The sequence below is a fragment of the Anas acuta genome, chromosome 4, assembly GCF_963932015.1.
Source record: "Anas acuta chromosome 4, bAnaAcu1.1, whole genome shotgun sequence".
In the NCBI taxonomy this organism is placed as follows: Eukaryota; Metazoa; Chordata; class Aves; order Anseriformes; family Anatidae; genus Anas; species Anas acuta.
Genome location: NC_088982.1, coordinates 10,751,601 through 10,895,779, shown reverse-complemented (window position 1 = coordinate 10,895,779; position 144,179 = coordinate 10,751,601). Strand labels below are relative to the sequence as shown.

Below are 144,179 nucleotides of genomic sequence, written 5' to 3'. Positions count from 1 at the left end.
TGCATTTCAGCTGACAATTTAAATTTCATTGATTATTATTATTTGATCTTGATAAGCCACAATCCATTGTCCAATGTCCAGCAGGTTTTGTTTTCCTGGCTTCATTTCATGCTCTCTGTTTCTCCTTTGTCAGAAAACTAACTTTTTTTTCTTTTTTTTTTTTTTTTAATGTATGTTTGGTTTGTGTCAATTTTCAGCCAGAAAACAGGGTATTAAGGCTCTTATAATTTTAAGATAGAATAGTAAGAAAAATAAAATTATCCCTTGGACCTTTCTTTTTTTAACCTCTGTAAACTAATGCAGTTCATAGGAAAAACTCAGAGCTAATGCCAAACAAGATAAATTCAGCCTTGGTTGAAGATCTTCCACTTTCTTTTAACTTTGTGAGATGAAATTTCTAGTACTTGAATAAAACCTGGAAGCAGTCAAAGGGGAAGGATGGACTCCATTTTTATAGGACTTGGAGGGAAAAAGTCCCAAATGAAATTTCCCTCCAATGGGAAATATTTTGTGAAATGTGACCTGCTGGTCTCTTTCCTACATGTTATGAAATATTTAAAGAAGATTGCATTAATATTTGGATATATAGATCCATTAATATGATCTGTTACCATCCAAGAAAACAAAAGGGCACCAAGTAATGGCAAGTTCTCGAAGTCTATGGCCTTAATCACATCTCTAGGCTGTGTCGAGGGCTTGAACATGGTGTGTCCCTCAGACTGATCTCAAGCAGGTAGAAGTGTGACTCTGGCCAGTAGCAAAAGGGCCTGGCTGACTTTGTAAAGCGTTTTTGTGCAGAAATTGTGTCTGTGCTGACAGATCTTATCTGCACAATGATCCGCAACAACAAGAGCAGACGCTTGTCTGAAATGGTCGGCTTTTTTGGCAAACAGCCTTCATTATCGGCCATCTGCAAAGTATCTCAACATGCGAACAACCAGGAACAGGAAAAAAATCCTCATAAATATCTGCGCACGTTAACAACGCATCTGATTCTGGAAGGTCAGAGACATCTGGGAGCTGTTTGGAAAGCTGGAAGTGTTTGCGCTATGAAAAACAGCTGACAGCTTTAAGGTGCGCTGGAAGTGGCTAACTACGAGTCACCTGTCAGCCTCCTCGTAAATCTGTTAGAAAGCAGATTATGCACAAACTGGCTGGTATTCTTTATTTCTATGCACAGAATGATATAGCAACAGGTGACTTTAATATAAGTCAAGTAATTTGTGCACATTATGCAATATAAACTCTTCAGGCAGCTATTTTGATACTGGCAAGACTTCTGAGCAAGCCAGTTTTCAGGAGAAAAATAGAAGACAAGATTTATTCCGTTTTCTTTGATTCCTCAAGATGCAAGAAGTCATCCAGCCTTCCTACTACTAAAGCATTCAGAAGACCCATTAGAGATCATACTAGAACTATATTTCATGTGCCTCACCACTTACGTTAGGTCGTCAAATTAAATAGCCTCTAGCTTTGTGAACCCTGCCTTCCCACTCCCAACAATTCCTTTTTGCCAAACCATCTTTTCCAAATAATTGTAGTAAAAAAGCATGGGGAAGTATCTTGCAAAGAAAGGGATTATTTCAGACCAGAAAATTCTGAGAAATTCTGACTTTTTAATGAGAGTTTCTACATTGTTATTACCTGTATTCAATACTGTAAATCTAAGAGGAAACTTAGTAAGGCATTATTCATTAGCTCTCATGAAAGGAAACCACATGAAAAATTTCGTTTAGCATGGAAAATAGTAAATTCCCCAAAATAGACTTTTTTTTTTTTTTTTTTTTTTGGGGGGGGGAGGGCAATTTAGGGGGAAAGGTAAGCTGATAGATACTGCTGAACCAGAGAAGTGATATGAAGAAGCCAAAAAATAAATCCAAACACCAATCAATCACTTTCCTCTTTCTTGCAACTACAGACAAGGTTTTGCCTTTGTGATTACAATAGCAAACTGCTGAGAACTGGACTAAGAGCAACAAACTCCTTTTACATTTGTCACAAAACAGCTATAATTTTACATGAAGGGGTGACCTGGATTTGAGCCAGCTGACCAGCTGGAAAACATACAGCCAGTTTTAGGATCTCTATAAATTACTACTTTGACTCCTTCTGAAGAAACCAAGCTAAAAGTGTTCAGATCCCTTTGAAACATTGCAAGAATCAAATTGCAGATAAATCAGATTAAATGTGGACCACTGGCTATTCTATTCTATTCTATTCTATTCTATTCTATTCTATTCTATTCTATTCTATTCTATTCTATTCTATTCTATTCTATTCTATTCTATTCTATTCTATTCCAATGAATAAATGAATAAATATGTGACTGAATAAATAAAATGTCTGTGCAGTCATAGCTTGTTATTCTCTGATTCTCTCCTCAGGAAGAACATGCAATCAATAAAAGTAACATGATTAAGCAATGATCTATAGTTTTTTAGCTAAATCAAATCAAAAGAGTTTTACCCTGATCAGGATGAATTTCAGATTAGCTTAAGAGTTTCCTTAATTATAAATATACTTAGCTCAGATATTGACAATTGTGAAGTAAAGGGATCAGGACCTTGAGCTTCATTTGAAGTATGTGGGGAGTCAGTGTTGTACCTAAGTTGTCACTGAGATGGACTACAGTATTTTGCGTTAATATTTCCTAATGGATGAAGGCTTTTAGACTAAATACATAAACACTGCTGATGTTGAAGTGAGAAATATAAAGGCACAAGTAACTGTGATTACTTGAAAGAGAAATTAGAATAAGTTGCAATAGCAACATTTGGTCCCAGTTTCTATTACTGTGAGAGTTTGTCAGTCTACCCCAGATGTATAAACATGGAATAAATAGGACAGGATTTCCAATATAGATTGCTGAAGCAAGATAAAATATGAACCAATAGGAAAGTCAGTTTCATAATGGTTTTTGTGGAGTAGGATATACGAACAGAACGATTTGACTTCAATGACAACACTTAGTTTGTTACAGCCTGGAGACACATTTCTTATACATGTTGAAATTATTTACATGCCATCTCTTGCAAGAGTACCTTATTGTTCAAAGAGGTTTTGAGTATGAAATAGATGTATTTTTCTAACTCTATGAATTTGTGACAACTGTTTCTTTACAACAGATGTTTTGTTCCCCTGGGAGAATCTCACAATTATTGGTGACCTTCTGCAAGACTGTTTTTAAACAAGGTTTCTTAAATCTTTGGCTGAAAATTGAAAAAATAGCCCATAGCATTTTATTGTTGCCTTGAATATTGAGTCTGTACTTGCTTACTTCTGCAATTAGATCAGCCTTTTTTATTTTTTTCTTTTCTTTTTTTTTTTTTTTCTTCCTGTTACTTTTCTAAACCCATTTATGGTGATGCAGAAGGTAATATGGCCAATAATGGAAGATTTAGAAGGCTCCCATAGAATAGCTTTAATCTGATCCTCAGCAGAGTGTAATAAAATTCTATCCGTTAGTAAAGAGCTATCAGATCTCAGAAAATGACCTTTACAACCCTACTTTCCAGTTCCAAATAAAGTAGATGTAGTTCTGATACAACTGTTACAAGATTTTTTTTCCCCTTTTCTTTCTGGGACATAAATGAATACAAATACTACTTTGAAAAAATAGACAAGTAACTGCTCCATGCACTGCATTGAATTGGGTCTTCTTTCCTACTGGTACCTCTTCAGAGCAGCAACTGACCACTCTGTGCATGCACAGCCTGTAGTCTATGGTCTGAGCCCAGCTATTACTGAACTCTAAATAAGCGTATTGACTAACACACTCACTCTGACTGAGCCTGGATTTGTGGTTTCATGTATTTCCCAAAAGCTTTGAGAATTTAGGCTGAGATTGTTTGTGTGCCTGGCATATGGCTTAACGCACAAACAAGAGTGTGGGAATACATTTTTTTTTCTACTTCTCCCTCATCAATAGTAAAAGACTTCATCTGTGAAATTTCCTAACACCGACTATAGTGCAACTACAGAGCTGCGGAGGTAGAAGCCAGTGAACAGAAGTTGTCATGGACTGAGCAGTTCTGGGATCGTTCCTACAGCTTGCGTGCAAACTCTCATCTCCATCTCAGCTTCTCTGATGTTGTGCTGAAGACCTTATCCCAGTGTGGGCTATAGGGAATATCTGTCAGTCCACCCCATACAGCAGATGTGCTGCAGTCAGGTCCAACCTCCCTCATTAAGAGCAGGAAGGGACAGGAATTGCCTCACTTTTGTACTGAGTGGAAAACAAACATTATGGAAAAGGTCTTTTGTTGTTGTTGTTGTTGCTTTTCCATGACTTTTATTTCTTCATTTCTGCATAGGAGATGGAATTAGTTCATTCAGGCTGATTGACCTTTAAGTTCTCAACAGATCCGTTTCATGAATCACAATAAATATGTTAGCTGATTGCACTAGGAGCAAGAATGGGGAAAAATGGAATTTCTTACTCAGTATCCTGTGAGCAGGGTGTGATTTCTGCCCCAAAGAAAAAAACAAAGATCCAGTCTGATTAAACTAGAATATGAGGAACAGTTTGATAAATTATCTCAAATTATGTCTTAACTGAGATTAAGTATTGAGATCCAGTATCACAATATTGAAATCTCTCTAAAATGTCATCAATGCTGAGAAATGTCTAAACTCCATGCCTCTTTTTTAAAGGAAACAAACAAAAACATGCACACTGCTAAGGATCATATTAAAGCTATTTTATGGGAGTCTTCTAAATCTTTCATTATTGATCATACTGCATACACCCTTTCAATACAGTATACTTGTGACACTGCTGCTTGTCCAGGAAATGTGAAATCAGGCTTTGATTCAATTCTGTGATTAAGGGAGCTCAAACTCGTATCTCCTATCTCCCAGTGAATCGCCCTAACTAAACCAGTATTGGAGAAATGGTGAAAAAGGTGTTGCTGTGACAAAAAAAGATTCAAGAATTGCCATGGATGCAATGTTCCTGGGTTAATTTTGGCTTTAGAGTCCTTTCCTATCTCCTGATTTTTTAACTGCACTGAGTTTCTGGCTGTTTTTAGTGATTTTTTTTTCTTTTTTTTTTTTTTTTTTTTTTTGTTTTTCCTAAAGACAGTAGAAGTGAGCACTGAATGGGCTCTCCTGATGGAACAAAGTCCTAAATCAATGTGAGATGTGCTCAGAAAGAGGTTGTCCATACACATCCTTTCTTCTTTGTGGGTGGCTCCAGGGAATAATGATGCTATTGCTTATACAGAAGCAAAGGGCAAGAAAGGGGAAAAAAGCTGACCCAATGGCAACCATCACTGCAAGCAGCTCAGAAGGATGAGAATAATGCAAACACAGTTCCATAAGATGGAAATTGCTTTATTAAAAGCATCTGGCATGGGATATTTTGGCACCATCAGAAACTTTATCAAGACCTAGCCATGTAAGGCTGTGTTGATTGTTATTTATAGCATTGGCTTAGAGGGGGTATGGAAATTATACCAGGAACCTCATTAGTATCAACATGAGAGTCATGGCCAATCTTGCGGCTCGAGTGATTGTGTTCATTCCATAGTGCAGATATTGCAAACAGCCAAGGAAAAATCTTGGTGCCTTTCAGCTTTATTATGAAGGAAACGTGAAAATGGAGTGACTACAGTACTGACCAGACAACACCTTTCAGGGTCCATTAATTATTTTCTAGAGCCAAATACATATTCTGAAATATCCCCTGTCTGCTAGCCTCCAGGGAAAAGTAGATTTCTATTTTCTTCAGAAATAAACCCAGTGGAAAAGGGAAATTTCAAGAAATAAAGCTTTAAAAAATCAGTGATTTTTTTCCTTAAGATAAAGTGTAATATAAACTGAAGTTGTCAAGGGATGACATATGCCATTAGCAGATTTGCAAGTTATCTGTTGCATGCATTCAATGTGGCAAAATCTGGCATGAAGTTTTTTTAATGTAAACCTCTTATCAGTTTGAGAACTTTTCAGTCTTGCAGGCACTTTCTTTAAGTGGATCACCTGACACTCAGTCAAGTAAAAGAGATATCTGATTTATTGTTTAAAGCAAGATGCTGCTAATTACTAACATTAACTACATAATACACCCACCCACTATAGGTGTTGTAGCCCTGACTTATCTCTAATTTTCAGGCTGCATGTATCTGCTACAGGCTCATTTTGACTGTTTGGTGTGCTTGTGGCTTTTTTTTAAAAAGAAAGCCCTTGTTGAAGTCCAAGCAGCTGGTGTTGCTGTCACACTAGCTCTTGTCAAGGGAGAAGCTGAAAAGGTTTCGTTTCAAAGGATCTAAAGTACAGGTACATGTGCTTGCTAACTGCATCACCAGAGTTACAGAGGGGAAAGGCTGAACTTAAGGAGTCTCCATGTGTATAAAGAGCAGAGCTGCAAAAATGTTATTGAAAAGAAAAATCATGGCTTGAATTGTAGAATTTTCCCTCTGTGCTTGCTACTGCTTATTGTCTGAATTTAATAACATATCCAGATTTTTTAAATTCAAACTGCTATGCAATCCTACTTTAATTTACTAGTTTTATATCAGGTAGACGAGTGGAAAAAGACATGCAACAGTACTCAGTACTGTATTTTGAAATTTTGCATTCCTGTGGGTGTCTGTTAATTTTCAAAGGTTCCAGTTTAAGCTGGAACAACTGGGATAGAAGTTAACAGTCTGAGAGTTTTAAGTATTATACCTTAGCTGAATCAGATTTTTTTTTTTTTTAATTTTTAAATTAAGGTTGACAATAATATATTTTATTTGCAAGATTCTTTATTAGCAGTAAACTGAGTGATAAAGTCCACATGAAATATAGCCATGTCAGTAACTGAAACATCTGATTTAACTTGTCTCTCCAGTTTGGTGCAGCCATTCCTAATTGCTTTACCTCTGAACTTTTCTCCTCTGTGGATTAATTACCCAGGAAAACTTATCAGCCTTACTAATATCTGGAGTTACATTCTGTTTAACCAGTGCCTCCATCCGTTATTTATTTTTTCCCATGGGCTGAATGTCAGTGTAGTACATTCTCTTGTCTTTGGATATTACAGGAAAATCTGAAATGTCTAGGCCTTGGACATGTTATTTTCAGAAGGGATTTTTATACGCAAATTCATTTTCTCTTCTTTAATAACTCTCTGTTCTGATCCATCCTTTGCAATAGTTCCTTTCCAATCCTTATAAGAGGCAAATAAATTTGCTATAACATATGGAAATCTGAACTGCCACTTTAAAATTTATTCTTATATTTTTTTCTTTTCTTTTTATATTCTATTCTTTTCCCTTATTATTAAAAATTAGGTAGCCAAACAACACATATCCTCAAATGACTACATGGTATAATTCTTACTGCCAGTGCAGAGATTGTTGTGTGTCATTTATCCTACAGCATTGTTTCCTCTCCTTGACATTATTACATTTGCAGACAAATTTGAGGATTCATAAAAGGATTTTTTTACTGATAAATTACCTGCATTTGTCTGTAACTTCTGAAAAATGTCTCTTATTTCTTGATAATGTTTATGCTGCTTAGTTTAAGATTAGACTCATGCAATCAGAAACATCCAACCCCCAAATAATTTTTTAACTAATTCCCTTGTAAGCTGTTGATAGGTGACTGAAGTTATATAATCTTGTTCTGTGTTTTTTGTGCCACAACAGTTGAAAATGGAATCACCCTGTTGTTCTCAAATGAAGTTTAAATAATGATAGAGGATTGCATGGTTTCTGGTAACTCCACTTAGAGTGCAGCAGACAGACGTTAAACATCCTGTGCCTCCATTTGTATAAACACTGGTTTGGAAATCAGTAGGCTCAGTAGTCTTCAAAATCCTCAGTAACCACATGGCTACCATTAGAAATTAGAAGTACAAGCCTGACTTCAGGACACAAGTGACCATTTGGGAGATGTGGGTTCAGGATCATGCCCAGGCTATGACTAACACCTGAGCTGGCGTGACATCTGGCAGCCAAAGGGATGCTCTGTACACATCACTTGATAAGCGGCAGAAGGAGAGGAGCAGAACATCAAAAGGACCACTAGCAAGGACCAACGGCTTTATATTTATACATTGCAAGTCATCACCCCTTTTCACTCCTTAAAAATATAGTAGTAGGAATACATAACCACAAAAAAAGAGGTTTCTGTTTTCCTAGAAAGAAATTATGTTTCCTGCATGAATGCTTTTAAGGCTTCAGTATCACAAATTTTGGATTATTTAAGGATACTCACTGTGTCTAGTACCTGTGCCCAAGTTAGAAAAAACATTATTCTCCACTGACTCTGTGGGAAATGAGAGCTTCTTAAGGTAGTACCGACTATTAAGATATGAATATTTCCCTTTGTAACTTGTTAGGCATCCATTCGATTTTGGTCAGGGAAAGAGCAGTATTATGTTTTAACTTTGGAGTCCAGAAGCAAGAGTTAGGGACACAAAATAATTATGAATATTATGGAGAGGATTTCACAGAGATCATGACAGCTGAGGAAAGAATTTGATCAAGAAGAGAGGGAAGGAAATGCTATTAGGCAGGTAGGAAATCTGGGGTAATGTGGTGAAAAGGAAAAGTCTGAAGAACAGATGAGTGTCTGGCAAATGTTATATAACTGGAGTTATTCTGGACAGCTTTGGGTAGAGAAGAGCCAAAGCCCAAAGCAGGCTTTGGTAAGGACCGCCCAGAAAGAAGTGAAATGGAAAAAACTTGTGAAGCACTTTCCAACTGTCCCAAATTCCTTCATCAGTAACGTTGAGTGTGCTTTACCAGTCACCTTGGATGGGGCTGGAGGTGATGAGGTAGCGTCTAAGCTTCAACATATACATAGCAGCTTTCATGCACACTCAAGTTGTACTGGAGAAAATAAAAGATGAGTACCCGGTATTTTTACAGGGGGAAAAAAAAAAAAAAAGAAAAGAGCTCGGCTTAATTACTGAATTTTGCTTAGTTCGCCTACCAGCAGTAAGCCACTGTAAGAACATTCAGCTCATTGTCTCCAGAGAAGACGTTACCAGTGGAGCAGCTGTGATGTTTCATGAAGCATCTAAAATTAAATCACATGAAGCTGTTTAATTTCTTATTTTCCCATTCCAGTAAAGCCTGTTTTCTGGTTCAAAAACATCTCGAATGCCCTCAGCTTTTCATGACCTACATTCCATGCGTTAGATAGTCTCACCCTGCCCCCCGCCAGTGACAGACACCCAAGGACTAAATGTCAATAATATTTTCCCAGAAATAGAGATGATGCATGTCTGAGTCAGGAAAGGAGAAACCAACGGGTGTATAAACAATATGGGTCCAAAAAGAAGAAAATAATGGAAAAGAGAAACTGACAGAATTTGTCTTCATAATTTTACATGAACGCAGAATATTCAATATCTAAGTGATGCTATCTACCCTTCAAAGACTTGGAGATGAAATAATCATTGCGTCACCATTTTAAAGATGCAGTTAAATTAGGCTTCTAATTTAATTTTTCATATAATTCCCTATTTTGTAAATTGATCTGGGCCATGTTTTTAATGTGTATACCTCAAATATACGATGATGCAATTCTATATTTTTTTTTATTTAGATATTTATTAATGACAACTATTAGCATGACATATGAAGGTTGTAACTATAGATTAGGTATATATTCTTGAAACATGTCTGAACAGTGTTATTACTGAATTTGTGAAGCAGAGGCAGAGAGATTTAAAGATATGACAATTTTTAGGACTACCCAGGGAAAGCAACAATGTCATAGACTGTCACTGATGAAATCCTTCTTAAATGTCTTAGCCCACTTTTCTATCTTGATCCATGTGATTACAATCTCATGATTTGGAACATTTGGCTTTCTTAGCACTATAAGATTAAAGACTGTGATCCAAACCTGGCAGTTTTCAGCCTGTTGTTTTTTTAAAACAAAACCCCAGATGATTAACTTAATAGGGTATGGAAAGAATAAAGGTATTTTTAGCCAAGTATCCTATATTTTAAAATGGCCAGTAACATCTCATAAAGATATAGAGTAAGAACAGGGCAAGTAATCAGTGACGTTTTGTGCTTGTGTTATATTCCCAGAAAAATATTCCCCTGTGATGAGGGGATTTTGAGCTTCAGGTTATATCTGTATTTTTGTGTATAGTAATATTCTTATAAAAGACTTCCCTTTCCTTAGTTTACCCAGCTGCTGTAAGAATATTAGTCTATGTGCTCCTTCTTTAACATATTCTCCCTAAGCATTTGCAGAGTATTCTCAAAGACAAAATACTAGACTACATGACCAGAGCTGGTTCTCCCTCTGGAAGGGTGCCTTCCATTCAGTGATAAATTAGTAGGCTTCTTTGCTTAGATTGACTCATGGCTGCAAAGTTGTAGAATCTTAATTCTTGTAAGGTTTCCAAGATTAGGCTGGACAAATACAGGTGACTGGATCCAGCACTGGTGATTATCCTGTTTCCAGTAGGAAGCTGGATCTCCAGAGGTTCTTTCCAATCAATATTTCTATGATTATGATATAACTGATGTGGTTGAGATAATCTGAAACAAGTTTAATTTCTTCTGCTTAAGCATTTGTAGCACTTAAGAATGTAATTGGAAAATGTGGATGAATCTAGTATAATCGTATTTGTCTCTGTAGTCCCATGCACATTAAGGAGAAGCTATAATAGATTGAGCTAGTTCAACCACTAGCATTAGCAAACTAGTTGCACAGGCTTCAGTGGAATATGCTGGATGGCTCCTGTGGGTGGATGGAAAAGTGTTTAATCAGAATTGCAAAGTGGCAATGCTCCAGCCAGTGGTTTGCTGTGACTGTGCTACAAAGGTTCTTTATGCCTCCATTTCTGTGTCAAAAAAAAAAAGTGTTTAGATTCTGTAATATCTTTTGTAAATATTCTGTAAATATTAATTGTTGGGGTTTTGTTTGTTTGTTTGTTTGTTCTGATGGTAAGTCTCCAGGCTGTGAATGTTTTGGATAAGCCAAGTAAACTGAGAAACCAAATTCTGTTACATACACAGGCAAGAAACTTCATGATATGAATCTATCCCAGAGGTACCTGAGCTGGTTTTCTGTGAGGACTTTGGTACCTTTAGACACCAGCATTTTTAGTTCATTGACCCTCTGAGGGGTTTATGAAGTACATAGGCTTCCTTTGAAGAGCAGAAGGAAAATTAGATATCTTGGATAATACATAACACGTGCATTAAGCAGGGAGAAGGTTAATGTTAACCAATAGGAAAAATTAAGAACAGGGACTTTATATGTTATAAATACTATCCCTCTCCAGAGCATAAAGTCTGGATTCAAGCCTACAGAATGGTGTATCCATTCATTTTAGTGCCTAGGGTCTTCTGTGGCTAGACATTTACATCTGTTTTTTTTTGAGAGAATAAGGCTCATGAAAAAAAAAAAAAAAGTGTGGTGCTCTTGTTCTTTAAGGACTTAACAGGAAAACAAGAGACCACTGGTCCAGACATGCACTGACTGTAAGGTGTTTGACCATATTGTTCATACAAGTGGCCTGGCCTCATGGGCTATGCTGGGGGGAACTGGAACTTTCCCTTTCCTTTCCTATTGTGCCAGATCCTCTCAAGGTCCAGAAGAGAACAAAGACAGTGGGGTACACAGCTTGTGCCCAGTGTGGAGGGGAAAACCTTTTAGCAGAACTAAAATTTTCAATGAAAATTATTTGAGCAGAATATGGGAAGAAAACCTCAAGAAAATATACAAACAGTAATCTGGTGTTTTTGTTGTTGTTTGTTTGTTTGTTTGCTTTGTTTTGGTTTTAGTGTTAGGATTTTCTTGAAATTACGAATCTCTCAGAATAAGCTGCCTGGGCCTCTGTGAACATAAGCAGAGGAAGGAGTTGTTCCTTCATCCCAGATGAGCATGGGGCAGCGTGCGGCCCCAGCTGGGACAGCTCTCAGTGCTAAAAAACTGTTCAGGCAAACCAAGTGCTGCTCCGACAGCAGGCACCAGCTAGGCTGAGGTTTGGGGGCACTGAGGCCTTTGTTCCACCAAAATCCTTGCTTTATGTGCTAAATACACAAGTAGTTTCCTGCATCTGGACTGGGGCAATCCCAAGCACAAATACAAGCTGGGCAGAGAATGAACTTAGAGCAGCCCTGAGGAGGAGGACCTGAGCTGGTGGTTGAGAAGCTCAACACAAGCCAGCAATGTGTGCTTGCAGCCCAGAGAGCCAACCGTGTCCTGGGCTGCATCAAAAGCAGCATGGCCAACAGGGTGACGGAGGGGATTGTCCACCTCTGCTCTGCTCTTGTCAGACCCCACCTGGAGCTCTGCCTTCAGCTCTGGGGCCCACAGAAGGACAAGGGGCTGGAGCAGCTCTCCTGTGAAGACAGGCTGAGGGAATTGGGATTGTTCAGCCTGGAGAAGAGAAGGCTCCGGGAAGACCTTACAGCGGCCTTCCAGTACCTAAATGGGGATACAGGAAAGCTGGGAAGGGACTCTGTCAGGGAATGCAGTGACAGGATAAGGAAGGGGGAATGGTTTTAAACAGAATGAGGGTGAATTTAGATAAGATATAAAGAAATTCTTTACTATGAAGGTAGTGAGGCACTGGCACAGTTTGCCCAGAGAAGCTGTGGATGCCCCATCCCTGGAAGTGCTCAAGGCCAGGCTGGATGGGGCTTTGGGCAATCAGATCACCTCAGCCTAGCCTTCAGCCTTGCTACAAAGCCATTGCTCCTCAAATGCATAACACTGCTTTAATAATCAGCCTGCAGGCTCTTAGGCTTGTGGATAATTTCCTCCTCTGATAATTGTTCTCAGATTTCTGCCATTTCAGGAAGGTGAAAAGGCTTTTCTAAGAAAATCCCAAACCAATGCTGCTTGATCAGAGTGCTAGCAAGTAATTGAAACCTTTCTGTTGAGCCTTGCAGTATGAAGACTTGGAGAGCAAAGACAAAATATAAGCTGTTTTAGCTCAAGACAGGCTTCAATTTTTTCTGCTGTAGGCAAGAGGAAGAATTTACCTCCATGGAGTTTCCTGTGTTTGATGCTGAATGAAAGGGAAAACTTTGTTGGCACTGGTGGGCTACAAAGTTAAAACATTGTCATTTTTCTGTTTGTTTTTGTGTGTTGTTGTTTAGTATATAAAAATTGGAAAATATATCTAGAGTGATTTTTCATTTTGTATTTTGGTTACACAAATAAATGAACGTTGAACTGAACTAGGAGCAATATGAAGTCTGGTATCCAGCATAAAATTCCTTACATGAGGGTCACAGATAAGGAAAGCTGATGTGATGAAAAAAATAATGCACAACAAACAATTCATAATTTAGGAAATATATGTAGGTACATATGGAGTATTTTAACATTCATCTAGTGATGGTCCAGCTGTGGTGACAATTAAATCCCCCATAGAAAAAAATAATCAACTTCTTGGCAGAGTGGACAGTGTCATCTTAAACTACCTTACCTACTTCTGTCAAGGCCTGATTTCCTATTTAGTTTCTTGTAAAAGAAAGAGAGAGATGTCATTGCTGACCTCAGCAGGGTGCTGTCAAGTAGCTTAATAATTTATAGCAGAAGTAAATTGACATCATTCATAGAAACCAGCTGCAGAAGAGGAAAATACACATAGATCACCCCAATGGGTTTCACAGCTACTATCTGGCAACAGAGAAAGATGAGACTTAGGAAGCTGGGTGCCCACTGCAAGCTAAAAAAAGTATGTTATGACTCCCAACTTGTCACTTTGTGTCTCACCTTTTCCAACATGTTCATATGACTGCATTGATTCTCCTGGGCTTCTTATTCCATGTAATTCAGCCAGACCCAGTTCCCATCCTCTAGCAAAGGTTTAAATATTTGTTCAAGAATTTTCAGAGCATCTTTCCCTTCACCAATCTGTGTTTGCCTCCTCTTTCATTCTCACTAGCCAATTTCTCCTCTCTGTTCCCTCACATCCAAGTTCATTTTTCCTCTCCATTTGCATTACTTAGCTTCCCCTACCAAAATGTCTGTGCCCCAAAAAGGAAGGAATCTGGAGAAGACAGGTATCCTATGTCTCATTCTGAAAGCCCAGAACTACGGGAAAGGTAAGAAGCTTGACTGCTCAGTGAAGACAGTTGATGCTGTTTAGATTTTAAAAGTGAAGCTGTTTCTGCTGAGCCCATTTAAGCTGTGATTTCATACAAATTTATACCTTGTAAAAGTTTATCTAGGTTTCGTGGAAAACAGTGAAAGCATTCTCCCTGTAAGAAGGCCTCTTTTCAAAGTGTTTCCAGTACGTGTTGTAATGTAGACTTGTAAATTCTCCAAGAAAATATCTGTATACTTTTAACGTCACAAAAAAAAGTTTTATTTTTGCAGTTTTGTTCTTGGAAAAAAATGAACAGTTATGCAATTCTGGATAATATTTTCCAGTAAAATTTAGCCCAAGGCTAATATTTCCATGCAACATGTAAAATTTTAGCACTGATTGTTCAGGTTTGGCAAAACTATCAGCTGTTGAATACAAGGTCTTATAAGTGGAAGCGTTAGAAGAGTTTAACAGTAAGCAATGCTACCAACTCCACCTACAATATATCTTAAATCTACTATTAGATCTATAAATTAGGTCATGGTAAAAAAAAAAATTCTAAAACAACAACAAACATGTTTAAATAGAACCTGATATGTAATAAAAAAAAAAAATTAAATGCTTAAGCCGATATATGAATTTGGGTTTTGATTTTCCAATATATCCTAACCAGAGGCAGAAGTTGAAACTTTTCAGTTTTGGTCTTTGTATTCCCACAATAGCCTGTTGGCTAAGCTTCACTACCTTGATCTTCTAAATAAATTTTCCGTGGGAGTTCCTGTGCTCTGCAGTTCATGCCCTGAAATCTCTGCTGTCATTACATGACCAACTCCCACTGAAGTCAAGTTTCCCTGAGAGAGTATTGAGCAATGGCTGAATAAGGACCTCTCTGTGTAGAAACATTTTTACTGTAACTCTAGTCATGTACTGTATTTTCTGTGATGTTTTTATGATAAGGGAGAGTAGGATCAGGGTGTGCATATGGAGGTTGGAGCAAGAGAGCAGTGTAATAGCTAATATCTAGCAGACCTAAATTCTTTGTCAGTTGCTGCAAAGCAGCTGTTAAAGTGATGAAAACAAAGAAGAAAGAACACAGTTGTTTCAGACAAATAGGTCCACCAAAGTTTTCTGAAGTATACATCGAAACTGTGCTAGAAAAACAAAAGGGAGAATGGAATGAAAAAACAGGGATCCAAACAGTGTTTTTTTTTTTTTTTGTTTTGTTTTTTTTTTTGTTTTGTTTTGTTTTGTTTTGTTTTGTTTTTTGTTGGATAAAACTGGTGGACAGACCAATGACATGATGGCCCTTTCTTTCTCTCCTTTTCTCTTTCTCTCCCTCTCCCTGCCCTGTTCGTTTTTCCTCTCTCTTCACTTTTCCCGTTTCTTTGTCCTCCTCCTTCATCCCCCTCTTTCGTCCTCCCTTTCCCTCTTCCTCCACTTCCTTTCTCTCTCTCTCCCCTTCTTCAAGTCTGGGATTCTTAAAAAATAAAAATAAATTAAAAATAAATAAATAAAATGTCACGAAATGGGCAAGCTCCCACAGGTGCCACAACTTTCTCTTGACACTTCAAGATCAATCAAGATACCCCTTTCCTCCTCCCCCCCCCCCGTCCCCCCTCATTGTGCCAGGTATGAAGGAGCCAAATCACATTGTTTTTTCTACCTGTTTCAGCTAATCTCTAACCTCTTGGGCTCCCAATGTCCTTTCTTCTCACATATATCTTTTCCTCTTACCACTTTATGGCTTTGCATAACATTTTTTATTGCTTTTTAAGAATTAATGGTACCTACGTAAGGCTCCTATACTATTTTTGTTATCTTTTTGCACAGAGGCAGCTGTAAGCATCAGCTTGAAGACCACAGCAGTCTTATCAATTTGTATGATCAAAAGCACCTAATGGGATTTTGTGCTCCAGGTCTTCTGGACTGAGATGACAACTATTGGCTGCCAACTGAGACTGAACCTTTGCTCTTCTTTACCTCTTCCCACTGGTGTGTGTTTATTCTGCAGAATCAATGTTATTAAATGCACAAACTACTCCAGCACCATCCTTGTTGATAATTACTTTACTCCCTGAGGAATTTTATTACTGTTTTTAACACTATCTCAAAGGTTGTCAAATTATGCTTTTCCAGCAGAACAAGGCTCACCAAAATGAGGGAAGAAGGAATGAGGAATACTGTCAAGTAGAAAGTTTTGCTTGCCAATTTATTCCTATCTTTATTTATATTCTTTATTATCTTTAAGAAAATACTGGAGATTTCTAATTGCAGTTGTTGGTACAGGACTAGCAGGTTGGTATTTTAAATGCTGTATATCACCAATATCTAACATTTTTGGGACTCTGGTTCTAGTTTTTCATATCAGTGAAATACAAAAGCAGATGCCGGTCCCTTTTCATTCCTAAAAAGTTGGAGAAAATCCCCCCTTCTTACTGGGTTGGGGAAGAACCACTTCTCTATCGCTCCCTTTCCCTATGGATTTAATGGAAATAATTTCTGCTACTGCATTGCATTCTTATGCTCTCCTGTGGGGTGATGGTTTGTTAGTTCTCCCCACTGCAGAAAGCAAGCTTTTCCTTACTTAGGTTCAGAGTTTCTGCAGTCCCAGTCATGTATGAATCAGAAGATTTTCAATTCCCTCAATTTTTGTTATCAATAAAGATGAAGGTGGAAAAAAATCAAGCAGAGATGGACTTTCAGTGAGGAGAAAGCTAACCATCTTTCTCACTGATTACTACATAGTAACAGGAAATAATAATCAAGGCAATAAGGGCACTATGGGGTGGGGTAACTTTAATATAATCTTAAGACCTTTGAGAGCAATTACTATTATAAAAGAAGGTTTTGAAAAAGAGGAGGATTTAGTCCTTAGACTACAATGAGATTGTATTGAATAAAACAAGGATAATCATACAAAACTAATTCCCCCCTCAGAATGCCAACTTTCCTGAAGGTATTTAGAAGACTAATACCAATACAAATAAACTATGTTTCTAATAATGTGGATGAATTGAGCTCACGCTTATGAATTCTTGAGGAAAATGAATAAAAGCAATGTCAAGCTGGTTCCTTGGCATAATGGTAAAATAAGACGTCTGTACTGCTGCTGTACATAAAAGGCATATGAGTATTTCTGTATTCTAGAGTCATCTCTTCAACCTATCAAATATATTTCCCTTATTCTTTCTGTTCTGGGAATGCTGGTTCTTAATACTCCTTAGGCTTTGTATTCTCCTCAGACTGACATCTCTGGTAAAATGGAGTGGCAGGATTAATATACAATAGGAATTCAGAATATTTGCTGAATCTGGACTCTATAATAGCATGGCATGGAGTCTCATTTTAGAAATGAATTAAAAATGACTTGGATGACTATGCTTTCAAGTAGGCTGGCAAGCAGACAAGGGACCATAAATCAAGGTTAATGATAATGGCAAAGTACCAATTTGGAAGGGAAGATGAACATAAGGAGTATTGCAAAAATTGGTGCTAGGCCCAGCTATACTAAAAGCCATTATTTATTATGTTACTGGAAACTAAAGAATACTGAAGTCAAAGCACTTGCCAAAACCTGTGGAAGATGGAGAAGTCATCTTGCCTAGCTTCAGCCATCTGAGCATTACTTGCTAGAACATGATAGTTTTCTAAATTCTCCTGATAAAAATGGAGAGAAAAAGGTAACTCAAAAAGAAGTAACCAAAGAGCAAGGATCTACTGTCTAGAAGCACCTTTTTATAGATTTGGAGAAAGCCTGGAAGACTGTAGCAGTTAGATAATTGAAATAGTTTCAGGTTGAATAAATTAAATTAAATTAAAAGGGTGAAATTATATCCCCCATTTGATTTGCTTTGAATTAAGACGTTCAACTGGAGAAAGATGTTTAAAAATATTAGCTTCAATAAAGAAGATTTAACAAGGATCAAGAAGTGAAAATTAAACTTCTAACACTAAATAGATCCAGAGTCAAGTGTACTTACACTCAAGAGAGTGTTTTAGAGCTCAATATGTAAAAATCAGACAGGTATTAGATAATTTAATTGCAACAATAATACAAAATATATGTCGAATTTGAAGAACAACAGTATTGAATGAGAAATCAAAGGGTTAATTAAACAAATCACGCACTGAAAGTTTAAAAAAAAATCAAGTTTGGCCTAAGGATGAATAAGAGATAAAAGAAAACCTGCTAAAATTATTTGTTTAAGGATGAAAACAACAAGGGGAGTGATAGCCCAAGGGGCATGAGTAAGGAGGATGAACTCAGTGTAACTATAAGATGAATATTAAAAGTATTGCTTAATACTAAATGTCTTTATATTGAAATATTTTGCAAGAAAGGCAAATGAAGCTCAATATCATCAGCATTTTTTGACTTTGTTGTTGTTGTTTGTCATATTATTTTCAACTAGTTTTATAAAACAATGAGAGCACACAACAGAGTTGTTCTATGCTTAAGGAATGTGCAAATTAGAAATGAAGTGACCCTTTAAAGATGAAGGAAAGAAAGTTTCTGGCAATGGTATTGTAATAAGTGTTGATCACGTTCTTAAAGCAAGGAAAAGTGCCTTCCAAGGAAAAGTGAATGAGGCAGAAGAAGCAATGAAATCAACACTCTAATCTAGTAGTTGGGTCCTTTCCCTGAAGGATTGGAAGACACTCTTCCAACTTCACTGCATTTGAGAACTGTGCATCCTATTTCTACAGTATCCATAGTAACTAGACAAGATACCTAAACAGTTCTTACAGTTAGGACTGGAACCCAAGTCCACTGTTGCAAAGGAATTCTTTAAACTGAAAAAAAAACCACAGGATATTCTTTTGGCATAGTAATACTTTTATAACTACAGGGAAATTTGGCTGGCTAGAGGGGTGCGTCAAATCACCCTCCAACAGCTCAATGTTTATATCCATTCCTGGGACACATGTATTTGATATTTCTTAGGCTAAAAAAAAAAAAAAAAAAAAAAAAAAAAAAGGGAATAGGTGTTTCACAGGCTGTGTGAGTGCTCTGCCCAATGCGTTCATTTATGGATGACAAATCAACCTTACAACCGCCAAAACTTTTGCTGGCATTTCCATGAAGAACCTTGCCCAGTAGACATGCTCTAAAAATCTTTAATATACTAGAGAGAGAAAAGGAAATTTGTTGTCTTCTGAGGTAACTGATGTGCTAGACTTTTCTCCATTGTTAGTGCTAGAGCATATGTGGAAGGTGTTGACCAGGCCTATAAGTTACTGGTGCAAATGGAGACATCAAAAGGCCACCATTTTGGAGTTAAACATACAAATGCAACCTGTGTCCCATATCTGACTTTATATCACTAATTCTAAAAAACATAATGTTCTGACAGAAACATCTGCCTGCAAATTCACTGGAGAGGATTGTCCCACAGTCAAAAACTCCACAGCTGGCTTTCAAGAAGCAGGAGTGGGGAATTTACCTCTTTGAAGGCCACCTACTTGCACTATATCATCTTTTTTATTAATCCAGAAAACTTTGTCATTGTCTGGAAACAATTTGCTTTGAATATATGCAGGAGTTTTGGACCCTGTTTCCAACTGCCCCAAAGCAATTCCCTGCACTACAGGTAGTCCATTAAATAATACATAATTCATGTTTAGGGTTTAAAAAAAGGCTTTTGTCTTTTGCATTTCTGATTGCATTTTTATTGACTGCACATAGTAGAATACTATGTCACTTTCCCTGTAAAGATCTGGAAGCTGTGAATAACATCAATGTCAGAAATAAAAAGGAAAGGCCAAAGTCTGCAAAGGAGTATAAGGTACTTAAATACCAAACATAGATCCTTGGAACTTTTTCATATCTTTCAAAGAAATAGAATTCCCATCTGTGCAGATTTCTAGAAGTGTACAATTCTAGTGTTGGAAACATGAATTTCTTTCAAAATCCTGATAGCAGATCAGTATCTAAGTCCTCTTGGGGTCCCTAGGCTTCACATGTTTTGTCAGTCTTCCTCCTAAGGTCCATGTCCCCCCTCTCCCAGGACATGTTCCAATTCTGTGCAGAACAAAACCTGAGCAGAAGGTGAAACCTCTTTTGAATTTTTGACAGAGCAGTGATCAAGTGACATTCTCTTGTCAACTCAGGCAACTTTAACAATATCTGTATGTTCTCATGAAGGTCGCTGAACCCTTTCGTATCTGCAGTTCCCCTCAGCCTTTTGTGAACATCGTCTATCCAAGAACAAGTGCATGCCAGTCTGTCAGAGGGGGTTCAAAACATTGGAATGCTCTTGGACTTTTGTAATGGAAATATAGTGTTGTGGATATCTACTGAAAAATCACTCATTTTGTGGAGGAAAGTTGTGAAAATATCATCCGTCATCACTTGCTAAGGCACCATGCCTAGAATGTAGGCAATGCAAACCTAGGTCCCCGACCTAGATGAGTGCCCTAGTTGTGTGAATATTTGGCAGCAAGAGGAATCTATATCTTCATTTAAGGTGCCTCACTGAAAAGTGCTAGGAGAAACTGCAGTCTAATTCCAGCAAAAAGTTATTCTGGATCCTAAGGGAACCAAACACCATAAATTTTGAAGAATATGGCAATCAATCCATAGGTCAATGATAGAATAGATACATGTAAGCAGAAGATCTGATCTAGGTTCTCAAGAGTTCAGAAAATTTCAGGTTTATGCATCTGAGCAGGAGTCCCTAACCAAAGGGGTAAGGGGTTGTGCTAGGGTTAGTTGAGACACTCATGCAGTAGTGATATGGAAAAAAATGAACTGTGTCTCTGAACAGGCACAAGTAGGCCATGGCTTTCAATGACCAGAGAAAATGAATTTCAGGATGGCACTCACAGAAAAACCACCAGGAACATCATTGAAATAGTTTTCTTGTTTCTCAGTTGTGTATACCATTACCTATATCATAGGTCAGCTCCGGACAGATGTTTATAAAGCTCTTACACAGCCTCAAATAGCCCTTGGTAGCTTCAGACTGCTGCAGGCAGCCCTCCCACTGCCTGCAGGGTGTGTTAAAGTGAGGCTGAAGAAGTGGGAATTGGAACAGCATTCTTTAGGTGGGCGGATCTGCTTGTCACCAGCTATTGGCAAGGTAAATGCTGAGTCAGGGTTGTGCCTGCCTTCAAGTTTGGATTTTTAGACAGTGTGTTCTTGTCTCAGATCTTCAGATATCCCTGGTGTTCTATGTCACTAGTAATGAGAAAAATGTCTCTCTCTCTCTCTCTTTTTTTTTTTTTTTCCTTCTGTTAAAGATCTGCACTAATTGTCTAGCTCCAAATGCATCTTTGCTTTTCTAAATGGTCACTGGTTGCCTTTCTAAATGGTCACCTGGGCTGCCTTTAAAGTGAAAAAAACATTTGCCTCTCTTTGAGTCAGGTTTTTCAACTATGGCCTCTTCACAAATGTAATTTCCATCTAATGCTTGAACTAGACCTTGTGAAATAAAATGCCAAGAAAGATTTACAAGTAACCAAGGCTTGAGCTAATGTGCTGATAGCTGCGGAATTTCAGATGTTCAAATGACCTCACAGCTGCAGGAAGAATTTCCTAATTTGCCAGAATATCTTAGAAAATAACCCTCCAAACAACAGTAACTGAAGGTTTAAACTTTATGTGCACACTTTATTGTTTACAAATTTAAATAGTTCTTACAATCAACAAAAATAATTTTGGTATCAACTTCATATACAAAGGTAATTCTGAGGATGGAGCAAGCAAGGGAGGCCGAGGCAGACCTTTCAGATTGCTCTGCCACTAGAAAGTCTCCTTGCCATGTACACCCTTGCACCTGCCCTGCAGAATAGCTGTGAACACATCCAAAGTCCTCTGGGAAATCTGTTACTGGCTTCCATTTGACTGAGACTTTCCTCAGCTTCTAAGCACAACATACATAGTGTAACAATCTCTGTCCTGCCTTGAATACTTGTTTGAAATATTCAGTGATATAAAGCTAAAACATTAATTTCATCATTAAAAATAATGGAGGATTTGATGCAAGGGAAAGCTGATTTACTAATGTGTAACATGCCGAATCCAACTTTCATTTTTTTGGTCCACTTGATGTTATTTTGAGGCATTAAATGGGCCATTCCCTATGTTATTTTCTGCAGGAAAGATAGAAAGCAATCCTCTTTTATACGTTTCATCCTTGAAGTAAACATTCAGAAGAGGGATCAAAAGCTGCTTAAGTATCCATCAAGGGAGATAGGCAGTGCTTATAATAATGAAGCTGGAATTGCTTAAGAACGTTATTTTTTCCAATGTATATATCCTGGCATAAAGTTGGTTTGGAGAGAGATAAAAATGTATATTAATAAAAAGTTTTTACTGGTATAATTCTTTCCCTGGCCAAAATCAGCTATACAAGTGTAAGCATATGCATATAAGCATAGCTATGTTTATACAATTACCAGGCACAGTTGAAGCTGGATAGTGTTTCATCTAGGCAAGCATAAGTCCTTCATCTCTTCAGAATATACCAAAATGACACCCACCTTAATGTTTAGAGAGCATTTTTGTGAGCTAATTATAAATCACTTTTCATTCCCCTACATTTGGGGAACAGTCCTTAAGCAAATATGTTTCAAGAGAAGACTTGCTTCCAATAGAGACATTGGAAATATTCTTTTTTTTTTTTTGTGTAGTGTTTTCAAAAGCTAGTTACAGCAAGCATGCCAAGTGTTTGATGTTGGTAATCCGACACTAGCGCTTAGAAATATGTTGTCTGTGATCTGAGTTTGGAGAACACAAGCATAACTATTTGATGAATCCTTGACACTTTAGTTCTTTAGGGAAAAGACAACGATAAACTTCAGCCACTAAAACTCTGTTCTATTGCAATTGCATCCAGATATCCAACTGCAGGGTAATGAAAGTCAAAAACATTCAGGTGAAAAAAAAAAAAAAAAAAGACTGCTGGTCAGTACAATCCTGTGAGAGAGCATTGCTTTCACCCTACAGTGCTTCTTCAATAGTACATGGAGTTCTCTTAGGACCCGAAGCAACATTGTCATGTCCAAACTAGTAAAGAGACACAATAGAGAGATGTGGCACATCATCTAATCATCTCAGAAGAATCTCCAATGACCAGCTTGATTGCCTATATGTCCATAGTATTATTTGCAACTCCGATAGTTAACTAGCCAATTTTGGTTGTGAATGCATGTACGGGTGAAGAAAATCATCTTACAAAACAGTGGAAATTTTCAAGGTCTGTCCCAAAGTTCATCGAGGTCTATGGATGATTTGGTGTTGTTTTTTTGTGGTGTTTGTTCCAGCCTCTTAGTAAGTCTGTATGTGTAATATCTGCACTTCCATGGTTCATTATATTGCTCAGATTTCACACTGAGATGGAATAAATGCATGATATTAGTTTGAGGAGAGTAAAAAGCCTTGGAGAATTGTCTCAAAGCCATTTGGGACAATCTATTACAAAATGTGGTTATGTATTTTCAGTCTCTCATAATGCAATAAGTCAGTATGTGTTATTCCGAGAAGAAGCAGTTGAGTTAGGATGATTTCCAGGCCGCTGTATGTTTTCAGGAATTTGCTGCAACACATGAAAAATCAGTCTGTCATATGAGGATAAGGAGTCTACGAGACATCATTGGGTGTGTGGACTTGGATGAGCTCTACAAAACAAATATCTTCCAAAGGATCAGAAACATTAGATGTTATTTGAACACTGATAAAATAAATGTGTTAGACACAGGCAGTTCAGAAGAGGCTACAGTAAATTTTATAGTTTGCAAAACAAATACCTTTGCAAGTGCAACTTCAGCATTCGGTCAAGGTCTGTGATCACAATGAAGTCATCACTATTGTTTTCCTTTGTTCATTTTTTTTCCCTTGTAAGATTATTTTATTAAAAAAATCTTTCATATTTCATAGAAGACTTTTCTAATTCCCTGGTTATTTATAAGAAATATGCTGCTAAAAAAAATTACTGTTCAAAATGTCAAGCTTCCCATAATTTTCAAATTGTTTTAAAAATAATCTATAATTAATTACTGTTTAGTATAGGAGACAGAATCACAGAATCCAGCCTCAGAGTTGGAAGGCATCTCTTGAGGCCATCTGGTTCAACCCTCATGCCCCAGCAGGGCCACCCAGTGCAGGTTGCCCAGGACCATGTCCAGGTGACTTTTGAAGATCTCCAAGGAGGAGACTCCACAGCCTTTCTGGGCAACCTGTGCCAGTGCTCATTCACCCACACAGCACAGAAGTGCTTCCTGATGTTTAGAGGGAACAGCTTCTGTTCCAATTTGTGACCATTGCCTCTTGGCCTGGCCCTAAGCACCACTGAAAAGAGCCTGGCTTCTTCCCCAGTGAACCTTCCTTTCAGGCATTTATAGGCATTGACAAGATCCTGCCGAGACTCCTCTTCTCCAGGCAGAGCAGCCCCAGCTCTCTCAGCCTCTCCTAACATCAGAGGTGCTCCAGGCCCTTCAGCACCTTGGTGGCCCTCCATCGGACTCTTCCCAGTATGTCAATATCTCTCCTCTACTGGGGGCCCCAGAATTGTGCACAGTGCTCCAGGTGTGGCCTCACCAATGCTGAGTAGAGGGGAAAGATCACCTCTCTTGTCCTATTGGCAATGCTTTGTCTAATGCAGCCCAGAATACTGAGCCTTAACAGCAAAGGCACATTGCTGGCTTTTGTTCAACTTGGTGTCCCCCAGGACCCCAAGGCCCTTTCTGCAGAAAAGCTTTCCAGCTGGGTGGCCCTCACCTTGTGCTGGTGCCTGGGGTTACTCCTCTCCAGGTGCAGGACTTTGAATTTTCCCTTGTTGAACTTCATGAGGCTCTTGTCAGCCCATCTCTCCAACCTGTTGAGGTCTGGACGGCAGCATGACTCTCTGGCAAGTCAGCCAGTCCCACACAATTTCATGTTGTCTGCAACACTGATGACAATTTTGTTAACATGGCCTGTATGTGACATATTGGTATATACAGCTTTATTCTCTAATCATTAATTTTGTTTGAGATAGTAGCTGTTTCATGTGCAGCTATTTCAAGCCAAACTTACTTTCTAAAATCCTTCTAATCAGATTGGATAACCTTCCGATGTAAATGCCTTTTTTCCAAAACATACTAGTGATCATTTTGTATTTTAAGTTTCAAACTACTCTTATGAAGAAAGTGCTGTTACACTCCTATAAACACTAAGACATTAATGTTTATCTTCTACTTCCTAGACAGCTTGTATATACATACTACTCCAGTATAGTTAAGTAGTTTAATATTTAGGACTGAGTTTGGATGTACAACATTGTTGTGTATAATCCTGTCTGTAGCTCTAGTAGGAGATTTAAGCCCATATTTAACAGAATACCTAAATTAAGACTGAAATTCAAACTTAATGAATTTATCAAACTTTGGTAGGGATGGAGATGACATGCATTGGGTTGGTAATGCAGAGCAGGGCTTGTGACAGGTTAAATGCACCCAGCACCCATGGATGGGCACTGGGAACCACTAAGAACCAGAACTTTCATATGTGGACTTTCTTGAAAGCCTCCGTAGAGGCCAATGGGATGTGTTGTCATCACACTAGAACGCATCATCTGGGTTTCCAGCCTCAGCAGACAGGGTAAAACTCACGCTTTCACAAAGAAACAACTCAGAGATGACTTCTCAAAAGTAGCTGGAGGTAGAGAAGGTTGAGCCAACATTAACCTTTTAGGTCATATCCTAATGCCTACAGATTGGGCTAGGAATTGAGAGCTCAAAAATTACTGATTTCATTTACTGATTTAATTATTTATTTATTTTGCCTTTTTTAGGATCTCCAAGTTTTCATGCATCTTAAAAGCACTTCTGGCCAGGCTTGACCTCTGGGCTGTTGTGGTGAGGAAAGTGGTTATGTACACTTGGGAGACTCTACAGAGAAAAGTTACTCTAACAGTAAAGCACAGCTTTTTCTGGGATTAACAGCAGCTGAATGAGTTTTCTATATCACACCTATGAATTTAGGGTATTAGTCAATTAGATCTGACTTCTTTGGAGCTAATCTTTAACCTCTCTGCCAGTCTTTTACACTATACTGGGGATATGTACCTCCCTCCTTGTACCTTGAAGAGGGTTTTGATATCTATATTACCTTATACCTTCCATGTTCCTGCCAGTGCTTGATTGTTTCAGGGAGAAGTACTTAGGACTTTGTGTGGTCCAGACACAAGAATCCCACTTCATTTTAGCAGTAGAAATGGTATTCCAGTTTAAATTTTCCTAACTTCTTCCTATGAGAGCTCATCTAATTACACCAGGCAACTGAGCCAAACTTAGTTCAGCCAAATTTATGCTGGCTAAGTTCAAATTTGATGAGTCTAATTTCCCTTGAACTTGGAAAAGCCCCTTGCACGTGTCTGAATGGTAAAGCTAAAACACTCTCCTAACAGTGTTGAATTGGGTTTCTGAGATCCAAACACCTTCACATCTTGGCATAAGTCTAAGTGAAAGCTCACTTCTTGGGATTGTATCTCCACCATCCAGCCAGATTTTCCATCAGTTTAATATCTCTTCATGCCAGCTGCTAAGAAATTTTTATTTTATTTTATTTTATTTTTTTTTTTACTTAGAAAACTGAACTCTTGCATTTTTAGCCAATAAAAAATGTCTTCTTCAGTCCATTGCAGCCACTGCCGTTTATCTTCATTGGGACTGAATCGTATTTCTGTGTTTCCACTCCGTGTTTCACTTCCAAGTCCAAGTTACAGGTAAACATGAAATGCTCTGTGGCACACTGCAGTCTATGTGCAACGTACACTAAGTATTTTTAAAAGTCTCTGGAAATTTTCGTGTATTTAAGATGGAAACACTTTTGTTTCTAATGTGCAGTTAGGGAGTAGAAAATCTTTCATGAAAATCTGAATGGTGAGGATAAAAGATTCCAACAGACTAATATCCCTTTAATGTCCAGGCCTGGTATTCAGATTAAATGTCTCTCTTTCAAGGTGTGACCATTTTGATTCTTCTCTTCATGGCCACAAAGTACCGTTTAGTAAGTCTAAGATGCCTACTGAGAAAAACTGCTTCTACTGCTCTACAAGAGAACAGTTCTCCCACCCTTCCGAAAGCTGGGAAAGAGTTGCTTAAGCTGTGACAGTTACCTTAGTAGGATAAATTGTTCAATGGGAATTGGGCCAGGTTTGGGTCTCTTCCAGGGCAATTCCTAGAGCAGCAACTGTGAAGGTCCTATAAAAACACCAGCCTGAATCATTTGCTTGCTGTCCTTTGCCCCTATCTCTGAACAAACTAAAAATAGAGATGAATTATGGGGCTCCAAGTAACTATGTAGACTGTAGCATTTGAGATGGTGGTGTGTATTCAATGAGAAATGCTTTATAATTGAAATAGAAATAGTAGGAGCTAAATATAAACTTCCTAATTCATTTGGAATCTGGAGTTGGCAGTTTCATCATTTCCTTATTTGAACCAATATGAAGTGGGATGTATTTTTTTTTTCCTTTTCAAACTCCAAGCATTTCAGTGATCCAATGTTTTTAGTACACATCAGCATGGACAATCTGACAGTTGCAAGTCAAAATTTAAAATCAGACTTTGCCCCCTAGACAAAGTGCCTGTGAAGAAGAGGTGAAACTAGGTGTTAGTTAGTTAACCCTCAAAAGCTGACAGAGCTTTTTTTTTTTTTTTTTTTTTTTTAAACTTCAATAAGCAAATCTAAGGTGTTGTTACCTTCATTCTGGTTGTAGAGATATTCAAGTTACTTCCTCCCACATTAATGCCAAGTGTTCAGGGACACTTGATATTGATGTACATCTATTTATTGCTGCCAATCCAAGTTACAGAGTTGATATGTATGATCTCCTGCTTGAAAAGCTCCTGCAGAAATCTCTACACTTCCCTGCAGGTGTAGATCTTTTCTAAATTCTCCTGGGTGAATAAGAAGCAGTCTCATTTTGTATAGAAGAGGTGTTGCATGCTCAACAAAAAGCAAAAGCACATCAGGTGAGGCATGGCCTATGGATAACCAGCTATTACTGAGCAATACAAAATGTGGCAGAAAAGCAAGCAGTGGAATGCAAAATGAAATACCAAGGTTTCTTAGTCGTTAAATTGCAGAGTAAAGGGGTAGTAAGCCACTAAGAGTAGTTCTCTCATGTGCCTGTAGCTGCCTAGAAGTCTTAGCTAATTTTCTCTGTCTATAATTGTGGAAAAAGAGAATTCATGCCCTTAACACTAAGATGTTGAGAGCTGCCTATTGCAGTTTTGCCTCTCTGTACTCATTAAAAAGCCTGGATTCCACTTCAGGGCAGCTAAAACCAGAAGGGAAAAATTCTAACTTAATGACAGAATAATACATAAAAACTCAATATCAGAAATTAACATCGATCAATAATTAACTTGAAGGCATCCCTTCAAGAGAGATTTTTGCACATTTTTCTTTCCAAAATAAATAATTTTGCTAAAACTAACTGCACTGCTCCAGTTCAATCTCAACAAAAATGACAAACAAACAAGAAAGTTTTTCATTAAAGACTGCAATTACTGAATAACAGGATATGACTTTCCACCACATCCTATTTCTAGCTGTAGGCTTTTTGAAAAATGCACCAGCAGAACTGGTGGTGTTGACTGAGCTTGTTGGCAGCTGAGCTTTCCAATGACAGCAAGTTTTGCCTTTACCTCTCCATCAAGTCTGCCAGTGGCTGAGTTCAGAATTAAGTCAGGAGGGGCAAAGACATCACTGCATCATCTTTCAGCCCTTCGAAAAAAACAAAGAGCACATACTTGGCAGTACTTTAATTTCTATGGTTACTGATGAATAACAGCACAGCTGGGGAACTGTTGCTACAACCCACTAGCAGAGATAATTTAAGAGGTCACACTTAAGCAGCAGATCCTTTATAAAAACACTGGTGGTTTCTTTCAAAGATAATAAAGCTGAAGACTGTATGTTGTACTCTTTGGATTAGTATCAAGTAGACTACCCGGATAGTCATAAATTTGTCCTCATTACTGTCCTTGTTTAGAAAGTAATAAAAAAAGGAGGGATGGCTCTTTACTTAAGATGCTAAACCCCTGGTGGTGGTCTCTGGACAGAATCTTGACCAGGACCATGATTTTCTTGGATTTTGTCATGGTCTCAGATGGTGGTATCTCCCATGTTAATGCAGGCAAATGCTCCAGGCAGCATGGAGAACCTGTCTGGCAGGGGAGACCTGTATCAAAGCTTTGCTTGCTACCAGGGAAACAGTGATACATGTTTCCAGGAAAACACAGAAAAATTAAGTGAGTAAACCTGAATCAGAATGGTTTGGGAGTTCTGACATAGACTTACTGCATGACCTGGGTGAAATGGTTGTTTTATTCTTTCAATCTTGATCTGTAATCCCTTTTTTTATCTATTAGGGTACTAGTCCTGCAGCCATGGTGACTTCACTGCAATAAAACATATCTGTAAATAATGAGAGGTGAGACTGTAAAGGTCTTTAGGGCAGGGAAAACCTATTACCTTTTTCATACAATGCCCCATTCAGGAGGGAAATGAAGACAAAATTCACCCTTTTTTTAGCCTACCATGCCTAGACAGGGGCTTGGCTGAAGAAAATCCATTTGTAAAACAGCCAGTGATAACAAAAAATATTTTTGTTTTTAATTTTGTGAATTCAAAAAATAAGAATAAATAGTATGTAGCCAAGGAATAGAACAAACCTTATTTTATGTGTCTGTAGGTATAGTTTTAAAAGACCTGGTTACAAATAGAAATCAGTTATTAATGGGCTGAACTTTTGAGTTGGTCCACTGAAATACACTGTTGCTGTCAAAGCAAATTTTCAATGCAAATTTCAATGCAAAATTGTCAATGCAATTTTGCATTGTATTCAGTGTACCGTAGGATTAGTGTTAGAAAAGACAAAGGAAATCCATGTAAGTCCTTTTGCAAGACTCCTCTTTCTACATGTTGTCTACACGCACTGGAACAAACACATCATTGAGAATAAAACCATTGACATCAGTAGTGTTTCACCTGGGACGGATTTGGCCTACTTCTGCTAATTGCGTCATTACCCTCAAGCCATGCTGAACAATTCATCAGTGGCAGACAGCTGAGTTTCTAAAAGTGTGTGTAACCTAACTCTAACCACCAGCACAGTAGAAACTACTCTCAGTAGCTCCTCTGGGCAACCAAGGACACCATGAGAGTGAATAAATAAATATAAACAGAGAATGTTTTTCAAGTTGCTCTGCATCTGGAGTACTGGACATTTTTCCAGCTCTGAAACCAAGGCACGTTTGCAGACTATGACCAGCAGTTCTCTTCACCTTCTCCCATTTCTGATGATCCCAGTGCATTCGACAGCATTATTTCTTTCTATAGGCAAGAGATTTTTCATTATGTGCTGTCACTTCCAAAGAATAAGTCAATATGCCATTGGCTACTTCATTTTTGAATGTCTTTTTTGCAGCCTTGGGCAGCCCTCCCCAGCAATATCCTGGCTTTTCCTGGGGCTGTTCCTGGCAGGTGGTAGCTGCAGGCCGCTTCCCTGTCTGGGAGGTGACACGAGCAGACAGGGCTTGTTCTGTGCCAGCTGGCTTGGGTGCCTGACAGCTCTCTGAACTTGCTTAATTTACTAGCAGAGGTGCAACAGAGTCTGCAACAGTGCCTTTGCTGGCAGCTACAGGATGGCTGTGTGTGCTTTCTTTCTTTTGTTGATAATCCATCTTAAAAAGGAATGGAATTGATTCGTCCTTTTGTGTTAGACTCTGGATAAGCAGGTTGTGTCCTACCAAACTTGCAGTTCTGCACTCCCAAGAGCCCAATACACAATGTAGGACTTCAGTAAGCAAATAACCCCCCACCCAAATAACCTGATCATAAACCTGAAGTTTCATGCCTTAAGACATTCCTGGATTGAACTAATCTGAAGTGTTACTGCTTTCATCTTCTTCTTCTCTCTCTCTGGTTCGTGTTCATACTTTTGCTCAGTAAAGGTGTTTCAGGAGTGGAGGGAAGCTCCTTCCATCTATGGGATATCTGGGTAGATGTTCAGAGGCTTGTGTCTGGGTCTCTCTGGGTCTGGCTGGCTGCAAATGCAGCAGATCTGGGGACATGTAAATGTAGACTTAGAGGTATTGCACCTAAAAGATATTCCAGTCCAGAAATCAATACCTTTCTTAGTGTCTTTGATCTTCAAGTGCAGTGGAGAGGGCTATTCATCTCATTCCAGCACAGAAATCTGAAACAGGTGTGATGAACCGTATCATTTAAGTGCCTGTTTCTATTCAGTGATTCTAAAGGGAGTTGAGAAGATCACCTTACCCACGCCATTTGATCGATATCTAAGGTCAAGAGAGGTTGGGTCAGATGCCAAATAACTGTGCTAAGTCTACATGGAAGGTTGTTCATCTTGTACCTTGAAGAGGTACCACAGAAATTAGGTGATTTCCTTGCTCAGACACTGTCCACAAAACAAAAATATGAGATTAAATCTTCCCATTCTTGTAGAAGTCCCTCCACACCCTAGTGTGTTCAGGGCCCTTTGGCCAATGTCCAACTTATGGGCCTAACCCAAGTTCGCCTTCAACCCTGACTCGTATTTCAGGAAGATCTCCTTTTTCTTTCCACAGAATTAGCAGTTTTGGCAGTTTTTCAGGAGATGGAGTCATGCTCAGAGCAGCAGATTAATTCTGGAGGTGCCTGGACTCAAGTTTGAGAATATTCCTGATAGATGCTGACTAATGTGCACCTGCTGGTCAAACAGGCCTCAGTTAACCTACTGGTCATGGTCTTGATTTGCTGTTGTCTCAGATGTGCTGATTCATCAGAGCCTCTCCCCTTGCTTGGTGGTGCTGTCTTCCCCTTTCTCCTGGATCTGAGTCCAGACCTTACTGCATCCAATAACCCAGTGTTCCCAGGAAAACAAATCACTCTTCCTGAATCACCTCATAAGGCAGGCATTTAATTATCCTCCACCTCTGGTGATCTACAGAGATCCTGTGTAAATAAAGGAGATGATTCATCATTTTCACAAATGTTTAGCTCTCCTTAGTCTAATAATAATAATAATTAAAAAAAAAAAAGTATCAAAAGATTTTTATACTGTACATGGCCAGTTTGATTTGCTTCAGCAAAATGTAGCCATAGACTACAGAGATGCTGATCAATAAGTGGAAGAAAGATTGTTCCTTATGTATACATCCTTTGTGTTCATGCATACTATATACTCAAAATTCTGGTAAATCAATTAAATTTGGTGCCAAAGGAAAGTCACTAAGGGCCCAATTAAGGAGACAACAGTCTAAAATTTAGTTGAGGCCTTGAGCAAGCAAGTATGCAGGCAGCAAGTGCACAGGGATATGCTGTAAATCCTTAGCAAACATATGGTGTAGCTTTTTCAACAAGTATTATCTTTTCACTGAATTAGTGGAAGAAAATACAAGTTGATTTGACTCCTCTTTTCTTGTCTTCTCTATATCTCTTTCCTTCCTTTGCCTGCCAAGGAAGTAAAATTGCTGGTGACAAAAGAAGCAACTGCAATGGCAGTTTCTCACTTGCTCTAGTTCTAGGCATAAAGGCCAGCTAATGCCTGATGCTGTCCTGCACCTCCTGCCTGCCCAATCAACCTAGCTGCTGCAAGTCCATCCATTTTAATGCTTCTCTGCATTTAATAATCCTTTGCCAATTCTTAAGTGCTCAAGCAACACATTACAGGTGATCAGTGATAATCACAAAATATCAGACTGAGGCTGTTCCAAATTTTCTTAAATACATGGAAAGTTTCTAGTCTAGTGGAAACGGATCATTCTTGAAACTTCAGTAGCTCCTGCAGACCCTGGTGGGAAGTGTAGCCCCACGGAAGATGTGATGCATTTACACAGCTGATGGCACTCCTCATGCCAGGCTTCAGCCTGAGCATGGGTCCTGTTGGGAAAGTCTTCCTCGCTGCTGCCTGAGATATTCCTGATCTCTGACACACCAAGCACTTCATTTTAGGCACTGATCCTGGCTCTTTCCAGTGTCTCTGGATCTTTCTTCTGGTATTTCTTCTGCCGTTTTTGGTTCAATTTTATATGTCCGGGCAGATGAGATGGTTCACCTTTTTGCTCAGATTTGAAATGCTGTTTCAAAAAGGGTGCTCCGCTAAGACAGCACCATCTCATTCCAATTTATAATAGATACATATATATTATAAAAGCACATTTACATGCTTATAATACTTATGTTTATGCTTTTGCATATTATACCCTTTCAACCCATAGTGCTAAGAGGTTTTGAGTAACATAACTACACTGAGTTAGATTAATACTTCAAAAATAAGGTCAGAATGAGCATTGGCATGTTCAAAAGGTGCAATGGACAGTGTAGGTTGGGACAATAAACAGCTGTCCTATTTAAAGCAGATCCCATGCCACAGCTATGTCAAGGAAATATTTTTGTCTTGCTCTGTGAAATGGCTAAAAGGTTTTTGGGACCATTTAAGTATATACAGTCCAAGGAGATAAACAGGACAACAGAAAAAAGAGCTCTTCAAAATTCAAGGAATTGTAGCATGCAGCAACGGTAATTTGGCACAGAGCTTGCACAATAGATTTCATTTTTTCTTAACAGAATGATAATTGAAAACTGACTTAGCCTCTTAAATAAACCAGTGACAGCTGGGAAAATCAGCAGATTGGCCCTTTATGCCTGTTTATAGTAGATTTTGGCAGCAAGATAGTTGATGCAGTCTCTATAGGACACAGTCATTATGTCTTCCAGATGTGCTTGACCTTTATCTTGGATAAAAAAACATCTTGCCATAGAAACTATCAATTTATATACTCCTAGCCCAAGTCATCAGCTACTTTAAGATGCTGAAAAAGCCTTCTTGGGATGGTTATTCTTCCATTGCCATTCAGTACAGGTGTCTAGCGTACACGAGTGCTTAGGTTTTCACATGTGGGTATATAATTTAAACTCAATGTGCCTGCAGAGCTCCTAATATGAGGAAGATCTGTAATATGATGAGACTTGTCCAGTGCTTACAGACGGATATTCAGGAAGTTCTTCCTTGGTTAACTACTCACAGTGGGTGGAAGGAGAAAGAAAAATTGTGACAGCTTCTTTGTGTCTTGTCCTGTTAGTACTTACTTATGTGTACAGGATGATGCTACTGTTCTCTCTGCCTCTTTGGGGAAACTATATCAAAGGCAGTTACCAGCAAAGAGTTAAGGTACAGACAGCTTAATGCCAGGGAAGCTGCTCTGAGGCATGGACATTGTAGCTGAGACAGCATGGGCACCACCTCATAGCTATTGACTCTAGGGTACTTCAGCAGGAAGTACCAATGCCAAGCCTGCATCACTTTAAATGTCTTACTGGCAAAACCCCAGAGCCAGGAAACAAAACAAAACAAAACAAAAACAAACAAACAAAAAAAAAGGAGATGAATTAAAAGAGGATTTTCAGTATATTAATTTTCAATCAGAGAGGGACAGGCTAAGAAGGTCATATCATAGAATCACAGAATGGCTTGGGCTGGTAGAGAGGACCTGCTGTGTTGGGAAATAAAACAAGGCATGTGCTAATTAAGTGGTTTGCACTCACTGTCACATGTCTGTGTCTCCGGAATGGTAGCTGAAAAGTCATGGTGCCCTACTCCTACTGGAGAGTCCCATGGTTGTTCTGGCATCTGAGCAGCTTGGTTAACCTTATGGTGAATGAAATTCTTGCCTTTCCTTCTCATATAAGCCAGATATGAGAATTTCTAAGGCAGAAATTGAAGTTCAAGTTCAAAAACAAGAAAACAGTGAAACAGTACTCTGACGAGTCATGCAACCTGGTGAGTGCATTCCAGACACCCGCATTGCAGCACTGCAGATATTCTACCATCCCCATATTTCCAGCGTAGTAGATCATAAATCTGTAGACCAACTGAATCTAGCTCTGTGCCCTTATGCAGGAGCTAAGCATGCGTGGCAAACTGGTTATGCACTCAGAGATACCTATGGATGGCACCTATAACATTTTACTGCACTCCTTCCACCATCACACAAGCAATATCTCTTGGCCTCCTGTGATCAGACAGACTCAGAGATGTGTATCCAAGGCATAAAGCTCCCCCAGGGCCACCTCATTACATTAATTTGAATACAGATGCCTTGTGTTGTGAATTTGAAGGTCTGGAAGGGGTATGACAGGTTGGATTAAAGTTATGGCAGAAGAAACCTGGCTTAATGAAGTAGATACCTGGCTTAACGAAGTAGAGCCAGGCTGCATGAGTGAGTGACCCACCAGTACGGCCCACAGATGGCAAATGTGAATGTGACCACACGGCTCCACAGAACCATCTACATGGCTCTGGGACAGGCAAATGAGCTTAACAAAAGCTAGAGTATAAAAATGCTGAGTAGAAAAGAAAAGAGGGGCTGAGCAGATTGCACTCTTGTCCACATTTTACCCAGAGATAAAGTTTTCTGAGATCTTGTGACAGGAGAGTAGGCCAGTTTCAAAGGAGTAGGAGGATTCTGGAATGCAGTGTCTGGAAGACCACGTAACACTGTTTCTGAAACTGATTTTCTGAGGAGTTGTTTGTGGGAAATAAGAAAAAAACATCATAATTGTTCAACTTGGACCAAAATTGCATGCAAAACAGAAATCTTGCTTTTCAGCCTCGGTGGTTGTCTTCTGGCTTTTCTACTGAGGCTTAAATGCTATCTGGCAACAGACAGACAATGGTTTATCTGATGTTGTTTCCTGGAGATTGGAATATTTTTAGGCAAGGTAATAGGCAAGACAGAGCCCTGCTCCATCATATAAGCCACTGGTGTAATGTCCTTGGAGGGTATGATTTAGGTTTGCAAAGTGGCAGCTCTGAGCGGGGCTTGCTCTCTGTATGTAGCAGAGTCCCCCCTAAGGATGAATTCTGTCTGTAAATCCCTGTTTCTTTCACAGTTGAGGAGGATGTAATGGTACACGTGCTGATCTACCTAAGTTAAAAACTTATATCATTTCATGGTATCTTTAACTCAGGAGGGAAATCAGGAAAGGCAGGAAAGCAGAAGGGTAAAGTATACTTAATCAAAATAATGAAAATATTAATATAACCAAAAATAAAAATAACTTTCACAATGTGGGTGGAGAAAACAGCTCTGTCAGCTGTTGCACTGCTGTGTAAACAATTCAGAACAATAATAAAGCTGCTTCTGGTCATACTGCAGCACAAATAAGAAGGTTGTTTTTTTTTCCCCATTTTCTTTTTTTCTCATTTTTTTTCCCCATACTTTCTTCCTCTGGTTTCAGATGCCCTCCTCCCAAATCACAGGCTGTTTCGGTAATTTGGTAACATTTGGTGAACTGTGTTTGCAGAGTGATGTGCAGACATTTCAGCCTGAGCCTCCACAGATGTTGTTATTGTCTGGACCACTGGGGATGGGCAGGTGCAGCCACAGTGCGCTGCCAGAGGTGCTGCTCTTGGGCCATGTCTCAGCTTTGTGTTTGGGCTGAGGAAAACCACAGACTGTCTTCTCCATACCCCTTCTGACTCTTCCAAAATCCATGCTGTGACTGCTCAGAATTAGCTTGTACGTATGATTTTTGCCAGCTTTAACCAGTTTGAGAACAAAGAAACATGAAATTTCCTAAACTGTAAAATCCACCTGTTAGAGTCCATGGACCCTTCCTAGCTGAAAACTTGGCTCTGGCGCCAATGCCTGAATACAGATTATTTATTTTATTTTATTTTATATTTTATTTTATTTTATTTTATTTTATTTTATTTTATTTTATTTTATTTTATTTTATTTTATTTTATTTTATTTTATTTTTATTTTATTTTCAATTTTTGTTTTGTCCTAATTTTGTTTTGTTTTTCTTTGTTTTGGTTTGCTTTGTTGTTTAACTGTTGCTTGCTTTCCCACTCACAAGTACTGTAACACGTATGAGACATCACAATATTTTTACTGGTGTGCATTGCAGTGAAATTCATATACTGCATAGTAAGGAAGGCTTTTAGAGTGAGTTTGCCTTTGAAGCGTGGAAATGGTAAAATGTAATTTATAATTAAATACGCTTAAGTAATTAGGTGTGAATGCATTGAAATGAAGTTTGCATGAAAATTTCAAGCTTTTATAAGCATTCAGAATTTACATAGCTATATGTTAATCCACAGACATTATATAGTTTCTCGTAGCAACCAGAGAACAACAAATGATTTCCCTGGGCTATTTAGGCATACCACTGCTATTAGGTTCTCTGGTTTTTAATTAAAATAAAATAGCTCATTTCTGAGCCCTATCCATCTTGAGGTAATTAAAACTGTAATATCTTCTGTAGGATGCATTTGTAACAATAATTCCTCTCTGTGAGTTTATTACTTAAAAGTAAAACAGCAACTTCGTTGCACAAATTAGACTATTTGAATCTTTTTCATAAACTTAAAAAACAAAATATGCTTGCAGTTCTGCTGCAGTTCTTGAATGTAAGAAGAGAATTTCCTCTCCCATTTTTTATAGTATACTTCTTGAGATAATAATCTTGTTAACCTTCATTCTAATTTACAAGTAGTATTCCATATCACAAATTGCTCCTTATTATCTCTCTGCCATTCATAATGCTTTTATAAGGAGTTAAATACTGTGCTAACGTTGTGACTCCTTGTTAAAAAAATATCTGATTCAAATCTACACACATACCTAGCTTTACACTTTCACTTCTGGCTGAATTCTGACAAAAAGAAATAACAGCCAGAGGGAAAACTGGCTAAGCCATTTTTGTACATGCACTTAAATATTGCTTACTTTTTTGTCTGTACGCACATGCATGGATTGAGTTTTGTAAATGTGGGTGTATGTGTATCTTTAAAGTGAAAATGTTGCAACATGCTGAAACAAACCACTAAATTTCTAGATGTTTTCAGAGAATAATATTATTCCAGGTGTTGCCTAGATACATATGGAAGCAAAGAATAACTGAAAAAAAAAAAAAAAAAAAAAAAAGCCACAGATGCAGTTACTTAAAGTAGTGGTTTAAAGAGTGACTTGCATTGTGGACGAAAACCTACTGTCAGACAGTCTATTCCTTATGCCCAAACTCTCAATCATTATTTTTTGGGGGAGTTTTCTGCAAAAAAACTGTTGACTTTACTCTCTCCAACATGTAAAAACTTACTCAGTCATTTCTGTACCCATTATTTCTTTTTGTCTGGCCTTGGTAGAAGCAGCTCTCTCCACATCATTTCCATGCCAAATACGAGAGATTATCTGTATGTTCTCTTAGCACAGGACCTTGGCACTCTCCCTTGTTCTCTGTGTCTTTCCACTGTCTTCTGCACTAGATTAAGCATGAATTCTTGGTGTTCACTCTTAAGACTCCTCATAGCCTAACCCTAATTTTGTAATCTTTCATCCACTGATAATATATTTACTCAAATATGATGCCATCCTTGTTGACAAGCTCTGGCTAACTATTTTCTCATAAACGTCCTTTCCAAAGCAGGAAGGTCTCATAAAATTTCCAGAGCAATCTCCCATTATCTCCTTTTTAATCTCACATTTAAACTACCCTGACACTGAGTTTATAAAAAAATAAAATAAATAAATTAAACGGCCAAAATAGGCAACTGGAACACTACAATTTCTGCACATAGGGCTATCCCGTACTGACATTAATCTGCTCATGATTCATTATTTCTTGTCTCCTATTTAAATTGCCAGGGTTTGCAAGATAAGGGAGCATATATTTGTGAGAGCTTTGTACAGTACTTAGGATGGTGGGACTCTGGTCTGTGACCTCATCTCCCAAGCATCCCAGCAAGTCCTCTCCTCTGAGAATCCCACAAAAACATGTGAGGAAAAAATACCAGATTTCTAGAGTAACAACCATGCTTGCTTGTTCCAGAATGTTAATTGGAATTTAACATATCTGAGAAAATGTCAGATATAAGGACTAACACAGATATAGTTATTGCTGTCTTGAAAAACAGTTGAGCAGATGACATCTTGAGTCACCGTAAGACTTAAAATGTAGGAGCACCTATGTATGAGTCTGTACCTTTTAATAGTTTTTGTCCATCAATTATTTTATACCTGAATGGGAATTTGAATACAGAAACATCCTGGCCATTCCGAGGTGATGTTATGGTACTGAGAAATGGTATGACACACCCCATTACTAACGACAATGCTACCATGTCCCTCCCAGACAAAACAAATACTAATCCATCATGTTGTAAGTTGGACATCTCAGGAATGTACCTTTTTGCAGAAGTTTTTGCTCTTGAACTTCAACTGAAGTAAAACATAGCATGACTCTTCTTCAACTCTGAGCTTTCTTAGGTCAAAAAGAAACAAAAAAGGATTTATTATTATTATTATTATTATTTTTTTTTTTTTTCTCTGAATGTCTGAAATCTTGTCTTGTGAGATTAGTTTGTGAATCAAATTTTGGATAATACTGTTATGGGAGAAGTCAAGCAAACAGAAAGATGACTCAAACTGTTTAGTGCCAGGACTATTTCTTAACACACAGGAAAATCATCCCCTGGTTGCATATGGAATCCTCCCACAATGAGCAGGGAGCCTGGCAACAAAAGTAAAACTGCAAATTGCCCAACTTTTGCTGCAGAACTGGACACACAGTGGAAGTATAATAAGGAAAAAACAGAAAAACATACACTGTCTGAGGACGAGAAACTATGACGTGGCTAAGTAATGTGCCTAGTTCTTTGCTTGTCAAAATGTCAAAACAGACAACTTAGTAGATAGAAAGGTAAAATTTTCTTTAATTCTTCCTCCCTCCTTCTCTCTCTCTTTCCTTCCCTCCCTACCAAACAAATCAACGAACCAACCAACCCCCCAAAACCCAACAAATGAACCCAAAAGCCAAAAGTGAGCCAAAAACATAGAGGGGAAATAACCTGAACGCTGTGATGGACTACGTAGGCTAAGAGTGGAGAGCATAGCAGAGCACAGGAGGACAGCACTGCAGCAGCTGGTGACTGTCGCTGGGCCACCCTGAGTGAGACTAAAGAGTGGCTCTGACTGCATCCATAGCGATGGATCATGCCTTGCATGAACAATGCTTGGTGCAACTGACTATTGGGAAAAACAAAACAAAACAAAACAAACTGTTTTAACAGGCTGTATTGCATAGCTCAACTGCATGAGTGCTTCTGCATTGAATGAAGAACTGGACTTCTTGTTGCTCAGTGTCTTATGCACTTCAATGTTTCTTCTATGTTCTTGTCAAAAATCAGATGGTGGTACCGTCCCTCAAGTGCTTAAGGAAGTCTTTCTACAGAAGTACTGTGTGAAAATTGCACTGCCACTGCCCCATGCTGCTGGCTGTGGGGTTTATGGCATAATAGCATGGCTATGGATAAATAGGTTTGGACTGGAACAGAATATTCAGTCTCTCTGAAGCTGGAAGACATCCTTTCAACAAGAACTTGTAAAGAGATCAAAACAAGCACAAAAACCCAATTCCACCCTATATGTGTCAAAAATAAATTTACAAGTGGGAATACTCCCCAGGAGATATGTTTTTCCTGGCTCCTCCATCATGCTAGTAAAATACAGCCAGCACTCAGTTTTGAACTTTTCAAACACTCATCATTGATAAACTACATGGAAAAGCCAACAGTTTGTGTGGGCTTAAAAAAAATCATTATTTAATGACACTCAGAGAAGTACATTTGGGGAGGGTAGTTCAAATGGCACCAGCTGTTCCGAAAAGGAGATTTAAAAGATCTTTGTACAGCATACAACAGAACTATAGACCATTGTTTGGTTGTCCCAAATAATGTGTATATAAGCACACACTTTCCTTCAAAGTAAACCATTTCCTTAAATCTCTCCCTAGTGATTGGACACAAATTAGTTTTGTTTTGACATTCAACATTTTGTTCCACTTTTGGACAAGCCAATAATACTGTAATCGCATCATATTTTAATCTCCCCTTTGACATGCTAAACATTGAGTTCTTCCAGTTTCCTGTTGTACCACACTTTTCTCCAGCTTTGAAGTCAATATTGTTGCTTTTTTTTTTGCATCCTTTGCTGTTTTTTGAACAGGGGAATCAGTTGTCTGGAATCTGGTGTCTCTGAGCATGGACAGACACAAAATTGCCCTCTTCCATTCTATTCTCCTAAGTTAAGCACATCTAAAAAGGGTTACGTGAGTCTTTGTTACCACATCATGCTGGCTGATCACACACTAAATTGCCTGTCTGCCTTGACTGCCTTAAGTTTCTCTTATAAATCTTTGTCTTCCACACTAGTTTCCATTCTCCAGGCAGGCCTGCATTTTTATGGGTTCAACTTTTGATGTGTTCAGGCAAGAAGAAACTTCCATTATGTCAAGGTTGTTAGGATCTCTTGTCTTCTTACTCTTCTTCTGACACTCCTGTAACCTTTAAAAAATTGTAAAACACATCCTTGTCTCCCAAATACATCAAAGCAGTTGTTGATGAGACCAATCAGCTAACGTGGAAGGAAAACGTTCACCTTATCTCAGCCCACGCTGACCTAGAATGACAAAACATCTCTGTAGCCCTATATTTCTGAAGGAACTCTTTGCATAGTAGAAATCAGGAAAAAAAGACTGGTTTGAACTTATTAGCTATTTGAGACTATGCTGTATGTCAAGTCTGTTTTCAGCTCTATTTACCAGTCCACCAATTCTGCACATTTTAATAAAAGAGATTTTGCAATTATTTCCAGCTCACTTGTGAAAATAATAAGCACTGGCAGGTTTAGCATTATCCCTAATAACATACCAAAAGCAAGACAATAATTTCTCCACTGATAGGTTTCTAAGTGATATGGTTTCTAAACCATATCGCTCTGATAGGTGATATGGTTTAGTGGAGGACTGTTAGTGTTAGGTCAGAGGTTGGACTTGATGATCTTGAGGTCTCTTCCAACCTAGAAATTCTGTGATTCTGTGATTCTGTAAGATCTTGTCAGTTTAGCAAATGCTTAATCCAATTCATGTGTGTGCTACTGATAGAATGCCGAATTTTTATATCACAACAGAACGTAAAGCTAACTATAGTGTCTTAGATGTGTATATGTACATTGTGTGTCACATATGCTAAAAAGAAATAAATAGTTTGGGAACACCTGGGAACTCCTCCAAGAATGAAATCATGTTAGTCTGAAAAAGTCTATTTCCTACGAACCTTTTCATTGACATTTATGGTACTTCTATATGCTACTTGTTTTCTTAATTGAATCCTATTTCAGATTTTAAGTTATTTTGTTTATGGTAGCATCACATTCTCCACTTTTTTATCCTTTCAAAATATTGCTATTATATTCCGCAAACTCTAGTAGAATTTTTTTATACACTTAAATGTAACAGAAATGAGTATCAGTAGGCCACTGATCCTCCTAGTCAAGTCTTCACAATCTTTTGTTGCCGGTTGCATTGGTCTGCTGATTTTGAAGTGTTCACCATAGTACATGTCGCTCAACATCCTCCCTCATTACTATTGGACTGGAAAGTACTCCACCACATCCCAGTGATAAAAGCATGTAAGTACAGTGCAGAATCACTTAACTTCTTTTTTTTTTTTGCCCTTTTTTGACTCATTATAAACAATTATATATGTATTTATATAGCTCATTTTTGGTACAGGGAATGATGTCTGCATATAAATTCCTGTTTTGACTTTTACATTTTACAAAGATGTTATTACATTGTTAAAAGGTTTCATGCTCCATTGCTAATGTACAGGCTGCCCCCAAACACCTCACAGAGGTGGTGGGCTCACTGTGCAGTTTATACACATTTTGTATACAATGCTAGCAGTAGGTTGCTGTTTTCTGGATGCCTTAGAAGGTGACTTGGCCTATGGATCACCTACTGAAAGCACGAGGCATGGCTCTATCACAGTCTGACCAAACTAGAGCTCCATGTTGGTCCTTACACAGGCTATTTCAAAATCCTGGTTCTCTGTGGCAAATACACTGCAAGCAATTGCCCCTCTAAACAGAATTGCCATTACTGATTGGGAAATTTCCTCTTCAAAGAACTTATTGTTTAAAGATATTCTTTGCATAAAAGGAGGAGTAACAATGGACATTTTAGGATTTGGCTAACTGCTAGTTTTTAGCAAAGCTATGAATGCAGAGATCAAAACTAGGTGACATGAGCTGGGGAGGGCACTCTGCAGAAGGATGGAAAAGCACAGGCAGACTGGGGGTGATAGACCAGTGGCACTGTGTTGTTGGAGGCTTATGTAGATCCCAGCAGATGCTGGACACTAAAGCTGACCATGGTCAATTTGCTACAAGAAATCCACTGGAAATTGTTCTAGCCACATACTCACCAACCTGTTCTTTGACATGGTGAAAGAAGTTGTGATGGAAGTGGCATTTACCCAAGACTGATTCATGCTGAGGGCAGACTGAACAAGTGCAACCAGACTGCAAAACTTTGGGAGAGAAAATGGCAAGGAAACCAGCAAAACTGTTGCTTTCAGCAAAAAATAAATTCATCCCTTGTTCTGCCTCTGAAAAGAAATGATGTGAAGTGCTTTGCTTGCATTTGATAAACCACTGACCTGACTTGCTTGGGGAAGGGTGAAGCTTTGTGCTTCTGTTCCCACTGACAGCATTGCGGGCTGCCTGCTGTGCTCGCAGCTGACCCTCCCTGGCTGGAGCTGTCTGTCTCCGATTATGCTGTCACATGGCTGTCTCATGCAGCGAGCTCCCCTCTGCTTATGGTGCTCCTTAGGCCAGTGAACTGAGCTAAAATGATCCGGAGCCTTACTCTGACCTCGGGCTAATGAGAATTGGGAACAACAAAACAGTACCAAGACCCATGGAGTTACAGGGCTCCGAGAGGAAACACGGGCCCTGGGATGTTCACGTTGTTGCATATGAGACAGAATGGTCACACTGACAGCAGTGTGTGCTAGCATTAAATCACCACTCAGGTCTGAAAACAAATTATGTCAGTAAGGAAAATACATGAATAAAAGCAAACAGAAGAGAAACTTGCTACTCTGCAGAATTCATGGTAAAACATTTATTATAGTGGGAAAGAGGTTTACAGACAGAAATGGAAGAGCATGAGTCTATGGCTTAGTGCAGAAAATAAGCACCTCTGGGAAAGCCATATCCCCAGATCTGCAGCTGTAAAGCTGGTAGGGCTTCCATCTGACTCCCTGTTCCTTTCTTCTGACACCATCACTCCTACAAGAGGTGATGTGAAATATCCATGTATGTATCTTGCCACACCAGCAAAGGAGGTGTGTGCATTCAGTGTCTTAATGCACATGAATATTTTTTTTTTTTCTTATATAAAAAAGCTTTTTTGCTTTAATTGACTCAGATCAGCAGAAATATCACATCACAGAGGAAAGCAGTTTGAAATACCGTCGGTGGGGACGCAGCCTGACAAAATCTCAAAGAAGAAAAATGCCATTACTTAGGAGACAAGCCACCCTGGGCACAGTGAAATCTTGTTGATCAGGGCTCGTGCAAACATCTACTTGAATTCAAGTTTCTGGTGACAGACTTAGCTGCCTTCATGTGGCAGCTCGAAAGGACAGATTCCCATGGCCAAATTGTTTTGGGTTGAAGCTATTTGACAGCCTCTGACCCAGCTCTCTGCCCAAGTTAAAATGTCACATCCAACCTTATTTGGCTTTTGAACTGGGAAGGAAATGACTTTTCTGTTCAGCCAGAAGTTTCTTTTATTTAATGTCCTGTGAAGAGGAACAAACTGCATATAACAATGACATCTTGTGGTAAGTGTTGAATTATTGACCTATGATTTAGTAGAGGGCTGGATGCCAAATTTCATTACATCTTTCTCCCTCCATGCTACTCAGCATACAGCTTCTGGCCTTCTGACACACTGGATATAGAAGTCCTCTAGAACCTCTGGCTTGTTACTGACTTAAGAGGAAAATGATTTTGCTTACTTGGTTGTGTTGTTCTGGCTTAATACACAGAGCAGAACTTCATAGTAGTAACTGATTAAGGAATGCTTATCCAGATATTCATACATAAATTATTAAGGCTTTGGTAATCGTTGAGTGCAGAATGCCTTGGAGCTACATAGTGAGCCTGCTGCACTGTGGCTCTGCAGAGTGTGAGAGTAAATGGAGATAGCCTCTGTTGGCAGCACAGAAAGCCCAACAGCTGCTGAACACCTGGCAAGGAGTGTGCGAAGTCTTGGTGAGCAGCCACCATCGCCCCCTTGGATGGGGTACAGAGATGTTGGGTGTCACAAACTCCCTACGGCCCCCTTTACGTCTGCTTCATTTTTACTTGCTCCAGCTTTGGCACTTTGTTATCCAAGGTGTGGTAAAATGTGTAGGTGGCCAACTCCTCCCATGACTGTATGGGTATTCAAAGATCCCACGAAGCTCTAAACTTGGAGCAAGCCGCATGAAAGACTTGGACAGTCCATAAGCATGTCATTTTACTGGGTATCCAATTCTGCCTGCCCATAATCATATGCTTGCTGGCAGACTCTGCAGTGCTTGTTTTAGTCAAAGTTAGGAGGTTTTCAGTACAAACATCACATTTCCCCGTCAGTTTGTAGTCCTTATCAGCACGGAGGAGCTCAGCTTTTATCAGGGATTTTGAATGTTGACTTAATAGTAGCCATAAATAAGATTAGCTGGAACTGTTTAGGGATATATTTCTACAGAAGTGATAGGATTATGTTTTTCCTGTCATGTTTGGTAGATAACTTTGGGGCTCACTGTGTCTTCAGTTTGGTTCTAATGCAACACAGCTGATTTTTCTGGAGTTTTTTTGGAAGAAAAAAAATGTGCAAAACTCTCTTTTTCTTCAGGGCTGCAAAGGTCTCACAAATAAACTTCTAGTATATATGCAAGATATAAATACAGCTCTGCTATGTTTTTTCTTCCTAGGTGTGGAAAGAGGTAGGAAAAGACTGCACCACTCACGAAGAGCTGAGAGGTGATGGTGAAATCCCACATATGTAAGACAGTTAAGACATAATGCTGCTGTGATCAGTTGGTAGTAGTGAATGAGGAGTGGCAGATCAGTGCTGCTGCTTGCTCCATTTTGTGCAGAGGGGCATCTCTTCTCCCTCTTGCCCCTTTTGATACCAACAATCCTGGTGTTCATACCAGATATCAGGCACAACGTGCTCTACCTACTTCCATCAGGTCTGCACACATGCAAGTAGTAGACAGCTGCTGGATTCCCCAGTGATACAGAAAATAGATTAAGTTAATTATGTGACTATAATTCTATAATATCTAATCTAGCTGTAGTGATCTAATATTTTCCATGGGATGATGCCACCTATTGGACATCCTTAAAAGAAGCAAAACAGTTCAAAGAAAATAAATACTTAATACTGATTTGTTTATCAGCAAAGATGGCTAAACTTTTGACTGTTTCATACAGTTCAATAGCTAGACAAAGAGCTTGCGTTGGAACATCCTGAACTGTGGTACTTCATTAGAGAAGAAGAAAGAATAGAGACAGGAGAAGAAAGAATAGTTCCAATGGAACTACACAAAATATTTTTGTTTGTTTTTAACAAAGTATGTTGAGGGTGATCTTATAATTGACCATGAATTGCTCTTAAAACCTTAAAAAAATCTGTTTGGTAAATAAATGTACCTTGAGGTCCTCTGAGAGATCTTGACACTGCCCTTTCAATGCATTCTCCAGTAATGAAATGTTTCCTGAACTCTGTGAGATTTGGATGGAACTGTAGAAGCCTCTACAGAACTACCTGATCACATTGTAGCAGTCTGTAAGGACTCACTTTCAAATATTGACATTGCAGCTATCGAGGAAATTGTAAAACTCCACAAAGACAAGGGTCTAATTCTGCTCAAGTAGAATTCAACACTCAAGTATTGAATTCACATTCATTTAATAGCCCAAGCCAAAAATTATTTGTAATTAGCCATAAACACTCAACTTTTGAATTGATAAATAATCTCTTTGGCTTGAAAAGACTGTTCATAACAAAAAAAAAAAAAACAAAAAAAAAACACAAGATTTAGGCATAACAGTACTTCAGTTCATAGACACAATAAAGGAAAAATTAGTTTTTCACAACGTATCTGAAACAAAATATTATGAATTTTCAAAGTTCTGTTAGTCTTTTCTATTTCTGAAGAAAAACAAGTTAAAAAGATTTGACAGTTAATATAGCTGAAAGAGAAAAATACTAACACATTTAATAATGCCTATCACTGTTGTATGTACTTTTAATTCCATATTTATAATAATTCAAGTATATTCTGACCTAAAACATAGGTGCAATTTCTGTGCGTCAACATATCCCAGACTTGATACTAGTTGTGCAGCAGCAAAAATATTATAATCAACAAAGAAAATATATACAAGACTTTGAGTTTGTAGTACTACACATTTAAAAAAAAGATGCATGAATCATGTTTGATTTGTTGTATGTACAGATATACACATGATTCAAAGGCAGATTATCTACAAATCCAATCTTTTTCTTGCATTGGAAGAGCAATTAAGCAGTTTAACACAGACGTGCATGAAGTGAATCAGAAGAGCTTCATAGCTGTCAGGAATTAGGTTTACTACTGTTGATGTTCTTGATGTCTTTTTCCTTTTTTTCTTCAGATTCTTTTTTATTTTGCAAATATTATCCTAGAATCTCAAAAAAATACATTTGTTGAGCTTGTTCATATGCCCTGGAGGAAATGTTTTTTGATTATTTAACTTCTGCAATATGCCAGTGGTCAAGTGAGCAATTGGAACACTTCGTTTACAGAAACTTTGCAAAGCAATGATCATTATGAACCTTCATTCTTTGTATTTAACCAAGTAAATATGAATAGTGTGCAGATGTGTTGCTCCCACTCCTGTCATTATTATGTTAAGAGTCCTTGAGACCAAGTTGGACCTGATTTCAAAGTTATTTTAAAACTTGGCACTTCTATATGAAATTTCTTGCTTTTCAGTGTTTGACATATGGTCTCATTTCCTCTTGATGTTTGAAATATGGTATCCATCTCAGGCCTATCCGGCCTTTTACAAGTTGTTTGGTTTACAATCTTGACCTCAGCCTGCCTGTAACAGGTTTATTAATACAAAATTCTGCCCACCATGAAGGTCTGTTCAGAGCTTTGTTGCCTTGAAGGATCTCCGACCACATATTTTTATATAACTGAAAAAAAGAGAAAAATATACATAAAATAAACCCAGGAAAAGTATCAAACTTACTGGTTGAAACAATACTGTGACTGAATTTTTAGGTAATTAATGTGAATAATTATGTACAGATGAGAATAAATAAAAAGACTAAGCTCAAAATTTCAAAGTACTGCTAACATCAGATATCCACCCAAATCATTTACACCATCTTTGGCATAAGAACAGGGAAATAGTAATCTTTATGATTTTTTTGTTTTATATTTTACAGTAGTTGTATTATCAAAGGCAGAAATTTGGAAGCAAGTTAAATTAAGCTAATCTTTGCTCTGTCCAAACCTGAAAACTGTTGGAAAGCACCCATGCATGTCTGTTTTCACCTTTATTTCAACACATTTCTCAACAGTACTGCAACTTCTCTCCCAGATGTGCACTGTTCAGTCCGAGCATAAGAAAGTTCTCTCTTATATGCAGACTGTTAATTCATCACTCTTCATCAATTTGCAATTTAATGTGGAACAGTTAAAAAAGGTACATGAGAAGTACATTCTGTAGAAGTGTAATTTCAGAAACATTTGGCAGCTCATAATTAACTTAAGCTTAAAGTTTTAAATAACATTATAGAAAGGTGAGGGCTGTATCTTCAGCAGTAGGGCTGAATGCAGCACAATACCATATTAACTTAGTATAAACAGCAGTCTCATACAAAGTGAAAAGCCTTTCATCCACATCAAAAGAAGGATTGGCCCTATATATTTATGGTGATTTAAATAAATACTGACATAAATCCTCTGAGTATTAAATGTATTTTCACATTGATTATGTGGACTTATGTTAACTATCTCACCCATTCCAAGCTTGGCTTAACATTGTCTAACAATTTTTAATTAACCTTGAAATAAACAGAGACATAATTTTACATACTTAAACTGAGATGGTCAAAGTTTCTTTTAAATAAAACCTGAAATCTTATTCATTGCTTAAAGCTGCCCATAATAGATTTGGAAGCTTCTGCTTATGAACTGTGGCTTGTGGTAAAAGCCACTCCACTTCAGTGCACCATAGGTAATTCTGAATTAAATTCATTTTCCTGTTATGTTTGGATAATCTATTCTGTATCATACTGTAATTTGTACTAAAATGATTGCATTGGTTTTGATAAGTTGCAAAGATGGCACTGAACAAAGAATTAAATATAGACAGTCAGGAGACAGGGAGCTTTAAGTATTTCCTCTGAGTGAGGGATTGGCAGACTTTTTCAAACTAGAGTTGAAAATATATGCACAAGTTAAAAACCACAGACTTTGAGGCAGTTCAGAAAACCTCCCTGAATTCTGCAGAACATGGGTTAGATATCACTGCTTAAAATTACTTTCTCAATATAACTCAATTATTTTAGAAAAAAATTAGCAAGTATTTAGTATACTAGGAAGTCAGTAGTGTTTACAGTCCTAATCTGCTTATCTCACATTGTTCAATGTCTGTACTGTAACTGATGTGGTGGGTTGTCTGACGGTTTCCGAAGTCCTAAAATGCAGTGCTCTTGAGCTAAAGATACACAGTTGCTGGAATAAACTGACATCGTTCTTTTGTGATAGATTTTCTAAACAAAGGAAATTCTGTAAGAATGGGGTAAACTGCATTGATTTCAGTGATGTACATGGAAATAAATTAGTTCCAAATTCCCAATATTCATCCTTAATAAGTCTACATGGCTTCTGTATTTGTGTGAGTAATCAAGCCAAACTTCTTGTTAGAGTGCACAGAATAACCCCAGGTAGGGACAGCCAAATCCACCACATGACAGTTTTATCAGCTAGTAATAAGCAAACTCCAGATGACTGACAGAAAGGGAGTAGTACTCTAGGAAAAGATCACTGTGTACTAGCCATGTATTCTTGGCTATAGCATCTACTGTCAGCTTCTGCTAGAGACAGGATATTGGGTACCAATGGGCTTTTGGCCAATACAGATATTTTTACAGTCTTACAGATGATGTTCCTTCCCTTAGGATTACATTGGGAGCTTCCCTCCCTCTTTCATTAATTTAAGCCTCAAAATCTACAGGAAGGAAAACAAAGCTTCCTATCATGATTACAGTCCTCTTGTTGAGGTGGCTTGATATGTAGAGCAAGCCCTTCCTCCTTTATTTGTAGAGACTGTGTTACCAAAGTAATCATTCTGTGAGGTCAGTCTGTTCAGAAACATCTGGGCTGCCTTCTGTATTGCTTGATCACCATGGGAACTATGGACAACTTGAGACATAAAGACACAGACAAAGAATATTGAAAACCATTGAGTACACTTGACTCAGCAATCCTGTCAAACTTCCTGGCACTCTCCCTAGGCTCTACTGATTCTCTGCAGGGTCTCTCCACACTAAACCAAACTGCTGTACTGTGACACCAATCTCCACATAATAGTTATCCCACAGCTTGGCCCTGCTGAGTAGGGCTGGCCAGTAAGCAAGAATTTTTGTTTTACTGAGGCTTTGGAATGAAACACAGCTCTTTAAATATGCCAAGAAAAAAAAAAAAAAAGAAAAAAAGAAAAAGAAGCAGAGAGGAACCATGACCTAGTAAAGCCAAATCCATGGTGCACCCACATCCTGAATCCTGCTTGTAGGTCTGGTGACACCTCTGAAAGGATATAGCAGATGTAGGTGGATATATAATTTATATTTTATATATATAACATATATATAAATAATATATTCATTAAAGCAAGGAGAGGTGCTCACAAAACACTGTCTTTCACATCTGTATTGAGATCACTGAGACCCCTTGGATAATGCTGTACCTTGTACTGGTTAGCAAGGGAAAACAGCTAACATACTGCTTGGTAAGACAGTATGTCATGGGAAGCACTTCATGACAGGTTGTTCCTACATGCTCACAGCAGAGTAGAAAGGTGAGAGTAAGGAGGAGATGTTGGCTTCTAGGAATCTATCACAAATGAAGTAAACAAAACCACAGTTTCATAACAACTTATCTGTCAACCTGTGACAATTGCTGTGTATATTCTACAGTTCTAGCAACCTTTAACCTTTGGGGCTTGTGTTTCCTAGGCTATGAATTATGTAAACATACACTTACATTGAAAGGTTTCTAGGAGCTTTGATTAAGCGGGATTTTTAATTATTCCGAGATTGCTAGATGAAAGACAGTGTAAAAGTACTTGGTGAGAATTAATGACTACACAATTGCCAAGGGTTACAAACATACTGGGTAGATTAATTAATTTGGTTGTGGTGTGTGCCAAACTCCCCTGATTTACTAGGAGAATGATGGCAAACTTGAACACCAACTTCCTCGACCCTCCCATATATGCAAGAAATTCCAAACAGAGCTGATTTTGGTGTTGAAACATGCTGGCTGTAATTGTACCTTGGAATATGTGACTTGCTGCTGGATGTTTGACACACTGCTGTTGAAAACATACCCATTTATGTTTGTCTTGAAAAATACTTACATATTTTAATTTTAAATTCTCCTTTCTCCTATTAAAATTAATATTTTATGAAAAATTAAGAGAAGGAACTAATTTCTACACCATTTATAGGTACAGCACACAAAACTGAGAGTTAAGTGAATACCAATAAATGCAGCACAAGGTATAACATTTTTTTTTCTTTTTTTTCAGTTCAGCAGCACAGGTCCCCGAAAGAGCAAATTCAAACAATACTGTACAACTTTCTCACTAAAGTGTATCTCCAGCAAATAAATTCAAAAGGTAATGCTTTGCTGACTTTGATTATAACTAATATAGTTTCTGCTGACAAAGGGTCATCTCTTCTTGCCTAGCTGTGAAGTGTTTTGAATACGTTATGGCTATTTACAGGACACATTATTCTTAATGATTAGACTTAACAGTACTAAAATAGGTTTTCTTACCTCACCACTAGCTTTACCAATGGGAGAGTTGAGAATGAAGTCAGGAGGAGCAAAGACATCAACAAGGGCAACTGCATCATCTTTCAACTGTTTAAAAACAAAAGACATACATTTGGCAACTTCTGAAGTTGTCTATGGCTGTGAACTACAGAACAGCATAAAGGTTATTTTCATAAAATACCAGATAGCTGTAACTTAAGAGAAATGCACAAAGAGACTCAATTTATTTTCCTGTTTTTCCTCCCAGTGAAATTGCCAGAAAGAGACCGTTTTCTAAAACATATTTCAACCAAGATCATACTGTTTATACACTTAAAAACAGAATTTAGAACTTTAAAGACATAACTTCTGGATTCTTCTTTTAAATTTTACTTAACTGGGAAAAATATGACCCACTCTGAAAAGCTTTTGTGTTGAGAAAAACAATTCATGAGCTAACACTATAATAAGTGTTAAATAAGGAGCAGTAGATTACAGTATTTTGATGGCTTTCCAACGAAGACTGCAAGACTACAGGTAAGAATTATTTTGTAAGTTAGACCATTTCTCATTTTCTGGTAAATAAGCTAGGACCAGATTCTGGCTCAATGAGTTACTAATCTTCTCTTAACATCAAGTTATTTGGAAACTACTGAGGCAATATCCTGCTAATTTATCCCTTCAAGTATGGAATATATGACGTCTCTTTTTTAGTATCTATATATTTTTTAAACACAACAAATAATATTGATTTGCTTACCCTGTAGCAAAGCTCCAGAATAGCATTCTGAATAAACCTACCAGCTTGTTCACCTGAAACATATCCACCTGCAAATACATTCACAACAAAATGATCACAGAAACTTACAGCAGTTAAGATTACACTGATACAATCCTTTTAGTAAGGAGTTAAAAATCCTTTTAAAAATTCTAAAAATCCTTTTAGTAAGGAGTTTACCAGTTCAGTATTCAAGAGACCAAATGCTCCTATATAATTGGATTGACTGTCATTTATTAATGAGCTGGCTGCAAAACCATTAGGCTAAGACACTGGAAGACTTTTGCATGAACGAGCATCTACTACAACATCTGGCTTCCTATCCTGCCATCTCCCCCAAGCACTGGGACACATCAAAACTTGTGAATCCTCCGTCACCTCAGAGCCAAGAGAGTCTTTTGGGTTAATTTGTAGCTTCAGATCCCTGCTCCTGAAATTTTTGTCCAGAATGAATGTTCTACGTTACACAGGCAGTAAGAAAATGCTGTAATCATGGGGTCCCTCCCCCTGCTAAAACACAACTTAGGAAAAAAATCCCTAATCTTTAGGTTAGGGCTTTTATAAAGTGACATGCATAATATGTAGTCAGGGAGCTGATCTCACCTTGGTAGAGCACAGCCAGATGTTTACTTAAAGACCAGAGTCCATACAGAGCACTGAGATTCTTAAGCACTGTCTGCAGAGCAGATGGTATGTTGGGGTCATGAGTGTAGTCATGGTATCTTTGTAAGACTGTTTGTTCAATAAAAGCAATGGCTAGTGACCGACAGTAGTACACCTTAGGAAAGAGAAGAGAAGGATATTGAGTAATGAAATACAAGGAAACAATCCTCAGCTGCTGCAAAATGGCATTGCTGTGGTGATGTCAGTGGAGAATTGTTGGTTTAGATCTGCTGTTGCAGCTTGAGATAAAAGAAACTCTAAGACGAAACTCTAGAAGAAAAAACTCTACAATTTATTTGCAAAGGTTTTATATAAGACTGCATGAAAATCCCCTTTAGAAATAATAACCTAATTTTCCGCCCTGTTCCAGTTTGAGTAGTCTCATGCCAATCTAAAGGGAGCAAAGATTGTATGCCTAAAATATAAACTGACTTGGCAGTGCGTGTTGCACCCAGACTGTATGGGAGCAATTATTTACATTAGAGTGAAGACCAAGCAAAATTAGGACTGCTAACTTCAGGTTCATTAATAAATCCATTTAACTCTAAAATTATAAAGGATGGTTTATATTTATTTAATATTATGCAGAATTTTATAACAAGGATAAAAATGTCTAAGGTGTTCAGTAACCTACTGAAAACTTACTACAGTCCATTCAAATAATAAAATCTGATCATGTTAGCATGAGTCTATTCAGTGCAACATGCTTTGAAAGAACTACCCAACTAATCCCTGCCAACTATGAGATCAGAAAGGCAAAAGTGACCACTTACTAATCACTGTTATTATGGAATATGAAACTTTAAGTGATCGTACTCATACAGAAAGGCTTGTCCACTTTTTTGTACTTCACCTTCGCTGTATGATGGTGCATGTATGTCCTGTCATCAGACTGCTGACTGAAAACATTTTAGTTGAAAAGAACAGGAATATATAGAAAATAGAATATAGTGGCTGGTTTGTAAGCTGATGTTTGCTTTTAGCCCATTTGTTCAATTTGTTTCATTTAGAATTGATTGGTTTGTTTTCCTTTTTTAAAAAATAACTTTATCATCTTTGCTTTTAAATCAATTGTAGCATTAAAAACGGGCATATTCCAAAGATCACTGTATCTCTATTGATAACTGTATAGTGGCATACTTATGACCAAGCTCGGATACAAGTATAAATTGCAAAATTGCTATTACCTGCAGGTTTAGGGATGACTTCCCCCTTAATAGACAGACTTTTTAATATCAGAATATTGAAATGTCAGTTCTCTAGTCAGAATGAAATAGGTTTCAATATCCCAAACGCAACACTAACAATTAATTCCCTATTCTTCTCTCCTACAAATTCTATTTCCTTCTTTACCTTTGCTTGCAATTCTGTATTGTTTCTATCAAGCTCCTGGCTGAAAAGAAATGGACCTTCTTGCTTCCTGAAGTTGGTAAACTTCCAACCAGTGTGAAACATCATAGACAAGTAATATAAAGTACTTTCTCCTTTCTGTCTTGGGACCTAAGTTAGGAATCTCTTCCAGATTTCCCATAGCAAGAAAAAATACTATATATTAGTCAGTCAGTGGGCTGACAGAGAAGTGTTTCTTCATGCCCAGAAAGTTTTAAATCAAATATGCATTAAAGCGCACCCTGTAAATCATTTTCAGATGTTTTTGAGGCATGTCATTTAAAGTAAGAAATCCCTCTGTTCTGAAGATGAATTGTAGGGAGAAAAGAAAACCTAATGACCTGAGGTATATCAAAGCCTATCTCAAAAGCAGCTGTGTGCCTAAATTTCTTTAAATTTTAGCACACTGAAGAGAAGTGAGGTGAGTAATCTTCGTACCGCTGTGCAAACCATCCTCTCTGGCCCTGGCACAAGCCTCCCGGGAGCTGGCCAACTGACAAGCAATCAGATTTAAATTTCTGAAACTTATCTTGCATTCAGCTGTAGGGCAATTCTCATTCTGAATTTCACCCTGAAGGGCACCTCTAATAGACTGCTTCTAGGGTAAAAGCAGGAAAGGTTTCCTCTCCTCTACCAGTGGTTTTACATAGACCATCCCTTGCTGAAGCCAGACTGGATCTTTCTAGGTGAAGAGTTGAATTTTCCTTCCTGCTGCTTTTTAACGAGCTTTGCAGATAAGGTAAACCACATTGCCCATCTTCAGGGAACAGATCTCTTTCCTCGGTGACAAATGACAAGTCTTATTTTCTTGGATACAAGCCAGTTTCTCATGAAGGTACCAGAAGAATTTGGGGAGCTTGGGGATATAAACCAAAATTTGGAGTTAAGCCATTACTAGCTGTTAGAACTTTCTGGTGAGAGAGTGGATCTGCTATTTGTAGATTGTCAACGTTTCCTTTTCAGGTTCCAATGCTTTCAGTCTGGTATCTTTCATGAGTGCTTTGCACTATAGAAACTGGAGATGGAAAAGACCTATTAGGTCATCTAGTCTACCTATCTGCCAGAGCAAGATTCTTTCCTACAGTATGTATTTGGCCACAAGAGCAGATGGAGATGTAATAATCAGATGCCGCAGTAGATTTAGTAGTAGCAGATTTGGTTTTCAGAAGTTGTGATAAACTTATACACACCATCCAGCACATGCCTGCAACTTTTCTGAAAGGAAATATATCTTGGAAGACTTCTGCTGATCATAACTGTCCTCCTTCTATCATGTTCAATACGATTCATATGGACAGGAATTACATATTATAAGTTATATAACTTGCTGCTTTTTGCTTAAGGAAATTGTACTTCCTGACGCAAGAAGATAAAACTAAAAGGATCTGGCAAACTTGGATGAAAATAAGTAAACAAAATAGGAAGGCTGAATAAGCATTACCTGACAGTTGTTTTTTGCCTCAAAATCACTTTGCCCTGACTGCTTCTCCTTCTTCAGCTTTAGGTCACTTTCTCGGAGCAGGTAGCAAACCAGCCACTTATATGCTGCTAACGGAACTGTGGAAAAGAGAAGTCACATGCAGATTCTACTGCAGTCTCAGTGTGTATTGTTTTTTTTTTTTTTTTTTACCTAAGATGAAAAGTGAAGATGTTAATCAATCCATTAACATGACACTTTGCCCATTATTGTAGCTGCAGTAAATAAATGTTGGGTAAAATAGATTAAAATGATACAGTGAAGACCTACTGTACCTGACCATGTACTAGTTTCAACTGTGCCCAAGCTAAAAGACAAGATATGTCCACAGCTCAATTTAGATGCATTTTCTGATTTGATCATTTTTTTTATTGTTATACTCTCTTCCATATTAAGACCTAGGTCTATAAGATACTCATTCTCTTCTGAAAAAAAAAAAGAACAGAAGAACACACACAATCTGTGGGCCCACTCCATTTGCAGGTATGATGTTACATGCTTGCAAAACACATGACTTCTAACATTGCAAAGGTGGCCAAATGTAATTGCATGTGAATAAACTATTTCGTATGCTTGTGCTACATTTTTTACAGCAGCCTGGAACTATTAAGGGGACAAGTACGCCAGCATAAAGTCCTTTTAATAAATATTGATAGCTTGTGTGTTAGCTGAAGATTTTATGTGGGATATTATCTAGGTAATTATGAGGGTTCACGTGCTGCCTAAACCTAGGCACCTGTTTTAAAATCCCAGCTTCTAACAGAATGCAACAATCAACAGATTCATATATTTTTCAAACTGTAATCTGGTCCAGTAGGAAACACAGGAGAAAATGTTTTAAGGTATCAGTTTGTGCTCTGTTGGATTTCGCAAGCTGGAGACATACAACAAAGAAGAAAGCATGCAGTCATTCTGAATTAATCTTTTCCTTATAAGCCTTTATATTTCGAATTTCTTCATATTTTCGCCAAATCTATTATGGTACCATATTGCTACTTTGCATCCCTATCTAAAGCGGAGTTTTTTTGCAATTATTTGCGCACTGAAATGGTTACTGCATTCAGAATCAATATTATTGTCCCTTATGCATTAAGACTGGAGTTTCTTCATCTAGTATGTTCTCAGTTTCACAAATCCACTTTTGCTCATTTCCTTGTCACTATCTCATTATCTCTTCATTTCTCTGTTAATTTTTGCCTGTAAGGGCCAATCTAGGCTCACAGTGATACAGAAGTGGGAACGGCATGTCATGTCATACTTGATTATAGTACAGTAAGCCAGGAAAATTGTAGGGAGTTTTCTTTCACCATTACTCTTTTTTAATCCATGCAACCAGAAGCAATTGTCAGGAGTGCACACACTTAAAGCCCTTCCCAACATATTTCTAAATCATGTGTATGCTTCCATAAAATAAGAAATTTTAAAATTCCAAGGTAGTAACGATCAATGTCCCTCACAACAGTTTCACTTGAAAACAATGATGTAGTGGCAAAAAAATGAGATTAGAAATTATATTTTAGAAGAACAAAAATGGAAGAAAAACAACTGATGCTATCTTTGATTCTAAAATTGAGGCTGGGGATAAAAAAGCATTATTTTGAAATGAAAACTGAAATGCATTTAATACAAAGAAAGTCAGCAAATAGCAATGTAGAAAAATATGTAATAAATAGCAGAAAGTGAATCTCCAATCTCTGGATCTGGAAAGAATTTAAGATTCTAGAGTTTAGAATTTAACAACAGCAAAAGGCTACCTGAGGAGTCCATGCAATCTTCAACACTAACGGCGGTGAATTTCCTGCCAAGGATGTGATGGTAGTCTTGCAAAAAGTTTATTGTTCCAAGAGGGGATTCGAAAGGCACTTTATCTGAAATACCAAAGAAAATAAAAGTGAATAGAAAAATAAAACTGATTTATGAGAAAATAAATTAGACTCTTTGGAACTAAAAACCTATTACAAAGCCATGCATACCCTCGAAAGGCCAGATGCAATTAGGACATAATATTTATTTTATTATGGCCTAGTCCAGCCAAATGAGATGGCCGACAAGTACTGAAAAAAAAATTACATCACTGTGTATAAGTCCCGTAAGATTCAACTCCTATTGCTGTGTTTTCCAGCTGGTAAAAATTACTGCTAGAAAACTGAAACAAAATCATCGATCTGAAGAACTACAACATGTACTGATGAAGACTGCAACCAAGTTAGGTGGTATGAACTGTTTTAAGTATAATGAACAGAGCATACGCAGACTTACAGTGATTTTAGGAGTAGTTCCATTGAACTAATCTGCACTTCACAGGGAGTAAAATACTGCATAACATGATTAAGAATGGCAAAACATCTAGTTAGCTACTGCTAGACACAGGAAAAAGTATATTTCTTGCAGAAAGTATCTGTGTATTTGTGAATGTATCATATGATGGAGTCTGTAGCACATTATTTATGCTCTACAAAATAATTAAATGACTATCAGTTGCTTTCAGTATGAAATTACCTCCTAATTCCATTAACTACTCACTGCTGGGTCCAACACATGATACCACAATAAAAAACTTACCTCTTATGCAATTCATCCAGCCCATTAAGTAGTTGCTGGTTTGCTGAAGCAGGACATTGTTATCTCCTTCATATGTGCAGTTTGGATCATTGTCATTTCGAATTTCACCCAGACGATTCACTTAAAAAGAACAAGTGAACACGTTAATATATTGCAATGCACCAAAAGGAAGCTAAAACGGATTAAATAATTATACTGTAACAAAATGTAAGAGTTGTCTGTTCCTGTATAGATGGGTATTCTTACAAACATGTGAGCTTGAAAGTTCACTTGTTAGCTTGTGAAAATGTATACTGCAAAGACTTTAGAGAAGTGTGACATTCAACTTAGAAGAAGAACTTTTCCTCTATAAAATCTGCATCTTTACTTCTGGAATTGAGACTGAAAAAGACAGTCTTATTTTGTCCAAGTGCTGCTGCAGATACTGCACAGGTTTAGTTCTTTTGATGTGGTATTAAGAATAAAATTTTACAATATGGATGTGAGGAAAAATTCCTTTCTAAAATTCGGATACCTTCCTAAAATTTGGATACCATGATGAAACAGTCAAAATACACGTGAACATAACCATTTTATTTCTTATTAGTGCATGCAATAGTTTGTGACTTACTTGCAAGGTAACCATGCCCTCCACAAGCTTCTCGACACTCCTGGGCTGCCTGCTGAGCAGTCCAAGAAGACAGTGGTTTGCTGGCAGCACATAAGGCATGAATCTCACGTCCCAAATCAGCCTTGTAAAAACAAGCTACAAGTTAGTAACAATTTTCACGCAAAGTAGGCTTCTGACCAATAAAAGCCACAGCTAAGTGTACTGCTTTTAAAGAAGAAAAAAAGAAAAAGAGTAACCTGAAATACATACATACAAATTTCTGAGATCTATGTAAGCGCAGAATCTTTTTTTTTTTTTTTTGACACCCCTCCCCCCCCAAAAAAAAGAAAAAAAAAACTGCCATAAAAAACTTGCTAGATACTAGCATTCTTACATGGAACTGGAAAATTTTGTGCCAGGTAATAGATACATGAGTACATGGCTCAGTTGTGCCAGATGAAATGGCATTACACGGGATAGCTCACTGACTGCCGATCTATTCCTCCCAAAGATGGAGGAAGGTTGTTGAAGGTGGTACATCCAGACAAATCTTCTTTCTCCTCTTTGCTTTTTACTGCATTGACACTAATGTTGTTGGCCTTCCTTTGAAAGTGTGCTTGGAACCTTCATACTACATAAATTTTCTAGAGGTGTTGGGTTAATACCTCCTAAATTGTTTGAAAGCAAATAATGTTTTTTCTTTTCTCTTTTTTTTCCTTCAGATCTCCCATACAACAAAAGAAGTTCATAAGGATTACATTCTTAACACTGTCAACAGGCAGATTTTTCTGTTACAATCTGAGTTTTATCTAGGATTAGTGACTGCACTGGAGACCTCTAGAGATAAAATAACAGATCAAATAATCAAACAGACTCTTCTGTGGTTTGTGCAAAGAGGATAAATTACAATACCCAGCCAATAGTACAGAAATCTATCACAGGCTTTATTTTAGCTGGAAAAAAAATGAATGTTTAAGTGAGATGTGAGCCACGTGTAGCCACTGTGTAGGCCCTTACAGTAAAAAATGTCAACACACACACACACACATACATATATATATAATTTATATGCTATAAAAAAAACATACTGCACTTACTTTGGCTGAGAATCAGTCCTTGAAGAGACTGATTGATAGATCAAACTACTTTATAAAGGGGTAACTTCTGATTGTCTATGAGTAGTTGAGAAATTCAGCATTAAAACTCAAAAATATTAATGTTTTTCTTTAAAAGCATATTTCCTAATGCATGAGTATGAATTGCAAACTCAAGCTAGACTTGCATGGTCTGTGCAGTAATTACGAATAGTACCATTTTAGAAAGTGATTGATATATGCCCCCTGCAATATCATTTTTATAACAGTCATAAACTGAATTTACATTATCATATACTTATGATAAACAATTTGCAAGGGGACATAGTCTTAAATCCCAGTTAAACCAATAAAACTTTAACCACTCCATTAAAACTCATCTGGGGGCTTTTCTTTATTCATCCATATTTCTGAGACATTGCTCTATCATTCTTGATTGTAAGACAGCCTACTTCTAAGTAGGTCCTTCACTTAACAAATTCCAGTTTGTTGAAGTAAGAACACAGCTAAGAGGAAATGTGTAGATATCTCACCTGCCTCTGACTCCTTTGCTTTGTCAATAAGCCTGCAAAAAATTCAACGAAGTTCTCAAACAGTGATTTGGAGAAATAATCTAAGACATATGCAGCAGCCAAATAAGGAAGAAGACGCCATTGCTAGAATAAAAATTAAACAGATTTGATTACAAACTGATAAACATATATACTTTGTAATTATATATATAAAAAATATCATTTGGGAAAAAATATTCCTTTTTACCTTTTTTAAACTGGAGATGTGTGTGAAGTTATGGTGAAGAGAACTTAGCAATAATAATTTATAAACATAATTAAATATAACTATTCTGTGAATAAGTCATTTATATTATTCCAGTCCATGGATTTTGTGAATTTGTGATCAACATCCTACATCCTGTTAAACCAGTGCAGAAGTTCACTGCAGCTTTGGGGACCAATGACATTTTTTGCTCTGTGTTTACACAATGTCTGGCATACCGTGGCCCACCACCATGGCAGAGGGTATAACCGTTTCACTTGCTTGTTCATTAAGGAACCTAAGTTAGTAGTGCTCTTTGCACTTTGTGAGGAAAAAATAGGAAAAAAAAAGGCTGGAAAGAAGAAAAAAAAAGCATCTTTATATCAGATGGAAGCCCATGAAGAAGGGAAACTGCTTAAAGAAGCTTTTGTAGTAGAGAAAAAAGGGAATGAAGGTTCAGGAAGTAAAACCTACAGAATAAGCTGAAGTCGAGCAAAATAGAGGTTCACAAAGTAGTGGGAAGTAGAATCAGGTTTATTTAGATGAGGTGGAAAGAAGGCAGCTTTTGCTAGAGCTTGTTGAAATGCATGAAAACTTAAAAAGTTGCAAGCCTGGAAAAAAGGCACCTACTTTGCAAGGACAGAATGGGTGGGTTGGTTATTCTAGCACTTCTTACCTAACAACCTTTCTCATCCAGCTGATCTGAGTTTTCTCACTCTTTGCTAGTTTACCATGACTACCCATTTTACCTTTTTCAGACCAAAAGGTGTTTTTCATTTGCATATTCTGTGGAAAAAAAGGTTGGCTGTATTCGTCTTAAAATCAGTGCTGGCTGGATGTTCACTACAATGATTGTCATTGATTTGTGTACTTTTAAATAATAAGGTCTAAAAAAGAGAAAATGAAGATAGTAGCAAAAGATGCACTGACATTTTTTAATGCTAGTTTCTTCATCAGTACTTTTTTGTGCACATAGCACAGCCTTTCTCTGAAAAGGTTACTATTTTAGAAGACATATGGTTCTAGGTACTTTGGAGAGACTTTTATTTTTTCCTTTGCTTGTCCAAGAACTTATCTCAAAAGTCTGATCATGCCAAGAGAATGGGTAAGAAGTCTTAAGCTGCAATGAACACCCAAAGCTGCACTGGATCTACACTTCAGATGAAAAAGACAATTTTAATTTCATTAATTTCGGTGTCACTATTTTGATTTGCAGTAGCTTTGAAACTGAGTGTCATTACATAAAAGTCTATAGATGCAAAGTCCAAAGTTTTTACCTGTGTTTGGTATTCAAGAACAGGTATTTCCTCTTCATCAGTTGGTCCAAACTGATGGCGAGTTGCTGAGAAGCGAATGGCTATTGATAAGGCAAGCTTTAAATTGGTTGCAGAAACTGCTGTGATCAGAATTCTGCCGATGGACAAAGATCCAAGAGATGCGCTAAAACGCTCTTTAACATCCTAAATGGATAAACAGCACAGAGTAAATGGAGGAGCTAACATTTAATTTGCCTACCCCACAAAAATACAACTCTGGACCATGATCAGAAGCCCAGAGGGCTGGACAATTTTATTTACTGACACAGTCAGTTAAGGTGTTCCGAAAAGATCCAAAGCAGTTTCTTTAAACTACTTTGGGACTGCTGGGGTACCTCAAAAGGCAAGAAGTTAGTAAAATCAATAAGGTGAATTTAGACATCACTGAAAGACAATTAGAAAATCAGCATTCATGTGACACTGTGCCAACAATCATTTAGGTACTAGTGCTTACCAACATATGATGCTCATGCTTTATCTCGTAACCTACTTGTGGCTTTGTATATTTACATATTAATGAAACAAAACTTTGATTCATACCTTGAAAGAACTGGAGTATTTCCCCTCAGCTGTGACGTCTCCAGCTATATTCAGGATGTTTTCTTTAGGTATCCTGACATTGTGAAACATGGCAAACCTGGTCAAACAAATACACAAATAATGTAAAATCTATCTTGACATAGTTTAGGGTGTCTACATTTCAGAAAAAGGTCACAGCATGCATATCAGTAAACCCATCAAGACAGGTAGGTAATTTTTGGATAGTATGTATTCGTACTCAGGCCAGTAGAGGAAATTCAATATGGGAAATTATTTGCTGTCACTCTTCAATTTGTTTTTCAAAAATTAAGATGATGCTTAAAAAACAAACCCTCAGGGGACCCTTTGAGCAACTCCATAAGAAAATAAGTTTAAAGAAAAAACACAACACAAAACAACCAAACGGAAGAGCAATTTATTCTCTTTGAGGACAGGGACAGTCTTCTGGGTAGTTACTTATCAGAGACCTTATACAGAGTCTGTGTGATAGACACTTTCAGCGACAGACTATAAATGTCTCAGTCTGCATGAACTTAGGAAAGTGAGTTAGCTTGGTGACTCAGTTATCAAAAAGCTTGGAAAGATGAACAATTCAACTCTCTCTGCTGCTAAAATCAGGCTGGGCCATTCTGACTCCACAGAATTCCTTGACACTGTTAATTCTGCTGAACCAAATGTCTTAGTGGCGTACTGAGGGGTTGCTCATTGCAGTCTAGAGAAGGTAATGCTTTGGAAAAGGGGGAAGCTATTTGTGTGAGTCTAAAATACAGATCCGTGAGGGTCTTCCATGTTTCTGTAATACAAATGAGTACCCAGCTGTATTAGTGCACTAAGAAGGAACAGAAAGGAGAACCTTCCTTTGCTTGAACTCAGACTAGGACTTCTATCCCCTGGAATGTGGCATCTTAAGAAGGGATGAGTGACATTGTCTTTTCTAAATTGTGGCACCCTAGCAGCAATAAAGAAGGAAGCTGTTAGAATAGGCAGACTGTCCTAAATACTCATATTCTTCAGGAAGAAAGAAGAAAGTGTATGAACTGTTTCACCAAAATGGGCAGTACAACTTGGCTCGATAGGGGTAATATCTGCTCCACTCACAAATATCTCAGTATCTAATAGCACTTGAAAAGCTGCATTTGTAATCAAAGCAAATTCCTTTTGCCTGCCAATACAGGCTGATCTACTTAATAAGGCCCCTGAGAGCCAGGTCTTTCACATTAATAAATTACATAAGGGCTGCATTGCTGCATGTGCTTTAAAATTACGAGTTGTTTCCAAGGAAACATATCTGCATACTGAATTTATTCAGCCTTAGAGATACAGGCTATTTTCAAACTTAGCCACAGAGAAAAGCAGGCTATCCTAACCAAGAACCAGCTGCTTACTGGCCTTATACATGTGCTTTATTAAGTGCGAGTTTCAGTGAGACAACACTACATAATAGAACCAAATTCAGAATTTCCAAAGATCTCATATACATCTTTGTTAATATTTCTTCTTATCACTGAAAATAAAAAAATCTAATTCCAAAAAGATATTTTGGCTAAATTCATGTTCTCTGCTCCCTGTACACCAAATAAAATTAATCACATCTAAGAAAGTATAGCAACTCTATTATTTTTAAGCAATAGCATGCACACTAGATAGAACTGGAACTTTCAAAAAATTATTACTTTAATTACAAGACAGTGTGTGTGGCAAGGATTAGATCCCTAGTTTAGCACTCTGCTTAACTAGCTGTACATCCACAGAACAAGAAGGTGCCTTCTCCTTTGACCTTACAACCAAAGCGCACGGCAAGAAGCTACGTATATGGTTCAAACTGTGAGGCAGACACTATCTGCTACAGAATACTTGCTTGATATATCAGCCAGTCACAGTAGCTAATCATTTCTTAATCATAACCATTTCTTACATGCCATTAGAACAAATGAAAACTTTAAGGAAGAATTTGAGTGATGAAAGGGAGCCTTGTAGATTGTTCTAAAGAATCCCTCCCAAGCAGGAAAAGATGCATGGAAGAATGCAATGAAACATCATTTAGAAAAGCTACTGAATGGCAATAAAAACTGGACTCATGAGCCAGGTTAGAGGAAAAGTTGACTTAACAAAGATATGATACACTCTTTGGGCACAGTTTTCGAAGAAATTTCAAAAGGCTCCAACTCTTGGGACTTCTATTTGCAAATATACATCTGGAGTAGGTTTAGACCTGTGTATGATGATGGCAAGATTCATAGTAGCATTAATGATGAAGAAGATGACAAATTGTCCTTTAGAGTTTTAGACTGTAGTGATTAGTTCAATTCATTCAACAATGCTGTGCAATTGTAGAAAGTCATTATATTGATGTGTGCTTGAAGCTCTGTATCTACTAACATACACATCTTCCATATAATAATAACCTGTTTTTAGGAAATGCAAGCCTACTTACATTGAACACATCGTGTGTCAAACAAAACAGCTAGCAAAATAACCTGAACAGTTTAACTCCATTTCTTCAACTGTAATATAAACCTAAAAACCTAAACGTAGAATAAGTCTTTATGGTAAAGAGAAAACCTTGTAGAAAGTTTTGTTATAATTTGTCAGCCATAAGTGTAAGGTAGGTAGTTCTGCACGTTATAAAGTGTTACCTAGAATTATTTTGATTAAAAAAGTATACCTTCTTAGAATCACTATTCTTCATAGCTAGTGAACAAGAATACTAAATTTCCACTCATTATGTAACAACCTATTTTCTTATTATGAAAATTGATTCAAATAATGCACACTGAGACAGGTTTTAGAAGTTCAGATTTCTTTCCTTGATATTGGCCATTAAAGATACTTTATTTCCTTCTTTTTCTGTAAGCTGCTATCAAAATAGAGGCATGTAAAATGGCAAAAACTTTAAGAAGCCAAGGAGAGAGATAGAATTAGCAATTAAAAAACCCACAGAAAGCTCCCGTGCATTAAGAAATATGATATATTGCCTATAAGCACCAATGTTGAAAATAAAAGCAGAACCTTACAGGATCTGGGAGTTAGCCGACGTTATGAAATGACTGCCAACTGCTGTTATGCTCCCTCTCCAAGAATTTTGCTATTTGAAATTATTAGACATGCTGGCCAATTTGAACTTGATATCGGAACGTATTAAAAATAAATAGTAAGCTTTAATGAAGTCAACGATCACATTTCTAATGGTTATTAGCCTAGGAAGCACAGTGAATAGACACGGACCACATCTGTCAACGCATTTAGGAGAAAATCTCCTCAAATAATTGAAGAGAAGTAGAAATATCTTACAATAATGGAACTGTATATACAGCCATGGGGATATCAAGTACCAGCAAGTTTGGAAAATGTCTATGTTTCACATGGTGATGACAAGACCATAGGTTTGAAAGCTACCCTAATTAGGGACTCTTCTGCACAGCAATTAGTGTGTCTGAGATTAAGACCTCTCTGCAAAAGAGACAGATAGCTGCCACTTTAAATATGTTTCACAGAGCTCTAAAGAAATGTGGAATTTTACAGAGCCTAGTACACAGGTAAGACAACTGTATTTCATACATTTCTTCTACCAAGATTAGCTGAGCAGAGTGAAGCACTATTCCAATAGTAACATTTTTGTTTGGGTTCTTTGGCTGGTGGTTTAGGGAACATTTCAAGTAAAGTTAATCTTACTGACTTTAAATCATGCAAAAGTAATTCATCTGGTGTGCAGTAATGCTGATTAAAAAAAAAAAAAAAAAAGAGCAGCTGGAAAAGCCACGAGCTCCTTTTGCCAGTACTAAATTAATAAGCTGTTACCTATGGTACAAATAGCTCAAATATGTTTTAGTGAATTTCAGACCCACAAAAATGCCTGTCCTGCCAGCTTTTATTACTGACTATGTTAGAGATGGTGCAGTGACAGTTCTGTCAATCCTTTTAGCCAGAAACAGAAAGCAGGTGAATGGTATTGAAAAACTGCAAGTCAAGTGATCTCACGGCTGTTTATGAGACACAGTAAACCTTGGGAAGAATAACATTTAAGAGGTTTGGTGAAAAACTTGTGGAAGAGAAAGAAAACAGCTGCATATTCCAGACTGAAACTCACAGAAAGGTTAAAGTTGAGAAGAGTTACAGTGAGGCTGGGGAAAACTGAAACGCGGTATTTTAGCTCCAGTTTCTACGAACAAAACTAATCTAAGAATGCAGGTCTGTAGAAGAAACATTCAACAACAGCAGTAAAACAACAGAGGCCTCCTAATCCTATCTTAATGGACTTCGTGGAGACACAAAAATCCAGTCACCCTACAGTTCTTATAAGTTAAGTGCCAGTCAGGCAAGGAGTTCCGGATGGTTAGACCCCTGCATAAGTCAAGGGCAGACAAAGATCTGCTAAGGAAAAAAAAAAAAAAGAAAAAGAAAAAAAAAGGCTGTCTGAAATACACTACAGATGTGAGGCCCAGTTTCTGCAGGTGATAAAACAACTTTGTGATCAGATCTGAATCTGCCTTTCCCCATTAGTATCATCAGTGCCTGTCATTGTGACAGTCATCACAATGTGGCTAACGTGGCTAAACTGGCTGTGGCTATGCTGTTGTTGTGTACTTGCAAGTGATAAAAATGAGAAGGGGATAATGCATTTAGCTCTTTAGCGATGTGACCACATCTTAGCCATGTATGCAGCATTATATGTCTCACCTTGACCATAGCAACTAAGTGGAGAGGGTGAAACAGGGAAATATCAGTGAAGCCACTGCAAAATCACTGTTTTGACTTAAATTGCAAATATACAAGACATGCCTTACAAAATATTCCTCACAAGAACTGACGGTAGTGTATTCAGGTAACTTAAGTTCATGTACAGGTATTTTAGCCATTATTTGTATTTTATAGCTGCTTCATCTGTTCTCTTCAGACACTTGTTTGTGGCTCTGGTCAGTGGCTCAAGGACAATCAAAACCTCAAACAGGCACGAGCTTGTTCTTACTAGAGAAGCACAACTGATACTTGCTTTCTTATTTACATCCCTATACTGTCACTTTCCCTGTACCGGAACAGCCTCTACTGTGGCCTTGCAGTGAACCAGACCTGACAAATCATCTGCTTGAAAATAGACTTTTCTTTTTTTTTTGAAGAGATTAGTTTTCAGACAGTTCCTGTTCCCTAGCTGAGTCCACTGCACAGCACAAATGTTTGTCTCAGCACAATGAAAAAGGCAGTGTGGGAGTAGAAACAAACAACCAAAGGAGCACAGTGTGCAACTTATCTTCAGCAACTACTGCTTTGGATTGTAAAATGAAGCTCCAAGAGACTACTTAGGCTCCAAAATGAACTTCAGCTCCAACCTTCCAAGTGAAATAACTGCAAACATTGGGAAATCTAAGATTTAAAGGCATAAATTCTGTGAGACAAAAATCCTTTGAAGGACTAGGCTTTCATTTGGTCTACACTTCACATCTGCAGTAGCAGAATCTTAATTTATTGTGTGTTTGTTAGTATTTCAATTTCATTGCCAGTAATTGATTAAAATTCTGCTACTGCTACAGCTACCGATAAATAAATTAGCTAAACATTTAAATGACATAATACAAAGGACTTGAATTTGTATGATGTATGAAATCTCTAGCATGCAAGGAGCATAGCAGTGAGGGCTTTCAAAACCCTCAGTCTCTTACCAGGAGGGCTACTTTTACAGGACTTACTGCTTTTCTGCCCAACAAATCCCCTTTACCCATTCCTCTTGGGTTTTGTGTTTAGTTTTCAGCATTCAGAACACTGAATCTAGCTTTGTTGTTACAGAACACATTGAATGTCACAGCAGGTTGTATGTGCAAAGATCACATGCTAACTGTATATGAAAGGTTTTTAAACCTGCTAGTAAAAAACCCTTTGGTTTTCTGAAGTCCATCATTAAATTAGACACCACTAACAATTCCTGTTCACCCAGAAGACCCTTTTTTCCCCTACAAACAATTCAGTTCAAATAAACAGTTTTCTCTTTGGCAGTGGTCTGCTGTATTGTTGATAGCTTAATTTCACTAGTTCTTCCCTTATCGTAGGTTTTGTCTGCTCAACAGACTGTATCCACACTACCAGTAGATACAGCTGAATGAACTCCGAGCACGTTTTATAAAGACAGGCATGTTCAGCACTATTTAAGAAACACAATTAAAACTAATTTTCAAACTCTTTCCAACATAAATTCAGGTGGGCATGTTTTCTTTTTCTGAATTGGAAAAGCAGCAGTTTACTCTTAGTTACAACAGGATATGAAATTGTTTCACTACTGATTTGGTGGCAATCATTTACTGAGGTGCACTGCATAATGGGAAGGTTTGGTAATGTTACATTACCCAGAGTAGACAAAAAACAAAACAAAACCAAGACAAAGGGGAAAAACAGAAATGGCCATCAGCAATTAACAAAGCTCTTGTTTTATGTTTCTCAACTTCTGTACCTGCCATGCATGTTACTGAAAAGCCCTTGGATCCTAAATACACTTTTTTTTTTTTTTTAGTGCTTGTTTTTTTTCCCCTGATATTTCAATTTTGGGACCACAGTGAACAGCATATTTCACAGAGTACTAGACTACTAGCAACAGGTGGACATTTTTGTATTATAAAGACTGAAGCACTTGCATCCCCTAGTGGCAGCCCGATTTATTTTTTGGAGTCTAAATTTAACGTAAGAAAAAATGTAGTTCTATCTTTAATCATGTATGTATTTATTACACCAAATTTTGTGAATGACAAAAAGAAAGGAAGATAATTTAAAATACTTTGAAGTGATTTTTTTAAATGTTATTCTAGTTAAATAACATTCTAGTTAAGAAGTTATGAGAATTATTTAGAAAGACAGACTCTGAAGGAGCAGGTTAGTCAGTTGAATTCACACCACAAAAATTCCCACATTATTTCTGCACCTCTTACTGAAAACATTACACTTTGCATTAGAATGTATCAGTCAAACTTCAGCCAAATGACAGAGGAGATTAATCTTCTAAAACCAAAAGGGACTGTTACAATCACCTTCTCTGTTCTCTTACATAGCATAAATCAATTACAATGTTCTCTGTTCTCTTACATAGCATAAATCAATTACAATGTCCAAGCAAACTAGATTTTTTTCTCCATGCCCTACAAATATGCTCATGAGTTTAAATCTGTATACCCATGTTGAAAAGGCGTATCATAAACTTCGAGTACAGGAACAAAATCTGACATCTCTATCGGTTTCCTTGTACTCTGATCTTCACTCTGACCATTTATCCTAAGTGTTACTCTATGGAAATATATCTGATTTACTTAAGTGCCAATGGTAGTCGAACCAGAATTCATGTGTACATTCAAGAAACTGGCAAAGTATGAGGTAGAGGCTAATGCTTTTAATAACAGCATAATGGGATCTAATACTTCATTAGATGAACATATATACAGATTATATGCCAAATTTTCATTTTTTTCTTTTCCATCCTCATGTTGTGCTTAAAACAAATTAAGAATGCAGCAGAATTAAGAATGAGCAGCAGATTAAGAAGGAGCAAATTAAGAATGAGCAGCAGAATTTGACTATTTCTACCGAAATACGAAGCTGGATTACTTTTGGAATACTCAAACCCATGTTGCTGTGCCATCTGGTGGCTACAAGTTTGTAATGCAGATGCAGGCAAATCCCAACTAAACCTCCCTAAGCTCTTGTCCAGGCTTCTTCTCACATCCATCCCCTATAAAACTTCATTTGCTGTATGCTTTTTTTTCTTCTTTCATCTGTGTCTTTATGCTACAGAGCATCAATAAGAATTATGTACATACACAGTCAGAGCCACTATTGACACTACAGGTTATTTGGGGTATTAGGAGGAAGCTGGTAAAGACAAAAACTACAGAACACCTATGACCTGCTGGAAAGCCAGTTAAAACCATTAAATTGCAAAGAAGGATACCTTAAGATATCTGCTTTTTGCAGATGGCAATGGCACACTGCAATGGTACACTATGTAGGACAACAACTGAACAACAAACTGAATCAACTGAAAAAAAGTAAATTGCAAGCTTAAAGAAGTGACACCCACTAACACCCCCTTTATTATTTCAGATTTCTTGTCTTTAAACAGAGCTGTAAAAATAATGTAGGGTTTTAAAAAACAATTTTAAAAATTTTCTGTTTCTATGCACAAATCTATCAGATTCCTTTGGACAGCAGAGACACAACACGGCCACTCAATGCCATGACTGAGAAATGAAGTCCAGGAACTTCTTTATTTCAACTGTACACATAGAATACAGAAAAAGTAACTAACCTCCTCATCTGAACTGGACAGGGTTAGTCCAGGAACCTCATGGCTTAAACAAGACAGGTAATGAGTCTCTGACTTGTGTCAGAGATCCAGACCTACTTGGTCACAGCAATCTTACATCTTTACTAACAATAAGCCTTGTCTGTGGTCCTCTACTAGCCCTGCTTTGGGCTGGAAATTAATGTGCCAAAAAATTGAGAGCTTACACCCATGTGGATTTACAGACTAACATGCTTTAGCTAGTAACTTTTTTTTTTTCTTTTTTCAGTATTACTGTTGCAGAGTCTGACTATAAAACCACTCAGTAACATCCACAGAGTTATCAGTGGCACTTCATACTCTAAAAAGTGAGTGAAATAGAAAGGCTGAAAGTTCCAGGAATAGAAAATACTGAAATTCAGGATTCTTCAAAATTGCTATTTCATTTCATTTTATTTTTAAATAGCAACATATTAAAGCTACTAGCTACCTCAGCCCTTTCATCATCTCAGAAGGACAGGCCGAATTGACCCAGGATTTCAGGATTTTGCACCACTATGCATGATATAATGTAGAATGTTTCCTCGTTCAAACAGATAGACTTACCCATTATCTAAACCATTCTGCCCAATTTTCTTTCCTATGTCACCTACCATCACACCTGGCATAGGTAGGAGAGTTTTTATATCTCGAATCTGCATAGAAGAGGAAGGAAACATTAGTTCAGTTGTGGGACAATTAAAGTTCTTGGTTGAACTCTTCAAACAGTGAAAATATTCCCAATTTGTATTCTGTCATTAATACTAAAGAAAGCTTTCTGATTTTCCAGGCACATAATCCTAGATATACTTACATATCCGTTCATTCAGGACATAGGTCTCATAATGAAAATTACTTAAGCTAATAACAATACTTCGTTAAGTAAGCCTTAACACAGATCAAATTAACATTGAAACCTCCTTCAGGTGCACGCAGAGAGCAGGAACCAACCTAACGTCAATGGAACAATCAGCTTCAAGATATTCCCTGACCTTAAGCCTTGTCCAAGACTTTCAGGACTTCATATAGCATAGGTTATTTCTAATTGTATAGGCACTGTGATAATCTTTGGGCTTCTTACCTCTTCTGCATTTTCCAGTTGCAGAAAACTGACATAAAATTGGCTGAACAACCAGCACAAAAACACAGTGAACATTTTAAAATGGTGCACTGTTCACAATTGCTATTAATATTGAAGGCATTCATTAAAGCCGTAAGGAACAGTATTAACAGAAGATCTTTAATCTAATACCCCTCACCCACACAGAAAGACAACAGATTAGCAATATTCTTATCCTACCTGTACAATAAAGGAATGTAATCCTTGGCATTGTCCATCAGGAGTATACAGTTGGGCATACACAACTGCATGGGTGGCGTGTTTCCCCATATTACCAACCCAGAACTTTGCAGCTTCAAAGTCAGGTGTATTGATGATAAATTCCTGTAGCCAGCAAAAAAGGAGCAAAATGATTAAAATGATAAAAACTATTCATGGACAAGATCATGTTTTGAAAGCATCCATTAGCTGCCAGTATTTCATCCTGTACTGTGCTCCAACAGTTAAAATCTCTCTTACAGTGTTCAACTTTGGAGAGAACTCATGTGGCTAGGAAAACTTTAAAGGAGAAAAAGTTAATGACTTGACTGTAACGCCTAAATTTCAGCCTTTAAATTGTTCATTGAAGCAGTTAAAAAAGTAAAGCAAAGTGATGGACTCTGAAGCATTTCCTAGATCTTGGGTTAAGGTGAGCTGAGTCCACTGTGGGCTGAAACTTGTGCAGGGACCACCTCCTTCTTGTGCAGTTTTCTATGGAAAGGAATGCTGGCTAATAGTGTGAAAGCACATTTTCCAGTTTGGACAACTAAGGGACCACGAGTAGGATCCATTCTCTAGAATACACGTATCACAAAATGCAGACATAACTTCAACATTCAGATTTTTAGATTACAAATACTGTGTTTTCTGAAGAAGTCTAACAGATTAACAGTGTTAAGTATTATTCCTGTGCATTAAAGACTAACCTGAGTGCTACGATCAAATGTGGCAGTGGTCCGTATGCCTTTGGTATTAGTTCCATGGCTGAGTTCAGTCAGAGCAAAACATCCAAAAATCTAAACAAAGAGATATAAGGCACAATTCAAGACTAGTATTCAAGGCTAGTTTATTAGAGTAATTAAAACCATAAGACATGAAAATGATTACTAATTTAGCTCTTGAAAAGTGACTTGCAATTACAAAATCTACCTGCAGTAGGGTAAAAGATTTTTTTCCTTTGCTGATGGCTGATTTATTCAGACAGGTACAGATTGTTACATGCACTGACTGATAGTTTTCGACTGTCTGGGCTGAGAGAACTCTTTTGCGATGAAAATGGGTGAATCATATGAATATATGCATACACTTGATTCTCCATCAGTATTTGGGAACACCAGCTGTTTGAGGTCACACTGAAATGTAAATACTGCACCCTTTTACCTAGGCTGGTTTGGCCTGTGGTATTCAGCTGTAGTTACCAAACCTTTGAAAAGCAAGTGAAAACAAAAAATGTAGGAGTATATTGCTGTCTGTCTACTGCTGAGACATAAACAATTTCAGAAGATTCAATAAGTAAGGAAGGTGAATGGTTGACAAAGAAACAAGATAAAAAATGATAAAGAGATACAAAAGAGGCATGATGCTCAGTTTGAATGCACTCAGGAGTATTTATCTTGCAGAATCAATGAGGGTCAGTCAATGAGTGAATGCTGAGCAGGAGAAAATGTTCAGGATTGGCTCTTTCTGTATCAGGTAGGCTGGACTTACTGTACAGAGCACTTGGTTCTGGGTCTCCTTTGGAATCTCTGTGGAGTTTCTGTGGCATTAAGAGATTATTGTTTTCCGGTTTATAGTATTTCTAGGGAATATTTACAGCATCATGCCAAGGGCTTGTGTTGCATAGCATATGATGTAGATGTTGGAGTCTTTGAGAGTGCAAAATTTGCTACCATACTGTTAAAAGACACTGGGCAATAACAAAACTGGCATAGTGTCATCAATATTGCCTTTTTGGAAGAAGTCTGCAAACTTTGACTGCATGTTAACTTGGACAGTCTAATACAGATTCAGGAACTGGTATGACAACTAGCAGTGAGAGCAGTCAAGGCTCAGTGCTTCAATGTGCTCCTTGGTCTTCTTTTTGCTATTTAGATCAGTACCTAAGTAGATCAGAAATAATACAAAGGTACAGGTAATGCCATGTTTCTGACAATGCCCAGTTCTCACAAGCTATTCAAAAAAATTTACCTCCATGTTAAAAACTTTTCCCAGTAGGTCTGCAAACCTGTTTGAAGCACTCAAAATTGTACCTGCAAATACCTGTAAAAACAAATAATGAATGAAATCTGTAATCCCATGATAGAAAACACAAATATATATGCAATAGTGATATCCATTAAAGAGACCAGGGAAAGGTTGGTTGCATAGTAAACTACTACTTAGACTATACCTTAAGGAAGCAAGTCAAGACTTGATCTTGTCATGAACCCTTTGCAGAGGATTGAATACTCTCTGAAGAGAAAACACTGAGTAGTGAGACCAAAGACTAAATGGCCCATTGCTGCAATATTTTCAAGACAGGATCAACTTTTCACAGTTTGAACCTGTTCAAGCCTTCCATGCAAACTCTTAGAAATGCATAGTGAGCTCACTTTCCACTTTTATATGTGGATATCTCCTTGAATAAAGCAAAATTTTCAGACTATTCTGGTTTGTTTCACAGCAAATAGATTGGGACCTGAAGGTAGCTGCTTCAGAACCAGTAAGATTATTGTTTTTAAATCTACCTTCAGTTTTTCTAAAGAGATGTTCATATAACAGAACTCCAGACCTTCCCTGCAGTGAGTAATAATTTATTAATTCAGCAAATATTATTTGACCACCTATCATAGAATGGCTCGTGTGGAAGGGACCTTAAAGATCATCTAGTTCCAATCTCCCTGCCACGGGCAGAGCACCTCCCAGTAGATCAGGTAGTGGGAAGCTACCTATGTTAAGTATTCCTTCTGAAGTATTTTCTGAGAGACTCATCCAGGGGGGACTTGATGAACAGAAGCCCAGCCACTGATGTCAGTGATAATCTCTACACTGATTTCCATTCCTTCTGGATTCTGCCCTGAATCAACACTCCAGGGGATGAGGCAAGGAAGTTTCTGATACTTGTCTCTGGAGTGTAGAAGTTCTTTTGGCTACTGCTGCCGTTGAAGAGGCAGAAGAGGACACAAAAGGTGGAACTGTAAGCATCAAAATACCTTTCTGTACCTGTGCCCATACTGTTTCACCTTTACTCTCCAGGCAGGATTCCAACAGGGATGGGGCTAAAGGACAAAGATCTACTATTATCCCACAGTTCTGTGATTCTTCCAAACAGTTAAACAGAATTTGATTTTTGAAAACAATGGACTGGGAAAAATATTGCTTTAATACAACAGACAGAAAACAACAGATTTATGGTATTATAAGACACTTAAATTCACATATATTTTTGACCTGTACTTACACCGCAATGCAAGAAATACTGGAGACACGGAGACCAATCATACATTCCTATGCAGATAACCATATTAAATATTTTTAATGGATTCTCTATGATCTCTTGCTGAGTAAGAAAGTCATACTCAAAGAGTCGTTTACAGCGCAGGAACGTCAGCTCCTGATACTTCTCACGGCTCAAATCTTCTCCAGGACGATGTGCGAAGAAAGGATCATTTTCTAGAGCAGAGAAGATTCTGTTCTTGAGGGTGGGAAAATGACATGAGAACGTTAACACAAAAGCATCAACAAAACAAGTTAATGTTCTTCTAGGATAATACTAGGCCTCAAACTACAATAGTTTGATAGATTCAAGTTTATAAAGGCAAAATTCCCCAGAATTAAAAATATATCAAAATTGTCTGTCATTATATATACAGTTCATGCAGCTAAATTTTACAAAAGCTCCTTTGTCATGAAGTAACAAGTGTGAGACTGATTCATTCTGAATGTAAGAAATTGGTTTGTTAAAAGTTACTTGCTTTTTATAGCCACTTAATTATTTCACTATGAAGCTGAGGGAAGGACTCTAAGGAGCAAGGGCTCTCAATCTGAGAACAAAGGCAGAACTCCAGGGGTAGCATCCAGCTAAAAATATGCTGTAACGTTAAAGGCTACCACAACTGTTCTGTTCCCAGGTGAAAGCAGAAATGTACTCCATTTAATATGTAAATGTGCACATCTTTTAAAATTTTTAAAATATCTTTTTTTTTTTTTTTTTTTTTTTCCTTAGTTAAAACCACAGAATTATAGAATAGCTTGGGCTGGAAATGACCTTAAAGATCATTTACTTCCAACCCCTGGCCATAGGAAGGGATACTTCCCACCAGACCAGTTTGCTCCAGCCTGGCCTTGAGCACTTCCAGGGATGGGGCATCCACAGCTTTTCTGAGCAGCCTGTTCCAGTGCCTCATCACCTCCACAGTGAAAAATGTCTTCTTTATATCTAATCTGTACCTATCCATTTTTAGTTTTAAACATTACTCCTTGTCTTGTAACTACAGGCTCTAAAGAATATGTAACAAAGTTCTCTAGCTTTCTTGTAGGCCCCTTTAGGTATTGGAAGGCTGCTCTAAGGTCTCCTTTCTCCTAGCTGAAAAATCTCAACTCCCTCAGCCTGTCCTCATAGCAGAGGTGCTTCAGCCTCATCGTCATGGCCCTCCGGTGGCCCCGATCCAACCGTTCCATGTCCTTCTTGTGCTGGGAGCTTCACAGCTGAATGCAGTACTCCAGGTGGGGCCTAACGAGAATGATATGCTACAGCATTTTTATCACCTCATATCTCTGTCTTGATCATATGATATCCGCATCTTCTTAAATATCTTTTGTGTGATTTAGAAAAAAAAATAATAAAGTGTCTTAGGCAAAATCTTATTTATTTTTTTTATTTTTATTTTTAAGTCCTTTTCCCCTCTCTGAAAGGAATGTTGCAGTATGAAGGGAAACAAACAAACAAAACAGATGATTCCCCATGCTCCTGTTTCAAAGTTAGGGTTATTCTCTCTCTATGAACAATACCATTTGCTCAGTTTCGAAACTCTTTCAGATGCAGAGCACTTTCTCTTTTTTTTTTTTTTTTGCATACACTTTTAAATATATGTTAGATACAAAACAAGGCATTTTTGATTTCTTTGATCCTCCTTCTAAGATTTTAATACCTACAGTGCACCTTCAATATTAGCTTAAATCTACATAAATCTACACCAAAAAAAGGCAGTTCTGTCTCCTCCTACATCTTCCACATCATGCATTCCCACACCACTTTTTGAGCAGCAATTAATCTCCCCCTTTTTAACTTACATCAGGTCAAAGAACAGCAGAAATACCATGAGGCATAAACTTAGGTGACTGTGAATTAATTGTAAAACATGATATATAATAAATACCAGTATTAAATATAATATAGATACATAATACATGATTTAATGCCTTATTATTTATTTTTTAATTATTTCTTTATTTTTTTTAATTTATTTTTTTAAGAAATGTTTAATGATTTAATTTTAATGATTTAATAATCATAAAGAAAACTGATAAAATATAGTTCTTCCTCAGTTTGGAATGGATAATGAAGTCCTGTAATGTAGCATCTACTTGTCTCCACTGTATTGACAATTAGTAATGAAATAAACTTTAGCTGACATCAAAGTAGTTTGCTTAAAAATTCAGTTCTGCTCTGGAAATTACATGTGCAAAGTTAATTTCATGCTCCGTAAGTACAGGGTGTTATTAAATACTTTGTGTTTGAAAATCACATGTGATTCTATTGATAAGACATGTACAAAATTTAAACATGCTTACTGTTCTTGCTAAACTTACTTTAAGCTGGATGATATCCTCACCATCCAGAAACACTGCCATCTCCTTCCAGTTGAAGGAAGCTTTCTTTCGATATTTGCAGAGCGGCCCCTTGGGGAAATCTGGTAGCAAAGTATCCCAGGAACTTTGGTTGCCATTGGCTTCTTTCAGATTCACTGTGGATGCCATTGATAGCTAAACCGTTCTGCACCAAACAAGAAAATATACAACATGAACTGAGGCACTGCAGATGTCTAACTTTTAATAGTATAAAGAAATAAAAAGGGTTGTTAATTTAACCTGTTCAAATCTGTGAATACAGCAGTGCAAAGCAAACTAAAAGACTGGCTGTACTTTTTTCTAATTCAACTGACGTGGTACAAGCTAAGGAAAAATGCCTTTGATCAAATTTAAATGAACTACATGGCCTTTGTTACTAAAATATGGCCTGCACATTTTAAAATGAGCAAAGTATGAAACAGGGACAGCATTGGTGAATACTGCATATTAAGAGGTGAGAAAAGATCTAGGGAAGAAAACTGCATGTTCTGAATAACCTAATGTGAATGATTAAGCCACTTCACTTCTATCTGTAGTGCAAAATAAAATATAAAAGCAACCAAACGTGCACAACAAAACGAAACCCTATTTAGAAGATACCAATACTATCTCCACATTACTAGTTAAAATTCAAGCAATTCTTATGTAAATGTCATGTTGGTTATGCGTTAAGGCTTATTATTGCATAAGTGAAGTAATAAGCTGTTGTTCAGGCATAAACAACACAAGTCCGAAGACTTAAGGGAAATGGTAGGAACTCTGCCCTTATGTTCCACTGGTTGAATATACGAATGAGTAACCATGCAATAAAGTCATGTACACCACTGCAAGAAACAAACTCCTGTAAATTCTGCACATTTGCAACTCCTTTGCCTGATTGAAATAAGGCAAGTCATTACGAAAGCAGACTTCCCAAACCTCCAGAATAGTTAGCGTAGTCCTTTGTTAAAGAATTAACTCATGACCATCTACTTTCACACATCTGCAAAGTTTTGGAGAAAAAAAAAAAGACACTGTGTTTTAGTTTCAAACTTCGATAGAAGATCTATTTTTGTAATACAAACTGAAGTTCTCATGCTTTCAAAACAGGTAGAATTTTCTTCACTAAGACAGAAACTGTACAAAGACCATAAACCCTCCTAAACCTGCTTCCAAATAGTTTTGTAATATTCTAATACAAAAAAATACTGCTTTTGCCCTTCCTTGTATTTTGCCAAAATGTTTCTTAAGGCCTGAAGTACTAAATAGTGCATGTTATTTTTTTTGCAACAGAAAATTATTATTTTCCTCTTAATCTGTTATTTTCCTTAATTGATTTTTATAGAGAAATGTGAAATGTGAAATGAAGTTTTCCCATCTAACTTATATTTTTCAAAAGTCTATATGATTTCTAGGTATGTCAGATACCACTATATAAACTGGAAGCACTTTTAGATCAGTGTAGAAAGGTTACAGCTGAATTTTTCAGGTGCTGGGCTAACATATATTAATTGATTTTAAAATGAAGTTTAGTAATTTCATTTCCAAAATTGGTTGAATAAATCCTGTTTACTAAGTTAACAAAATTTAAATTTCAACAGTTAAGTTTGAAAAGTTAAATTGGAATCTTCCAATAGGAAGATTCATCATTATTTTCTCAGGAAACAAGGACTTTTCTGCAGCTGGAATTCTTCCTTTATTTGGTGAAAAATTATGTACTTAAATTCATTAAATAAGGATTAATTTGGGGGACTGAAGATCAAAGGCACTAGTTATTTGGCTAATGTCAAGCAGTTTACTTAAGTGAACAGAAGGTACTCTAAAATTATTGCTGTAATGGACATTTGACTTAATTAGCTAAAAGTCCAATCAGTTATCTGGGGTAAATGGGAAGCAGGAAAGGTGGAGTGGATAGATTACTGTAGATAACAGTACTGTAAAAGTACAAAGCAAATATCTGATCAGATCAGCATGGAATGATATGGTGCCTACCACAGCTCCTACTAATTTAAGATTGTCCAGAACTGGGCTAGCTCTCACAAATCAACTTGGCTATGTATACTATATATGCTAACAGTTCCAGGAAGGAGCAGTTCCTTCCAGTACTGAGCAACTGGTTTGGAAAGGAAAAAAAGAGAAAAATAAAACCCAAATCCCAGGCACTGAGAACAAAGCATTTCAACCTGAAGCCATACCAACAGACATTACCCTTTTACTGGCAAACAAAAGTGAACTGTAAAGCATTTAAATCAGGCTGAAGCTTCTAGCTCAGAACAGAGAAAAACATGACATCAAAATACTGCAGTTATTTAAATATGTGTGTGTATAAATATTATTTACATTGTAAATCAATGAGACTGTTCAAATAATAAAACTAAGCATTCAAGAAAAGCGTTCCTGCATAGCAAAACAAACAAACAAAAAAATTTCCCTCTCTGCTTTCCTACAATGCTTTGATTGAGTCCTTCCAAGCAACAACTTCAAAATCAACTAGAAATCAAGCCAAGTATTTATTTACAGCAGGAGAATGGCAGCCAAAGGACTGCCCCAAGGTGCTATGTCCATCCTTGAACAACTGTATTCCACTGCCTGTTTGAAATCTGCACATGGATGTGGCACGAGACAACGGTGCAGATTAACTCTCTGAGAATTGCTACTTATATGATACCTGTTGAGTTTCTTTTATTTATCTAATTAAATGTGGAAGGTGCTCCTGCTGGTAATTCAAGTTCGTGACTGCCCAAACCCCTTTGAGGTTTCAGTTGCACAACCTCTCTTTGAATTGCCTAACTTAAGCAAAAGGGGCTCGTTTCTGGCCGGAAAGCAAAAAAATAACTACGTGAGGTACCACATTTTACTATAAAAGCGTGCTAACATTTGTTTCCTCGAGCTTGAGGGGTCAGATTGTGTGTGACCTGCGGGATTACAGCCCTAAAACCCCAAGCAGCTTTCCCAGAAATGCGTTTTCTACACCGAGGTACAGCAGTCAGCACGACAGCTTTGAACTTTAAAAGCCGTAAACACGTTAAAAACCCTTCAGCCTTGCTGCTGGGACTAAAGGTACCTTACACGGTGCTACTTCAGGGAGGATTCGCAGCGTTTGGCGCCCGCTCCCCTCTACACAACAGCAGAGCGCTTCTAGGAACCGCTCCGCAGCCGCCCGGCACCACAATTAATCGGGTTTGCAACCTTTACGGGCGAGAAGGTGATGAAGGGCCGCTCTGTTTACTGTCGCCGTCCCCGCCTCAGGAACTGACGGGAGCAGGACGCGCCCGGTCCCGCCTCCTTCCCCCCGCCAGCAGGCGGCCATGGGGCCGGTGGGCACGGCGGCGGTGCGAGATGGCGGCGCCGCGCTGCCCGGCGGCTTCTGGGCGGCGGTGCGCGTCTGGCTGGAGAAGCCGCAGGTGGCCAACAGGCGGCTGTGCGGCGCCGCCATCGAGGCGGAGGGGACGGTGCTGCTCGGGGAAAGCGAGGGAGGGTCTCCCCGTCTCACCGCTGTGCCAGGAGGAGGGACAGACGAGGGACCGCAGGGGGCTGCGGAGCTGAGCCGGCTGTGGAGGGAGGTGAGCGGGCACCTGCCGCCCTCCCTCACGGCCCGGGGCCGGCCGGGCTCCGAGCTCCGCGCCGTGCTGAGGACGCTGCTGCCCCGGGCACGGCCCGCCGGGCCCCGTGCCCCTCCGACAAAGGAGCTGGTGGTACAAGGTGAGCCCCCAGCCCTGGGCACCCCCTCTGAGTAATTGGGGAGATTAGGGCCTGAGGGAGTGGGGAGAAAATGGCTCATCCCGTTTTCCTTAGGAAGGACTGTGCTTCATGTGGGGTCCTGTCAGAAGCTTCCCCCCACAGAAACACTGCTCGATGTGCAGAGCTAATGACAGCTTGCAAGGAGTGACTGTACCCTATAAATATGCTGAGTTCAGAAAATGCACAGACAGCTTTTGCATCAGCCTCGCCACTTCTAAACTGCTTGTGCCGGTTTGCATGCTGTTGGTTTTGCTTTAAAAAAAAAAAGGCATGAGTTGTTTTTTGTCAGGTACTTGCTGTGGTGGAACCACACTGCAGGAAGTCCTGCTAGGACTTAGAGTGGTCCTACTGTGTAAAATTCCTTCTGAGTACTGAGGAAGCCTTCCAAAAAAAGTCTATGTTTAGGTTTGTTTGTTTGTTTTCTTTTGATGTTGTAAGGTGATGTTCTGAGCTACACCTGGAAAAAACCTGTAAAATTTTCTTGTTAATAAGATTTTTAAAATCTGGAGCATTGAGAGGGGATTGGCTAAGGATAGGCTGAAAAAGCAAGACTTAATGTTTGCTCTATTGCGAATTATTCTTTTCTATCTCACACAAGAAATTTTGGTGTCCATAGATATTTTGGTTTCTTTGTCAAAGTAATATTTTCATAACTTGGAGATTTGCAGGTATCTGTTTTGATGTTAAGGGAAGGATCAGTTTCAAATAGGGAACTTATGTTATTTTAAAGAAATTCCCATGGATAAGCAATAGCTACGTGTTTGTTGTTTTTTGTTTTTTTTTTTTTTGCAACTAGTACGTAAATTAATAATACATACGTATCATGTGCCATATAGAATAGAGTAAATCCTTTTAGAGAAAATCTATAGGAAGGATATAGGGAGTAAATTAAGACAGTAAAAAATAGTAGCATTTGAATACTAGATTGTATGATACCACTTGTGTTTCATTACAGTCTCTTTTGTTTTTATTTGAAAGTTGTTTCAAAAGGATGTATTCTTTCCCTCTGTGTTTCCCTTTGTGGAGGAGTTAACTGATACATGCATGAGTAATGTTAGAAAATGTAACACATTAAAAGTTACAGGATATCTTCTTTAAATATCATAGAAGCACTGAAGAGCATGGCCAGCTGTTACTCTGCCCATCTCAACTTTTTCAAAATCGGTAGTGTTCGGAACTTAAGCATAAGTATTTTATTCCACAGGTGACAGATACTATGATTGGTAGGATCGCTGCTGAACATAACTTAAGATGTAACATATTACCTGTGCCTTTACCTAAAAACAGGTCTTCACAGGTAGTCTTTCAGAGTTACAGAATACTAATTTAGTGTTTGTATGTTGTTGTTATTTTTCATATAGCTACATCCAGGAAGTCTAATTGGGAAAGCTGGTGTTGCTAAAACTGAAGAGTAGTTATGCTTCATCATAATCACACAGTAGATCATACTGATCATATTTTCCATAGTATTCCATAATATTATAATGTCATGGAATTCTGCATTTGATAGTTTCTCTAATGTCAGGGTGAGCAGGTAAGTAAGTCTGCAATAAGTTGGAGTGTGCATCCCATAACTCCAGATTTGCTGTGTGGAATGGGAAAGCATCGTTTTTATACTAGAAAATCTCAATGTCTCTAGCTTTTCAGATATTTATAGATTGTGAATAGTCTTGCTGATTGGCCTTATACCTTTTGGGAAACAACATGCAGTGGAGTGCTATGAGTAGATCTGCTTCTCAGTGTGCCTGATGTCTGAAATTATTAAACTGTTTGAATTCCCAAAATTCAGCGTTGTGGTTCTTCCTTCATTGTCCTTGATCTTGCCTCATTAGTATGCATTTAATGTAGTAAGAAAAAAAGCTTTTTATTTTTTTTTGTGCTAGCCAGGATGGTTTGTACCATGTAATAATAATATATCACCATTTACATATCTTTTCAGATGTTTACAGTGGAATTGTGACCTTTCTGCCTTTGGAGGAAAACAAGGAAGGAAAATACCAGATTAAAAAGTGCAATACTTATGAAATTCAGCTTACGCACATAAAAGATGAAGAATGGTGAGTGAGTGGAAGGAAACCCTGAGTTATTTTAAGAATCACATCGTGGTTTAGCGTTGGTGTCCAGGTGATTTGGTTTTTATAACTTGTGTGATTAGCAAGTGGCATTACTGGTATGATCTCAGTGCATAGTGTTCAGTTAAAAACAATACGTAAAATACCAAAATCAACACAAAACAAATCTATTTCAACTTCAAATGTAATATATTGACTGTATGTGTATCCTCATCAGTAGGAGATAACTATGTCTGTGCTGGAAGTCAGGTTCTGTAGGTCTTAGTAAGGTTGAAAAATGAAAAGGAATTGCTCTTTGGAACCTGCCAGGCTTCAGTCATTAAAATGTGTGGACATCTTGGTCTTGAGCATGGAAGATGTAATTGTTCATGCTGACAGCTTACATAACTAACAAAATCTAAATAAATTTAGAGATCGGAAATAGTGAAATGTACCAACTGATGATATTTTGCTCTTAATTTTTGTTTGTTTTCATGAGGTACCCACTTGTTAGCATTTGGAATATTGTGGTAAATCAGGTTGTTTATTGTATGTGAGTCTTCGGTCATGTAGTAAATCTAGCATAGACTCTCATATGGTGTTTGAAATAGGAGATAATGAGCTGTCTAACAAAATCTAGGAAAGACTGTTTTATTATTCATTAACTTCACTTTTATTTTCCTTTTGTTTGTGCATTATGTGCTTACTTATTCCTCAGTGTACTCTTAGGCCTTTATTTGATCTTCTGATTTTTTTTTTTCCACTTTATTATATTTTTGTTTACTCTTGAGTTGGTGAGATGTGTGAATCCACTGTATGTCATCAAAGTTTTAATTTATTTATTTATTTATTTTAAGGTCTGTGTCTGTTGTTGCTCTGTCTTCAGAAGATTGGTTTTCAGATGGAATTACATACCCCAAACTAGCATGGCTTGGAAATGAACTTTTGCCCAAACTGGCTAAGTGGTCTGTGGAGCAAAAGCACAGTGAGTTTAGAAGTACACTCTCACTCATTTCTGTAGCAAAATACTGCAAGGTTTATCAAGACCTTAAAGAAAAATACAAGGAGATGGTAAAGGTAAGTTTGGCAATAAATGTAGTAATAACATGCTTTCCTGCCGTTGTTTTTTGTTGCTGTTATGTTTCCTGAAACTGCTTCTTCCAATTTTTTTTTAATAAAGGAATCAGTTTAATTAAAATGCATGCATTATAGTTTGTTGGATTGTTTTTTAGTCTTTTACTGCATATGTGGAGGAAAAAAATAGTTTTTATAGTATTTGGAAGAACTGAACTAGAAAATCTTGAACCAAATTCATACTAAATATCTGGTGGTGATAGACATGTTCCACAATGTTTGTCTTCAAAAAAAGAAGTAAGCAGTAGGTCAGTGGATGGAAATACTAAATTACCCACACAATAAAGCATAAATATAGTATGTCCTTGTAAAAAGCATCGAAGAGTTAGGAAGCAATGCTAGTTAAAAGTCTGTTGCTTTATTTACATTTTGATGCATTAGTATGCCTTTCTGAGTTGGAGCAGCAGTGTTTTAGTAGTGTCTTATCCTGGGGATTCCTAAAAATGACCTTAAATGCTGTATGATGTAATATCCTTATACACCAAACTCTAGAAACCAAAGAAGTTGATAAATGTTTTTGTAAAACATTATGGAAATGTTGAAAGGTTTCGCTGTTGATGCTTCTCCACTAATAAAAAGATAAGTGTAGCAGGAATGTTTGAATTGTGAGTAAGGTAATGGGTTCATTTTTTTAATTTTATTTTTTTTAGCTCTTCAGTAGTGTTTTGTACCATAGAATGTTTTAGTCTGTCTCCATTTTTCATTTAGAAAATAGGGATTACACTTTTTCTATCTTTCTCCTTCATATTTTGATTCTTCATGTTCCATTTTGCCAGGATAGTTCCTCATCTTTTGAAAATAAATTTATGAATACTGTAATTAATAATGCACTTAACAGGAAGAATAATATGAGAATTAGAATAAGCAAAAGAATACATGTTCTATTACAGACCGGGTGCAGCAGGTTACTTGCAAGATGTGCATATGGAGCTGTAATGTTCTTGGAAACTTTATTGACTGAAAGCAGACATTCTTTATACCAATGTACTTTTGTGTGACTCACAAAATCTTTGTTTACGTTTTTTGTGTGTATTTTTACTCGGTTCAAAATGTATTAAGTGTAGAAGTCTATTGAAGAAGATGAGTATCCAGGTAATTCTGAGCTCTCTTTGCAGTATTTTAAGATGACACAGAAAATAATAGTTTTTCTTTTATTTTCTTCTTCTCGTGAAGGTATGGCCTGAAGTAACAGATCCTGAGAAGTTTGTATATGAGGATGTTGCCATTGCTACTTACTTGCTGGTAAGTTTTAATTAGTGTTTTCGAACATAACTTGACCGAAAGTGGAATTCATGGCTCAAAGTGTATTCAAATTGAGCTTGTATTAGGATCTTCTTTGGTAGTAATCTCAATGGCATTTCAGGGATTTATATACAATAACTGATTACAAAAAATAAGCATTTTACTACAGAATCTGAAAAAAAAATAATGTGACAAAGCAAGGGGAAAAAAGAATTTATTTTTTTTATACCATGGCATACCACAAAAAATAAGCACAGTAACAAAATTAAAATTAGAGGAACATTAACACTTTTTTTGAAGACTTGCAGTCTTTTGTCATAGGACTCTTATGTCACACAGACAAGCTGTAGTTTTTTTTTGTTTTAAAGTGGTTAAAACAAAAGCGCTTACATACCAAAGATATAACGATTACTGTCTAGTTTGGAGATGAGAAGCTGTAGGCACATCAATATTTCGATTACTATCTAGAGTGCAGTAAGAGTATGTCTACCTAGAAGTATAATGCAGATACCTGTTGCATCTCCTCTAAGTCAGTATTTGTAAACAAGTTAACTCATTTACAGATCTCATTGAGGGCTATTTTAGTTTACTAGTTGTTTGTTTAAACTTAGAAACTCAGTTCCTTATCACATAAATTTTTTTAAAAATTGTTTGAGGAAGCCTGACTGCCATAGGCTGCTCTCAAAATCTTGAATATCATATTGATATGACGTTGGCTTATGGAAAGAGCGATATAGACTATATAATAGACTTTTATCATTTTTTCCCACCATGACAGTAGTAGCTGTTGAATGTTGAAAAATAGAAAATGAAGTCATGTACATGAGGAATTATAATAGTTGTAGCCCCAGGAAAATTCTCTAATGACACTGCTGAAGATGTTGTGCATACAAATTTGCAAGACAGTATTTGTTTACAGTCATAATGTTTTTTAGTTGAAGTAGCAGTAACTTTCCATAACTTATTAAAATGATGCAATAACTGGCTTGTATAAATTAAAGCTTAACATATTAATAATCTAACCTCACTGGGAAAAAAAAAAAAAAACAAACAGATATGAATAATTCATTATTTAGAAATAATGAGTGATAAAAGGTCCAGTGTTAAATTAATATGGATTTACAGTACTTAAATTGACATGATGAGAGGAGGGGTCATCTGACCCCTTCGTTATACTCTGCAGTCATGTAAACGCTGCCTACTGTCTAGACACATTACCAGTGAAGTACCTGTTCAGTTTGAATCATAAGAAACTCATCAAGGGATGGAGGATGGGTGTGATCTGAGTAGGAGGCAATTAGAGTTTTCTGGGTTACAGTCTGGAGAGTAGAAGTGCAATGATTGCTACATTTAAAAATGTAAACACAACCATGTAATCCTATGGTTTATCTGTAACTTCTTTGCCTAAACTGACAAAATAACAAGCAGCAATGTTACTAATTCTTGTGGTTAAATATGCTTGACAATTTCTGTTATTCATGGGAAAAATAAGAATTGAGAAGCTTCAGAGGACACACTCATTGAGCAAAAAAGAGTTTGAGAGGAATAAGAGGAGACTAATCTATATGCTGAGGACAAATATCCTATTATTAAGATTAGCAATTTCCAAATTGCATAACTATGTAGGAGTAACTCCTTAGGTACAGAGCAGGGTCTGGAACTGGACTAAGAGCTTTGGGGGATCCACTTCATCTGATTCAGAATTTGGGGCAGCTGATTCTTGCAAAGTAAATTACAATTTCTTGTCTAGTCTGTAGAAAGTTGCAGTTCATAGCCAATTGATTACAAGCAACATTTTATTTTTATCCCTGCACCCAATTCTTTCTTTTATACAGTGGATATAAAGGCTTCTGTAGTGTCACATGCAGAGATATTGTTGTTAATTTAGTTGCTGTTTCATCATGTTAATCTCTTGTGCCATTTGTTTCAGCAGCATATTTTTACATTTATGCTTTCCCTAGCCTAGCCAATATTAATTTCAACTTCAGGCACTCAGAAGTGAGTGGAGGATGCTTAGCACTTGGAAAATGCTTGATACTTTGAAACATAATCTTACTCCCTCCATTAGTTGTTTTAATATATTGTGTTTTTTTTTTTTCCTTCTCAAGTTGCTTTCTCTTTGAGTGCTGTGGCTGTCTTCTGTCACTTCTTCACTGTCTCCCAGCATTCTCCTTTCGTTTCAGACGTCTTATTACTGCTTTCTGACAGGGAAATTTGAGAGTATAACTCTAAAATGTTTTCTTTTCTTGTCCTAGATTCTCTGGGAAGAAGAGAGAAAAGAAAAAGGATTGGCCAAGAAACAGTCATTTGTAGATCTTGGATGTGGAAATGGTCTACTGGTTCATATTCTAAGCAGTGAAGGGGTAAATAGAGTGCATTTTAAAACAGACAAAAGATATCTTCATTTTTCTTGTTCTGCTTTCCTTTGGCAAGCAAATAGTCAAAATTCAGTTAATTCTTGTCATTAGAACAAGACTTTATTACTCAACTAATTATCAAAAAAAACAAGCAGAGCTTTAGAAAACTTCTAATTATTATTAATAGGGAAATAGAAGAATAGAAGGGAAAACAAGGGATTAGGGGTAATCAATTTATGCCTGAAATGATGAAACTGTTTCGTTATGTGTCCAAATTCTAGTGTGACTGAAGTGGTGTATGTTAGTATGTACATTTAGTCAGCTTGTCTGAGAATTTCTACTGCAATTGGTACTTACAAATGATACTTTGTTCAAATATTTCAGCACTCTGGTAGAGGAATTGATGTGAGGAGAAGAAAAATATGGGACATGTATGGACCAGAAACTCATTTAGAGGTATTAAGCAAATGTATGTCAATCTCATTCATTTTGTAACTTTATTCATTTGTTCATTGCTTCAGGCTGTATTGATGCAAATGTAATTAAAAACACTGGGTTATTGACAATTGTCTAAAGCAATGTGTGGGTTTGGTATGCTGCCACTCATATGTCCTAAAAGGTTATAAAGTAAGCTGTAGAGGGGATTAATAGAGCAATGCTATATCATATGCTTGCTTATTTGCAATTTACTTAGTTTTTCAGCTGAGAGCACTAGCATGATTTCTTACTGCTTGTGCAGACATGCACATTATGAAGCAATCCTTGATTTTACTGGAAGTTCAATAGTGAGCAGCTTTATTTGCACTTTCTGTACATCACAAAAGATGTTGGTTTCCAAAGTTGTGGGTAGTTTATTCATGAATTAATAACAGAATCACTCTCAAAGTGATTCTGATCTTATAGTGCTCTGTATTGTTTCGGAACAAAATTGTTGAAACTCAAAGGAGCCAATTCATCTGCTTTTCTGACCTTGTGGTAAGCCATTGCAATAACAGCCTTCCAAAAAAATGGACAGAAAAATGAGTCTGAAAGAGGGATTGTATTTCAAGTTCTCCATTCTTGTTTTTATGAGGACAGGAACAATCTGAGCACAGGCACATATGCTTCAACTCTAGCTGGTTTTCGTTTGATGCTTGTTTAAGTGTGGCAGTGATGAACAGTTGCCCTTTGGAGGTGAAGTGTTCCTGGTTTCTTGTTCTCTAGACTCTGGAGTTTCTCACCTTATTCCCTCAAAAATTGTCAGCTTCCAATACACTAAAATACTTTTCTGTCCATAGCTATTCTCTAGTAGGTTTGGTTAAATGTCAGTTCAACAAATCTTTAAATGCTAACAACTTTACATCAAGAAAAGAGCAGCAGCTTTCATGGTTGGGAGGTGGAGCAGTCATGTTGTACAGCCTTTGCTTTGCTTTGGTTTGATATTAATTTAAAGCATGAGTTGCAACATGGATATTGGCATTTGTGACATTCAGTGTATATGCTAATGATATAAATGAATGTAAGAGGTGGTACTTTAGATCACCAAACTACTGTCAGATATAGCAAAAACAAATGTGATTATGGGTTACTGTCAAAATGTGGAGTATAACACTGATAATTCATGCTATGCCTAAACTAAATAATGAAAACTGAAATATAATGGAAGAGTAATTTGCTTAACCATAAGAAAACACTTACAGAACAGTTGTTTTAACATATGCCAACCTTTCAAAAAGGAAATTTGTTAAGTATGTTATCTGGAAATTATATACATAACTAAAAATTGAGAGGGATTTGGTACTTCAAGTAGGTGATTATATACCATATTGATACTTAAAGCACCTAAAGCAATGCTTTCTGAAGAGGACAATTGGGATGGAATAGAGATAGCCTGAGATTGCTGAAATTCACTGTTAGCTTTTTTGAATTCCTGTACAGATACTATTATACATGTGTGTGTGAATTTGGCGTATGTTCTATATTTAAAATGAGAGTAAAGGCATCATTTTCAGAATTGTTATTAAAGTTATTTGGAAATTTGAATCTGAAACAGGATTGTTTATTCTTCAAATCTGTCCAGTAATAATTGTGAGATTTGTACATGTTTTTAGAGAAGAACATATTCTTCCATAGTATAAGGAACTTCAAGTATTTTCTTTGCTGAACTTATTTTCTAGGTAGGAACATACTGAGTGTTTGGCAAAGATGAATGTTAAAAGCACTCTGGAACTTTTAAAATTTAGCCTGTATGAGCTGTTCATGCTGTTTGTTTGATGTTTTTTGTTTCTTGTGTGTTTTGTTTTTTAAAGAATAACAGAATAGGGTATTCTTAAGATTAATAACTATCTGTGAGTCTGTATTGTTGTGGCAAGACTCATATGCTGTCTCCTTATTCCATATGTAATGAAATAACGCAAGCAAAATGCTATCATAAAGGCTGCCAATGAAGCCTTCTTTCTCTGACGTATTGCTTTCCTATTTCTACTCCTGATATTGCATGTGTCATAGGGTAGCTCTGATACAACTTGGATGAGAATGCTCTGGCAAGGTACGCAAGAAGAAAAGTGTTGGGCTGAATTAGGTTGATTATAAACAAATGGTAAGGTTGAAAGGTGGTGTTCTGTGTACTTGGATTTATGTACTTGGATAATGTAGGAAATGTCTGTGAAAGGAGAGAAGATAGTAGGGAAGCTGTGTTCTGATTCATTGCTGTGTGAGACAGGGACATAACAAATGAAATGAGTCTCTGAAAAACCGGGCCCAGAAATACATGTGATAGGAGAATGGCAAGAAATCATAATCGATCTATAAGATTTGTTAACATATATTTAGGATGTCAGATACCTTCATCAGACTTGTCATTCCTCTCTTTGTCTGACCAATATGTTGTGGGCTGTTGCTAAATTAATTCTTTGTAGCTATAAAAAAAAATACTGCCTGGCGAAACTTCAAACTGAGAAAAATATTGACGGCTTCTGTGGGTTCTCATTCACCTTGTATTTTTCCTGTTGTAGGATTTTATATTGTTGTTCAGTGCTTTATTGGCAAATAAATCTAAAGAAACCTATAATAAATCTTACTTCAATTTTTTTTATTTTATTTTTTTTTCAGGAATTATCTATCATGCCAGGTGATAGTCATCTCTTTCCAGATACTGATTGGCTGATAGGAAACCATTCAGATGAATTAACGCCATGGATACCTGTAATCGCAGCCAGGTACTTGGTGGTGGTGGGGAAGCAGGAGGAAAGGAATAAAAGCATAATTACCTGTACGTGTTCGGTGAAAACTGCTGCTTTTGCAGCCACATCAGGGGTTCTTGCAAGTTTTGCTTCTTGTGATGCCAATCGATTATTTTTACAAAATGTTTTTTTGCTGCAGAGAAGCCCAGAAATAGTATTTATTTTCTTATGGAATTCAGTACAGCATTTTGCTTTTGAAGTTCAAACAGAATTTTGTATTTATTCTTTAGACATGAATCTAGTTTAAAAAAAAATACTGTTAGTCCTGCCTTTCTTTGAACTGTTCTGCTTATCACAACCAGCTGCAATAGTTTGATACCTTGATTTAGTCCTGCAGACTCTTGTTGGTACAGTAGTTTGGTATAGCAAATACTTCATGAAACAGTGACTTTGAATATACTAATAAATTTTCTGAAGGAGGAACGTATAAATAGTACTTCATGAAGCTCTGTCACCTTCATAAAAATTTCCATCATTGCCTGTGTCTGGGCTATTTCTTAAATTTATGTGTGTTATCTGAAATAACTTTCCATTCAGCAGTTATCCTTTATCCTTCCCATAGGTCTTCCTATTCTTGTAGCTACTTTGTGCTGCCATGTTGCTTCTTCGATTTTCATGGAAAATACAGTCGAAAACAAAGCAAGAAGACTCAGTACAGAGAATATCTTGATTTTGTTGCTGAAGTGGGATCTGTATGTGGTTTTCATGTGGAAGAAGACTGCCTTAGAATTCCATCAACAAAAAGGGTAATTTTGGACTCAGTAGGGCTTTTATCTTTATTTTTAAAGGTATTGTCTGAAGCGAGGCTTGTTTAAAAAAAAAAAAAAAAAAACACAAAACTTTTTGCTCAGGCAGCTGGTGATAGGACACAGAATAACAGAATGGCTGAGGTTGGAAGAGACCTCTGAAGATTATCTAGTCCAACCCCCCTGCAGTGTAGGATGAAGGGGGAATGGTTTTAAACTAAAAGAGGGGACTTGAGATGTTAGGAGGAAATTCTTCACTCAGAGGGTAGTGAGGTACTGGAACAGGCAGCCAAGAGAAGCTGTGGATGTCCCATCCCTGGAGGTGTTCAAGGCCAGTTTGTATGGGGCGTTGAGAAATCTGATCTACTGGGTGACGTCCCTGCCCATTGCAAGCGGATTGGAACTAGGTGATCTTTAAGGTCCCTTCCAACCCAAGCAGATTCTGTGACATTTCTTCGTTATTGTTTTGTAAGATTGAAGCATAGTTGCATCGCTTTAGATAATATGCTTTGAAGATAGATTACTCAAGAAACCCGTGAGTATTTTTAATCTGCTATAGTAAAGTTAACATCCTAGGTTACAATCCTCAATACCAGAAAGAGTGAAAAGATTTATGGTTATTTATTATACTTGTCTTTAAGATGAAAAACTTTAACGCTGTCTTTCTGCCTTTGTTTTTCCATCACCCTATGTTGGTTAATTGTATTTAACTTTGCTGTTTAGAAGCCTGCGTAAAACATGTGCTGTCTGGCTGGGGGGCTGTATCTAAGTATGGGACTCTGTTTAAATATTATGATACAAAGAGTGATTTACCTATTTCTGCTAAGATAGGTGTGCCTTATTGGAAAAAACAGGACCTATCCATCTACAGAATGTGCTTTGATTGACAATCAGATAACATGGTATATTCATAATCGTCAGACTTGTCCTGTGGTTGCATGTGACAGAGGAGTTGGATGTAATCATAAAGATTGCTCTGATGTATGCAAAGAAGCAGGCTCAGGACTTCCTGGAAATGAATTGGAATCTTCTGGTAGAATTTGGATGCCTGGATTTCAACCCAGAGAAAAAGTAGAGCAAATCAGAAATTGTGCTGCCCTCCCTCGAGATTTTGTAGATGATGTGGTTCTGAATGTGGCAAATTTGCTATTAAATACAGTCCCCCAAAAATCATGTTCTAATACTCACGGTGGAAATATGAATACCTGGAATCAAGGAGGTGAGATTGTCTTTCTGGCAACACTTTCTGTTACCTTTTACCTTTGCTGGTGGAGGGTGTTTTTTCCAATGAATTTACATGTTTTTAAATTTAGTAAGTGACATAGACTTTAGGAAATACCATGAACTGAAAAAAAAACAAACAACTTTGATTGCTACTATACAATGTTTTATTGCACTCTGGGGTGCAAATAAGTCGCATAAGTGTATTTTGAAACTCATGTCTTTGCTTGTTTTTCTTTTACTCTACACTTGAGTACTGTGGCAGAATCAACTTAAACAGAACTTCTCCCTGTTTCACAAAACATCTCTGCATCTAAGCTGGGGAGGATCTAAGTTTATTTTTGGATAGTGATATAATAACTAGCTATAGCTCTTGTAGAAGTGCTTTGAAGTGCCATTTAATTACAACATGATTAGGGATTTTTAGTTGGCTTAGCATTAGAATGAAAAGGAATAGAAGTTGCAGCCTACTTTATAGGCACTCAGTAAGTTTCATTTTCCTGCACCCATATTTATACTCACTGTAGTTTGTTATATGCTACAGGATATGCTATCGTATATGCAGTTATATGCTACTGTTAGGAAGAAAATGACTCATTCTCCTTCACTACATGCATGTAAACTTTCTATTACGTGCATGTAAACAGTGCTTAGTACAATGAGGATTACTGCAAAAAAAAAAAAAAAGCAGTGAAAGAAAAAATGTCTTACCGTGGAAATTCTGACTTGAGACCTGTAGAATGAAAACTGCCATTTTACAGACAATATACATATAAAATATACAATTATTGTTTTTGATATTGGGAACACAAAGTTGTTACAGTACTTGTGTATAATTCATAGATTCTGTTCATAATTGTTAATTTATACAAAAGTTAGGGTTTTCAAGGATTTTAGATATACACATCTTTATAGCGACACTATTATTTATTACAGAAAGCCTTTCCTTGAGAGAAGTAGCAGAACATTTAAATAAAGAGACTTTAAGGAGGCTGAAGAGTGAATATGGAGGCTTACAGACACTGCTCAAGAACAATCATCAAGTATTCGAAGGTAAGGAGTAGATAGGCATTATTTGTTTGGCTTTGCTTTTAAACTTAACTAAAAAGTTACTATTCCAGTCTGGAAAACTGAGTATTCTTTGTGCCCCTTCATTGCTGCAAGGTATAGTTAATAAAACTTCCTTTTGAATAAGACTGGTACGGTAATCTGCAGCAAAGAACTTTTCTAGATCAATTTTGTCTGAAAAGACAAACCTTCAGTTAAAGTGGCTGGTCTAGTACTGTTGTTTGACTAGGGAGATTTTATTTTTTCTTTTCTTGTAATGTATTGATGATTTAGGGGGCAGTCAAATGCAGAGAAAGTTTGCTAAAGCATTTAATCCGGACCTGGCCTGGCCTTACCAAGCCCTGTAGTATAAATGGTGACGACAAAATCAAACTAGCCTTGCTGTAACTGTGAAGCTTGATGTATTTATATAGTCTGTAGTAGTATGGCTCAAAGGGCTCAGTAACACAATTTTGTGGCTGGCTTGATTTGTTTATAGCTGTGATGGTAGTGGGTTATTTGCTTTTTTTTTCCTTCTCTCCCCTCTTGTAATGTGGTATGGGGGGGGTGTTTGTGTGTTTATTTTTTTCCCGTGTTTGTTTTTAATTTGTCATGGATGTTATCTGCATGTTACCTCTGAAGAAAGACTAAGATTAAGGCCACATCTTTCACAGTATCTTGCATCGCATGGAAAGTGCCTGGGACTTCAAGACCAATTTTTGATTGTTTTCTTCAGTAGTCCGTCATTGTAACAAGGGACTTCTGCTAGTGTATGTTGTGGAGGGACCTTGCTCATGCCAAAGAGAACACAGGAAAATATGTGTAGAGCTCTTAATCTCATCACAAACAGATGCATGCATTCACACAAAAAAATATGAGACTAAGTGATCTATGAGCCGTAATAATCTAATGAGATCTACTGGTCTGCTTATTTTAAGTCTGAGAGAGATTTTAAAGCACTGAACCCACTTCTGGATTGGCTTTGTGTGAGTTTAGAGCTATTTGTGCATCACAAGGAAACTTGGAAGGATAAATTCATCCAGGCTTGAATGTGTGATACTAAACTTTCGCTGGACTCTTTTTTGAACAGTGATTATCAGAATTAATCAGACTTAAACTATTTTTTTGCTGGTAATTACAGTTTGAACATAGAGTAATAAAGTGTTGAACAAGGGAGGGATTATAGTTCTTAAAGATCAAACTTTTTTCAGAACTTGCAATCTAAATTCTGAGGATTTTGGTATAAGTTATCTTACCTGATATATTTTTTAAAAAAACACACCTCTATGAATCCTCTCCTCTATGAGGACGATACATAGGTGCCTCAAACTATTCAGCACGATGGTAAAACATCTCCCAGGGAAATTGATCAATTTTTCTTTAGACCACCTCTGTCCATCTCTATATTACTTCATTTTGTTGTGCACATCTTTCTGTTTCTTTACAAATGGTACATTTGGTTTTGCCTGAGTGATCCATTTGTAGAAAATATATGTTATTTGCTGACTGTCACTATGCATTTTTTCCAGTATGATTCCCATGGCTGTCTATTAACAGCTGCATTTTTGTTTGTTTTTAAATCTTAGTTCTAAATGGGAGAGTTCATATTCGTGACTGGAGAAAAGAGAAGCCATCAAGGAAAACTAAGCCTGAAGTAAAACGATGCCTTTCAGCTGAAGCATATAAAACACGTCTCTGTTGGTTTTTCATTCATCATCCTAATGGTTGTGCTTTGCCTTCTGAATCTTGCCCATATGCTCATGGGACTGAGGAGCTAAGACAGTCTAAGACTATTAAAAAGAAAAAACATACACAGTGTTAAAAATCTGCCACTTATTTTGAAGTTCGTGTGTATAACTGAATTTGACTGACTTTGGGGGGCCACTTAGTGCATGAAGACCTGTAAAGTTTTTTTTGTTTTCTCATTCCTATGTATCTTGTTTTCTAGTTGGTTTACAAGTTCTCCTGTATTTTAATTCTTTTATTATTGACATGGAAAGGTTGTAGTAAAATATATACATACTTCTGGGTTTTGTTTGTTTTCTGTAAAAGAATGGCTTGTCTGATATGCATTTGTGTAAATACAAAAGTTTACATTCTTCACCATCCTTGATCCCATCAAATGTACATGATAGATAACATTCAGTTGTTTTGCTCAATGCTTTCCCGGATGATTTATGGTTTCTTAAAACTCACAGTGTCTCTTGGGAGTAGAAGCAGAGAGGCTTCACTCATTTCTGGTAACAGCCTCTTTACTGTGGAGTAATGCTAATTATTATCCTTCCTTTCTTGGCCAGACCTAGTCTAACAAAATGATTGTTGGATTGAAGAATTAACTTTCTGGGAAGTTATGGAGTTTAGAGAAATTGTGTAGGAACTGATTATAGGACACGTAAGTTTGGGACTACAGGTGACTAATGCATGTAAGAACTCTGTAAGAGCATAGGGACTCTGAATTACAAAGAATGGAAATAATTGAAGACCAAGCAAAGAAACAGTGAAAGATGACACTAGAAAAGATTTTTATTTACTTCCTTCGCTTTCAGCCAACAGATTGTAAAGAACTCTCTGAAGTGTCATGTTACTCTCTTCTCTTCCATTTCTCTTCTGATCTTGGAAAAAGTGGCTCTTGGTAGATAACAGCTAACCTAGGTTGGTTTTTTAATTACATCTTTCCAATGAAAGGGGAATTAAACACATGCCTGACTCACTGAAGTTCACAAACATGCACATGTTAAGACTAGGGTATTAAATTTAAAACTAACTTTTGTTGTCCTTTGTGCAATGCTATCACACTATCACAGAATGTCTAGGTTGGAAGACACCTCAAGATCATCGAGTCCAACCTCTGACCTAACACAAGTCCTCCACAAGCTATGATAACTAGTATGTTAGTATAGTACACTACTTCTGTTGTACAGACACAGTTCCCTAAACTCATCAACATAACAGCTCTGACACAGATCCATGATGGCTATTCTTTCAGTTTGGCATCGCTGCAGCTAGCAAGCCATCCAACAAATCTGTGTTTTCCTGTTCTTTGGAGAAGTGGTAAGAGAACGTTCTTCCCGCTCAGTTTTGGGTAGAAATGTTAGCCTTGTATAATTCCAAATGTAAATCTGAAGGTAACTGCCAAACACTTAAAAAAAGCTCTATTTTATATTAATGCTGTATCTTGTTGCTTTGTCTGAGATCCACCATCTTAGAATGGCATTAATATGATAATTAACTTTGGCAATAGATGAAAGCTGGTAGTAACGATCAGTTTTTCTCTTAATAAAATCCTGTTTACCCACAAGGCATTTGAGCATAAAATCTCAATCATTGATGTCATACTGTCACTTTACTGCTAGGTTTGTTATCATCACTACCCATTAGTTAATTTAGGTTTATTTGAAACCTTTCATTATAGAGGAGAAACAGTTGCTGTTGTAGATATGTCACGAGCGTGAGAGCATTAGAAAGACAGAAGATTTGGATGACAGATTGTAATCATAGAAGTACTAGGATCTAGAGATTTTGTAATTGCATCTGTGGAAGGGTTACAGTTTCAAATAGTCTGTAGTTGAATATTCTAAACAGAATAACAAAAAATATGAGTTTGATTTCTGTCTTACACCTCAGTAAAGGCCTGAATTTTTGTTTTTCATTGAGCCACTAAAACTGAAATGAAATCACAAGACAGTATTTTCCTTATGGAATGTCTGAATGTATCTTCAGGACAGTCTATTTTCTGGCACATTTCAAACCAGTTCGATTTTCTGTGTTTGTATCATTTGCGTTGTCTGTTTATGAAGTTACTGTCAGTACTTCATGTTATGTTATTAGGTAGACCGTAGCCTGTGGAGGAGGTCTTACAGCTTGTCTCACAGCAAATACAGGCCTCTAGGCATGCTTTGTAATGAAGTCAATCTGCTCATGAGTTTGGGGGCTTGTTTGTTCAGATTCAGAGTTGTAAATGATAATTAACACTTAAATGATCTTAAGGGCATGCTTTTATGAGCTGAAATCCTAGCTTTATCTAGCATATAGAATAAGTAAGAGCAAGCAGTCATCAGCTTTGCTGAAGGCATCATAATAGCAAATATTTCAAAGTCAGCAGAAATAAAAAATAAAATCTGAATCCTACTAAGTGACAGCTAGAACAACTGTTGGGACAGGTGTCCGATGAAGTGTCTAAACATTCAGCATCAACTGAAGTCGGACACCTGCACCTGCTCTATTATCTTTTGTTATTGCTGGTAGCTTCAATTTGTATTATTGAAATAATATTTTCATAGAAAAATTGTAATTACTTGGGAAGTGGCCCAGAATATAATGTCATCATGTTACTACAAAGAATACCTTCCACAATCACCTTCACCTGTTGTTGTATCACGGTGAATCTGTAAGGAGCATCTTAAAATTTCCTTCAGGGTGTTGTTGCATTTCATCTTCTGGAGCCTGTTACAGCAGCATATGTGGCAATAGCTTCATGGCTGGGCTTTGTGTGCTGTGAGTAATCTTCAGTGAATACTGTTATTTGGTGAGTTTTTGTGGTTCCTTCCTAACGTTCACGTTTTTCAGGTAGAAATACTTAACTGCTTTAGTGCTCAATTACCATCTTCCAGCTGCTGCTTTAAGCCACTTCTAAGGGGCTGCTACTAAAATACTGCCAGATGAAATCTGCTTAGCAATGTCAATCCAGCTCCCCTTTTCCCTGTCCAGTTTTGTTATAGCAAGTTTCAGCAGCTCTATATAGGTGAGTTCAGCTTCAGGTTCCTTTGCAGTGGGAGCATTATAGCAAATTTTTCTAACAGGAAAGATAGATGTTAATGTTTCAGATACCTGGGTCCATCTGCATTAGTTTTCCAGCAAGCCACACTGTGCTTTGCACAAAACTGTGGAAGAGCTCAGCAAATCCAGCCTTGCCCACGTATGTGGTGCTTATGCATACTCAAGGGCAAAGCGTTGGCCGCTGAAGCTGTGTGCACCTGCCACGTTTTGGAAACACTGTCATTCAAGCTGCCAGTCAGTCCTGTTGTTTGACAGCTAGCCAGGCACCGTGTACAAGGACAAAGCAATCTTCTCCCAGAAAGACTGCCCTGGATTTTGAGTGCTTTGGTGATTGTTTTGCTGTAGTAGCAATAAGGAAACTGCCTTCACAGCTAATTGATGTTGTGTGGGGGGTGTACACAGAGGTATGACAGCTGTGAAATGACTGTCTTTTTGCTTCAAATTATAGGCTTCATGTAAGTATTTTTTTAATGCAGTGATTAAATGTGGAACTGAGAGAGGAAGGGAAAATTGGCCTTTTCTGAGGGACAAAATATTGAGACAGTAGAGATTTTTCAAGGTGTTTATCTTTTGGCGCTAAATCGTACTTTTGTCTGTTTGTTTTCTTTGAATGTGCGACCTTCCCAGAGACAATGTTTTTACTCTGCAGCATCTGTGCTGTCTTCAATGGTCTTTGGTCCATCATGAAGAACAGTACTGATACTTCTATCATCATCTCTGTTTTACTATGGAACAGTACAGGTTTAATCATTTTGGTCCTCGTTTTTGCCTCCTATTTTATTAAACATTTTCTCAGATTGTTTCAGAGACGTTACATCCTATAGTGAATTTAATCATATATTATCAATGATCTGAACATAATGACCCTTTCTGTAAAGCTTAGCTCAGCAGTTGTATCCTTCCTTTCATTTGGAATATAGGGAATACTTTCAGTGAGTGTAGCTTAATGGTTTTTTTGAAAAGCTTTAATGATCAGGTATTTTTGCCCTTTCATGCGGTGTTGTTTTACTGTGTTGTCTCAACTGTGTGATCTCACAGTAAAAAATAGAACAGAGAAACTTCATTAATGGCCTGTAGAAGTACCATGGTGTGAATCATTGGCATCAAATGCTTCTGTGTTTGTGCTGTGCTGCTTTCCAGCATGGCCAGCAGGTGGAGAAACTGAAGAAGAAAGCTGTAGAGAGGTAACTCCTTGCAGCAACTTGCAGATACCCTGGCTCAGAAGGGCCTAGGATTGCTTCTTGCAGTGTTAGGGAAAGTAGGCTTGTGATTGCATTGAGTTTTGTTAGATGTTTTAGGCAATTGGTTCCTTCATTATTCTTCCAGAGTATTCCTGTATTCTGCTCTTCTAAATCTAACTTGTAGTTAATTGTCTCTAGGATCTTTCTTCTGTGTAAATTTAATTGAAGTACATTACAGCTAAACGGTGTTATTTTCATAATTGTCCTGATTAGGTGGAAGACACTAGGTTATTTCAAGTCATTTCTAGGCAATCTGAAATGCAAATAGTTATTAAGAAACTGTGTATGTAAGTAATGCTGCACTTTTTTTTTTTTTTTTTTTTTTTTTTTTTTTTTCCTTCTGGAATATCATTTTCTTTTCTAAAAATGCCTGTGCTGTGCCAGGTCTTCTATTGGATGGGAAAAGAAGGATGGTTCTTACTGACCCTCCTCTACTAGTGAGTAAAAAGGTCCTGAATTATGCTACGGATCACTCCTGATAAATAGATAGAAATGTCACAATGTTCCCTTTTCAAAGGCCTCTTGGAATCTCTGTAGTGGCCAAAACAGGAAAATGCTGCACAGTAATACAAATTACTGTCTCCTTAGGAGTCCTTATGTGAAGAAGTGTGTTTATGGTACAGTTAAGGGCTTTTGTGAATTCTTTTTTTTTTTTTTCCTTAGTCAGTCAACTTTACAAGGAAAAATGAATGTTGTGATAGGAAGATGTTTAAAAATATTTATGAACTTAATTCCCCCAAAAGAGTAATATAAAACTCAATGAGTAGCTGACTACTAAATAGCAGGTGTCTCATTAAAAATAATAGAAGTGCTGGTTTGCTTACAGATGTTCAGCAAAAAAAGGGTGATTAGCAGTGTGCTGGCTGAGCACAACCAATGTTACCTTGTTAATTGTGTATCAGACATGTAAGTACTAGTAGCTCAACTTACTGCATAAGAGCTTGTCATCTTTCCTGCTCTTTGCCACAGGTTATTTAACATCAATTTGCACCTGACACATAGCGGGCAAAGCTGATTTGCGTGGTGTCTGTCACTGATATGCTCCTTCTGTTTAAACATCGATGCTTTACTCAGAAAAATGTTTATTCTTTGGATTTATAAAAAGGAGTTCCTTCAGTTTGTATTACCGTGGTTTCTTTCTGATACTGCTTCATGTTGGCTTGGAAAGGGTTATAAAAGGGTTATAAAGAAAGAGCTTTTGAAAGAGCTATAAAGAAATTAGGAAGCATTAATGTGATGATGGGAGTGAAAGAAAATGGATGGTATTGATGTTGTAAGAACAGCCAGCCAAGCAGTTGGCTTGTAGTTGAAGCAATAGGAGAAGGAACTTCTACTGACACCGCTTTAGCAATACCTCAGAGGAAGATTAGAGATTCTAACCTTAAGTACTTTAAACCAATATAAATGCCACCTGATGGTCATTCAAGAAAGCTCCAGTTCTGATCTATCACATCACTATCAATCTGGAGTCAGGCCCGTGGACAATACTTCAGTGCATCACACTGGAACCTGACCCTTGGTCATTGCTCTGCTCACAGGGCAGAGGTACCTCCACAGCTAGAAGGGAAGCCCCAGTGCTCCCATGCCTCGTTTATTTACAGCCACCTTCTGGTGTAATGGAAAAAGGACAAATCACCTCTTTTCTCCACTGGGTTCAGAAGCCAGATTGTATACCTTTCTGTGGTAAACTTTACACAATGGTTTGTATGACACGACAAAACATGTTATTACGGCCCTGCAAAGGCAATGAGCTATTATTTTTTTTGAGATACAGGATCAAGCCTTAACACAGGTTCAGGTCCCTTTGAACACTTTTGCTGCCATTGCTCATCTGTCACAGCACTCCACCTCTGTACTTCAGTAGATTATAGGCTTAACTTTTGTAAAATGCAGACATATTTTGTAATTTTGTCAACAGGCAATCAGCTTTGGCTGGAAATACTATTCTTAAATGTGCTCACTTAATGGGAAATGGCTTTTTTGTTTGTTTCCTCTACAAATGATGATTGTCACTGTTTAATCAGCAGTGGAACAGAATCCAGCAGCTCCACACTGTTTTGATGAATAGGGGACTGATATTTGTGATGAAAGAAACAGGATATGCCCCAGCTCATTCTTTGAAGTACTTTCCTTTGTGGATCATTGTTACGCCTTTTGTAGGGTCAGGATGAGTATGCTGCTCTGCATAGGAAGTAATTTCTTCCAGGCATTGTGACATTTTACAGATAGCAACGTCTACATCTGTGTAGTATACAACAGGGAGTCAGCTGTGTGTTCTTGGCAGAGAAACCTATAGGTTGCTTTTAAACCTCCAAGCGTATGTTGAAGAGAAAGGGAGATAAGATACATCCCACTAGGAGAGCACAGCTAAAGGTTTTTAGAGAGGATGAAAAGCAGGATTACACTTGTACTCCTTGGATCTTTCTGAAAGAAATAATTACTGCCTGCATTGCACAGTATATGTCCACAGGAATAGTTCTGGTTGCTGGCTGACACTGAAAATAGAGAGACTGCACTTTTTATTATTGAACATGTCAAGCATTTCGGCATTTTCTCCGAGCAAGAGGAAGGCGTGCAGGCAGAGATGAGATCCGTGTGCTCAGTTCTTTTTAAGACTTTTTTTATAGCATACGTCAAGTAGCTTTGAACAATTCTCCTTTGACTCATTAGCTGTCAGAAGCAAATGTAGACTGCAGGCATAAAACTGTTTCTTTCAGAAAAGAAGAGTATAGCTGCAGTATAGTCTTCCTCTTTATAGAAGCATCCTTCACATAAATCCAGGCATAAGCGAGCACGAACGCATTAAATGACGTATTTATGATAAGGCAGGGAAATTTAAAAAGAACAATTCAGTTGTCTAAACATGAAGTGCCACTTGAGATAATGTTATCTCATCTCATCTCCTGGTTTCTCACCAGGTGTACAACTACTGACCCAGAGGAATATAGGGCCTTCATTGAGTTGTTTATAGAGTCATAGAATGCTTTGGGTTGGAAGGGACCTTAGAGACCATCTAATTCCAACCCCCCTACCATGGGCAGTGACACTTCCCACTAGACCAGGTTGCTCAAAGCCCCATCCAACCTGGTCTTGAACACTTCCAGGGATGGGGCATCCACAACCTCTCTGGGCAGCTTGTGCCAGTGCCTCACCACCCTCTGAGGAAAGAATCTCTTCCTTATATCTATCTAATCTAAATCTCCCCTTTTTTAGTTTAAAACCATTCTCCCTTGTCCTATCTCCACACCCCTGACAAAAAGTCCTTCCCCAGCTTTCCTGTTGGCTCCTTTAGGTACTGGAAGGCCTCTATTAGGGAGGCTCTCCCTGGAGCCTTCTCTTCTCCAGGCTGAACAACTCCAACTCACTCATCCTGTCTTCATAAGAGAGGTGCTCCAGTACCTTGATCATCTTCATAACCCTCTTCTGAATACTCTCTAATACATCCATGTCATTCTTGTGCTGGGGGCCCCAGAACTGAATGCAGAGCTCCAGGTTTGGTCTGATGAGAGCAGAGCAGAGGGGGACAATCCCCTCCCTTTGTCCTGCTGGCCACCTGCTTTTGATGTAGCCCAGGACGTGGCTGGCTTTCTGGGCTGCAAGCACACATTGCTGGCTCATGTTGAGCTTCTTGTCAACCAGCACCCACAGGTCCGTCTCAGGGCTGCACTCAATCCATTCTCTAGCCAGTCTGTATTGGTGCTTGGGATTGCCCTGGTGCAGATGCAGGGTAAGGGTCTTTATGTGAATTTTGTCAACTGTATAAATAACAAAAATGAGTAATTAAAGATAGGGATGAGCTGAAATAGCAAACTGGATCCGACATTCTTTGATTTTGAGATTTGGAATAGTGAGTCCCATAGGTAGCTGTATAGCCAGCAATTTGCAGTATTGCACTACTTGCTAGGCTCCTTGAATAAAATGTTTCTGATGCAGTATTGGGTTTGTAGGGAGAAAGGATAGTCCCTGGCTGGTAGGAGGCAATTCCTGGGGAAAGAATGAAAGTGAAGGACACAATTATAATTCAAAATGATCTTGATTAATTACAGAAGTGGTTTGAAATCAGTGAGATGAAATCCAGTAAGTTTGAGTACAAAATACATGAAGTGTTTGTAAGCCAGGAGGGGGCATTAATACAACATGGGGAGTTGCTGACTGCGTGATGATGGTCACAAACTAAATAGGGATCAGTAGTGTTTGCTGGGAAGAAAAAAAAAAAAAAAAGGATAAATTTGATCTGGGAATTTAAGAACAGGTAGATCATATATAGGAAGCAGGAGGAGAGACCTCAGCTGAAGTAGACTGTCCAGTTCTGTACACTGTGGATTAAGAAAGATGTACGTCTTTTATTACAAGAAGACCACAGGAGACTCATAAAAAATGATTAGATATTTAAAGATCAAAGGGCATGACCTTCAGGTGATATAAATCACTTCGGGCTCAATAACTCCCAGAGAACTAAGCTGATTCACACCAGCTGAGGAGCTGATTAAAAGAGTTATTTTTTAAATTTTCTTTCTAATCTAACCTTAACAGTAGCAATTTGCATTAACTTCTCAGTGCCATCAAGTTCTCCCTAAGGCTTGCAGGAAAGAATTGAGTGTCATAATTTAACTCACTCTTTTTTCTTTCATTTTTATCTTAAACTGATTTTTTTTCCTGTTTCTATTTTAGCATTATTTAAAAATGAGCACAGTTAAAATGGAAAAAAAGGAAGTACTCTTTTAAATACAAGGCACAATTAACCTCTGAACTGTGCTGTCTCTTGTTATCACTGAAACCAGAAGCTTAATAGGATCAAAAAAGGGTAATAGATAATGAGAAAATCTCATGACAAATTAGAGGAAATTAAAATTTAAAAAAAGACTTCAAAATAGAAAAGACCATAAAACTACACACTTAAGGACATAAGACAGCCTTTATAGTATGACATCCTTCCTGGGGGGAGGAAACTGGTTTCTCTAAGACCATGTTGTCCTATAGTTGTCCTTAATGAGCTTGTCTTACTTTGATGCATCTGTAGGCCCTTGGTGTATTAAGGATACTGAAACAGATGGACACAGGTCTCAACATGTCTGGCAATCATATTTTTTCATTATTTGATTTCCGTACAAAATTCTATGCTACTGTAGCTAACCTCTTAGCAATGTGGAAAAGTGCCATGAAAGGACTGTTTAAAAAACAAAACAAAACAACAACAACAACAAAAAAACAACAGTAAAGCTTCTTTTTTTTTTTGATTGTGTATACATGTGTCTGCATATTAATATCATATTTGTGTTCACCACTACATTGTTTCAAAATCCTTTAGGTAAGTATGTTTTTGCTTACTTGCAGGAGACTGCATGAGTGGGATGAAGAAAGGCTTCACCAAGGTTTGGTCTAGGAAGAAGGTGGACAACAACAAAGAAAAGCAGTGAAGGAATAATAAGTAAAAGCACTGTTTTAGAACTTAAGGACAAAATCAGAAGTGACAACATCCAGCTGCAGCTAAATCTAGCAGGGAACATTAAAAATGCTAAGAATCACAGAATCATGGAATAGTTTCGGTTGGAAGGGACCTTAGAGACCATCTAATTCCAACCCCCCTGCCATGGGCAGGGATGTTGCACACTAGACCAGGTTGCCCAAAGCCCCATCTAACCTGGCCTTGAACACTTGATGGAGCACCCACAGCTTCTTTAGCTCATGTTGAGCTTCTCACCAGCCAACACCACCTGGTGTTGAAAAAAGCCTCCTTATGAAAGCCTCGTGAAGGCTGCTTTCATAAAGATGGATTCCAAAAAAAATGTGCTAACTGAAAAAGGAAGTTTAGGAAAAAAAAAAAAAAGTGCCTGTTAACAAATGAGAATCTAGTGATAGACAATGAAAAGACAGCTGAAATTCTTGGTAACTTTTTTCCTCACTGTATATAGGGAAACTTGCTTCCAGAATTCTGCATGTACCACCAGTTTGGAAAGGAGATTGTGACCAATGCTATATTCAGGCTGAATTTCTTAAAATCTGAGGGGGGGTGGTGTGGATGGGATTCACCTTAGGGTGCTAGTGCAGTGACTATGAGGCTGCTGTCAGTCTTTCATCAAAACTCCTGTTGCTTCCCGATAACTGGAAACAGTACATGCCATTAAAAAAGGCAAGAAAGGGGACTGGTGAGCTACAGTTAATTCAGCCTAACGCTTCTTGGAAATGTCATAGAGTATATCCCCATGGAATCCATTTCCAAGCACATGAAGGACAAGTGGTGTTTTTTTTTTTGTTTTTTTTTTTTTTTTTTTTTTTTTTTAATAAAAAGCCAGACAATACATATTTTACTGAGGGGAAATTTCAGACCATTTTCTTCTGTAAGAAAATGACTAGCTGTGTGGTGGATGGGATGATAGAACATGTAGTATTTCTAAACTGCTAGCATCTCTTGGAAAGTGCAGTGAGAAGTATTAAGGTCATTTCTGCCTAGGGAAAATTGTTCCTCTTCCAATAGGAATATAGAACTAATAGGAATTTGCACTGCTGAGGGCTCATACATAGCACCACAAGCCCCAGTAAGAACATCTTTTATCTCCCAGGAAGGTCTTTTCCTAGCCAGGTATAGGCACTTTGCGAAGCAAAATTGGGAACTCCCACACTGTATTGCAGTCAGTAACTTTCTCAGGAAAGGTTTATGCTTGTCTGCTTTCTCAGATCCTGAACTGAGCTGATTTAATACCATGATTAATTTTTTGTGGTACTTTTCTTCTCCAAAGCCTACATATTGCTCTTTGGATCTGTCGGTGACTCATTCCTAATAGCCTAATACTGATGGAGCTATGTCCTGGTGACAAGATATGTGAGCTTTTGTTGATTTCTCCTAAAATTGGGTAAACCCAGGAAATATAATCCTTTGAGGGTAGAGACTAGAATTTCACCCCTACTGGCTCTTTACAGTAATCTTCATTAGATCTTTCCTCAGAATTAACAGTTTAATATAGCAATTGAATAGCCCAGACTGGGATGCTGAGAAGAGACTTAACTCTTGCACTTTTTAATATGAAAGTTAAACAGACGCGTGGTGTTTCTAAAGTCATTTGGGCCTTATGGAAACAAGAAGGGCTTAACTGAGTTGGACTATTTGGTTGAATTAATAGATCCTATATGTGTTACAAACATTTTTATAGCTTCTTTCAAGCTTACTTTCCTGGAAAGCCTTTTCCAAGCCTCTTAAACAGCAGCACAAAATCTTTTTGTGGCATTTTGCAACTACTTGAGGAACATGTTAATGCTTTTTCTAAGTTGTGTAAAAATTATATCTAGCCAAATCCCAGTTTGGGAAATTGCATCTTTTCCTATGAGATTGAGACAGAGCAATATGTCTACAATGATTTATGGTGATAGGGGATCTGGCCTAATATCCTAATAATCTGATATACACAGGATACAGTCTCCGGGTCCTTTATGATGTGGTCTGACTGTTGGCTTTCCTTAATGTTCTTTGCAAAGAAAGGCCCAAAACCACAGAAAAGAGTGGACTGAGCTGAAAAAAAAAATGAGCCTTCAATTTCAAGTGTTAGTTTACAAGTTTAAAAACTTCACTGTTTTACACTTAGAAAATGTCACTGTTCTACTTTTTGAGGTCCTTAGTTCAATGGGAAGAGTCTTCAGGTGGCAACTTCAGGCTGGATCCCTGTTGCCTTTGATTGCTTGTTCATCAAGCTATAATAGATTGAGAGAACTAAGGGCTGTGACTTTCTTCAAAAGATGTATTCTGTCTTGATTTGAAGATCTTGTTCAATTACTTTTGCAGTTGAAACTGAGTGTTTCCAACTTGAAATTGTTTGACTTGATCTGTCAACCACTGCTTCTTGGCTTGCCTCTGCTTGACTACAGACCCTGTTTGGACTCAACATCCCTGTAGGTCTCTTCTTGTCCGTTTTAACTCTAGATTCATTTTAAGTCACTGCTTTGTCGATACACCCCCATTCTGTAGGTATGATTTGCATTTTTCTTTATGGATATATGATGTGAGCTTGATTCTATTAAAATATTTTGTGGGCTTGAATTATTTTGTATGCTGAAGTACTTCAGATCATTCTGTAACTGTTCTATCTTTGCTCCTTTTCATTCCACCTGTTTTTGTCATCTGTAATTGTTTTAAGATTGCATTAGCCTTACTTCAGAATAATTTATGAAAATGTTTTATGTTTTGAAGTCCAGTTTCAGCCCTGGAATCATAGTAAAATTACTTGATTTCCACAGTGTTTCCCCTTTTGTGATTATTTCTAGATATTTGTGGGTCAGTTTTAATTCATTTAATATGTGCAATGTGTAGTGCTATTTTTAGATCAGTTTGTCATATGCTGCTAAGTCAAATGCCTTATAAAAGTAAATATAGCTTCACAGTTATATATTTATTTTTTTAAGGAAAATTGTGACCTCATCAAATAATAAGATTTAGTCAGTAAGATCTGTTTTCTCTGAAATCATAATCAATGGCTGTAATTATATTCCAGCATTTAGATTTTTAATTGGTAAGCTGATACAGGATTTAATTAAGAATCTACCCATGTTAGATTAATTGGCTTGTAGTCATGCAGGCTGTCCTATTTACCTTTCTTGGAAGTATGTGCACCAATTAGCAATCTTCTGAATCTGTTAAAAATAAATATCAGCAGACAGATATTGCTGAAAGTAGCTGTAGCATGTCATTGGTGTGTAAGAAAAATTTTGAACATCATCAAAATATTTTATCATACTGTTTTCAATGGAAGAAAAAAAATGAAACATAACAATTAGCATGTTAACATAACAATTTAACATGTTGCTAAATACCAGCTTAAGCAGAGCATCTCCACCTCAAAAAGAAATCCCTTTGTTGTGTGTACATGTATTTACACAACATTAAACATAGTTTATAGCAAGTTACCTGTAAAAATAAGATGACAAAACATGGAGCAGGATGAAGATAATAATTATTATTTTTGTCCTTATTCTCATCCTCCTTTAAAGTCAAATCAACCTGCATGTACTTGAGATTCAGAGCATGTATCCTTGATTCAAGGATAAATTGAGCATCTGGTAAGAGCAGCAACCTCAGTCTTTATATTGGCAGATAATAAAACTGAATCTACTTTAACCAGAAAGGGGCAGTGAAAATCAACAGCTCATGACTGAGAACTAGAGAGGCAGCAGGGAGAACTTCAAATCTGAGCCCTTTGAGGCATCATCAGATGCAGATGAGAGGCAGCCTGGAACTGAGGGGGAATGGGCAGTCCCCAGAGGGGACAGGATTTGAGCTGCAGCTGTCACATAGGTGGAGGAGGAATTATCTAAGCCAAGAAAGAGCACTGAATGGAAATCCTTAAAATAACAGACAAAAGAATAGCACAGCAGAAGCATGTGCTAGGAAGATTAAGAGGGAGCTGGTACATATCGGGGAGAAGAAAATGAAGCTATGTATGAAACCACAGACTTCATTTGATATTAAACCAAAATTAATCTAGCAAGAAATTCTGATGGAGGCTTCGCAGCAGGAAAGCAGATCACCTGTGTGCACTACAATAAGAAGAAAGCTCTGATGGCATGGGGGGGCTGTGTGATTGCAATGCCAGGATATGGACACACGTATGAAGCTATCTTGCTGGCATGAGGAAGTGGTAGTGTTCAAGGGAAACAAACTGATAGTAACTCAACCCTACATAAAATCCATGGCAGAGAAGAGAGATGGGTTAAAATCAGTGCTCTGCAATAGCACTATACCTTTCACTGTATCTTTTGTGGAGCTATATGATCTCCAGGAACAAGCAGAGACTTACTTCTGTTTACTAATAATGTTGAAGTTGTTTATTCTTCTGTTGTACGTGCAGGACCAAAGTTTTTAAAGTATGTTGACACAAGTGGCTTTTGAATTTATTGACGGGCTTATGAAGGGACTTATCTGTTCAAATACCTTTACAAATCTGGTCTTTCAGCTAAAATTTATTTCAGTTTACAAGCCTGTTTCTCTTTATTTCAGAGAACTTTGAATTGGGCCTAAGTTCATCTGCTTGATAATCTATTTTAGCAATTTTTGCATGGAGGGCATTTATTTATTTTATTTTATTTTTAAAGTCAGACTGCAAAAACAATATTTTATTCTATTCAGTGCTCAAGGTAATTTGATGACAGATAACACCACTGTTTCTGAACTGACATGTACCTACTCCTCCTTCAAAGAGAAGAATCTATGTCAACTCTGCAAAGTTGCTAGGACAACATGAGAGAACTTAAGAATTCTCCTTCTCAAAGAGCAGCACTTTTCTTGCTGCTGCATTAATTACATTACTCTATATTTATCACATAGTTCAGGAGAAAAGTGACAAGCTGTGACACTTCTCTGGAGAATTGCCATTGTACTTATAAACAGAGTGAAGATAGGGGCACATAATCAAAATGAAATAGAGACCTTTGCCACGCTGTGCTATCAAATTTATATTAGATAGTGTCTTTTTTGTTGTTGTTGTTTTTGTTTTTCTGATAGTTACCAATTTAAGAAGTAATGTAGCATTTGCTTTAGAAGTGATAGGAGTTCTGGCAACACAAAGTTTGATTTTAAACAGAGCACAGGCACCAGAAGTAAGAGTTGCCTTTTACTCTTGTGCAGGGAAATATAGGATAAGATCCTATTGCCAGGGATGCTTGAAAATGTTCTTTGAAAATCCATCTTTAATGTTCTGCCATCATAAAGTGTCAGTTCATCAAAACTGGGAAATTCTTCAAAAACAATCTTTTCTAACTTGAAAAACACATAAGTATTTGTCATATGTCAGTTTTTCATGATTCATCATATTCCATTTCACTTGCTTGATTTCTGAAATCAGCACCTTGATTTATTTTATTTTTTTTACAAAAGAAGGATTCATTTCACCTCAGACAACTTTATGCTAATATTTTTGATAGATCAAATACAAAATATTCTGCATGTCTCAAAAGAGGCTCCAGGTGATTAGTTGCAGCAAATATGTAGATCCTCAACTATGTGCCCAATATGGAAAGAAGAAAAAATCCTAAGGGTGGATAAACCCATTTCTCTGACAGTCTTGACCCCATAGACAGTCCAGTCTGAACTAAGGAATCATGCTCTGTGATTGCTGAACACATCCCTGGGATGCACAGGTGGTGCTCTATAATACACTTAATTGAAGGTTATATATGCACCTGCTTACTCTCTTTCTGGAGCAGCATGGCAAGGAAACAATCTTCAGAACTATTGTGACGGTAGGGGTGTACCTTAATTTATTGTTGAGCTGGCTGGCAGATAACACTCTCTTCCCAGGGAGCAAGAAGAAAGCAGGGAAGGAAGTGCATTTAGATGCTTCCAGAGCTGCTCTTCTAAAACTTGAAGCACTAAGGCAATTAAATTCACTTTGATGCAGTTTGATCATAATTAAAATGGCTGTGAATATAATTAGAAGTAACATTTATATATATATTTTTTTTTTATCTTGAAGCATTAATAATGAGGTAATTACTAAAAGAAATCAGTACCAGAACATATTTTTTTCTCAGAATCTTGCTCTGTTTCCTCTACACTGCCTGTTAGATAAAGCTGAAGGTGTTACTGTGTGCACTGACTATGCTTTTTGACTGTTTGATCAAATTTGTCATTCTACAATGTTATATCAAGTATTGCTTCTGTGCTAATTGTGTCTAGATGGGTTTCACAAGTATCTGTAAGGGTCAAATACCTCCGTGACCCATAAAGATCAGTATAGTTCTTCTAACAGATTCTAGTTTACATTTTTGGACTGTTTCATTTCAAGACAAACCCTGTTGCTATATTATATTTCTCCAATTAACAGCAGGAAAAAAAAATAGCATTATGCAAATATTCATCTGGGTAGTACTATGGAATTGGAAATAACATAATATTTGTCCCTACTTGATTTTAAGACAAGATTTTTTTTTTCTTCATGTCTTCAACTTGCATTATGAGGTTGGATTGCAACATGAATTATTTATGAATAATAACCTTCAGGAATCAGAAATCTAAAACAATATTTTGGAATCATACATAAAGTTTCATACAGACATTTGTAACTAGTTTTGTTCTCTTAGTTTTGCCTTACCAATGTGTGACACAAAACAGAGGTCTTTTAAAGTCCACTTCAAAACAAATCTGATTTGCACTGCTTTGTTTGGCATCTGAGAATTGTAAGCTTTGAAATAAGACACAGCTACAATAAATGACATTAGATTCACTAAGTAAATGTGCTTTCAATATTTACTATTTTTTTCTCCCTCAATTTCTTTGAACATACGTGCTGATAATTGTAATGTATTACTCCTTAGAACTTTTGGATATTTTTGTGTCATGAAATCATTTCAACAGATGGTTAATGTATGACCCCAGAAGTTCAGTGAATATCAGCAAAAAATTACTAGATTAGGTTTATCCTTGGTTTAAACTCACTGAATCAGATCTTGCCAGGTAAGAAATGGGCCTGTGTAATCTACCTAATTGTGGTGTGGTATCAACAACTTATGCACATGCAGTATTCCTTTGTGGTAAGTCAAATAATTTTGATCAGTGATATACTGCAAATTGGTGTTGTTGTTTGTTTGTTTGTTTTTCCAAGAAAGCTATTACCATCTATGGTCTTTCTTTTGAAAGGCATGTACTTCTATTCTGCATTTGTATTTATTTATTTATTTTTACAAAGAAGGAAGACTGCTGCGTTAATGATATTTCCAGATGACATGAAATTTGAAAAAGTTTTAAAAGAGTCAGACTCAGGTAAATAAGAGTCAGTAAATCAAACAAGAGAATGAGTGATTCAAAATATCGGCAGAAGATATGGTTATGGGCAAGACAAAAAGTAAATAGCCCAAAGAATGTGAAGCTCAGTGCTAAGGAGAAATTTTAAACTAAATGACAGAATAACAAGTTTAGTTATTTTATGATTAGATTTCTGCAATGCTTTTCATGCCAGTACTCATGAAACTTCAAAACAGTGGAAAACTTATCCTCATAGCACATTACATTAATACACCATGGCATTGCAGTTGAAAAGCTGGCACACACTTGTATTCTTCAGAGAGCAGAGCATTCTCAAGAGAAGCAATTTTCTGGCTTAAACCAGACAAGCTGCTCCAAGAGGCGTTCATCAATTGAAACCATGGTTTCAATCCAGACTAAAGCACATACAGGTCCTCTCTGGCATACCATGAAAAGACCTTGTGTTACTTTAGTCCTGATATGAATTTTATCCATAAAAGTGTTCAGCCTCTCTAAAAGAAACAAAACAAAATAAACCAAAATGACAACAAACTGAGTTGGCAATGAATTATGGGAAGAAAGACTTTTTGTATATTTCTCCAGTAGTAAGATGTAATCATATTTAACTTTGGATTGAGAAGGTAACCCTCCTTGTTCTGTGAATTTTGGGACCAGAAGAATTCTGTTTTCAATTCCGGGCATCATGTTACCAAAAATTCTGTTTTCAATCACGATATCAAAAATAGACTGTTTTTCAGTAATTACAGGGGAAAAAAATCAGAATTAAACAGATGAAACTAAAAGTAGTAATACTAAACAGATTTTGTGATACTCAAATTTCAGCTACATGGTTAACAGGAGTAGACATTTGCCCAGGAAAAGGGCACCAGCTTTCTGTCTAGAGCACTTTCCTTTTTGGGTACCTAAGTGACTGGACCTGGTACATTCAATTAAACTTGAATTTGCCTTGTTCTGGAGGTAGGGTCACTGAGCCATCTTTCTAAAGGTACTCTTTCTCTTAGTCTTTCTTCTTGGAGTTATTCTACTTTGCATTAAAAATGTGCAGGTACTTTTCAATGTGTTTTACCTCTGAGGAATTAAAAAGAAATCTGCTGTTCTTCACGACCACCCCCCTCCACACCCCAAAACTAAATTTGATTTGCTCTATTTTAGATCAATTTGTAAGAAAGCTCACAAAAGGGTATTCAAAACATAAAAACAAAACAAAAATAAAACTCACTGCTGATTATTTTTCATTCCCACTTGCCTTCTTGCTTGAACCGTTTTGTCAGTGTAGCAGGACAGGATCTACCAGTATGTCCCAGACATGCCGTGGCCTCCCTTGCTCCTTCTCTTCTCCGTCCAGCACTTAAATTAAAGACTAACAATAAGTTTGAGCTGAACTTCAGCTGCAGGTTTATGACCAGACTACCAGAATGAATAACAGTGATATGCAGAATAACTTCTGAAGCACAGGCTGCTTTGTGTCTTCAGGCACTGCTGGGGATGCAAACGATACCATCCTAGATTTAGCCCAGAGCTGCACCAGAGCATATCTTTCTTCTCCAGAAGCTGGTTCCTCACTTATCAGAAACTTCTTTCAGCATGGAGAGTGCCAAGCAATGTTTCTGCAAGCACTGCTTGCATTTTGCAAGGTGAGTGATTATTGTCAGTTTGCATTTTCAGTTAGCATCTTTTGTTGCTTTAAAGAAAGGCAAACAAACAGGACAAAAAATCTCTCCAGATGGCAGTCTCACAGATGAGAAGGTGCTGCCTTTTCTCACTTTCTAATTTGTTGAAGTTTTCCTACCCTTTTGCTGCTTTAATTTCAACTTGTTGGCATTTTCCCAGTGAGTCTGTTTTCCCCATATGTGAATATTCTTTTTGCTAAACCAAGGTAACACTGTTGGCAAATGTCCCTGGATATAAAGGGCTTGTTTCTTTTTCTATCATGATCAATACCATTTGTTTTATCCAGGAAACGTGTTTTTTTTTTTTTTCTTTTTTTTTTTTTTTTCTGTGCAGTCCCTCAAAAGGCCAACATAAAAGCATCATGCTATCTGACATTTTTGTTCTTGTGTGTAAATAATCACTAATCAAGGATCATTCCTTGCAGCTACGGCAAGAAAAGTAACTGCAATTCACGTCTCTTGTCCTTCCAAGGCTTCCAGATAACATGTGTATTCCCAGATTTATGAGATAAAATTTTCACCTGTTTTTGTGTAATAACTGCGCTATTGCCGGGTAATGGCTGTGCATCACAGTTTACTGTCTGTTTAATTATACCAATAAAACTAAAAGGAATTAAAAGTTATCTTACTGTACAGATGATGAAGGAAGGCACAGAGAAAATCAATACTGTTTTGCCACAGATACTTATCTTTTGTAAGACTGAACTTCTAGGTAACCTGTTGTCTAGTAAAGAGAGTTTGGCACAGTGTGAAATACCCCATGAAAGACATGCTTTCTTTGGTTTTGCTTGTTCTAATAAACAAGTGTGTTAACGCCTGTTTTGTGGCTTTGGTGGCAATTTTTCCCCTATCCAAACAAGTGGGCTCAATTATTTCCCAACCTGGACATTTCCTGGGAGGCTGGTGGTTGACATAAGTCAAAGCTGTACTAGAGAAGCTAACAATTTAGCAATATGAGCAATCATGGCAACCTTGGCCTGTCTTGCAGATGTAGTCTCAACCAATTGAATTAACTTGAACCATATGGAGTGCTGCTTAAAAGTACTTACGAGGTCCGGACAGAAACCACTAGATTCATTCACTTCTTATCTTGGCCAAAGTCCTGCTAAAGTTCTGCTTAAGTCTTGTTTTTCCTTCCATAAGGAGAAAAAGAAAGACCTCTTGGGATAGCTATTGACCTTCCATTTGGAGAACTTCTGAGAACAACAGTAAGCCTGGGTCCAGCCTGTACAGACTAATCTGAAAGGTTTGAACCACATCTGCTTCCACTTCGGAGGAAGGAGATGAAGTTTTCTTTGTGTGAAGTACATGTATTGAAGCTCTTGTACTTTATATTAAACAATTATCCACGAAGCCAGAGAAAGTGAGAGAATAAGAGAACAGTTGGAAGTGTTCATGTAATCAGAAACAGAGTGGTGATCCTACTTAGTTGGATCTGCAGCTGAGACACAATCCTTCACCTGTTGGTAGTCATTTGTGATACATAGCAAATCAGTAAGAAAGCTGATTTATGTTCCTTCTGCTCAAGTACTTTCCTAAAATATGTGAACTCGATAGCTTACAATTAGGTGATTGTATAACTGATTGTCAACATTTATGTTAGTTTCTTCTTCAATGGACATGGATGTAGGAAATGGAACCATTACTGAAGCTGCATCCTCGTTGATACTGATGACTTAATTTAGAGTTACATTTGCTGGTTTACTGTGTTTGTTTGTCTGAATACTCAGAAATATATATGTATAACATTATATATAAATAACCGTGGAATAGATTTTCTGACTTCAGGACTCTGCACATTTACCAATACTTCCATGAGGATTCTGTCTGATTTCGTTTAAATATCTTTTGTAGACAGTTAGTGTACAGAAAATAAAGAAGGTTGAGAGATGCACTTTCTTTTTCTCTCATAAATTCTGTTGGACACATAAATACTGTAAAGTAATTAACATTGATTTAGAGTAAATATAAATGAAACTCATAATTTCTTAGGTGAAATGCTCAACAAAGCTTGTGGAATAAAAGCTTGAGAATAGTGCTAGAAAAATGTTCAGATTTTCCATGGATATAAATTTTATGGTCAAGAAATGGGGGTGAGAAGGAGGGTTATACATCAAACACTGACATTCTCTTTTATCTAACAGGTTTCATCTTTCTTGCTTTCAACATCAAAAGCTAAAGACAGACCCTAATGACTGCGATTAAGATATGCCCTCTTACATCAGGGCTGAAAGTTGTGCCTGGTTATTTGAAGGGGAATAATAAAAATGACATAACTATATTTTACTTGGCTAGAGCTCTCTTTACATTAACCAACATACTACAGAAAAGTTATGGGCTAATGAAATTTTATATGAGGGATTTTAAACATAAAACAAGTGTATATTACTGAAAATTTATGGATCATTTATTCAACTACCGTAGTGTAATTCTGGCCAGATCAAACATTAAGCTAGAGGACTAGAGACTATTTTTTTTTTTTTTTCTCAGAGGACAAAAGAAATCAATAAGAAATAGTGTTGATCTCAGGGCTGTAGTCAGCATGACCTCTGTCTGTTGTATATTCTTCTGTTCAGCTATAAAAGAATCATGAGACTAGGTTCTGAGCCTACAGGAAATCTATTTGCTTCAGTGGAATAAAGAAGAAGGGACAATAATTATTTTTTATTGGTGTATTAAAGCACCTCTTGTTAATTAAAGTCAGACTTGAGTGGGCCTATGCATAGAAAATTAGACCGTAAGGTCTAGTCTATAATATTTGAAATATCCTGCTCACAGATGAAATGTAGATGAGATTCACTTGAAAAAAATAAAACAAAAGCACATCTTTGCATATTGGTAATTTCCAAGATCTGTCTTTCCAAAATAAAATTCTGAGAACATAACAGACTTAATTTTCAGATCTTTTGATCAGACATTAAGAGGGACAAGGCAAGTATTACACTAAAGAACTGTCTACTGCATTAATGCTGTGGTCTTAATGGATGCATTGGGATGGAGGACAATAAGCAAGACAGATATTTCCCTGTTCTGTCTTCTGTCTTGCACACATCCTAATCTGTCCCAATTCCATGGATTTCTGGTAGCTATTAGCTATCAGATAGCTATGAGATTTATCCACTAACTATAGTGGATATGGAGCTTATGGCAATTACAGACTCCTTCATGTAGATTTAAAGCCATAAAACATCACAGTTTTCACCTCCATTTCTCTTCAACGAGGAAAGACGCTGTATTCCTCCCTTCTTGCTTTCCTCTTTCAGCCCTCATCACCTTCTTTATGAGGTACACTGGTGAGGTGACAGGAATGGCTTTGGCTCACGTGTTCCTGCTTCCCTTTGCCAGGAAGCTCACTGGTCACTCAATCACATCCCAAAACAGGTTGAATTTGAGTACCACCCATAACAGATGCATGAAGCTTTATCCCAATACATAGGTCCCATCTCTACTGATGGTGAGATGAGTGGTTCACCACTTGGTGTTGGACTATGGCAGGTATTCTTCTGACCTGTGTTATCCAGATGCAGAGCATCCACATAGCCTAGGTGCTGAGGTATAATGGAAAGAAAATTCAAGAGGGAATTTGTATTGCAGGTTGTGTGAAGTGGCAATCTGGGCCACAAAAGATAAAATAATGTGTGAAATGGCACTTGGAGTCAAACTGTAGGGTACAACTTGTGCCGATTCACTGCGAAACCTGACGTGTACCTCAGAGAGTCAACAAAATGAATATGCCCGGGTGCATGCAGCCACATAAATCTCTGCCCTCATGGACAAAGTGGCGCTCCTGCAGTCCAAGCTGAACCAATATATCTAAAATAAGGGAAGGTGCTCTTCCTGTGCTAGTTCTTTGTCTGTTATACTTCAGTGAGGTTAAATACAGCTCTATAGCCAAATAAAATAAATTTCTGGCAAGCATGACTAAGGATGTATGGAGACAAAAATATTTTGATGTGTCTACTCCAGTTGTGTATAAACTTTAATGAAAATTTAATTTGTTTAAGCGTCAGAGACGAATCACATGGGATCAGGAGCTCTACATTTTGAAGTTCGCGTCAGGACAAACTTACTTTCCAAATATTGTTGCAAACCTAATGCAAAGGTTCAGGTTGATTCACCTTCTCCAGGACTCTTGCTGGCTTGACTGCCTTGCAGCTGGTGCCTGCATTGTAGCTACTCCCGTTATTTTTCTAGCAAAGGAGCACTTTGGAAATGTCACAGACAGTCATAATATTTGCAGTTTCTGGCATTATTAAACATGGGGTTGATTAAGGAACATACTAGACACCAATAAATAGCTTATGTGCAGTTTGAGACCTGTCTGTACCAGAGACAACGTGCTTAGCACAACATCCTGAGGTTTTAATGGCTGAATGTATGACAGAAATAAACATAACTTTATGCAAATAATTTGTTGGTCAGATGGTCAGTTTGAACCAGGGCTAATATCTGTCCACTGTTGGAGATTAATGCTTTTCCATGCTGTGTTGGCTCCTTTGCCTTTTCCTCTCTCCTCAGACTTTATTCCAAACAGTTTTCACGAGGTCTGCCAGAGTGGCCCTCGGTGGTGTACTTGTAAAAGGTCTTTTGTGCATCTTTTCCTGCTGGATTCATCCCCAGACGCTAATGCAATGAAAATATTGTTAATGCTGTGTTGTGTAACGGTGCTCTCAAAGCATGCCCTGTGGAGTGCTTGGTGGGGCTCAGCAGCGAGCTGGCTGCCCAGATGGTGCTGGCTCCTGCTCATTCCCACTCGCCACAGAGGTGCTGAAAAGCAGCTTAGAATATGTTGCTGAGAGAATTTTTCTATTTCTTCACTAGAACCTAATGAAAATGGGTAATTAGGCTCATTAAATTGGACAGTGGAGCTGGGAATTCACCAGGCTTAATTTTTGTTGTCCACAATGTAGCCCCACTAAATTCCTCTTGTAATGAATGGGCAGCAGTGAACACTTTAAAGTGGGGCTTGTACTATCTGGTTTAGCTGTCTGCTATGGGATGAAAGGAAATATATGCCAGAAGTGCCTGCTTTTCCTCATTACCTATAAATTACCTGCTCCGTGGAAAGGGGAAGGAAACAAACCCAGAGCCAGCAACCAATTCCTGTTTCCCAGCAGATTCAGCAGTAATTTTCATGCTGCAGGGACCTGAATGAGCCTGCTTGCTGAAGGCAGATGTGCTGCCCACCACCTTCACAGGGATTCCCCCACGCTTTGTATAAACTCCCACAGGGAAGCCCTGGCAGAGCCATGCCAGTGTCTCAAGCCGGCCTTCCTGCTCCTGGGTGTTTCTTCCCTAGAGGTGCTCTGCAGGAATGGGAAAGGAAGCTAACTTCATAGCTACGGATTAGGACAAAAATTGAAAGTCCTCATGCAAAGAAAATGCATGTTGCCTTGCTGTAGAATATCCTCTACAAGCTAATAACATCCAAAGTCCATGTTTTCAGGTTAGGTTGTGTAAATAGAAAGCCAGTCGTAAAAAAAAAAAAAAAAAAAAAAAAAAAAAAATTAGTCATAGCACTGTGTTGTTCAATTCTGAATCAGGAGCTAATACTGGGATCCATTTTGAGAGACATCTGTATTTTTACATGCAGCAGCAAACATGGATTTCTGAAAGTTCGTTCTCCTGAAAGCACACAGCACATTAAAGAACTGTAAAGCCTGCAAGAAGTGCTTCATTTTTCTTTTCATTAGCATAAATATTTGCAGACAGCTTTTCCCCATTTATTATAAACACTGATCAAGTGTTTATAGAAGTTAGTGTTCTTAAGTCTGAAAATCCTACAGAGAAAAGAATCAAAGGAAAATTACACAGGCATTATGCATTTATTGATGATTATCTCTGTGTGATTTTTTTTCTATTAAAATCTGAAAACAGGTTAGTTTGTTACAAAGACTTTTATGTGTGCTTTTCTCTTGGTGTTGCACGTATATATGCATACATATACATATAGGCATAGGTAGTTTATTTAGACATGCACTGTGAGTTATTCTCAATTTTGCTGCTGCTACCCATCCAATTTTAAAGCAATCACAGGACAGCACATCATAAAAATTATTGATTTATATTCCGATCATAGGATCATCTATTCCATTTAAATAGATCTGCTGTATGCATTATGTATACAGATGTATACGTATTATATTTAAAGAGATATATATTAAACAAATGCTCTCCATTGAAGTACATTTATCTGCTTTCTCTGCTTGTGATATGCTTGCATACAGGTTTCTATAAGCAGCTTTTCAAGGGGAAGTGTTGAGCAGCCAATACTCCGTGCAATGTCTGAAACAAAACTGATTTCTGCTTTTTATGTGTGCAAAGCAAAGGCCAAGTATTTGCTGCGTGGCCTGGTCAGATGTCTTTGTAAGCAGACTAAAGATCGCCCTGCATTAACATATAATACCCCTCTAGGAACAAAGTCAAGTTATTAGCAGGATCCCATTGTCTGTTGCATGAGAAGTAAAGCTGGTCTGAAAGCTATTGCGTTTCAGCAGTGGGGTGTTTGTACTGCAGGCTGGTTTGTGTAGGCTACTCACACCCAGCAGGGAGCCCCTCTCTCTCAGGGCTTTGCTAAGGCACAGGGAAAGCAGTATGGATATTGAAATGAAAGGGTCGTCAGCTCTCCCCTCCACCTTCCCTCACAAAAGAATGCACAAAACAATGATTTTCGATGTGTTGTGCTCTGCACGCCATGTATTCATTCTAGCACAAATTCACCCCAATATTCCTTCTTCTACATCCGAAGGATTTTCACTTCTGTGCTTTTAACTGGCATGTGATGGCAGGTCAGAAATGTACTTAGGCAGCGTGAACCACCTACTGCATCGCGCAGAAGAAAGCACTGCATACAGGCAGAGGCTGGGAACACCGTGTCCGTGCTTTTTAGGTAGCTCGAACAGAAGAAAATCAGCTGAAAATAAAATCTTTTTATCAGCTGCAGGCTGCTGTTGTGAGTGACAAAAGCAGACATACCTATCTGCCTTGTCTGGCCGGTAACAGACAACAACACAGAAGCATTAAGCATCGCTCTGTTTCGCTCGGCATGGGTAGGATATGTCTGGGATTGATGTGGACTGGTTGTTGTGGCCTGAATTGAAAAGCCCTGGGAGCTCCTGCATGCTGTGCTGGCACGGCCCCAGGGCAGGGATTTATCACAGGCATAGAGAAAATTAAAGTTTTTCACATGTGTGGAGGAAACCTGTTCAGCTACCTTCAGAAATGCACTGAAGAGATTGAACCACAGTTATCTGCCTGCGCTGATGGAGGGAGCCCTGCCTTGCCATTTAATTTTCATCTTTTCAGCCCTATAGCACTGAGAAATGTAAGCTGACAGCGCAATACAAAGAGTTCTCAGAGGCTTAATGTGTTAGTGTCAAATGAAACAAAACCTGAGATTAGCTTTTTAAAGGATTTTGTCTGCTACAGATAAGAAGTGAAAGGCTTTTATAGATCAGGTTTCTGGAACATGTCTGGGGAGGGGAAGGAGGAGGTGAGCATCAAGAAGAAATAGCGATGGAGCTACCAAGGGGATTAATGGATAGTGACCATAAAATGGTTATTAGCCTCCATAATTAGTACCTGCTTGAGTTACAGAAACTACAGGTAACTTACTGAGGCTGCAGAACATGCCTCAACTGGAGAAGGATAAAAATAGCTTTCTAAGGCCTAGAAAAACTTGAAATTATGATATCAGTCTTCTCAATTCTGGATGTCCTGGTCCTTGGCTTCTACTTGTTGAATTGCTTTACTTAATATTGTATAACTAAATATCCATTCAGCCAGAAAAAAAAAATAGTCATATAGAAAAAAAACACACCTTTCAGTTGGAATGGAGGAGGGCCAAGGGTTGACTGACTGTGCCTATAATGTAAAAGAGGAAAATGTGGGAAGAAGCTCACGCAGAGCATCTGGGTGGCTGGGCTTGCATCTTTGAGCATTGGAGATGGAAACTGCTTCAGGCTGGCTTGGAGCTGCAAGCTGCTGGTCCCTGAGGTAGATATTGCCCAGGATATGAGGGGAGTTGCTACCTTCTTAACTTTGATAAGAAGGAGCACTGGGAAGCAGATTGTTCAGATCTGAGAAGGGTTTTCTTGTCATGGGACTGTTTATGAGCCATGCTAGAATGAAGGAAACGTCTCTTGGTAATGCCATTCCCGTTTCAATTGGTGGCTGTGTTTCAATAGGTAGCTTGTTTTTGACAAGTAGACATCTTCCAAGCAAAAACTGCTTTGTTAGAAAATCCCCAGGCAGTGACAGCAGTGGCAGCATGCTCTGAATTGCTTACTATGGATATCATCTGTAGCATGTTTTGAGGAGCAGCTGGTGGTTTCACCACGGTGTGTGTGCCCTGGCATGGGCTTAACAAGTCACCCTGTGGGGAAACAGCAATTTCATAAAGGCTGCTGCGTCTTGGTGTCTGATTATACACAGTGCAAGTCTGTGCTAAGCAGATGGCTTTCCAGACATCCCTGAAGGGAAGGACTGTCTCCATCTTCATGGAAGGTGGACTCTTTGGTAGTAGCTATATGGTTTAAGAAACCACCAGTGAAGGCATTTTCAATGATAATAATGCTTCTAAAATACCTTAATGATTCTAATAATGCCAGGGAACAGTTTATATGGCAACAAACAGAGGAGTTGTGATGAAACATTGCTATGTGTGCCTTGGTCTGTCCCCAGTCTCTTCCTAGAGACTGACTCTCCTGGAAAGCAAATGGGAAGGGGAACCCTGATGCCCCCATCAGCAAAGACACCTGAACAGGAGGGAGACCTGCAGGCAGGCATTGAGCAGGCACAGAGGGCTGTTGTAAACTGAGGGATTAGGCTACAGGGGAGTCCTCACTTGGCACAAGTGCCACCTTGCAGAGGCATGTGTGGCTCTCCTGGTGCAGCTGGACACCCACACCTAGCTCCATTTCTCCAGCCACGTGCATCTTCCCAGATAAAAGAAGAGAGGGATGCTTTTACCTAAGCGTGGGAGAACAATGTAATTTCAGTTTTGCATCACTTCATTTTTCATCATCCTTCTGGTGCAATCAGGATATTTTGTAGAGCTTGCTCTCTGGCTTGAGTAGTTACCAGATGATGCCATTTAAAAAATTCATAAAAGCTTAACCTGGGAAAATACCACAATGAATAAAAATAACCTTTATTGCATTTCTTTTTCATTTGATATTTACTTTTCTTTCTTTAACCTTTATTTATCCGTCTATGGACTAGACCAGGAGTCCAGAGTTCCATAGCCAGTTTACACTTAATTAAACACTTGAATAGGAGTCACTATGAGGGTGTCTCACAAATCTATTTCTTATGTAACTGTCTTAGCTGTCAAACAAGGTAAAATAATTTGATGAGACACTGCAATTTAACAGATAACATGAGGGATCTAAGCTACCACACACAACTTGCTTGTTCTTCTGAGTACTTGCATGTAATGACTTCTAAGCGCCTGATTTCTGTGGGTTTGTCTGCAGCAGATCCCTGTCTGAGCTGGCACTTAATGCTGATTTCATTAAAAAGCATTTAGTCTTTCTGTGAATGCTTGAGTTCAGAACTGAAGTGGCCTTTGGTCAGTTTACCATTACTGTTAATTACATTAAACTGCACTAATAGTTTAATCCCAATTAAAATACACAGTTTCAGCACTAAACAGGAGTTTAATGCATGATAGTTTTCTGCCATAGATATACATTAAATGTATGGACAGATGCATTCACTAGTACTAGGTGAGTGAAGCTGAATTTGCAAAGCAATACTAACCAGAGGTAACTGTCTGCATGCATGCTTTAGAAGTTAAACTCTGGATAAGAGGGGTAAATTAGCCTTTTTTTTTTTTTTTTTTTTTTTTTTTTTTTTTTCTGGGCAGGAGGATGCATGAACACAGCTGCAAGATTTGTTAAAGTTAAGCTCCAAGTTCACAGCCTCTCCTCCTTGTAACTTACTCGTGTGTTGATAGCTTTCTCTAATTTATCCTGACTTTCTTTCCTGTTCCCAAATAGATGGGCTTTCAATCTTATCATTTTCATTTGCTTGTTTATTTGTTTGCTTTCTTTGTAGGAAAATGTTATTTCAACTGCCTGGTGTAGGTTATTTCCCTTAACAAGCAACTGTCAATCAGATACTAGGCTGTCCTAGGAAAACACAGCTTCCCTTGGATTTCTCTGCTCAGACCTCTTTCTGTGCTGCCTCTGAGGGGACTCAGGGTTACTTGGGAGCTGAATTTTGAATGAACAGACCAGGGGAGCAAGCACCCAATTCTACTGAAAATGCTGAAGCTATCTGCTCCCTTTTTAGCATAGCAGAAGTCCCATCTGCTTCCAAAATTAAAATACATGCATGCTTCTTCATATAAAATGCTACTTTAGCAAATGTTGATATAAGGGTTTTGTAGCCATGAATGTATAGTTTGAAAACGTACACTTTAGCAAAACTTGCAAAAATTGTATTTTTATATATAAGCTCTCTGCAGGTCCTCATTTTAGTACTGAAGCTTGGTGTTGCTGTATGTCATGGTCACTTTTTATTCGATTCCCCATGTGTCACACAGTACATGTGAAATAAGGAGGCATCCGATTCTGTCAAGGTTTTTCATTTGGTGCAGGAAACCCTTTTAATCTTCTTTAGTAAACAGATCTTTGAAAGGACATCTATGTAAGTTACGTCTTTTATTACAGGACATCAAAGCATTTTTACCCCATGAAGGCATGCAAGGGGTAACTGTAGCTGGCTTGTGATGTCACTGCAAAGGGAGTTCAGTGGCAAAACCTTTGCCAAGATCAGCAACCATTTCATCCCCTCCGTGGTTCCTCCTCTCGCTTGCAGGATAAATCAATGCTACTTTAGTTAAAGGTGAGGGTATTCCTGTAGCAGAAAATCATTTTAAGATGGAAATGGAGTGGGTAGAATCAAGCTCTAAAATTGTATTTCATGCTTCCTTTGAGGGAAGAAGGAAGATATTCAGTTGTCCTGTTTACCTATAATGGAAGACTATTTCCATGAACCAGATAAATTTGTTGTTTCTTTAAATAGTCTTTTGGTGTCTCAATCTTCCCATGTTTTACTTAAGAACAAAATAATTATTAAAATTTTGAACTTCCGAGGTATATTTGGCAAAAGAAACAAAAATATTTTTCAGAAATTTCTTCTGTTATGAAGCACCTCACTTGCACAAAACATAGCTAGCCACTGGCAAATAGTCAAAAATATAATGTTGGGAAGCAGATGATAAAAAAAATAATGGCAACAATAGTAATAAAAGCAAAATAAGCCAGTATAAGCCAAAGCAGTTAAAGGAACGGGAGGAATGTGAACAGACAAAACTGAGGCAAAAACATCTGAGAAGCAAAGCTGGAAAGACAGGTAGGTTAGCAAAGTTGTAAATGGCTCAAAAATCTAGATGAATTTTAGGAGAGTGTCTGTGAACAAGATTTAGTAGTCTGTTCTTGCCTTTGCTTTTGTTCTTTGGTAACACTTATGCAAGATACAGTGAATAATGTCACTTAGTAGGTTTATCATGACACATAGACTTCACATAAAAAATTTAGGACCGAAGTTTTACAGCTACTCAAGTCTTTCCACTCTCCATTACTGGAGCATAGGTAACTTCTCCTGAGTTGCATTTTCTTCAGTAGATTTGCTTCCAATGTGGTAGAACATTCAAACATCTTCATTTCACCTATGTAATTTTTAAGAGCCTGGGCTGTTTTGGAGATGCTTAGACTCCAGCAGAGGAAAGGAGCAAAATCTTAGATTGCACTTTGGGCTGGAAGGAGATAAAAGCATACAAAAAGCACTGCCATAATCTGCTCATCCTGCTCAGATAGTGAGGCTTTGAATCAGCTGTAGGAATCATTCCCAGAAAAAGAATATTTTTTCTACTCATTGTTCCTAAATTTCAGGTTTAAAATCCACTAAATAAAGTTTCCTTTTCTCTTCCCTCCCCATGTTGTTCTTATTTTCTTGTCAATTTCATGAAAGCTTGTGTATCTCAGTCTCACAATACAAGAAACACCAAGGACTTTGTGGGGCGTTAGAGTATAATGAAAAGGATTATTATGGGTTGCTACTGTTGTTTCTCTGTTAATAAAGAATTAGCTATTTGAAGCAAAGGACATTGTATGGAGATTCACCATGCAACAGAGTTATCAAGGAGAAATAATGCAGCAGACAATGATTGTTTCATAACTCATACAGAAGGCTATGATTAAATCTCATGATATGATTTATTGAATTCTGAGAGAAAGAAAAAAAAAAAGAAACACTAAGGCAAGATTAAGAAATACCGAACAGATGATGATTTACAGACAGTAAGAAACTGCATCTGTGCGTCTTCCTCAGATGTCAGCCTCGGTCATCTTACAGATATGCACTTGCAAGTATCATTAAAGGAAAATTAAAAGTCATTTCCAGTTTCTTCAGTATAGTGGCTTTGCATTTAAAGAAGCTGATGACTCATGCAGTGTTTACTTCATCAGGGAGTCTGACATTTAGAAGGATGCATTTAGTAAGAGTGGTTGTATGGAGGAGGAAAATTCATTTCTCTTAAAGACACTTATCTTATATGTTAAGCATCAGCAATATGTTTAGATCCATGCTAGAGATTATGCCTAATTTTCTTCTCAGTCACACCTGTGTTAATCAGAAGTGATTCTAATGGCAGGCAGTGAAGTGACTTGCTAAAGTGTCAGGGAATGGGAGCTTTCAGTTTATGTGTTGCTGCTATTGGCAACAGCCAAATTTTGATAAATTTATTTTCATTAAATAGAGCCTCAGTGCATTAGATGTACAAATAAAAGATTTTATTTAACATTGGAGAACTTTTGCCCTAAATTTTGATTTATTATAAAGCTAAATAAAGGACTGTGGAGAGGCTGGCTACAAAACACAATTTCAGTCTTTTTGTGGTTTGGGAATAAAAACTGTTACTCTCGACTTTTTCAGTCACACATCAGGTTGACATTTTAGTACAGCAAAGGGGACATTTCCTTCTACTTTTAAAGATTTAGATGGCCGGTTTCTCAGGAATTGTTTTTTTTATTAGTATAACAGCAGCAGGGGCTGCAGGACCGATTTGTTTTAGAAGCTAAAAAATTCCCTGTTCATGTGCCAGAGAAGCATATTTTCAGCAGCAGAGAAGGGAGACATCAGTGCCAAAGCTGGGATGGACAAGGACTGCATTTCTGGGAATATCATGTTTCCTTGGTTGTCACTGCTAGCAAGAGGAGGCAAAAGTTTTCCCCTTAGCTGCATGAATTGACACATTCATCTCTTGTAGCAGTTTTCTAGCTGCTCTGTTTAGTGATCCTGAGATGGTCTTTACTGATTCAGGAGAAGGAAGTTTCTACCATGCCTTCTTCTGCCTAGAAACATAACCAAAAAGTCAAAATAGAAGGGCTGTATATGTGTAATCTCTAAACACAAGTGAAAGTTTTGATGTTACAGTGAGACTCAGGTCTGATTAGTCTTCATAACAGAGATACACATTTAAAGTTCATTGTAATTGTCTGTTTTCATTTCCTACTTTCTGCAGAAAAATCTCTCCCTCTCTCTGAGGAAAAGAAACCATGTAGTTTAACTAGCTTGAGTTCAATTTTCTGGTGGATCAAAGAATATCTTTCTAGCACACTAGGGAGAAACACAGGTGTTGTTGGATAGATTATGCAAAACAACAGCCATGTAAAGAGACACAGTAAATCCTTTTGCAATCTTAACCATTTCACACAGGTTCTAGAAATCCGGCAGCCAGAGGACTTGGTGGTGATACCTACCACAAGCCCTCTCGGAAAACTGTGGATCTCCTCCCAGCTCACCTCACAAAAAGTCTGTCAAAAAATACAAAATTCTGCCCCAAATCATGGGCTCCTAATGGATTCATTGGCGCAGAAGCAAGATGTCACACCGCTCATCTCAAGAACTATTCTGAGTAACCTAATTAACCAAAAGAAACCATGCTCTGAGTGGCTGCAGCTTTACTGGTGTTCTTGATGGCCATCCCACTTTATCCCACATTTTCACTCCATCCAATATATAATTGATAAAGTATTATTAAATCATGTAAGAACCAGACTCTTCAGCCTTAATAAATTTCTACATGAGTCACTTTAATTTTTGGCTCCCTAATGATTTCCTTTACATTACAAGATTGTAGTTTCTGCAGGTTTTGTTGTATATGTCTTTAATTTCTTAATATGTACAGAGTCCACATGGTCCTTCTCAAGTGAATAAATAAAAATAAAAATAGTTTCTGATTATCCCTGCTGCATCGAGACAATTGTTATTCTAGGAGTGACCTGAAGCCGTGGGTGGTCTGCAGTGCATTCCCATGGAGCCACATTGCCTTTATAAACCTGAACCTTGTTGCTCTGAAAGTGGTGGATACTGCCAGTCTGCACCAAGATCAACCTCAGGTTGCCCACAAGGTAAGCAATAATTTTTGGGTCTATACTGGACAGACAGCCTTTGTGCTAATTTTCAACTTCCACACACATTAAATTTATCTAAGATGCAATAGGCCTGTCCACACCACAAATGACTTTTCCCCAGGGATCATAGTGATTATGTACCTACTCAATGTTGTTCTTCTCTAGCCAAACAAGGGTCTTTGCTGAAAAGCAGGAAATATATAGCTCTGTATAGCTCTTCCACTCTTTTAGCTTTATAATCAAAAAATGAAACCTGATGGCTTCCTGAATGTATTCTTTTTCCCCTCTTCTTTCCCTTCCGTATGTAGCTTACATGGCTTTCATCATGTACTTTTTAGGGTGAATGGAAATATCATACAGGAGAGAGCTGGGAGGGTTGCAGGCAGTGCCTGGTAGCTGTCAGCAGGCGGACAAGTGGTTGTAAGGACTGACCTGCCAGGGGCAGATTTGACATGGAAAGTCTTCCCTTTTTAGGTTCTGCTTGGATTAGGTAGGTGAGAATAAATCAATTGTCACCTGAGGTATAACTAAGAATATGGGAAGAAATAGCGAAACTCTGGAAACTTCATAGAGTGCAGCTGTGTCCTTAATACAGCTGAGAGAGGTACGTGGGAGAGCAGGAGAATTAATTTGTTGGTAAACACTTAATGCTGGAGTTATGGATGGAGGAGGATGAAGTTTTAAGCTAGCTAGAAACTGCCAAGGGACATCAAAATGTATTTTATAAATTGAGAGCAGGCTCAGACTTGTGGGATTGAGACATCCTGTGAATCTGACTGCAAGCTTGCTTTTCCTATATGGGGTAGATGAAGCCATGATGTCTGCACTAGGGGTTGTTCCAGGACAATTACTCAGAGAGCGAGGTCCTCCAGTGAAATACCTCAAGGTATTTATTCTGAGCAGACCAAGTTTTGGAAATATTTCTTGTTTTAACTATGTTTTTCAGGATTCTTTTTTCTTTAATGATGTGTTCTGTCTGCACAGTGCTGGCAGCCTAACTTGTTTTTTTGCTCTACCCTATCGTGGTTTCAGCAGAAGTAAAGAGCAATACAAAAGTCAGCAATAACAAATAGCTCAGGAATGGAATGGCAAGAATGAAAGCAGTTCCCATTTGGCTGTCAAGCACAGAACATGCATCAGAGATAAGTGTTTGCTTTTATTTATATATATATTTATATATATATACATATAGCTATATTAGAGTGTAGCACAGAGAATTTTATGTTTGCCTGTAAAAATTTATGCCTTAATTAGAAAAGCAGCCCCTCTCCTCCTCCTTGGTATTTTGGTTTAAATTGCAAGGAGTGATGATTTGAATCTTATTTCTCTTCATGAGGTAAACAGCTAAATGAATACTACTCCAACAACACTGAGGAGTTACTGTCAGAGTGGAGTTGCCCAAAGTGGATCTGTAAGATACAGAGAAAGTAACCCAAACTGAACAGAGCATGTTGGGCAGCAGCAGGACAGCTGTGGGACAATCCCTTCAGGCATGTTTTTTATTATGGGTACAAAACATCAGATCAGTCAGCAAACCCACCAAATGCAAATTAAAAAATACTTCTCACTCTATAAAATGTAACTATTGACAGCCACCACAAAACCAAGGAAAAGTACAAAGTCATAACTCTTTTTAAATAGATTTCACATATAGAGATTTAGAGAGATATTCTTCTTTAGCCTTGAACTCCAGAGAAGAAATTCAGTCTTTTCCCGAGATCCCTTTTCTCTGGGATTGCATAATAACTGTAGTTCTTTCCTGCTTCACTGCCTCAGTGTACCGGTTACCTTATAGACAGGAATAGCTGCTGAAGTCATGTCCTGGCTGACTTATAAATACCCACTGCATCCACTCACTGTTACACTTAAGATCCCTTTTTTGTGGGCGAAGGGAAAAAAAAACACCCTTATACACAAAGCCAATGATTTATTTTTAGTATATTTATAATCTTAACAGTCTAATCAAAGAGTTATCACTAGTCCAGAAGTCATTGCTGAGTCAGAAAACAGACACATTACATGCACACCTCTGACCCTTCCCTGCTGTACGTTCACCACCTCCCTTGAGCCCAGATCCCAGGTTGGTGGCTTCAGCCTCAGGGAGGTGGTGGTGTGCTGGGGAACCACCTCCCAGGTCCTTCCCAGGGCCCTGGTGGGGTCATTTCTTCCCCTGCTTTGCCAGCAGAAGTGTGATGTTGATGATTTCTTCCTCCTCACTCCAGGCTCCCAACAGGGCTATCTTTGTGCATCTTCTGCCATGCCTAACCTCCTCTCTTCTGTCTTTGCAGGCTGTAATGTCACACTGCATGTGTATATCCAGTACATTTAATATCTTGCCGTGTTAGATACTTGCCTTTTGTTCATTATGCTGTAGCTGAGGCCAGTTTTGCACAGTTCCCAATCCAGGTCTTTAATGTGGTCATGCCATGAACCAGTGTGGGAGGCTCACATCCTGCAATGTCCAGCACTAGCCCGTGACCTCTCTGTTGTTATCCCTGCCAGCACTGCTCTGCACCCATCCTGGTCATTCCTACAGTCACATTGTGGCTGCTTTCCTCTTCACAACATGGTTAGCTTGGGGTCATGAATATTTCATGCTACACCAGATAGCTACTTATTACTCCCAGCCACATAAAAATTATGGTAATACTTAATTACTAGACATGGAGATTATTCAAACAAGTTGGGAATTAGCCACCTGGTCATTAGAAAAATTGCTGTTACAGCTACATGAGCTACACCAAACCTCAGATAAAGCAATCTTGCAAGGTTAGTGGGAGGTCTGTGGCCTGTTAGCAGCAATGGCAACATGGCATTTACTGGGCTACAGGGCTGCATCTAGTCTTTCAGCCAGTATTATTAGCTCTTGCTGTTTTGCACTTTCTTTTTCACAGCAAAATGTCATATTGGCAGGTTCATCCAAGAGCCCTTAAATAATTCAAGAATGAAGTGAATGTTCTGTTAAAAATACACACATGCAAACTCATCTTAAAGGCAACTACTTTCTCTGAAGACTGAGTTCTGTGATCATTAAAACCTAGTTACAGCGGTGTTGGATGACTGTAAGACAGTGATAATGTTGCTGTTGCGGAGGCAACTAAAAACTTTCAAACTTCTTCTTGAAGGGGGTTGTTTGGGTAATTCAGGATATCAAAAAGCCTCTTGCCTTAACACTGAGCCACAGCAAGCCCCACTCACAACAATCTGGGTTAGAAAATGCACAGTAATTCTGCTAAAGCAATGACAGGTCAGGCTTAAGGGGCTCCAGCTGCCACCCGCCATCTGTATTGGTATGAGGATGCTCTTTCCAGACCTTGGCCGAAAGTCTTCCTCCTCCCCTAATGTCTATTTTTCTTTGTGTAGCTTTGTGGCATACCCCAAGCTCTGAAATGACTGGTATTAAAAACAAAACTAAACCAAAACAACAACAAATAAGCCACCATAACAAAACAAGCCAACAAAACCCCACCATCATTTAAACTGAGGAGGTGCTGATCTTTGGTAGGAAGGCAGGGTGAGAGTGGTGATGGGAAAGGACTGGGGCTGACCACTGCCCAGCTTGTCTCATCACCATGTGGGTACTTTGCTTGCTGCTGTTAATGGTTTTTAGCCGAGTCTGATCAGTTTGACTGAATGAGGTTAGGGAGCAGCCAGCTGAGCAGTGTATGCCAGGTGATTTGAAAGGGTGCCAGTTTTTCCCAGGGAGGTGATTGGGAGAACATAATGCTGAACTGGGGGACACAGATGAGCAACAGCTAAGGAGAGGTGCAACCAGACACTCCAGCTAAAATAAAAAAAATCATCAATTAGAGGCTCAGAATACAAAACACAGATTTAGTAGAAAATACTCAAATTTCAGTGTTCTGCAGCAGAGTGTGTATATATATATATATATATATTATTTGTTGTGGACAGTTGTTTTTCATCATGAAGTGGCTACAGCACATCAAGGGCTACACGGCAGCTTCTGCAATCCATTCAGATGGAGACAAATTATAATTTGTAATTATATAAACTCATAATATTAGCTTGCACAGGGTAATCACATACTTCAGCAGCTGGTAATTGGTGCTTGTTGTAAGCCTCCAGGTTGCCATTGGGAAATGGGGACTGGCATCACTCCTGGAGCAGCTGCAGCTCCTATGGAGATTTGGGGTCATCTGAGATACTTTTAAGGGGCGGATGTGCCCCGGTGCAAAGGCATGGGCAAACTCCAAATCAGTGAGACCAATATGCATCAGAAACATTTAGAAGTCAGAAAGCAGTCTCAAGAGAGGAAAAAAAAGTGTGCTCGTATAGTCTCTTTTCTCCCTCTCCCTCCCTCTTTTTTAAAGACAGCCTCCTTTTCTACAGCTGATTTATTGTTTTTGAACCTACTGAACTGTGCTGAAGCCTAAATTCAGGATGAGTTTATGAGATTGGAGACATACTTGCTTCAGTTTTCAAGGTGTTAAACCTCAGTGTTTTATGGTATAAATATACTATATACTATCATATCTGTTCATAAAGTAACAATGTGATATAAACATTCTACTTTTTAATATAATGATTTAGATTACTTTTAATTTAGTGTAATAAAAATAATTTCATATATGTGTAAACCTAGATACTTGCTTCAAATTATTTTTATTTTTATCAGCCTCAAAGAGGTGAATTTTTATTTCCCCTATATTACCATAATTCTATTAAACTGTCAACATGAATTACTGTGAATTAACAATTTTAGATCATTATTTTAAGTAATGATTTTTCATTCCCTCTTTTTCTCTCTCCCTCTTTTTTTTTTTTTTTTTTTTTTTGAGAAAACATGTATCACCTCTTGTTGGGATAGCTATCTCAACATGCAGTGGAATGTGAGAAGTAAATTTCAGATGTATTTATTAGGAATGAAAAAGCATTTTGATTTCCTTTTTCAGTTGTATACAATCTTGAAATTTGCTGGAAAAGCTGCATGACAAAAATAGCAGTAAAAAGAAGATGCTGGATAATGCTTGTAAAGTATTCCAAAGTCCTCTTGAACAATTTTGTGCATTTTATTGAAAACATAAAGAACACATTTTAATACATTTCCATTAAAAATTAGTTAAGCCATCATTTTAGTTATCTGTGGTTTACCACTTCTAAGACAATACATTAACAAAAGGAGAACACTTTCTCTGCTTCTTGGATAACCTTTGCTGTAGTGAAGACCCATATTATCTTTATAGCAGGGGTAATCAGCTATGACTGCTGGTATAACATACAACTCAACCATATTTTTCAAATCTTCATGAAAGACATGCTTGATGGGTATGTGAGAAATCAGGAAAAGCAGCTCTGTCTGGTGGTGCCAGCAGTGCAGGTCAGCTTTGGCAGCTGGGCTAATTAACTGCATTTAGGGCACACCTGTCCTAGTTCTGCCATCCAAGCCACCACCCCACTCTGTCACATATAGAAATGCCTTGGACATCTCTGGCCATGGTCACCGTGCTCGCTGCTGGTGCTGCGCAGAGTGGTGTGCATGCACAGGGAGCAGCAAGTCCAGCAGCTAAATAGCTGGGGCAGGATCAGATTAGTGTTTCTGCTGTGATATTTTGGACGGGTTGTTAAAAGCATCTAATTTACTCACATACATGCTTTAGAAATTTATACTGACAGTTTGGTTTTCATAGGTGATAAATGAAGTGGCAAAAGATAGCCACAAAGTCTGCTTTCGTAGCTTGTGAGATGCACCATGAGTTTTTTGTTTGTTTGTTTGCTTTTGTCAGTGTTACTGTCTGCTTGGATTTCTGACAATTGTTTTTTGATTGTGAGGTATCTGAAGTGTAAGTTATTTTAGCATCACAAAACAATACCAGCTGCACCCTCAGTAAGCTGAACTTCTGATACCTTTTTTTTTTTTCCTGCATGAAATTTTTTATTTCTGCAGTGTTATCTCAGCAGTCCAATCTGCGAAGGCAGATTTTTTTTTTATTTTATTTTTTTTCCTTAAAGCGATGCCTTTCTGGCATCGTGACAAGCATTCTGTGAAAAATGCAGAACTGATAAAAGAAAAATAATTTATTTACTGATAAGCCTGTTTCATTCTTGCTGTTTTACCAGAATGAACAAAATTACTTTGTGAGCTTTAGAAATAATGTTATTTAGTTCCTGAAAAGTAGAGCAAAGTAGGGAAATCACTGCATTAAACACAAGTCGCTATGAGAGAGCTGGGACCTGTGCTGAAATATTATAAAACTCTGCTTTTTGGTCACTCAGAGCTGGGGAATTTGACCAAGACATTTTTGTTTTGGTGTTTTGCTGATCAGGAGGGCATTACTTATGTCTGCATGGCACAGTGGTGCCAGTCCCTTACCTGGGGAGCTTCAACCCTTTTCTGGACAAATTCGGGGGGGAAGTGAAGTGGTGTTAACAGAATCACAGAGTATCCCAAGCTGGAAGGGACCCACAAGGATCATTGTTCCCAGCTCCTGGCTCCACACAGAACCACCCCAAAATAAGATCGTATATCTGACAGTGTTGTCCAAGAACTTCTTGAACTCCAGCATGCTCAGTGATGTGACCACTGCCCTGGGGAGCCTGTCCCAGTGCCCAACCACCCTCTGGGTGCAGAACCTTTCCCTAACCCCCAGCCTGACCCTCCCCTGTCCCAGCTCCATGCTGCTCCCTCGGGTCTTGTCGCTGTCCCCAGACGGCAGAGCTCAGCGCTTGCCCCTCCGCTCCCCTCAGGAGGGAGCTGCAGGCTGCCACGAGGCTTCCCCTCGGCCTGCTCTGCTCTGGGCTGAACGAACTAAGTGACCTCAACTGCTCCTCTATATGTCTTGCTCTCCAGACCCCTCTCTATCTTTGTAGCCCTCCTTTGGACTTTCTCTAATAGTTTTATGTCCTTCTTATACAGTGGTGCCCCAAACTGCTCACAGTACTTCAGGTGAGGCTGCACCAGCACAGAGCAGAGTGGGATAATCCCATCCCTTGACCGGCTGGCAGTGAGCACCATGCATGATGCCCCCTAGGGTAATGGTTGGCCCTCCTGGCTGCCAAGATGTGCTGTTAGATCATAATCTAAGTTTCCAAATGTTCCCAATCAATCTGCTAATCCAGGACTGAAGGGTCCTTTTACAGAATTCATGTAAGCAGCCTGAGGAAATCTGTCTGTAGCTGATAGTTTGTGGATGTCATTATCTTGAGGCTAAACCGCATACTTAGGTCATGTAATTTTCCTCACCTACTTTGTGCAAAGACAGCCCAGCTGAAATAGCCCTGAAATAGATCAGATTATCTCAGCTGCCTGTGCACTGTAGGGGATGAAGAATAATTAAATGATCCATTAATAGATTTGGGTTGTAATTAAAACCTTACTTGAATATGACTGTGACTATGTGATTGTGTCTTAAACTAACATATCCTAGCTTATGTATCTGAGCCCTGAGAAGCTTTGGCAGTGAAGTGTCTTTCCAAATCTCGCAGAAACCCGTGTGTTGCTTCTGGATACTACTAATGCTGTAATTCCTTGAGCTATGTCCTGTACCTCCTCCACTCCTGTCTGATGGGTTCTAGCGAAAATCACAACTCAGTGCACTATCTTGGGGCAGTAGAAGCCAAAATCTGTTTCTTGGCATTTGTGTCTATGTAGCATGACAGTCTTATACAAAGCTGGAAGAAACGTTGTCTCTAATGAGACACTGCTGCTCATACCCTGTGACTTCCCACCACAAGAACACATTATTCTGTTTTTACAAGGCAGGGATTTCAAAGCCCGTTGACTTTTTGGTTTCCTTCTATCTGCTGCTTTATTCTTCCGAAGCTCTCCAGGGACTGATGTCAGTCGTTCATGGCAATGACCTTCTTGTTTTCAATTTTCTGTTGCACGAAATGTCAGTATGGGAAAACCTGAGCTTTGCTGGTGCTGTTGTGCAATTTATCAGGGGTCCATAACAAGGAGCCTTCTGCAAGCTGGAATGGTGGCCCACAGCAGAACCTCACAAAGGAGCATCCCCATCCATGACTACTTTACGCTAAATTATACTGTTTCACACAGAACAATTATTTCTATGACTTTTTTTCTTTTTTTTTTCTTTTTTTTTTTTTTCTTTAGCTGTTTTATTCTGAAAATTCCATCTATTCAAAAGAAAAAAAAAATAGACAAAAAGAATGCCTTTGAAGCTAACCAATGGTATTCTAGTTTTAACAGAAAATTAGTGCGTGGTGAACTGTTGACAGCAAATAATTTATTCCTTGAATTGAGCTCTTTTATGTTTCCCACTTGCCAGTAAACAGATGATGACAATAAAATCCAGAAATGTATATGTCACTCATACACAAATCAGCAAAAGAGTATTTTATGTGGATAAAAAACAACCCAGAGATTGATCTGGCTGTGAACTGTATCCTGCAGGACTGTTTTGCATGGTTACTATTCTCAGTCACTATGATTTTTCTTAGAGACACAGGTACCTTACATCCTGTTCCTGACGAGCAGGGTCTGATGCAGATAGATGTAGCTGGAGAATTAAACTAATTGCTAGGAAGATGTGCTGAAATAGCAGCAGTAGCTAAGTAAAAATTCATATGCTAAGAAGGCTTCTTGAAATAAATCTAAAATAATGTACCTCATTTAAGTTTTAAGTGATTTTTTAAAGTATTAAATGCTTAACTCCTATCAACATGATTACAGCACCTATTATAAATGCAAAGTTTAACACTGGTGTTAATGAGAGAAGAGTGTTATTACTGGTGTTATGGTTAATGGGACTTCTATTAGGGAGATTTTCAAGAACTGGCTAGATAAAAGCCTGTGAGGAATGATTTAGAATGGTCTTGCCTTAGCATAGACAGATGCACTGGGGAAATTTCTGTTTTCTGGGAGTCTTTCTGCAGAGAGGAGATTTGTATACACCAGTTCAAATAACAGAAAGCCTGGACACAATGATCCAAGTAAACCATGCTGAGACTGCTAATAGCCAGCCCAGCCAGAGGGGCCAGTTGGGCTTAGGATCGTGACAACTGCAGACTGTCCTCAGCCAGAACAAATGCTGGGCGCCACTACAATGAGTTCAGTCTTACTCTCCGATCCTTTGCAAAGCTTTCAATGAACTTTTCATCCCTTTGTTAAAAAAAAGAAAATCAACTTGGCCAATGAACTAGGATTGTTTTTGCATGTAAAATAATAGCTAATACTGGCATTTGAAGACAAGATTGTTATCAAATGAACAACTACTGCAGTTTTCATCCTATGTTTCTCATTATGCACTTATGTACATTTAATGTGGATCTCTCAGGCTATGAAATTTGCCTACAGCACTAAATATGTTGACCAGGATTTCTCAAAAGAGTAATTTTCTACAGAGTACTTCAAAAATGCAGTCTGAAATCATTTTGCTGCTCCTATCTTAGAAAAAGGGACAGACTTTTTATTTCATAGAAGATTAATGTGTAGTCAGAAAGAAGAGAATGCTTATATTTGGATCATTCTTCACAAGCAAAAAGCTGACTTTGTTTCGCAGTGATTGCCTTTGTTTGATAAATAGTTCCTGGCTGAAATGGAATACGTAAATATTTAGGGACATAAATAACTCCGTCATGGTAATGACTTGTAGACAGTGATATATCAATGCTATTATGGAAATTTGTGTTCAGCATCATAAACAAAGGCTAAGCGCTATAATGTAGGAAGGTATTTCAGTATAAAAATTCCAGGGAGCAAAAGTTTTTATGTACATGCTGCAGATTATCATAAATTTCTAAACTTTGAGGTGGTGTGAAAGTAACTAGGTCTACAAGGGTTTGTACTCCATCTGCTCCTGCCTTGGAGCTGCTCTTAGTATGATTGTGAGAGGACAGAGTAGAGATAAGTCCTTAGTAAAGAAGTTATATCAGATGGGCAAGGAACTGCCCCAGGGAGAGATGTTAATAGGTAGTGTTAGGTTTGTGGAAAAGGACCCCTTTGAGCAGCTAGTGTTCATTGCTGACCTGGGCTGGCTTTGTGCAGCTGAAGCAAAATCATCTGGAAAACTAATACAGGGGTGGATTTGGGTATCAGTTGAAGAACTGTATGGCTTGTCAGGATGGGGAAATGGGAAGAGACTTGTACTCCATCATGGAGATCCCAATACCACAGGGCTGGCAATGAGACTTCTACAGTAATCATCCACTGGAAAAAACAAAGTGAAGAAGACATATTTTTGGCTAAGGGTGATTGAAGGCTGCTGTTGTGAAAACACTTACATTGCCTCAGAAGAAAAAAGTATTTTGATTAGGGATAGAGATCAGAGATGTTGTAGGCCCTTGTGAAACCTCTTGTACATCAAAAATTCAAAGAATAAAAGTGATAAAAAGTGGATGTGTAAGACCTGTCCTTTGGAGGGTTCTTCTCATGTATTTTACACATGGAAAACTAGTGTCAAGCAAAAAATGAACAAACAAACAACAACAACAACAAAAACAGCAGAACTACTGACGAATATCAGTCAGGATGTAGCTGGAGGAATAAGTTAGGAAACAGATAAACTTATTTTATTTTCAGGTTTTGATGTCTGCCTTTTGCCACAGAGATCTTTAAAATGTCTGTTTAAAAAGAAAAAAAAATAGCAAAGAAAAGCCAACCTTGACCAGGAATTAAAATTATTTCTAATTTAGAATATTTAAAACTAATTTCAAGCAGTCTAATTTATGGGTATTCTGTGAATTGGCTACACTATGACACTGCAGTATCACATTCTTAACTTCTAGTGCTTGATTTTGCAAAAGTTGGAATAGTTTTAGCACAGGTTTTGTTTATTTGTTTATGTTTTGGGTGTGAATGTATGCAATGTCTTTAAATGTATGTTACCATCTGGAAACAGGGACAAAAGCCAAAAAAACACAGACGGCTCTCTTAAAAACTCCAGCCAGGGCTTTTCAAATCACATCAAGGCTTACCGATTTATTGAATACACAATTGTTGAATACCGTGAAGCACATGGAGCCTGAGGAATGGTGAACTTTAGAGGAGATTTTAAAGGTTCTCCAGGGATATTGAAATGAAAGTGCCTTCCCTACCCTGTTCAGCAAATTGTGTACACTGGGTTCAGACAAGTATTACTGACTGTGTTTGACCTCTGAAGATTACTGGTTGTACTTGGGATGTACTTTCACATTTCCAAAAGCCACTGTGAGCTCTCTTTCTTTTCAACAAAACTTCTCATTCCACTTTTCAACAAAAATTAACAGGGAACCCTAGAGTTATATACATTTATGTAAAAAAGCAGATTTTTTTATTTTCTCATTCTGAGAATACAATTATCAGAATATATGACATGTCTTAAAAGTCAGAATTATTTTGTTAACTAAAATAGAATTAAAAAAGAGGATAGGAAAAAAAAAACAGGATTTATTTCAGCTTATCTTAAAACAATGTGTGCACTGTTTTCCAGCAGCTGTATGCACTCTGTGGTGAATCCAGTAGCCAAACAAGATGTATAGAATATATCATACAATAGTCCACTGCTAGAATAACACTGCTTGAAGTTGCTGTTATGTCTGTTGACTTACCAGAGCTGAGCAGTTTAGACAGAAGACATAGGTCTCTGTTTATGTGGAGCATAGGAATACATCTTTCTTTTAGTATAAAAGCAATTTTGAACTTTTGAACTTTGGTTGCTAATTTATTCATTTGTCATGTTGCCTTTCCGCCTTTCCTCTCCAGTGAAAGCAACATGTGTTCAGCTTTTGAACATGACCATGTGCTGTAGAAAACTGTGGAGAATATGTATACAGTGTCTTTCAAGAATTTCTGGACTTTTTTTTTTTTTTTTTGTCTTCACCTCTGAAGAGAATAAGTGGTTTTGAGTTCAAATAGCCAATTTCATTTACTCTCCACCTACACTGTTGGCACAAAGCTTCCTTTCTTTTTTTTCCCCACACTTGTACTAACCTAAATAAGGGATCCCTGCATGAGCAGAGGGATCTGTGATTAAGCTTCTCAAAAAAAAAAAAGTGTGCCAGAGAAAGCACACCATGGGGATGTGGACTGGGATGGGAGATCCAGTATCATGTAGGGCACTGCAATTCACAGCCCCAAATAGATGAGGATATGTGTGAAAAGTGCCCAGCTGTACATATGCCAAAGGACAGATTTTTTCCCCTATCCTCTACTTTTTCTCACGTGGTGAGGAGAGGAGTGCATCTGACCCAGCATGGTACCTCCCTGCATTTGTGACCTATAGTCACCGTCAATCCAGGTTAATCAAATGAGATGTGTCTTGCTGGAAAACTATCTTACCCAATAATTTACCATCCTTTTCTTCTCTGACAAATGGCATTGTTTGCTTTTCTCCAGAATTTATGCAAAAGCCTACACAAGGTATAACCAGAGTTGTACTGTATGTGAATGTGGATGCATGCAGCAGGAGGTCAAAGTCACAACAATCCTATGGTGGCTGGGGCCCCACACCTCAGGGTTTAGGGAAAATTATGAAATCAGACTATAAAAACAAATATAAAGGTCTGAATTCTCAAAACTCAGTGAGATTCTACTGCATTTTAATGTAATTTTATCAATATTAATAAATGAAATTTTTATCGATTGTATTTATATTACCATAGAAATTCAGTGTGTAAAAACTTCCATGCAGCAATCCTTAGAACACCTCCAAGACACAAGAGTTACTTCTGTCAATGGACAGCCAAAGCCAAGATGCTGCTCATCCTATGTGGCAGGATCACCTGCATGGTCTTTTGCAGCCAGTGAGGAGCATAACATATATCTCCAAGAAGTTAAAAAACAAACAAAAAACCCTTAATGTTGGAGTTTGTTTTTTTTAGAGTAAAAGAGATGATCCATGGTAGGCAAGGAAAGCCATCATTTTCTAGGCAAACTCCCCAGAATTTTAAAAAGGTACTTAAGCATTGATTATAGTCAATGGCCTTAGGAAAGGAAGAGCAGCAGTAGCTGAAGATAAAGGTAATGAGGGAAAAGAAAAGTGAAACAAACCAGACCTCTGCTAAAAGGTTTACGTGTAAGACCCAACATGCTACCGAGAGATGAAAAACATCGAATCACTGCACCCAATAACTTTATCAAAGGAAGCAATGTAGTACAGCAGTTGAAAACACATCTGGGGTGAGGGCTGAACAAAAGTGAAAGAAGCTCTTTGTACTTGCTGCCCAAGTTGGTGGTGTGTACCCACACATGGGCAACCAAACAAAAAGGGAAACATCTTCTGTGGAAGGGAAGACTGTGCAAGGGATGTGAAGTAATTTCTCAAAATTGTCCTTCTCATTCAGCAGTGGTGCCTATCAAAACGATGTTCTCTGGCAGGATGAACAACAGACCTCAGCGGGGAGTCAACGTCACTGTGCCTTGCTTTGGGAGCAGTCTGCTCTGGCAGAAATTATGGTCCCATCCATCAGCACTGAGCCTGTTCTTTGTCAAAAATCTCTGTGCCCATGCACAGAAAGGTCCAATATAAATACTCTGCATAGCAGTTCCCCAGCTTTCAGTCTTTGTCCTCTGAAGTATAAGTTTTCCCATTTTGAGGGTTACATTGCTACCATAATTGATGGTGAAATTTCAACACATGGGAATGCTGCAGCTAGTGCTAATTTAGGTGGTGAGGGTACTGACAGATGTGCAACTACAGCAGCATGGCTGTCAACAGGTTGTTTTCTGTGGCCAACATAGGAGGTGGTTTTGAAGAAGCCTGCGGTGTTCAGGTTTCCTTTCAGTTGGCATCTGGCTACCCTTTGTATATCTACAGTTAGCAAGTTGTTGCATAGCATTTTGTGTACATTTCCCTTTGCTGCTTAGCATTTTCAGTCTTTAAACAAACAGCCATTTTCTAATGGTTCTCAATGTACAAGTAATCTGTGCACCAGAAGTAGAGATGTGGGTTGTGCAGGGAAAGGAGGGTGAAGAGCAGTTCTCCTTCAAGATAATTCTAGGTTTTAATGATTCTTTGTTCCCCAGTATGACAACCTCTGTATAAAAATAGATTATTTACATTGTGTTTTTTTTTTGTTTGTTTGTTTGTTTTTTAATGATATGAAATTGAATCGCATCATATTTGCCCTAATCATTTATATAAAGAAAACTATTGTTACATCTCAGCTATCAAGACAGAATATTTAATATTGCTTTCCTTAGCCATCAGGGAAGGTTGTTGTTGCTGATTATTTATTAATTTTTTTTTATTTTTTTTTTTTTCATTGCAGAGAGCTGAACATATTTCTGATGGATTTAAAGCAGCAGGTGTGTATTTTGGTTGTTCAGTTCACACACTGGTATTTATAGT

The 144,179-nt window shown here is 37.9% G+C and overlaps 2 protein-coding genes across 5 annotated transcripts; one reads left to right on the top strand and one right to left on the bottom strand.

Moving 5' to 3' along the window:
* Window positions 1-46,459: 46,459 nt before the first annotated feature.
* ACOX3 (acyl-CoA oxidase 3, pristanoyl) lies at window positions 46,460-81,529 on the bottom strand. Of its 4 annotated transcripts, none has more exons than XM_068679817.1 (18): window positions 81,385-81,529; window positions 78,298-78,481; window positions 75,947-76,180; window positions 74,695-74,766; window positions 73,434-73,523; window positions 72,709-72,852; window positions 71,976-72,064; window positions 63,116-63,212; window positions 62,537-62,719; window positions 61,037-61,159; window positions 59,431-59,551; window positions 58,821-58,940; window positions 58,013-58,126; window positions 56,223-56,338; window positions 53,333-53,507; window positions 52,712-52,779; window positions 51,973-52,059; window positions 46,460-48,095 (listed from the first exon to the last, which is right to left on the bottom strand). In XM_068679817.1, exons 2-18 carry the CDS (start codon window positions 78,463-78,465, stop codon window positions 47,976-47,978), a joined length of 2,121 nt encoding a protein of 706 aa, XP_068535918.1. In that variant the 5' UTR covers window positions 78,466-78,481; window positions 81,385-81,529; the 3' UTR covers window positions 46,460-47,975. The 4 variants fall into 4 exon arrangements, with proteins under 4 accessions (XP_068535918.1, XP_068535922.1, XP_068535917.1 ...); XM_068679821.1 differs by having other exon boundaries at window positions 75,947-76,175; XM_068679816.1 differs by having other exon boundaries at window positions 81,380-81,522.
* Window positions 81,530-81,623: 94 nt separating this feature from the next.
* On the top strand, window positions 81,624-97,097 carry TRMT44 (tRNA methyltransferase 44 homolog). Its single transcript, XM_068679822.1, has 11 exons — window positions 81,624-82,017; window positions 83,996-84,113; window positions 84,965-85,184; window positions 86,415-86,483; window positions 88,739-88,846; window positions 89,225-89,296; window positions 91,931-92,037; window positions 92,624-92,807; window positions 93,639-94,026; window positions 94,965-95,081; window positions 96,662-97,097. Exons 1-11 carry the CDS (start codon window positions 81,624-81,626, stop codon window positions 96,895-96,897), a joined length of 2,013 nt encoding a protein of 670 aa, XP_068535923.1. The 3' UTR covers window positions 96,898-97,097.
* The last annotated feature ends 47,082 nt before the right edge of the window (window positions 97,098-144,179 follow it).

Coding starts and splice junctions, on each gene's coding strand:
- ACOX3 (XM_068679817.1), bottom strand. CDS start 78,465: ATGGCATCCACAGTGAATCTGAAAGAAGCCAATGGCAACCAAAGTTCC. Junction 63,213..71,975: donor CAGAATGGTTTAGATAATGG/GTAAGTCTATCT, acceptor TTGTTTGACCAG/GTTTGCCATGTTTCACAATG. Junction 52,060..52,711: donor TTCTGGAGCTTTGCTACAGG/GTAAGCAAATCA, acceptor GTTTTTAAACAG/TTGAAAGATGATGCAGTTGC.
- TRMT44 (XM_068679822.1), top strand. CDS start 81,624: ATGGGGCCGGTGGGCACGGCGGCGGTGCGAGATGGCGGCGCCGCGCTG. Junction 85,185..86,414: donor AATACAAGGAGATGGTAAAG/GTAAGTTTGGCA, acceptor CTTCTCGTGAAG/GTATGGCCTGAAGTAACAGA. Junction 95,082..96,661: donor CAATCATCAAGTATTCGAAG/GTAAGGAGTAGA, acceptor TTTAAATCTTAG/TTCTAAATGGGAGAGTTCAT.